The sequence below is a fragment of the Bubalus kerabau genome, chromosome 7, assembly GCF_029407905.1.
Source record: "Bubalus kerabau isolate K-KA32 ecotype Philippines breed swamp buffalo chromosome 7, PCC_UOA_SB_1v2, whole genome shotgun sequence".
In the NCBI taxonomy this organism is placed as follows: Eukaryota; Metazoa; Chordata; class Mammalia; order Artiodactyla; family Bovidae; genus Bubalus; species Bubalus kerabau.
Window position 1 is genome coordinate 112,792,483 of NC_073630.1, and position 144,179 is coordinate 112,936,661.

Consider the following 144,179-nt stretch of genomic DNA (forward strand, 5'->3'; position numbering starts at 1 on the left):
TTTCCCTACAGGAAATCCCAGTGGAGCCACAGCAGTGAGCAACCACTTGCTGTAACAGAACAAAGTCGGTTACCAGGGTTGAAGATGAACAGACGTCTCAGAAGGAAAGACAGGGAAGCTGTGAGAGGATTCTGAGTATCTAGCTGAGGAAGTCATTTTCCTTTGATGGAAAAGGTCATGAGGAGCCATGGGGAGTTTGGAACAAGAGTGACTTGATTCAAACCCATGAGTCAAAGTTCAGCAGGCTTTTGGAACATTCCCGGATGGGGGAATGAAGGCAGCAGTGGAAAAGGATACCCACGAGACACCGTGTCCAGGTGTCCTATCTACATGCAACCTGTGGATGCAGGTTAAGGAAGGATGAAGGAGGCCGGCTGGCAAGGCTGAGGTGAGAGTGGCTCGCTAAGCCGGTGTGTGCACAGCAGCAACAATAAACGCCTCCCTCACCCTCATCACCAGCCCTGTGTCTGCTTCAATCTACAGTGTCAGAGGTCTAAGAACATTCAGTGCTTCCAACCCACTTGGAAGCAGGGTTTTAAAGCAAAGAGCCTTTCCTCTCATTTCCGGCTCTCCAATATGGCAAACTGATGAAATGAAGGGCCAGGCAGGATGGGATGAATGTGGTTCCGAGTTCAGCCCCAAGGCCCTGCTCCACTGAAAGGCCGGCTTCCCAGGGATGGAGGTGCTGATAGAGTTGTCTCCCTCAAGGCCATGAGGCTGAGCATCTCTTCCCTGTGCAATCTGTCTGACCACCCTGTCACCCCGGCCTGCCTGGAGGAACGGAGCTGCTCTCAGCACCCTGTCCACCATTTACCACGATGGACCCTCCCCTGAGACCAGGGAGGTGCCCTGCTACGCTGAGGGCAGAGACCATGTCCCTAGGCATCTCAGTCCCTAGCGCCTGAACACCGCTTCTGCTCTCTGAAAGACCTTGACAAGTAATTTTCTCTCCCAGTTTCATCAGCTTCACATCCAGACACTGAGGGTGTGATCCCAAGGGCTGAATCCCCCCATCAATAGGGCTGCCATTCACATCACAGGTCTTGTAGATTCACCCATTTTCCAGGATAATAAAGTGATCTGTTCTAACAAAACAGTGTGACAGTCTTCTAAAAGACAGAAATAAAGTGGTGTGAGAAAGGAAGATTTTTTCTAGTTGGCCCAATGATTCTATACCCACTGGCAGTGGCCTTATCCATACACAGGCTTTATTTTGCCAATGTAACTTTAAAAATGGGATTGGGGTGGCTGAACTCCGGGAGTTGGTGATGGACAGGGAGGCCTGGCGTGATGCGATTCATGGGGTGACAAAGAGTTTGACATGACTGAACAACTGAACTGAATTGAACTGAGACAGGTACATGCTCTCCAAATTGCAGCCCACTCCCTGCTGTCTTCTATTCTTAACTGCTTTGTATTATTTACCTCCTAGCCCCTGATGCCATATGCATTTGCAGCCCTTCAATATGACACAACATTTCATAATGCATAAAACGGATGTTTGCAAGGTTCTTTCTTGGACTGGATCAAAATCCTTTCTATAGCTTCTATCTACCTATCCTATATCTAGAGTTCTATAGGTTCCATATTGGAAGTTGAACCTTTTTCTAAAGCAGTACTTTCATCAGTTTGGAAACCATCATCAGAGACTCTGAGGCCTTCTCTTTTCCATGTTAAGCGCCCACTGTCTGTCTTCATCTGTTTCTTAGGACACCGTTTCTTAGGACACCATAATCAGAAAGCACCTTCTTAAAGAGGGGCTTCCCAGGTGGTGCAGTGGTAAAGAATCTGCCTGCCAATCAATGCAAGATGATGCAGGAGACATGGGTTCTATCCCTGGGTTGGAAAGAGCCCCTGGAGAAGGAAATGGCAACCCACTCTAGTATTCTTGCCTGGAAAATTCCGTGGACAGAGGAGCCTGGCGGGCTACAGTCCATGGGGTTGCAAAGAGTCAGACACAACTGAGCATGCACACATCTGAAAAGAGGAGCACTCATAAGAGGAAAACAAATAATGCAGGCAGGCTCTAATCTCTTGCAATTCAAAGTGCAATCCAAAAGCCAGCATCAGCACTAGGATCACTTACCAGCTTGTTACAGATGCACAGCCTCAAATTCCACCCTAGACTTAACTGAATCAATATTCTTCAGCTGATTCACACAAACCAACTCAGAGAACAGAGCCTCTTTCTGTATTGACATAGCCTAAGATTACATGAGTCAATGTATGGACACCAAGGGGGGGAAGGAAGGGTGGGATGAATTTGGAGATTGGGACTGACATATACACACTGCTGTGTATAAAACAGATAACTAATGAGAACCTACTGTACAGCACAGGGAACTCTATCTGCTCAATGCTCTGTGGAGGCCTGAATGGGAAGGAAATCCAGAAACAAGGGGATATATGTATACAGACAGCTGATTCACTTTGCTGTACAGAGGAGAGCAACACAACATCGTAAAGCAACTCTATTGCAATAAAAATTAGTAAAAAGGAGATCAGTCCTGAGTGTTCATTGGGAGGACTGATGTTGAAGCTAAAGCTCCAGTACTTTGGCCACTTGATGCGAAGAGCTGACTCATTTGAAAAGGCTACCTGATGCTGGGAATGATTGAAGGCTGGAGGAGAAGGGGACGGCAGAGGATGAGATGATTGGATGGCATCACCGACTCAATAGACATGAGTTTGGGTAGGCTTCTGGAGTTGGTGATGGACAGGGAGGCCTGGCGTGCTGAGGTTCATGGGGTCGCAAAGAGTCGGACACGACTGAGCAACTGAACTGAACTGAAAAAGATTACATGATTCAATCTTTTAAGAGGCAGTTATATTGTTGAACTGAGTCCTGTTATCTGAAATCCATTTTTTCACTCACTAAGCTATACCTCGGAGAAGGCAATGGCAACCCACTCCAGTACTCTTGCCTGGAAAATCCCATAGATGGAGGAGCCTGGTAGGCTGCAGTCCATGGGGTTGCTAAGAGTCGGACACGACTCAGAGTCTTCACTTTCAGTTATCAGTTTCATTCATTGGAGAAGGAAATGGCAACCCACTCCAGTGTTCTTGCCTGGAGAATCCCAGGGACGGGGGAGCCTGGTGGGCTGCCATTTATGGGGCTGCACAGAGTCAGACACAACTGAAGCAACTTAGCAGCAGCAGCAGCAGCAGCAGCAGCAAGCCATACCTTCCTATGTATTAAGTATTATGGAAGCATTTAACAGTCTAATTACATTTTGATGAGTTATACATGTGCCTAGAGGAAGATCTTAAGGACCAAACACAGATCATGTTCATCTTTGTTGCTTTTGTCAAGCAAGTGTATTCTCCTTGGTTGTGTCTCATCTCAACAAAAATTTGAAGCGAGGGATAATAAAGCCCTCGGCGCGTCAAAGCTCTGGGACAGTGCTATAGCTCCCTCAGTTTTATTTAGAAAATAAAGGAAAATACATCCTTGAGGCATGGGGGCATGCCAACCCAAAAGATGCAAAGAGGAGAGAGAGAGCACGCACGCGGGGGAGAGAGACCCCTGGCCCTTTGCCCCTTCTGTTTTTTCCTCCCCTGGGCCTGCCCTATGTAAATTGGGCTAGCCAGGAGTGCTGTTTGTTCTACCTGAGGTCCTCACTCCTGTCCTCGGACCTTCCTTTGACCTTCCTTTGTTCTATTTTCGCGGGCTTTTCCCTTCCTTGTCTTTTAGCCACCGCCATTTTGGACTCCAGTTTCCTATTCTAACTACCTAACACTTTTATGTAAGAAGTAACAGAAAAAATGAACTAACACTGCCCCAAGAAGGATAAAGGAAACGATTCATGGCATGGCATGACCTGGAGCCCAGTGTCGGGGACAGGGGTTCTCCCCACCTCTCACCTCGCTCCCTCAGCGTCAACCCTGTACTTGGGCAGGGTTACCCTTTGGATCTTCCAGACGGAGCGCTGCTCAGCGGCTACCGCTTTCTCATTCAAGCCCAGCGGGCAGAGCGTCCTCTGCAAACTTCAGGCAATGAAAGCTTTCTTGTTTCTCTTTTTCAGAAACTTCAGCAAAGTCCTCTCCGGTTTCATTAGCTCTGATGGAATTAACCACTCACTTCTTAGCCAACACTGAGGCCAAGAGAAATGAATATCCTAATGGGGTTAAGCCAATGAGAATGTACTCCCAAGAGCCCTCGGAGCTGAAAATGGAGGAGGGCTCCACCAGGGAGACGACTGTTGCTGGGAGAAGTGGCGACGCGATGCTGGGGAGGAGGCCAACAGATGTCGGCCTCGATGCTCCGTGGGTCTGCATTTCCATTTCCTCTGAATCCTGCGAGCGTTTTCTCAGGATGTCCAGCACTGCAGCAATCACCAGCATGGGTTATGGCCAGAAAACTTTTCTATTTTTAAACGACACACACACATTATTATGCCCCATCACATTGTTTCAGTGATCAACTTTAAAGGGCCCTGGCTTACCTCCTCCTGGAATAATAAAGCAGTCACAGGAGGGGTTCTCTGGGCCACTCCAAAAACCACTCCAGAGTGGTTTGCCACACATAATAGAGGGTGCACTTGAAAGATAGCATCCAATGACCGGTTCTGGCTGAAAACTTTTGTGTTCTCAAAAAGTTCAATAAGCACCAAAAGTGACCACAATGTGTTTGAAACTTTATAGCATGCGTCTTCAGGAGACAAAGTGCCTAAAACTAGATGGAAAGACTTGTAATTTTTTAAATTAAAAAGTGTGGACAGGAGAGGTAACAGTCAAAGTAAAATAAGCATCAATCCAATGTTTCTGTTTCAAAAATAACACCCGAGGTATGGGGAAAATTGTAATATGGAATTCAGAAATCTGCTTTGGCCCTGTCCTCTATGGCATGTTCACTGTGCCTGCTTTCCTTGAGCCAAACGACTCTCACTGACTGGTCAGGCTTAGAGGGGAGAGACAGAAGACCAAGGAGATCAAATGCAGGGAAGGCATTTTTCCATCCTCACCTCAGTGATCAGAGGGCAAATATACCCATTAGCCTCAAACCAGTCAATCCTAAAGGAAATCAACCTTGACTATTCATTGGAAGGTTTGATGCTAAAGCTGAAGCTCCAATACTCTGGCCACTGATACGAAGAGCCAACTCATTGGAAAAGACGGTGATGCTGGGAGAGATTGAAGGCAAAAGAAGAGGGAGGCAGAGGATAATATGGTTAGATGGCATCACTAACTCGATGGACGTGAACTTGAGAGCAAACTTCAGGAGCTGGTGGAGTACAAGGAAGCCTGGCATGCTGCTATCCATGGGGTGGCAGAGTTGGACACGACTTAGCAACTGATTATCAGCCTCTCTCGACACACACTGCTTGCAGGTCTAGATGGTCAGTGTGAGAAAGTGGGTGGACCAGCGTTAGCCATCACCACTTTTCAAATGAGCAGCGTAACACCCAGGCCTAGTCAAGCCCCAGGAAGGCCCGCTGCATGATCTTTTCTAATGGAAGGTAACCTAGTTTGGTACTTGGCCTGGTCCAACCTACCTCAGAAATGGTTTATGTGGGTCCTGACCCTACCACTTACTGGAGGAGGGGCTTGGTATAATCACTTACTCCCTGCTTCCACATCCCCACGTGCATGAAAGGAACTGTGATATGCCTTCTCATGACTGGTGTGCAAATAAAATAGCTCCTGTGACAAGTTCTTGGATGTGTACCAGACAGAGCAAGCCCATGAAGGCCATTCAGTCCCATTCAGTGCTCTGACTTTAAAACACACAACTCAAGTATTTTGGTCTGATCACAGATCTTTTTGTCTTTTCTGTCTCCTCCAGATGCCTGTACCATCACATATGAGTGGTAAGTCATACATTTTAGTACTACAATAATGAGACTGAAAAAAAACAAAAAAAACTCACTTTTGTAAATCCTCAAAATTTTCACATAGGTATATAAATAACATGAAATGATCAAAACGGCATGTCCTAACCCCTTATTGAATGTAAAGCCTTGGGCAAGTTTAGTTCAATAGTAGACTTCAATCAGTCGTAGCTTTAAAATAGTAGTAATGACAACAAACATCTCTCGTACCAGATTGTAAGGTCCCTGAGGGTTGAAATCTTTTATCCCACTTTATATTCTCCTAAAGGTCCTAGCAGACTGACTGGGATATATTAGATGTTGAAAGGAAGGATAAATTGAACTATCTTGAAGGGCATGCCACCTTGGAAAAGAGCTTAAAAGATTGCTTAGTTGCTATAAAATGAATGCAGAAATTAGGGAAAAAGTGAACTCACTGCCTAATAAATACAGCAGCCACAATTTCTACATTTCATAAATTTCCAACCACTCTTGAAAAAGTGTCTCCCCAGCTGAGAGACAGAAGATCTCCTATGGGATCTACCTCTGTGATTCCATGACTTCTGGCAAGTTCCTTTTCTTTTTCTTAAATATGATTATACTGGAGCAGCCCCTACCCAGAGGGCTGGGACAGCAAGAAGAATCAGAAGCAGTCCTGCTCGCCCAGCACCAGAACCCCTAGGGGCTTCCCCATCTCTGTCAAGTTCCTTTTTCTTTCCAGACTTCAGTTTCTTTAGCCACACAAGATGGAAGTAACAAGCTTTCTAAAATCTTTTAGTTGTAAAATCAGATGCCAAAATTTCTCCACACACCTCTGGCAGGTCTCCTATGAATAAGGTGCCCTGACAGGCACTCCTGAACGATGTGAGACCAAAAGAGAGATATGTTCTCCAATAAACTTATGGTCTATGAACAATAAAACAAAGGACACAAATAACCGTGATCCCAGGCAGGAAGGGGGTAATGGCCATCCAGGAGGTGCTCATGTGGAATCCGCAGCTGTGAGCACAGCAGAGGTTTTGCAGAGGGGCAGCATTCATCCTGTTTCGATGTGGCCAACACAGAGCACCCACATGCCAGGCACTGTGCCCGAGCACAAAAAAACAAAACTGTTACCAAGCCACCTGCCTTCACAGTGCCTGAAGGCTGATGGCAGGAGGGAGACAGAGAGGGGGCAGGAATTCCAGGCAGAGGGACTTGTGGAGCGCAGACAGGAAGGCAGCGTGTCACAAAGCACCCAGGCGTGGCCGTGACTCCGCCGGCACAGCGGGAGGCTGTGTCCAGAAGAGCAGCCTGAGCAAAGGCAGGGGGCAGGATACGACTGACATGGAGCCCCTGAACGTCAGGCTTTGGGGTCTGGATTTTCATCCTTCAACTAAGCTCCCTAACAGCTCTACCTACCTACCAACTGAACGTGGGTCGTGTGCTCAGTCATATCCAACTCTCTGCGACTCCTCTGTCCGTGGGATTCTCCAGGCAAGAACACTGGAGCGGGTTGCCATGGGGATCCTCCCTGGCCCGGAGATTGAACCCCTGTCTCCTGTGTCTCCTGCGTTGCAGCCAGATTCTTTACCCGCTGAGCCATTGGCAAAGTCCTAACAACTCTAAGTGACTGAATGTTTATTAAACTTCACACAACCATTGATTTGTATCCAAATATACCTTTTCTGTAACGAAAAGGGATGTGGCTGAAAGAAAATTCTCCCCCAAAGGTAATTTAAATAAATTTATTTGCAGGAGAAAAATATCTGCCCATCAGGTACAGTCTGATCCACAATGATCCAACAACAGTCACAGCTCATTCTGGGAGGACTCTCACACAGGCTGTAGGAGCAAGTCCGCATGGAGCATCAGAATCACAAAACCATCTAACCAGAGTATTACACAAGACATGATGACCATGATACAATAATAAAAATACACTATCAAATACTCACTACTTTGTGAGCTACAGCTAAAATATAAACAAGTTAGGCTCTTTCTTAAAAATAATGAAGAAAATATTTCTATTACAGCTTTATTTCAAGCATTTTCAGTTAGATACCGCTTTATATATTTTTACTCACAAGAGATAGCAAAAGAATCCTTTCTTAAGTATCGGTAGATAAAATATATTACTCGTTCGGATGTTTGCACTCTGAAGTGTACTTTGCCAGGTTTGAGTTCAGATAAGAGAATGAAACTGTGCTGCAGCAAAATCCTGGCTGATAATCAAGACCTGGATAGTTTTCATATTTGTTTAAACAAAAATTTACATCACAGAAAAAAGAAGTGAGGCCATAAGACAGCCAACATTATTCTTTCTCAATGGAGCAGTCTGATTCCAGAGAATGGGCTTTCCAAGCCGAATTCAAAGTGTGTGGTCCCGAAGTTGAATTCTTTCCAGTCGGAGGAGCTGCCTGAGGCTGAGGCAACACGCAATGATGAAGAGAGTTGAGTGGAAAGTGTTAACTGAACTACAGAGATGGTCACTGATAAAACAAGTTCCTAGAGGTCCTCGGGGCCCACACAGAGGCGAAGGGCAGTCAGAACTATCAATACAAAAGAAAAATGTGCTCACTGAACTGCACACATAGAGCTTCTAGGAGGGTTAACAGTTCTTGACATGGGTTCCTGGTTGTAGTTTACAATATCTGCCTTCACCACTCTCTGTCATAAAAGAAAACAGAGTTATTATCAGGACATCAGAACATTTAGAAAGAGCTCCTTAAAGTATATTTTTATTTTCTGAACTTCGTGAACTCCTGATGACAGACATCATAAATGAAGCAGAAGCTGATATTAAAAGAATCAGCCAGAACCAACTCATGTCAAGCTGGGATTTTCTTTTTTTGGGGGTGTGGGGGGCTAAGGGGTGGTGGGGAAGGGGTTGGTTTTGTTAAGGATGTAATAGCAATTTTTTAATTTAGTCGTCTCTGGTTTTATGATATCTATGAGGTTATCACAAGTCTAATAAAAAACTGGCAAATCAATATGAAAAACTAAACCCCGGTTATAATTTAAAGCAAAGGATTTAAAATTAATCATTACAAGTTTTGATTCATAGATAAGGCCTCATCATTTCAAAGTAAAAAATATTATTTATTAATATTTCCATATACTATTATACTCAGGCATAACTCTTTTAAAAATGTTTATCAATTTGTGAGTTAGTGAGAAGAAATAAAAATGTTAAAGAGAAGTCACATATAAATAAGAAATGTTTCGAGCAGAACTTTTCCAATTTTTAAAACTTTTCTCCTAAATCCCTGACTTACTTCCAAATGGCTCCACTACTGGGTCATGAATAATGACTCTAACAAAATATAGAATAATGAGAAACTTATATTACCTCACATTCATGTGTTTAAAATAATTTAAATCAAAAGACACGTTTAACTCTTCCTTCTTTTCCTCTAACACAACTTCAAGGAATATTTTAAACAATGAATTTAGCGACATGCCCTAACATTCTTCTTTAAGTAATAATTTAAGGAAAAACAAATCCTGAACTGTTTTCAACTCCTACTAAGTCTGCACACATAAGCAGACAAAGAAGGGTAATTCAAGGCAAACTTTAAAAATACTCTTTCAATTACTACGCTATTTCAGGAATAACAGTAAGGAGAGAATAATGAAATAACTGCTTCAATTCTCCACTTCACTGCACATGTAATAAACATGACCATAAAGACAAATACATTTGAAAGTAAATGAAATGTTATTTTAATTTGTTCCCAATTCCTTAAGTCGTAAGTCTGGCAAAGGATCAATTTTTCAAAGTTCCAGAACAGGACTTATGCAATATTAATTCCCAAGAATGTACAATAAATCTTTGAATTTTTTATTCATAAAGAACAAGATAACATTCATCAGTTCTCCCCACCCTCCTCCCACAAATTGCAATAGTTTATCGATTAATACCTGCACTACTGTACTGAACAGATTCTGCTCTGAGCAGAGCTGGTATGTTGGTTATCTTCTTCCGAGTACTTCACTATTTCTGCCCTGACAATACGCTGTCAATTCCGTATAACAGAAACAAGATGCAGAAGAAAGGGGGAAAAAAAGAAAGAAAGAACAAAATGGAAAGTGTGTTCAATGACTGAAAATAGATGGGAACACCAAAGTAGAAAAAGAAATACGCACATAAATTTAAACAAGCCACAAAAGAAATAGCAGGATATATGCATATAAAAGGAAAGAAAATGAACAAAGATACAAGAAACATTACAATTCTATTTAATTATTGAAATGGACATGTCTACTGAGCCTCTCAGAAAAGCTGTGGGCTCTATTTTTGATATCACAATTACAGGTAACGCATATAATGCCCAGTATTTCAGAAGACAACAAAGACTTTGGGGGCTTTTCTCTACTAAAGTGCAGCTGAGGTACTCATTCAATTTCTTTTTACGAACATTACTGAGGATGTCCGTGGGCCAGTCACTCTACACTGGGACAAATGGTGAACTGCACAGGGTTTTTTCATAAGTTGCTGTGGGAAGGGAACATGCACACAGCTCACTGTCATACCAGATGAGAAATTTACTAGTGGATTTATAACACGTGTGGAGGGAACAAAGAGTGGTTCATTTTCTTTGAAGGTAGAGGATGCATACATCAGAGGAAGCTGCATGTCATTCACGGTTTTTACATTTAATCATATTCGTTATTGTCAAAGACTTCCTTTTGATGGTCACTTCCCCGGCTCTCACAGCCCTAACCTCCAAGTTTTGAAATTTCATACAGAAATAAGATCAAAATACATTTTTTATAGTTAAAAAACATACCATATTTTAAGCATGACAGCTGATATTTTCAAATGAATTTTGCTAAGTAACAAATCAAAACTAGTCAGATTTTTTGATTACTATAACCCTTAAGATGAGAAGACCACATAAGACAAATATGACAGAGATAACACACTCCCCAAATTTTTTAGACTTGGAACTATACCCACTTTTAATGAGTTCCAATATTTTATTTTGGAAAGATCTTCCTTCATCATAGCATCCATTAATTAGCACATAGAGAAAAACATATTAATCAGGCTGCTGCTTGTGCTAATGTTTATAAAGCCTGGATAAACAACCGAGAGTAAATGAACAGGACACTAAGGTGTATTAGCCTTGCACAGGCTCTGCTCCAGTTCTCCAGCAAGCAGTATTAACTTCTGGACAAGACTCATGATTTACTAGGCACTCAGCCTGATGCTATCACAGGAGCATTGCCAACTGCCACATGACGTATGAGGGGGGCGCATCAGTGACCCGTTGAACATCATCATCTGGCCTCCCCAAACCTAACTGCTTCATGCCAAACTATGGGTTACAATAAAGAGAAGGGATTTTCATAATCAGCAAGCAACTCATTAATCCTCCAAAATGATGGTTTAAATCCTATCTTATAAACACAACCAGGTCACTGACCTATGGTCAAGACATTCTGGTCAAAGTATTGACTAACATAAACGACTTGGATTTTCACCACTAATTCTCATCAAATTAATTAAGAACTAACAAGGCAACATCCTTCTTGAGGGCCTTGGTTGTTTGACATAAAGCTCTGTACAAAATTTCTGAACTGGAAGCCAGAATCAAAGTTCTACATATTCAGGACTTTGCTTTCTCTGAGTAAATAAAGCATAATTTCTATGATATAAACTTTATGGTAGGGGACTTCACAGTAGTTTCTTGTTTACAAATCATTCAATCATTGATGTTTTCAGAGAAAAGTGTTACCTACAAAACACCAGTCTTTATGTTTGGAGCTACAGAGTAAACTCAATTGTTCTCTGCTATTAGTCAAGTGAACGAAAACAATGCAGTGGCCCTAAGATAAAGGGAGCTGTGTGGTTGAACACCAGCTTAACCCTTGTTTTGTCAGGGTTGTCAGAGTCAGGTCCTAGAACTGGAAGTGGTAGCTCTCCATTAGGGTAAGCAAGAAAGCAACTTAGGAGTTCAAGTGGTAAGGTATAAGCAGTAGAGATGGACTCGGGAAAGATAAATCTGGTCAATTCTGGAACTGTGCTCTAATCCAGAGAGTAGAAACATATTTACCTTACAAAAGTCATAGTTGGTCACCCTCAGGATAGAAGGGAAACATACTCTGACAGCTAAAACACCTGTCACTATCACTCATTCAAAGCAAACCACTGTTCCAGGTACTGGAAACATTCCTGCAAGCAATCATGATCTCTTTTTTTTTTTTTTGAGATGCATTAAGAGTCTAGCAAGGAAAACAAATGCATAAATTATTAAAGAATACCATGATTGATACAAATTCAACGTGCAAAAAGTTATAGGTTACCACTCAAAGCACAGATATAGCATTTTTTAAAAGCATGGTACCGTGCACACAGTAGGAGCTTAAAGAAAGTGACTCTCCTTTTCCTTCCATGTAATGGCATACGCATACACTGCATAATATGTCTTCACAGGCTGTCAGTAACAGTCACAACTCTGGGCAAGCTACTTGACCTCTTTGGTCTTCACACTCTCCTAATCTATAAAACACAAGGTTGATCTATGTGGCCGCTAAGCTACCATTTGGTTTTGAAACTATATGGAAAAAAATTTTTTTTAAGTGAATAGAAAAAGAAAAAAAATGGAATATGATCTGATATCAGATCAGATCAGATCAGATCAGTCGCTCAGTCGTGTCCGACTCTTTGCGACCCCATGATTCGCAGCACGCCAGGCCTCCCTGTCAATCACCAACTCCCGGAGTTCACTCAGACTCACGTCCATCGAGTCAGTGATGCCATCCAGCCATCTCATCCTCTGTCGTCCCCTTCTCCTCTTGCCCCCAATCCCTCCCAGCATCAGAGTCTTTTCCAATGAGTCAACTCTTCGCATGAGGTGGCCAAAGTACTGGAGTTTCAGCTTTAGCATCATTCCTTCCAAAGAAATCCCAGGGCTGATCTCCTTCAGAATGGACTGGTTGGATCTCCTTGCAGTCCAAGGGACTCTCAAGAGTCTTCTCCAACACCACACTTCAAAAGCATCAATTCTTCTGCGCTCAGCCTTCTTCACAGTCCAACTCTCACAATCATACATGGAAAAACCATACAAAAAACATGTATGACCACAGGAAAAACCATAGCCTTGATCTGACATAGGGTTTAACAATATTTTTTTGGAACTTTCTCCTCAGGCAAGGGAACCAACCATCAACAAAATGGGTGATAGTTATGAAACCATCAATGAAAGGCCACATTAAATAATCATTAAATAATGAAAAGGCCACTTACTAAATGAGAGAAGACATTTGCAAATGATATGATGAAGAGTGAATATACAAAATATATAAAGAACTCATACAACTCAATATCAAAAAAACAAAACAACAGAAAAACAGAATTAAAAATGTTCAGAGGACTGAAATAGGCATTTTTCCCACACAAGACATACAGATAGCCAAAAAACACATGAAAAAGATGCTCAACACTTCTAACAGTTAAGAAAATACAAATCACAACCACAATGAGGTATCACTTCACACTTGTTAGAAGAAGTACTGTCAAAAAGACAAGAAATAACATGTATTGGCAAGAATATATAGAGAAAGGAGCCCTTCCATACTGCTGTGGGAATGTAAATTGGCACAGCCACTATGGAGAACACTATGGAGGCTCCCCAAAACACTATAGAAAATAGAAATACTATATAACCCAGTAATTCCATTCCTGAGTATATACCTGAGGAAAACAAAAACACTAATCTGAAAAGATATATGCACCCCAATGTCCACAGCAGCATTAATTATAATAAACAAGATATGGAAGTCACGTGTGTTCATCAGCCCAAAATGGGTAAGAAATATGTGATACACACACACACACACACAATGGAATATACTCAGCCATAAAAAGAATGAAATGTTGCCATTTGCAACAACAGGGATGGACTTAGCGGTTATTATGTGTAGGGAAATAAGTCAGACAGAGGAAAAATAAATACTGTGTGTCTTCAGTTACATGCAGAATCTAAAAAATAAAACAAACAAACTAATTATATACAGAAATAGCTTCACAGATATGGAGAACAAACTAGTGGTTTCCAGTAGGTAGAGAGAAGAGGAAAGGGGAAAGATAGGGGACAGGGATTAAGAGGCACAACCTACTAGGGATAAAAATAAATAAAATACATGGAAATAATGTACAGTTACTATTTTTAATAACTATATGAAGTATAATCTATAAAAATATAGGATCACTAAAACTGCATACCTAGTTCAAAGCAAACAAAGTCATAATTTATTAACTGGCCAGTGAAAATGTCACTAATAGAGAAATAAAAAACGGATCTAGAGCATACTTGACATATGTGTCTGCCCTCATGTAATCTGGGAGCTCCCTGAGGATAAGGACTGTGACTTATTCATCTCTGTATCCCCAGATTTCAGTGTTCTTGCATAAAGACCCTCAAAAAACATCTGCTGTCTTAGTAAACTTCATTCTTTCTTTTCTCCATCTTCTCTTCCTTGAACAGCTTGTAAAGTGTGTCGATAACTCATTTTATATGACTGTCAAATGGGAATAATCTAGGTTAAAACTAAAATAGCAGAATCTCTTTAAATAATCAGTGAATGGAACTAAGACTGAGGCCTTATTATAAATATTTGCCACAAACAAAATTACTATAGCATCAATTTCCATGTGACTGGTGAGTCTACAATCTAAATTCTTCTGTATAAAATAATACAAAACACTTTATCACTCTGTGACACTGAGTTCCTTCAGGACTCTTTCGAATGACATAAAACCACAGAACGCAGGGGCACAAGCTTTTGCTCTCTCCCTTCCTTTCCGCCCTATATAAATTATATATATATAAATTATATACAGAAATTATATATATTTATATACATAATTTATATATAATATATATATAGAATTATATATAGAAATGAAGTTCAGATTATCTGAACTTCTTTGCTTTTAAATGAACTTTCAGAGACATCAAATGGCCAATAGGTACATAAAAAGAGGCTCAATATCACTAATCGACAAATTAAAACTACAATGAGATATCACCTCCCACTTGTTAAAATGGTTGTCCTCAAAATATAAGAGATAAGTGCTAGAGAGGATGTGGAAAAAAAGGAAACCCTGAATGAGATTGTAAACTGGTGCAGACCCTGGAAAACAGTATGGAGTCTGCTCAAAAAGTTAAAAACAGAACTACCATACCATCCAGCAATTCCATGTCTGAGTATTTATCTGAAAATATATCCACTCCCATGTTCATTACAGTGTTATTTACAATAAGCAAAATATGGAAACAGCAAAGTGCCTGTTGATAGGTGAATAAAGAAAATGTAGAATATAAATATATGTACATATACACACAATGTAATATTATTTAGCCATGAGAAATAACAGTCTGCCATTTGTAAAAACTTGGATGGACTTCGAGTACATTGTGCAAAATGAGATAAATCAGACAGAAAATGGCAAGAATTGTATGATACTACTTACACATGAAATTTTAAAAAGCAAAATTGCAAAAAAAAGAAAAGAATAAAATGGTTGTTCCCAGAGGATGAGGGGATAGGAAAGATGTCCTCTAAAGGGTACAAACTTACCATTATTAGTAAATAAGTCCTAGAAATAATGCACAGTACAGTCAATACAGAAAGCAATACTGTTTTATAATCATCAAACTTGCTAAGGGATTAGAATTTAATTATTCCAACTACTAACAAAGATATTCATGTAACATGATAGAGGTACTAATTACTGCTATAATGGCAAAATCATATTATAATATATAAAGATATCAAATTAACATGTTATATACTTTAAATTTACATAATATTTTGTGCCAAGTATATCTCAATAAAAAATAATACTGTGCTCAAGATAGCTTGCAAGTATGTTCTTAGAAACATCTTTTAAAAATAATGAACTTTCAAAAATGTTTCCTTCCACTGAGAAAACTTAACTGTGAAATACATAATTTAACTGGCAAAGGCACCAAATTCACTGGTCTAAGGAATGGAGAATGAGGTTTCCCTACACAAAGGCTCTGACAGACCCAGTGAAGGAGGGCTTAGTAGCTTGAATTCATCTTCAAATGAATGCATTCAAAGTAAACCCCAACAAGTCGAAAACAGAACTAAACTTCATAGCCTAAGAAGCCGGGGTGCACTTACAAACAAGGTGGAGTGTACAGGGAGGGTGAGGAGCTCTGTAGTGAACACATCTGACACGGGTTTAGTTAAAACGTGCCTAGCTGTTAAGTCGATCTCTAAAAGTCCAAAGAGTAACTTTCTGTCTCTTGTGACCAGGAGTGAGCTAAAAATACGAATCAAGCATCCCTAGAATTCTGCCTTTTAGCAGCACCCCAGTCACTCCGCCTCTCTTGAGATGCCCTAGAACCTGAGCACTGCTGGGGGCTCGGGCGAGTATGGACCCCTTGTCCGGGGCCGTGAGCGCTGCACCAGCACCCCTTCTCCTCTAGAGGGGCTCATCACTGGCTCTCCCGTTTTCCATTCCTCCAGTGATCTGGGGTGACTGCTCCCTTTAATCCAGTCATTCCACAAGTCCTACTGATTCTTCTGTGAAATGTCTCTTACATCCATCCCTCCCCTTCCACCCGATTCCGGTCCTTATCACACGAGGGCAGTAACCCAGTCTCCTTGCTTCAACCTCTTTGGCGCCCATCCATACACACACACAAATTCCATTAGATTAATCCCATCTAAAAACTGCTTTCGTTTATTTCCCTGCTTAAAATTATTTTCCACTGTCAATATGTGAGATTAAAATTATCAACTTGGCATTCATAAATGTCCATAATCTTTCCTCAAATTTCCTTCACACTCCAACACAAATGGTCATTTATTTTAACCAAACAGCTCTTCTCTTTCCAAAATACAATCTAAACTTTTTAACTTGCTTGTGCCAGCTTCTTTTTCAACTCCCCACTCCAAACCACCCAGTGAATCTTCCCCCAGTATGGTAGCGTGGAAACATTAGGGGCACTGCCATCAGAAAGACACGAGTTCAAATCCTGGGTCCACCACTGCCCAGCTGTGGATAAGCAGATCGAGTTACTTAACCTTTCTGCAGTCTCAGTTTTCCAACCATAAAATGATGAAGTGCCACCTGCCCCAGAGTTATTGTAAGGATTCAATGATGTAACAGTAGCTGGCACATTTATTAATTTTCTTCACTGCATCTTAAACTCTTAAATCTCCTCTGGATCCAGCAGTAAACCACACTTATATGATCAATTAATCATTTATGATAGCCTGAAAATCATTTATGGACTACCTAGTTAACCAGGCACAAACATCCTTTAGAAAGTGAAGCTACAAAGCAGAGGCATCACGTGACTTCTTGGATCTGCCAAGTTCTGTATAGTCAAGCAAATCACTGATTTCTCTTCTTGTATCCATCCTCCTAGGCCAAAATCAAGTAACTACTTTGTGTCTGGGAACAATTTATAAGGCACAAATAGCTAAACACTGTGTCTGGCCACAGCAAGTGTTGAAATGTCTTTGGAATAGTGAGAAGTAAAGGTAGATTTCCAGAGTTCCAAATATTTAAATGAAGTTCTAGAAACAGCCATATCAGCATAACAATTTTCAATTGATATTTGCTTAAATTGTCTAAAAACATGCACACATGCACACACAAAGACTAACCATGAAAAGAAGACACAGAATTAACTCAAAAAGAATTAAAGAAAAATTTAAGGATGGAGAAAGATCATTATACCTTTGTAGCTTCACAAAGCAGGGAAAAAGTAGAGAGGGTTGAGGGAAAATGTAATTTATCAATATATGTTGCTTCTAAGCAAACCACTTCCGAAGTCTAATTTTAAACTACAGGCTCTGATTCTTTTATTCAATCAAACATGTAAAGTAGTGTGCTACTGTATCTTTAAGCAGCTGACTATTGGTATTCATGTCTATTTCTTAGTCTAAGAGAACTGTCTAGGAAGAGTAGAAGAATTCAGAAATCCTCAATAATTAATACCATTATTAAATTAACAATAAAATAACATCAAGAATTAATATTACAATGCAGGATATTTTACAGAAGAACAGAGAGCAACACTATTTTTTATAGTGTTTCACCAAACCAAACACAGAAGATGCCAAATAGGGTAAACTCTTACTACTTAAGGCTAAACTTTAATAAATAGTTGGGATTTTATATAAAACATAAAAAGGATATTATACAGTAATCATGGAAGAAGAACTTAAATAAAGAAGTACAAAATAATACGGTCAGTTCCTTAGCCATTATTTAACTGCTGATGAAATTTTTATTACTTTAATCTCATTTTTCCAACAAAAAAAAGACAAAACGAGGTTTCAAGGGTATCATCATTTGGCAAAAACTTAACATCCTCCATCTTCTGCAATAAACAATGACTCATACACGCAATCTATTTTTAAGGCTGTTAGGGATATGTACATAGAATGCATAAATGTAAAAGGATTCAGAGAGAAAATTAATGTCTTTTAAGAAATAAATTATTTTTTTTAAGTATACAGTTCAGTATAATCACCTGTGACTGTTCTATTTCTGCTTTGTTTAACTTGATTCCAAGGATTTCAGCAGCAACTTTCTGAAAACACAGGAAGACCTGCATAACAAAAACAGGTTTAAATGATTTAAAACAGGCATGCCTAAGTTACCTTCAAACAAATTGAACTTTCTAAAAAATGATAAACAGCAAGAGCTGCAAAAATATGATGTACCAGGTTGTTCCAAGAATAGCTTTATTTGTCAAATACAGCAACATTTAAAGTATAATAATTTTTAAAATGATTAAACCATAATTTGAAAATTCATACACTTCACTGAACTGGTCTAAATTTACACACTTATCCTGAAAAACTTACACTTTTAAAGAGTTAACATAATTAATTACAGCTATGACATAAAAAAAAAAAAAAAAAAACAAACTACTAGCCAAATAATAAACTGCTGTAAGTCCTGAAGAAAATGAAAGTAGGGTAAAGTTTTTCACTGCCAATTTTACACTGATCTTTTGATATGGCATTAGCCTACCTTGAAAGGTCTTACTTTCCACTCTTTCACAATCTCTAAAGTTCTAATCAATTTTAATAAATTCTCTCTGGAGCAAAAAACTTAGTAAACTGTACTGTATTTTGTCAAACAGAAAAGCAGCAGTATATGACTTCCCTGATAGCCTGCAATGCAGAAGACCCCGGTTTGATTCCTGGGTCAGGAAGATCCACTGGAGAAGGGATAGGCTACCCACTCCAGTATTCTTGGGCTTCCCTTGTGGCTCAGCTGGTAAAGAATCTGCCTGCAATACGGGAGACCTGGGTGCGATCCCTCAGTTGGGAAGATCCCCTGGAGAAGGGAGAGGCTACCCACTCCAGTATTCTGGCCTGGAGAATTCCATGGACTGTATAGTCCACGGGGTCGCAGAGTCGGACACCACTGAGTGACTTTCACTTTCACTTTCATAATCCAGTATCATGAAACAAAAATCTGCAAAGACTTCTATAAACATCCTTTCGTACATAGATAGCTTATATGGGGCCCACTATGATTCCTGGAGCTCCAATACAGTCTTTGCTTGTCTGCATATCTTGTCTTTACCCCCTAAATATCCGAGTTTATTCTGACCCCTACTTACTCATGACTCAGTTCAGTTCAGTTGTCGCTCAGTCGTGTCCGACTCTTTGCAACCCCATGAACTGCAGAACAGCAGGCCTCCCAGTAATCACCAACTGCCAGAGTCTACCCAAACTCATGTCCATTGAGTCGGTGATGCCATCCCACCATCTCCTCCTCTGTCGTCCCCTTCTCCTCCTGCCCTCAATCTTTCCCATCATCAGGTTCTTTTCTAAAGAGTCAGCTCTTCGCATCAGGTGGCCAAAGTATTAGAGTTTCAGCTTCAACGTCAGTCCTTCCAATGAACACCCAGGACTGATCTCCTTGAGGATGGACTGGTTGGATCTCCTTGCAGTCCAAGGGACTCTTCAAGAGTCTTCTCCAACAGCACAGTTCAAAAGCATCAATTCTTCACTACTCAGCTTTCTTTATATTCCAATTCTCACATCCATACATGACTACTGGAAAAACCATAGCCTTGACTAGACAGATCTTTGTTGACAAAGTAATGTCTCTGCTTTTTAATATGCTGTCCAGGTTGGTCATAACTTTCCTTCCAAGGAGTAAGTGTCTTTTAATTTCATGGCTGCAATCACCATTTGCAGTGATCTTGGAGCCCCCCAAAATTAAAGTCTGACACTGTTTCCATTGTTTCCCCATCTATTTGCTATGAAGTGATGGGACCAGATGAAATGATCTTAGTTTCCTGAATGTTGAGCTTTAAGCCAACTTTTTCACTCTTCACTTTCACTTTCATCAAGAGGCTTTTTAGTTCCTCTTCACTTTCTGCCATAAGAGTGGTGTCATCTGCATATCTGAGGTTACTGATATGTCTCCCTGCAATCTTGATTCCAGCTTGTGTTTCTTCCAGCCCAGCATTTCTCATGATGTACTCTGCATATAAATTAAATAAGCAGGGTGACAATATACAGCCTTGACATACTCCTTTTCCTATTTGGAACCAGTCTGTTATTCCATGTCCAGTTCTAACTGTTGCTTCCTGACATGCATATAGGTTTCTCAAGAGGCAGGTCAGGCGGTCTGGTATTCTCATCTCTTTCAGAATTTTCTACAGTTTATTGTGATCCACACAGTCAAAGGCTTTGGCATAGTCAGTAAAGCAGAAATAGATGTTTTTCTGGAACTCTCTTGCTTTTTCCAAGATCCAGCGGATGTTGGCAATTTGATCTCTGGTTCGTCTGCCTTTTCTAAAACCAGCTTGAACATCTGGAAGTTCACGGTTCACATATTGCTGAATGAAGCCTGGCTTGGAGAATTTTGAGCATTACTAGCGTGTGAGATGAATGCAATTGCGCGGTAGTTTGAGCATTCTTTGGCACTGCCTTTCTTTGGAACTGGAATGAAAACTGACCTTTTCCAGTCCAGTGGCCACTGCTGAGTTTCCCAAATTTGCTGACATACTGAGTGTAGCACATTCACAACATCACCTTTTAGGATTTGAAAAAGCTCAACTGGAATTCCATCACCTCCACCAGCTTTGTTCATAGTGATGCTTCCTAAGGCCCACTTGACTTCACATTCTAAGATGTCTAGCTCCAGGTGAGTGTGAGTGATTACACCATCATGATTATCTGGGTCATGAAGAACTTTTTTGTACTCATGACTACTTACTGAATATTTATCACAAGTTCAATAAGGCTACCCACTCCAGTATTCTGGCCTGGAGAATTCCGCAGACTGTACAGTCCATGGCGTTGCAAAGAGTCAGACAGGACTGAATGACTTTCACTTTCAACAACTTAATTTTAACTTCTAATCAAAAAGAGATGATGTCCCCAAAAGGCTTATGTCATTTGTACCCCAAAGAGCATTACATATTATAGTTCACTGATGGTCAAAGTTCAAGGAGAAACAGGAAAGCTAGTGTGGTGAAATGGAGAGAAAAGGAGGACTGTAAAAGAAAAACAGCAGAGTGACTCAGAGCATCAGGTAAGCCTAACAAATCAGGTAAGATCTGTTGGGCTATTATGGGGAGGACTTTGGCTTTCATTCACTCTGAATGAAATGGAGGGTGGCTTGATGTGACTTCTGTTTTAACAAGGTCAATCTGGTTGTTGTACTGAATATTCACTATAGAAGATCAAGGGTCAAAAAGAGAAACTGGCAAGAACATTAATGTAAGAGATGATGGAGGCCTGAAACAAAGTGGCAGCAGTGGCAATGGCAAGAAAAGTCACCAGATTATGGGCACATTTTGAAAGCAGAACAACAGGACTTGGTGAGAGTTGTGGTATGTTAGAGACAGGAGTCAAGGATGACTCCAAAATTTTGTGGTCTTAGCAACAGATAGGAGATCTACCATTTACTGAAGTGGGGAAGACTGGAAAAGATCTGACGAAGAAATATCAAGAGCTCAGTTCTGGACCTGAATCCTGCATTAAACTGGGACTGACTCTTAAGACACTTAAGCAGGAGTGCTGGGTTATATGAGTCTGGAGTTCAAAGAGGTTTGGCCAAAGCCATGAGACTAGATGAGGTCACAAAGGGAATAAGTTTAAAAAAGAGAGATATCCAAGGACTGTGCCTAGGGCAATTCAATGAAGGAATCTGCAAAGGTGATAAGAGAGTAGTTGTCAAGGTAGGAGGGAAACCAGAAGATGTAGTATTCTGGAAACTAAGTGAACAAAGTATTTCAAAGAGGAGCGAGTGATCAACTATTTTATATGCTACAACTAAATCAAGTAAGATGAGGACTAAGAACTGGCCATTGAATTGAGCAAAAAGGAGGTCACTGATGACCTTAATAAGAGTATTTTGGGGTGAAATATTAGGGGCAAAAGTCTGACTGGAACTCTTCAAGACAAACCGGGAGGAGAGAACTGGAGATAGCTCTTTTGAAAACATTCTACTGGTAAGTAGCAAAGAGTAAGAAACAGCTAACAATGTGGGTGATCAAGCATTTTCTTATATTTAAGGTAAGAGAAGTCATAACATTTCGTGTGCTGATAGAATAATCCAGTAGACGGGAAAAAAATGATGCAGGAGTGAGAATTTTAAGCCATGTTTGTTACTAGGCAAAGAGACATGGGACTAATGCACAAGGAAGGAGTTGAGCCTAGCTACGAGCAGAGACAGCCCAACCCACAGGAATCTCAGAGGGGACAGAGAGGTGGGAATGGACAGTGGGTGGGAAGGAGAGTTGGGGGAGACAAGGTGGCAAGAGTATGTCAAAGTTGTCTTCCCTTTGTTTCAATATTTTTTTTATAAAATAAGAAACAAGGGAATCCGCTAAGAGAATGGATGATGAAGGTTTGAAGATTTGAGAAGAGAAGCTATGAAACACTCATCTAGGTGAAGGAGAGAGACAATGGCCTAAGGATGTAAGTACTAAGCAGCATTAAGGTCCACTTGAAGTGAGCTGACTGTGGACTGTAAGTGAAACCTCCAACATTCCTCTAAGCTTTTTTCTCTCGTCATGTTCAAATACATGAGTGCAATCATATAAAGGGGCGTAGTCAAGGTTTAGTCAAATAAGTCAGATAAAGTGACTGACGGGAAAGGAAACTGACAGAGTATTGCATGGTAATGATTTTGACTGACCATGAGTAAGGAAGAAAGGAAAATGAGGACATGAAAGGTCAGGGGCAAGTGTTAGGATCAATGTCATGTAGGCCCTGCTGCGGCTGCAGACTGACTAGACTAGGGCATTCAAGCTGGTCAGTAATTAGCATGCCTGATACTGAGATATGAGATAACAGAAGGGCTACAGTAATCCGTAATGACAGAGCATGGGGGTGCATGGATGAGGTGGGGTGGTGAACAAAGATACTGACACCACTAAGAATTATGACAAAGGTAGTAGCAGAGAAAGTACAGTAAGACCGGAGAGCAACTTCTCAAGCAATGAAGGGAAGTAACCCGTGATTGGAGATGACGTAAAGTGACTTCACAAGAACAAACCATTTCAAAGTTGCCTTTAAAAAGAAAACAATGAGGATTTTTACAAGTACACAAAAAATACTAAGTCATTAAACACAAGCTAAAATACTGGAAGTTAAAATAATTCTAAAATGACAAGAGACCCCCAGGAAGATAAGTGAGGGTAAAAGCCCAATCCATGGATGGGTTTATCAAGAAATATTGATACTGTATACATTTTTAAAGTAGGTAGGTGTCCCACATTAGCATTATCCTGGGTAAAGGGTTCTAACATATCACATTTTTAAATGAGTTTGATCCCTCAAAAGATTAAATAACTTTATATTATTTAATATTTACCCTAAGCATATAAACCATCAGTGAAATCATACAGGGAAAACATGAAGAAGATTAAACCACAGAAAAATTCAAACGTCCTTTGGTCAAGAAAATTAACGATCAAACAAAAATCTGGGCAGCGGAAAGAGAATATTTGCAAAAATTATGACAAATGGCTGTTATGTTATCCCTAACACAAAAAGGTCATAGAAAATTTTAAAAAGCAAAAAAAATATAATAAACAGGTAATAAGCAGAAAATCAACAATAAATAAATTTATAATAAGTACATAATATTATAAACAGATAATAAGCAGAAAGTAGGTAATAAAATTTTAAAAATTTCAAGCTCAATAGCAGTCAAAGAAATTTAAATAGTAAAATACCTTTTAATCCCTTGTCTGCCAAACTGACAAAGTTTTAAAAATAAATAAATTCTGAATGTTAAAAAAGATTACAGAGATATGGCACTCATACAATGCTGATGGTAGGATAAATTAACTTAGGCTTTCTGGTGGTAATTTGGCAAAAGGTTTCAATTCTCTTCCAAGGAAATAATCAAAACTTACAGACAAAATTTTACATTAGAAATTTTGCAAAATTTTACAATGTCCTGAACTTGGAAACAATCTATATATCTAACAATAGGGACCTGGTTGAATAAATCTGAACATTTATTTAATGGATTATTAAATCTAGTGAGATTTTAATCTATTTAGTAATATTAAGTGACATGAGAAAATTTTCTACAGATAAACATATTAAATAAAAAAATACAAAATTATTTCTATATTATGATCTCAATTTTTTAAAAAATAAACATTTAGCATGGTTAATATGGTGAACCCTGGAATGTCAATCCTTAGGTTTACAAATCCTATCTCCACCACCTATTCTGTGTACCCTGAACCCCCACAACATAAGACTATTCTATAAAACAAAGATAATTACTTATGATTTCTAGAAAATAAATCTGACTTATATGTGAAGATATTTTAGACTAATTCAAAAACATTTTAACATCATTCTAAACTTCTTATTTAAATGGTTATGGTGATTTACAGAATAAGCATCCATTCAAATACAATTAATTAATTAACAACTAAATAGAGATAATCAAAGCAGTACATGTCCATCACAAAGTAGGCACTCAGTAATCGCAGTCCACTAGCCGTGGTAGCAGCAGCATCAGAAAATGAGACTATCATATGAGGTTATGAATGATCATCTCTGGAGGGTGAGATTATGAGTGATTTATATTCTTTTTAACTTTTGTATTTTTAACTCCCTAAAAGAACCATGAAATTATGTTAAATAAATTATAAGAGGAGTATCAATAGAGTAAGCATGTTGTATATAACCTAAAGGTATTTTATGTCTTCAATAGGAATTAATCCAAAAGTTAAGTAATGGAAGTATACTTCCTATGAGTATTAGTAAATAAAAGTAAAACATCACTTATAATATTTAGCATTCATTATCTTACTTACAGAGTCTCCTGTCTTTGCTGAGACAAAGTGGCTACTAAAACCATTTTCCTGGCAAAATCTTAAGTGTTTTTCAGGTTTTACTGTTCGCATATGCTCCAAATCAACTAGAAAGGTAAACAAAAACAGAGAACAAAATTCAGTAACAAAGTCAATCAATAAATATTTAATAAGTTTAAATGTGACTTCTTTTCCAAGATTATACCCCAGCTTAGACACTAGCAGTATAATTTGCGGCAATTCTTTCAATCTCTTTATGCTTCAGTCTCTAAATCTAAAAACTGGGAAAAACAAATGGATCTATTATATACAAAGTTCTTTGAGAATTAATCCATGTTTAGTGTACAATGGGGCTTCCCTGGTGGTTCAGCTGGTAAAGAATCCGCTTGCAATGCAGGAGACCTGGGTTCGATCCGATCCCTGGCTTGGGAAGATCCCCTGGAAAAGGGAAAGGCTACCCACTCCAGTATTCTGGCCTGGAGAATTCCACGGACTGTATAGTCAATGGGGTCGCAAAAAGTCAGACACAACTGAGCGACTTTCACTTTCATGCACAATGACCAGCACATGTTAAGTGCCCAGAAAACTAAAAGCTATCATTCCTATTATCTATATAGTTTGAGGCACATTTGATGATACTCAAAAATATGCATTAGTATAATGCATTTAAACATAGTGATTAATTGTAACATATACTTTCCACAGCATATTTGGTTTGAAAGTTTAACTACCTTAATATATTAATTACAATAGTTCTGTAATCTCTATAAACTTTAATGTTAACACAAGCACATTATTAATTTTCTGCCAAAAGATATCAATATTTCGTTGTCTACTTACTTTATTTACAGTTATGGCTTAATTTCACAAAGACATAGCTCATTTGCTTTCCAATTCTAAAAGTGTCCATTCTCAAAGCAGTAATGGGCCAGAATATATTTTCTTGAATAGTGGTAGGTGCTTTAAAGCAAAGCATAGTACTCATATCCAATACTGGTTTTATCCAACACAGTCTAATTTTTTCAAATGTGATCTTTTATTGAACAGTTTCTCTTTTTACAACACTACAAACCCTATAAGGGTGTTGATTCAATGCTGTCAAATTATAAGGCAAATATATTCACAGGATTTAAGGACAACTAGGCTCTTTGAGTCAATATAGGAAAAAAAAACTTAAACTGATTTCCTGAGGAAGGGACCCAACTGACTTGTAAAAACTTGTAAATTTGCAAATCTAGTAAGCTTACATAATAGTGGCAATTGATTTATCAACTAAAAAATGCTCTCATAATACGTAAAAGTCTTTATTTGAAATTACATTGAAGGTCTTTAGTTTGTAAGCTCAAGAGATCTTTCTCTAGGAGATTTCTGATCTACTGGGGGATTCCTGAGCCCCATTTATACTGCTTAACTAGGATAATATGCACCTTTTTTCTTTTCTGGCCACAACTTGCTGTTCCTTAAACATCACTGAGACTTTATTTACAAGAAGAGGCCAAAAAATGTCCAGATACCACAGGCATCAATTTGTTGATGACTAAAATACTAAGCTATTAGCACTGACATTTGTACATCTAGTTTACCATAATATTGAAGTTAGAATACTTTCCTAATTCAACAAGAGTAAGAACAAATCATGTCACTAGGAAAATTCCCCAGTGAAATCACTGTCCAATTAAAAAAATAAAGTCTGTCATTCAAAATGTATGTGCGTTTGTCTTTTCTAATGAAGACAGTCTGCCACGGTTGTGTCTTTCTTTCTTTCTTTCTTCTCTCCCTTCTCCACTTGCCCTACCAGATAACTCCTCAACTACTTACACAGATAAACTACTATAAATTTATCTATATAGCACTGGGGGATTTACTAACCAAAAGTTTTTTCCCTAACAAAGATAATCATTAGAGACTAATAACTATCACTAATCAATTGATACAAAATTATTCAGTAAGTATTTATTATATACCAAGCTCTATGGTAGGCAGTGAGAACCCAAAGAGATACAATCCAGGTCCTAAAAAAATTACCACCAGTATTGGGAATATAAAAAACCATTAAGAAACATAAAAGTTATCTTAAATAACCGAGATTTTGAGAATGACACAGCAGATATAGAAAAGGCCCTCGCAGAATTTGACCATTGTTTTCCTCTGTTGTGTTAGAATTTAGTGAGCAAAATTTAAAAGGCCTTAATTACTAGAGTCTGTTGTTGTTCGGTCACTAAGCTGTATCCGACTCTTTTGCAACCCCAAGGACTATAGCCACCAGGCTCCTCTGTCCATGGGATTACCCAGGCAACTATACTGGAGTGGGTTGCCATTTCCTTCTCCAGGGGATCTTCCTGACCCAGGGATCAAACCCATGTCTCCTGCATTGGCAGATGGATTCTTTATTTCTAAGCCACCAGGAAAGCCCTAGTTACTAGAATACTTCATTCTAAATAATCCAGAAATAAATTCTGACAATGAAACTACAGTGAGATACTGGTAAATTCTTTCATTTCTTCGATTTCTGAAAGCATCCTTAAAATTATTATCCAGTATTCATCTAGCATACATGTGGTAACAATCTTACTGATATGATTTAATTTCCCTTATATCCTTCAGTGCAGGGGTCCCCAACCTTTTTGGCACTAGGGACCAAAGACTTCAATTGACTTGAAGACAATTTTTCCATGACCAATTCAAGCGCAGTAGGGTTCTCACTCCTATGAGAATGCCTGTCGCACATCTGACAGGAGGCAATGCGAGCAGCGGGGAATGGCTGTAAAGACAGATGAAGCTTCGCTCGCTCACCGGCTTGCTACTCATCTCCTGCTGTACGGCCCAGTAGCTAACAGGCCAAACACTGGTACCAGTCCATGGCCCAGGGGCTGGGGACCCTACTTCAGTAAACCAGTATTTTATTTTTTTTAATAAAATACTTACTCTTATTATTTTCTTATTTTAATACAGCTAGTTCCTGTATTTTATTTTTGAAAACGGAATTAAAATCTCCCAACAGCATTAATACATAAACATTTCCCAAATATTCAGAAAAACAATTATCAAAAGGATATAAAAAATGTCACTAACTAGCAACAACTACTGTTAAAATTTTGGTGTATATCCTTCCAATATCTAAACAACTGAAGGACATGGGCATTAACATTGTAATACGCAACTTTCTTTCAGCTCTACTATACTATACCCTGCTTAAAGTATGCTTAACAATTTCAATGGATAACCAGTTTACTGATCACTCACTCTACTCATTCAGCGAATATTTGAGTGCGTACTATGGCTAGGCAAAGAGAAGGAAATGGCCACTCCAGTATTCCTGCTTGGAGAATTCCATGGACAGAAGAGCCTGGTGGGCTACAGTCTATGGGGTCGCAAAGAGTTGGACACAACTAAGCAACTAACACAAACACAGACATGGCCAGGCACTGTCCTAAGAGCTGCATATGTAACAATGATCTTACATTTTAATTCAGAGAAACAGACCAACAAGTAAATTACAAAGTATTGCAAATGTTGATATATCTTATTGAAAAAAAATAAAATATACATGAGAGGAATTACTCTTTCAAACACGTAGGTCAAAGACCCTTAAGGTGAAGACCACACTTACCACACTCAAAGAGAAGCCAGGAGGCCAGAGTGGCTGATGAGTTAGCAAGAGAGGGAAACAGCAGGAAATGAAGTTTTAAAAGCCAGGAACTATATAGGTCACTAAAAGAGAGATGCAAAGCTAGTGGGAGGTTTGTAAGGAAAAAAAAAATTTTAAGATGTAATCTTACAGTTTAAAAGGCTGGGGCTGCTGAATAAACCACTGTTTGTTGTTTTAGTCACCAAGTCCTGTCTGACTCTTTTGCGACCCCATGGACTGCCCATCAGGCTCCTCTGTCCATGGGATTTCTCAGGCTAAAATCTGGAGTGGGTTGCCATTTCCTTCTCCAGGGGATCTTCTCAACCTGCATCTCCTGCATTGCAGGTGGATTCTTTACTGCTGAGCTACTGGGAAATAAACTGTAATTAAATGTAAAGCAGAGAAGACACGGAGTTAGATTACAGTAAAACTCTAGGAAAGAGAAGACCGTAGTTTGGACAAAGGTGAGAACAAGAGAGATGATAAAAAGCAGGGTAGATTCTCAATATATTTTGGGAATAAAAAGTGAGTAAGAAATACTAATAGATTTGACATGGATGTAGAAGATAAAGAGAATCACTTGAAGATGGTTTAACCCGGATTTTAAATGACACAGTGTATTGTAGGTGTTGTTCCAGGTACACACAGCGCATGGATGGAGCTGCTGAGCAGATCAAGATTTACAGTTAAGTAGTGCTGGAGTTTTCCCAATCATGTACAATTACTGAAAAGAAGGGCAGGTAATTGAAGATAAAAAATGTTAAGGAGTAGATTATATTGAAAAGAGCATGGAATTTAAGTTAGATAAGAAGAGGAATTCGGAAAATGAAAAATTGGTAAGATTAAGCAATGTCAGAGTCTTAAGTGGGTTTAAAAATTACTGAAATTGGGTTACCAAAGATGAGAGATAACAGACAAACTGGGACACAAGAAAGTGGTAATTGATATTATGGAGAGAGTAAGTCTTCAGAATAACTATGTATACCTATGGCTGATTCATGTTGAGGTGTGACAGAAAACAACAAAATTCGGCAATTATCCTTCAACAACAACAACAACAAAAACTATCTTAGTGTTGACAGGTGGCAACATTATAGCAGATGATGAATTCAAGGAACTGAGAGACCAAAGTATTAAAAGGATAATTGGTATGCAACTAAAATTGCTAATCAAGATAGCAATAGTAATGCAGTGACTGACCCAGGAACCAAAATCTTTAAGAAATTCAAGGCAGTGAGTGATTCAGGGGTTGGCTCATGTATAATCATACAGCTTGATAGTCAAATCTAAGGGTTTTTAGGCAAGATAAAGAAGATCTGGAAAGAGCAATAACAAGAAGGTCACTACCCACCCTCCAGTACTAGTGATAAGGCAGATACAGGAGGGACGTCAATATTTGAAAGAGCTTCAGGAGACGGCAGTACTGTCCTTACAGGAGAGCTAAGTGACAGAAGTAGTTTAAAAACTTTGGTTCAAGGAAGATGTTGAGAGTATAGGAATTTTACTGATATCTTATTTGTAAGTTCCTGAAGACCCAATAGAAGAATCTCAGAAGTTAAGAAAGGGCAGAAACAGGGGTCTGAAAAGTGAAGGTCAGAACTGTATAGGATCCGAATGCAGGAAGTAAATCAATAATAACAATGTCAAAGGCTTTCTTGTGTAGCTGACATAAACGGAGATTAAAAAAACACGAGATGAAAAAATTCTAAGATGGTGTTGGACAGACAAGAAAACCCAAATTTTTCACTGTCAAAACCAACTGCGCTCAGCCCCCCAAAAAATCCCTTAGCTCACTCACCTTAACCTGGAAATTAAAATGGAACAAAAGAAAATAAGTTATCAAGATACTAAATCTATCTGCCATATTCTTAAAACTCACATGGTACATAAGATGGAAGTCTTAGAAGCCAATTAACTTTGGCTAACAAGAATAATTTGGATAAGAAGTTGGAAAGCTGCTTGAAAAATTAATATGTACAATTTTTACTATAATTCATGGCAAATAGATGGGGAAACAGTGGAAACAGTGGCTGACTTTATTTTTGGGGGCTCCAAAATCACTGCAGATGATGATTGCAGCCATGAAATTAAAAGACGCTTACTCCTTGGAAGGAAAGTTATCACCAACCTAGATAGCATATTCAAAAGCAGAGACATTACTTTGCCAACAAAGGTCCATCTAGTCAAGACTACGATTTTTCCAGTAGTCATGTATGGATGTGAGAGTTGGACTATAAAGAAAGCAGAGCGCTGAAGAATTGATGCTTTTGAACTGTGGTGTTAGAGAAAACTCTTGAAGAGTCCCTTGGACTGCAAGGAGATCCAACCAGTCCATCCTCAAGGAGATCAGTCCTGGGTGTTCATTGGAAGGACTGATGTTGAAGCTGAAACTCCAATACTTTGGCCACCTGATGCGAAGAGCTGACTCCTTAGAAAAGACCCTGAGGCTAGGAAAGATTGAGGGCAGGAGGAGAAGGGGACGACAGAGGATGAGATGGTTGGATGGCAGTACGGACTGAATGGACATGAGTTTACGTGGGCTCCGGGAGTTGGTGATGGATGGGGGGGCCTGGCGTGCTGCAGTCCATGGGGTCGCAAAGAGTTGGACATGGACTGAGTGACTCAACTGAACTGAATTGATCACTACTAGGCTTGAACCCTAGTATGATAGTCCTTACTTTCCTTTTTCACAGTAACCTATGAAGCCATCTGTTGAAAATGGCAGTTCCAGAAAAATGGAAGGAGTCTGGGTTTCTGAAAGGGAGATGAGACACTGATAAGCAGTAACAGGGTTTGGTCTTTATATAAGTAAGAAATAAATTGTTATTGCATTAAGACAGTGAAACTTCAGGGACTGTCTGTTTATAGCATTTAGCATTACCTTAACTAATACAGACTGTTGGTGGTGGTGTTTAGTTGCTGAGTCATATCCAACTCTTTTGTGACCCCATGGACTGTAGCCCTCCAGGCTCTTCTGTCCATGGAATTTCCCAGGCAAGAATACTGGAGTGGGTTGCCATTTCCTTCTCCAGGGGATCTTCCCGACTCAGGGATTGAACAGATTCTTTACCACTAATTACCTTAACTAACATAAAATATAGATTTTCATCACTCTTGTTAACAATAAACCTCTTCCTGAGCCTATATAGGGTCTTGAGTTATTAACTAATGAAAACTTGAAGTTATAATTAGTCAGATCACAAAATCCAGCATTACAACCATCTCTTAGATTCTGGTTATGTCATATTCAACTAAACAGTTTAAAAATTACATCAAACTTAATTATAAATTGAAAGGCAATTACATTTTTAGTTACCAGGGAAACAAATACAAACCAAATATAAACCACTGGAGAAATGTTCTTTCTTCTGCCATTTAACAGTTCAAGTAATATGTACATGGAAAACAGTATGAAAACAAAAGTGCATTCTCCTTTTGTTAACACATTTCGCTGGAAGATACAAAATATCTGAAAAATTATCAAGTCATGACAAATCTTGTTTCATCCATATCCACGTTCTTATTTTAAAGCAAATCAAAGCCATGTCATTTCAACCATAAATATTTTATGATATATTCTTAAGATGCTTTTTTTTGGTTTTAATGAAGAACAAAGCTTTGATTTAGAAGCAACACATGAGAATTTTGAATCTAAAGCTGTCACTTTCATCCTTCATTTGGTCCTGCTGATTCCAATGGGACACTAATCCCCTAAACTGATGTGATGGTTCAAAATTTACTTATCTTGATAACTTTCAGGATAAAGTGGCCTTAATATCAGGATATAGAAACAGATTTTGATGAGTAACAGAAAGTGAATGGTGTTTAATTAACAATACACAATCTTGATAAAAATGACATTATGTCAAATATCATCATAAAGTAAGTGTCATTACAACAATATTTTTCATATCCCAATAGATGATCTTTGTTATTATTTTACTATCTGGAGTGGTAGATTATATATAAACACTAGTCTCAGTAAAAGAAATAACTTTTCTAAAAAAAAAAAAAAAAAGAAATAACTTTTCTGAACTTCTCAAATGTTTGCATTATGGCAAAAATAGAAGAAACTATGGTCCTTCAATCATTCACAATTTATTTGGAAAGGATGTAGAAGATGTAGTAAAGAATACAGTCTGCAGAGCCAAACTGCCTGGGCTTGATGCCTTGTGGTTTCTGTTTGTGGAACCTTGAACAACCAACCTCTCTCAGTTTGCTCATGCAATGGGAACAACAATAGTACCTACCACATAATATTAATATGTAATAGATAAAATGACTAAATACATATAAAGCACATAGAACAATGACTGGTACATAGCAAGGTACATAGTATGTGACTGGCATATAATAAGTATTACTGTCATTAATCTATTTATTCATGAACTATTTATCCAGGGCCTTCTAAGTGCTAACTGCTAAGAAGGCTGAGAGAAACACATGTGGAAAGATATTATACAATGAAATTCTAAGACCAAGAGAACAACAGTGGTCTGTCTAAGATAAGGTACAACAGGAGCAATACAGAAAACTTCTAAGACTCCACAGGGGGACAAGAAAGATCTCACAAGAGAAGATGATGCTTCAGCTAACTCCTGAAGGATGAGGAAAAATTATTCAGACAACCTTGGAAACAGAGGAGACACACATTCTTTACCAAGGAACGTGTGCAAAAGCATCTGAAGAACCTGGCTTCCAAGAGATGGTAAAATCAGCAGGGCTGGTGCATAAGGGTCTTCTATAGGATACTAAGAGGTTCATATACATGTAGATAACAAATATACCACTACACTTTCATTTATCTTACCTCATATATTCCAGTCGACCTGAGCCAAAATATAAGCACTGAAAGGAAATCCTACAGGTGATGATATACACTGGAAAACCTTCAACTTTCCCTTGCTGGACTCAAAATATTTCTATTAACTACACAGTGACAACTTTTGTTTCTAATTTCAGAGACTATTCAAAAGAAAACTGTAAATGATAAATGTTACACTCCTACAGATTTCAGGAATATGACACGTTTTTTTCTGTTCAGGCATCTTGTATACATAAATAGTTGCCACTGTCATGTTATAATTTTAAAAATAGAAGATGGCAAGGTTTATACTTAGTCATTAGTCATTACACTGCATATTAGTCAACCTAAGATGATTCAGATTAACTATGCAGTTGCAAAAATCACAGGCTACCAAGAAAATAGTTCATGTACTTCTTTAAAAGAAAACACCACCTTAAAATTAGTTTATTAATGATGTATAGAACAGTCTTATGGACTCTGTGGGAGAGGGAGAGGGTGGGAAGATTTGGGAGAATGGCATTGAAACATGTATAATATCATGTATGAAACGAGCTGCCAGTCCAGGTTCGATGCACGATACTGGATGCTTGGGGCTAGTGCACTGGGACGACCCAGAGGGATGGTATGGGGAGGGAGGAGGGAGGAGGGTTCAGGATGGGGAACACATGTATACCTGTGGCGGATTCATTTTGATATTTGGCAAAACTAATAAAATTTTGTAAAGTTTAAAAATAAAATAAAATTAAAAAAAAACTCAACATAAAAAAAATTAGTTTATTAAATAAATATAAACACCTATTATGTCAAGTATTATGCTAAGTGTAAGCAATAAATTAGAGAACAAAATAGACACTATCCTTATTCTCACATTAAAGACTGAAACAAATAAACAAATACATAAACAAGTCAATGTAACAATTATAATCAGAAATTGTGTGTGGGGGAGTTGTTGAGCAGATAGAGAGTAACAGAGTGACAAGAAGCAAGATAGCAACTATGACAATTTTTTTTTAATTTGTTTATTTATTTTACTTTACAATAGTGTATTGGTTTTGCCATACATTGACTTGAATCCGCCATGGCAACTATGGCAATTTTATAAGGTAGCCATGAAAGACCTCTTTGGTCTGAGATCTGAAAGATGAGAATAAGCCAACCAGGATAGGAGAAAGTTGGAAGAGAAAAATGTTTCTGTCACTAGGACACAATGTAAAAGGGAAAATGACTGAGTACAACTGAGGAAAACAAAGAGGCATACTGAGCGTGTGTGGGTATGTGTGGTAAAACACAAAGATATCACTCAAACAAGGCAAAGCAAAGTCCCTGGAGGGCTGTACGCAAGGACACAATGTGATCTTTGCATTTTGGGAAAATTTACTCTGGCTACTAAGAGGAGAAGGGAGCTGGAAGGGCAAAACAGATGCAGAGAAACCACTTCAAGAGACTTCTGAAGAACCTCAAATCCATTTCAAAATTTACAGAACGCCTAGGGGCCCCATAACAATCTCGACAGACAGGTAAAGCATTAGCTAACTTCACACACAAGACACTGAGGTTCAGACTGACTGAACCAAAGTCCCATTGCTAGTCATCTGCAGCACGAGAGAGAACCAAACCATCCTGCTCCAAATCCAGCCAGTGTCTCACAAAGAAGAAGGAACCTTAGTTTTGGGGATGATCACGTAACAGTCTTTTATTCAGAGTTTTAATTAAAAGAATAAAGATATCAAACTTTAAAAGCTCATTACTGTAAAAACGTGAACTATTATATACCTGGTTACTGCTTACTAGTACTTTAAAAACATTCATTAATAACAGTAAATCATAAAACTGATCCCATCAGCATTACAAAATAAGACACTCTGCCTTAGCACTTGATTATATAAAGTCCTTTACAAAGTACTTGCAGCTGTACATACAAATTGTGAAATTACATAATGTTTAAAAATGATCCATCATGATTAGCCCACACATGACAAGTAAAATACCCTTAATAATTTATTAAATTTGATTTACATGTGCTTAAAATTATGTATATATTTTGACTTCTAATATACACACACTAATGCTAATAAGCCAAGTATATGACAACTTCTCTTTTTTAGTCCTATTTGTTTACTGGCATCCGGGCATCCATGTTCAGGATCTCCACTGTAGCTACTTACAGGATCGTTGATGCAATGAACAGAACAGCCTCCCAAGATACAGTCCCAAATGTAATAAATAGCCTAAAAACTATGTATCAAATGTATAATAATCAGAGCTACTAATCAAACTAAATATAAAACTTTAAGCAAAATTTTTAAATCATAATAGTTTCTAAATTGCTTTATATTGGCCTAAGATATTTCTATTTTCCTAAATATTCACTTTTCGACATCCATTAAGAACATATTCTATAATGAATATGACTTTTTCATTCAAACCAGAATGTATTACTTCATGTTTTTTTAAAAAAGTGAAAGTACCGTAGGATGCTAACTTATTACATTATTGTCTGTTCCCTGTTAATAGAAAGAAAGCATTAAAAGTATAAACTATTTATGCTTCTTAGTCCATATATAATGGCAAAAACAATAGTCTCTGTGAAGTTATTGCAAAATATGTCGCTGTCTAACTTAAAGAAGCAAAATACAGATATAGCACTTGTATGGATTTTCACAGTAATTTTTAGGTTATCAAGGAAACATCTAGAGTGTTGATCTGGTTATACTCAATTCAAACAAACTACTTGTCACATTAACTACCTCCAGGAAGTTACTCCAAACACAAAATAAACTGTTTATGCCCCTACTCAGATAGATAACATGACAGATTGTTATTAGTTGAAGACAGATGAAATACATTAATTTGATTGTGAGCATATGTTTAATTTTACCCTGCCATGCACACTCTCTAATGCTGTCTTTCTGTGATGACACAGTAAATCATACTGTATTAGAAGAATTGCTAACACAAGAAAATAAAAAATTACCAGAATTTGACTTTGGAGATTCTTAAACCAAACTTCTTAAAAAATGCAACTGCCTGAAACTGGGTTCCACAAATACATAAAGAAAAAAGGTGTCATCAAAGAAACTAATTTCTACTATAAATCTTAAAAAAAGACCTCAATGCAGTTTAACATTTTTCTTATATGCTACTTTTTATAATTTCTTTGTGAAATGCTTCTTCCCTCCTTTCCCCATTTCTACTGTTTTTAATGTTTATCCTATTAATGTGTGTGTTTTCTATAAGAAGGACACCTGCCATATTTCTTCCAGTGTTCGTTTCCCTCAGGTTAGGATTCTCCTTTTCACGATGTATTAGATTCACAGAAATTAAGATTTTATGAAATCAAATACGCCGAGAAAATAAGCTCATTATTACTTAAGCTTACATTTCTTGGTTCTTTTATAAGCAGCTAAAAACAAAAACCAAATTGTTTTAAAAAGCACAAAACTCAATAGCCACTCAAAAATATTTGTTGAATAAAGATAAATATTTAGGGGGCTCCCCTGGTGGCTCAGTGGTAAAGAATCTGCCTGCCAAGGCAGGAGACACAAATCCCATCCCTGATCCAGGAAGATCCTGCATGCAACTAAGCCCATGCCCCACAACTGCCGAGCCTGCGCTCCGGACTCCAGGAGCTGCGACTACTGAGTCCACATGCCGCCACTACGGAGCCTGTGCGCCCGTGCTCCACAACAAGAGAAGCCACCACCACGAGAAGCTCGTGCACTGAACCAGGGGGAAGTCCCCACTCGCCACAACTGGAGAAAAGTCTGCATAGCAACAAAGACCCAGCACAACGGAAGATAAACAAATGCTTTTAAAAAAAGAAAGAAAAACATTTTTAGGGTCTTAAAACAAATACAAAATATCAAAGGTGTCTAAACTAATATGTATTCTTTCATTTTACAGGAATACTATACAGGACTGAAAAACTGAGCTACAGTCTCACACCACAATTAAGAAGGAGTATCACAAACCTGTTGAGCAAAACAGAAAGACATTCATTTCTTAATGAAATATGTGAAATTTTAAAACGACAAAATTAACTATCAGTGAAGAATACACAGATGATGAAACTAAGAAGAACAGCAAGGAAAACATTAGGACAAAAGATAGCAGTTAACTCTGAAGGAAGAGAAAGGACTGATAAAGGCACCTGGTTGGCCTCTGGGGTGCTTGGCAATGCTCTACTTCATGACCCAGGAACAGTTATTTTTTAAACTACACATATATTTTATGTACTTTTCTGTATGTATATATCATTATATTAAAAAGTCTAATATGACAATCTTCTCTTCAAACTGAATTTTTCATATTATCATAAAGAAGGTCACTGCTGCAAAAATATTCATAGTTTTCACAATTTCCCCAAGGACTTCTTTAGTCCCTTAATTATCAAATCATACTCTTTCAACTTCTCTATATACATCATGAATCTTGTGGATTTTCTCTTCAATTATTTATTACCTGACTCCTCCAGATCCTTCAGTTCTTAATTACTTTTGATTCTAGTAATTCTCTAATATTTTTATAGATTCTCTATATTGCTGTAAGATTTGCATAATTACTTTGCACTGTATTTCTATTGCATCAGTTCAGTTCAGTTCAGTCGCTCAGTCGTGTCTGACTCTTTGCGACTCCATGAATCACAGCACGCCAGGCCTCCCTGTCCATCACTAACTCCTGGAGTTCACTCAAACTCACATCCATCGAGTTGGTGATGTCATCCAGCCATCTCATCTTCTGTCGTCCCCTTCTCCTCCTGCCCCCAATCCCTCCAAGCATCAGGGTCTTTTCCAATGAGTCAACTCTTCACATGGGGTGGCCAAAATATTAGAGTTTCAGCTTTAGCATCAGTCCTTCCAATGAACACCCAGGACTGATCTCCTTTAGAAAGGATGGACTGGTTGGATCTCCTTGCAGTCCAAGGGACTCTCAAGAGTCTTCTCCAACACCACAGTTCAAAAGCATCAATTCTTCAGCGCTCAGCATTCTTTACAGTCCAACTCTCACATCCATACATGACCACTGGAAAAACCACAGCCTTGAGTAGACAGACCTTTATTGGCAAGGTAATATCTCTGCTTTTCAATATAGTATCTAGGTTGGTCATAACTTTCCTTCCAAGGAGTAAGCATCTTTTAATTTCATGGCTGCAATCACCACCATCTGCAGTGATTTTGGAGCCAAAAAAAAAAAATAAAAGTCTAACACTGTTTCCACTGTTTCCCCATCTATTTCCCATGAAGTGATGGGACCAGATACCATGATCTTAGTTTTCTGAATGTTGAGCTTTAAGCCAACTTTTTCACTCTCCTCTTTCTATTGTATAATCACATACATATCTAAAACCAGACCTACAAGGATTCTTAGGGGATAATGATAAGTACCATTTACTCTGTAGAGTCACCAGAATAACATTAACAGCGGGCAGAATCAAGAGGGCAGGAAGGAGAGTATGTAAAAATTCACAGTATTTCAACTTATTTAGTACCATTAACTCAATTATCTAAATTCTCTCTGGTGGTGGTAATGGATAACCACCTCTCCTCTAACTTCAGATTAAAATGTAATAATAGGTCTAAATTGCAACATAATACCATGGAGGAAGCAACTCTTTCTGTATTCGTGACGGTTTGTAACTTTTATTGCATATTGACTCTTCTTATTTTGAGTCATGTTTCAGGCAGTTTCCATAGGAATTCTTACTGGAGAATCTCATACTGGCCAGTATTACATAGGTTTATTTGCAAAGATCAGCATGATAGCTACATAGTATAACAAGGTCCCAGTTCACTTAAGTCTTTCATTAAAAAAAAAAAAAAGGCACCTCTTTTTTTTGCATGAAAAAAAAAGAAGTGTATTTGTCTTTCCTAGATACCAGTATAGACTGGGATCTGGCAAGGATCAGAGGCAATAGTTAAGAACTGCTTCAACTGGCAATTATACTACGGTTATTTAATTATTTCTTATATTTTCCTCTCTTTTCTAATTGCCCTCAATGACCATATATTACATCCACGGGGAGAGGGGGAATGATAAAACATGATTTAAAATCACAACCAAAAGTAAACAGTAAATACAAAACTGCCCAATAGCAACAAAATCCAGAGTAATAAGAATAGTTAACATTTACTGTGAAGAATGCTGAGCGCCGAAGAATTGATGCTTTTGAACTGTGGTGTTGGAGAAGACTCTTGAGAGTCCCTTGGACTGCAAGGAGATCCAACCAGTCCATTCTGAAGGAGATCAGCCCTGGGATTTCTTTGGAAGGAAATGAGGCTAAAGCTGAAACTCCAGTACTTTGGCCACCTCATGAGAAGAGTTGACTCATTGGAAAAGACTCTGATGCTGGGAGGGACTGGGGACAGGAAGAGAAGGGGATGACAGAGGATGAGATGGCTGGATGGCATCACTGACTCAATGGACGTGAGTCTAGGTGAACTCTGGGAGTTGGTGATGGACAGGGAGGCCTGGTGTGCTGCGATTCATGGGGTCACAAAGAGTTGGACACGACTGAGCGACTGAACTGAACTGAACTGAAAGTGTTTTACAGGCACATTATACATATTAAATTATTTAATCCTCACAATAACCACTAGCTGACAGATGAGAAAATAAAGCATAGAGAGGATAAATGACATATAAGGACACATTTCTAGTAAGGAGAGGAGCCAGAACTCAAGGCCCTCGCAGTCCATCTCCAGAGTCTGTGTTCTTAACTCACTCAGCTTTCTCCTCAGGCAGTACAATCTTCTACAACCGTCATTTTCCCCATGATGCTGTTTCATTCATGTTATCCCAAGTGGAATACTTCATTCACTTTCATTTCCATATAACACATCTTTGTATGAATATACCACAATTTATATATCTTTCCTCCAAGTGGACACTCAAATTGCTTCCAATTGTTAGCTATTATCAACAATGAAGCAGCATGACTACTCTTAGTACAGGTCACCTGATACATATGTATAGCAGTCTGTTTAAGATATAAAACTGCTGAATCCTAGGGTCTATGAATGTTCAACCTTACAGAATAATGGCAAATTATTTTCAAAGTCATTGTATCAATTTACAATTCACCCAGCAATGAACATGAATTCCTGTAGATTCATATTATATCTCTGTTACTTCTTAGGCTTTTTGATGTGTACATTATTACTTATGGGGGTTCCCTGGTGGCACAAAAGGTAAAAAATATTTCTTTAAAAAAAAAAATCTTTTGGCTGCAATGCGGGAAACCCAGGTTCAATCCCTGGTTCAGGAAGATCCCCTGGAGAAGTGAATGACAACCCACTCCAGTATTCTTGTCTAGAGAATCCCATGGACAGAGGAGCCTGGCAGGCTACAGTCCATGGGGTCGCAAAGAGTTGGACATGACTTAGCGACTGAACTATAACAATCCTTTCAGAAGATCTTCAATATCATTTCCATTATAACATCAAAGTTCCCTTTATATGAGGGTTTGTTTCTAGCATTTCCACTCTATTTTCTTTAGTGAATTCCTCAATGTATTTACTACAAGCTGTTAATAATAATTTTTATCACTAGCATAGCAAATGGTCCTCACCATTTGCTATGTAATTCAGGAACATATTAACTATCCTTGGCCCTTTTTTCCATCCATATACATATTAGAGTCAGTTACTTTAAATACCACATGTAAATAGCATTGGGTTTTAAAATTATGCTGAATCAGTAAACCAATTTGAGATGAAATGTTAGTTTTATAATACTGAGTCTTTGTATCCTTGAACATGGGAGTTATCTTTTATTTGGGTCTTATATTTACACCTTATATTAAACTGTATACTTTTCTCAACACAGGGATTTCTGAAGTAGTTATTCACATCATCTGAGAATTCTGCAGTTTTATTTCTTCCTTTTTAATCTGTATGTCATGTATCTTTCTTCTTACTGTTTTACAATAGCTAGGACTTCAAGAATGATGTTGAATATGGTGAACAGTGAAAGTGAACATCCTTGCCTTGTACCTGGTCTTAGTAGGAAAGCATTCTCACTCATTTGCTATCAAGTATGATGTTAACTGTAGGTTTTTCATAGATGCCATTTATCAGGCTGAAGAAGTCAATCCTCATGCCTAGTTTGTTCAGTTTTTTTTTTAAATACCATGAATGGATATTAAATTTTATCAAATGCTTTTTATGCATTTATTGAGATCATCATATGTCTTTTCTTCTTAAGCCTACTGATATAGTAAATTATATTAATTGATTCTGAATGCTAAAACAGCCTTGCATTTCTATGATAAACACCATTCAATCATGATGTAGTATCCTTTTTATATCCTGCTAAATTCAATTCATTAATACTTTGTTAAGAATTTTTGTGTCTATATTCATGAGGGATATTAGTCTGTGGTCACTTTGTCTTTCCCTGGCTTAGTATCAGATTAACACTGCTGTCACAACAAAATGAGTTCAGAAGTGTTCCATCCTCTTTGGTATTCTGGAAGGATTTACATACAATTGATATTATTTCTTGCATGTGTGTTTGGCAGAATTCATCAGTAAAACCATCTGGGCCTGTAGTTTTCTTTGTAGGAACATTTTAAATTATGGATTCAGTTTTGGTTTGTTTTCCATAAATATCACAGTATTCAGGTTATCTATTTCTTCTTGAGTAAACTCTAGTAGTTTATATCTTTAAAGGGATTTGCTCATTTAATTTAAATTGTCATTTATGGAAATAAAACTTCTCAGTATATTCCCCATTCTCCTTTTAATATCCACAGGATTTATGACAAATTCTCCTCTTTCATTCCTGATACTATAATTTGTATCTCCTCTCTTTTTTTATGGTCAGTTTGGCTAAAGGTTTATCCAGTTTTATCAATCTTTTCAGAGGATCACCTTTTGATTTCATTAATTTCTCTACTGTCTTTTATTTCTGGTTTTAGCTTTACATTTTCCTTTCTTCTGTTTGCTTTAGATTTAATTTGCCCTTCATTTTCTATTTTCTTGAGATGAATGCTTGGGTTATGGACTTTAGGGATTTTTCTTTTTTTCAAATGTAAGCATTCAGTAACACTAAACATTTCTCTCTAAATAATTACTTTAGCTGCATCCCACTAATTTTTATATGCAGTGCTTTCATTTTTATTCAGTTCAAAATGTTTAATTTTCTATTGATTCTTAGGTTATTTAGAAGTGAGTTGCTTAATTTCCAAATAACTAAAGATATTACAAATATCTTTATGTGACTGGTTCCTAATTTAATTCCATTACTGTCAGAGAATATATTCAATTCTTTTCAATTTGTTTTTATTGGTCAGAATACGGCCTTGTTTCATATACAGCTGAAAGCAACATGTATTCTGCTGTTATCAGAGTAAATGTACTGTAAACGTCAGTTAGATCTAGCTGGTTGATGTTGTTCACGTCTCTACATCCTTAACTAATTATTTTCTACTTACCCTATCAGTAGTGAGAGGAGCGTTGAAGTCTCAACTGCAACAGTAGATCTGTCTATCACTCTTCTCTGTTCTATCAGTCTCTTTCTGTTGGTGGCTTTATATATGTTTAGGATTGTGATGGCTTTTTATTGAATTGACCCTTTGATCATTATTGTAATAGCCTTCTTTATCCCTGCTAAGTTCCTTGTTTCTGGTATTAATAAAACTACTTCAACTTTCTTTTGATTAGGGTTTATAGAACTTATCTTTTCTCATCCTTTTACTTTTATCCTATCTGAATCTTCATATTTAAAGTGGGTTTCTTATATAGACAGGATATGGGTGGGTCTTGCTTTTCTACCCATTCTGACTATCTCTATAATTTAATTGGTGTATTTAGACCAGGTGCTGGCAAACATTCTCTGTAAAGGGCCAGACAGTAAATATTTCAGGCTTTGCAGGTAATATGTTCTTTACAGCAGCTACTCAACTCTGCCGTTGTAGTGAAAAAGCAGGCACAGACAAGATGTAAACAGATGAGTGTGGCTCTGTTCCAATAAAACTATTTATGGACACTAAAATTTGATTTTCATATAATTTTCAGGTGTCAGAAAATATTATCCTTCTTTTGATTTTCTTCCAACCATTTAAAGATGTAAAGACCATTCTCAGGTAGTTGGCCATACAAAAAAGCGGCATAAGCTGCAGTTTCCTGACCCTTGCTCTACACCACTGCTCAAATCATTCTTCTGCTTAAAATCCCTGAGGGGCTTTCTACAGCTTTTAGGAGAAAATCCAAACTCCTTAAAATATAGTCTCCGTTTCTCAACTCTTCCTGCCTTACACCCTATGCTACAGCTACAACAAAATGTGAAAGAAAGGAAAGTGAAGTCGCTCAGTCGTGTCTGACTCTTTGCGACCCCATGGACTGTAGCCTATCAGGTTCCTCCATCCATGGGATTTTCCAGGCAAGAGTGCTGAAGTGGGTTGCCATTTCCTTCTCCAGGGGATCTTCCCGACCCAGGAATCGAACCAGGCCTCCCACATTGCAGGCAGACGCTTTTACCGTCTGAGCCACCAGGGAAGCTCAATTTCCCTTAATATCTCAGGCTATATCCTAGCTTCTGAGGCTTTATTCATTCTTTTACTTGTCCCTGAACTGTTTGTTGTTTCTTGTCCTCCTCCGTATGGCACACTCCTGCATATCCCTTAGGAGTCTGCTTCTGCACCTGTACACCAAGTCCTCCTGTACACCACGCACACCATGCTAGGACAGCACTACCACACCGACTGCACTACCGCTGGACTCAGAACGCTAAAGGCACTCATTAATGAATGAATGGCCGAATGAATGCTTAAAAATATTGTAAGAGGAAACTGAATTGCTCACAATAGTAAGAACAAAGTCCAATTCAAACAGGTAGTTATGTTTTCATGATCATCAAAACATATTTTAACCAAACTGATTATAGAAGAAAATTCTTAAATTCTCACAAAAACTTAAAGCATTTTCTTCATTATAAAATATCTCTTAGACTTCAGTATTAAACTGTAATGTAACAAACTCTCAGAAGATGGTGCTAGCCTGATACGTCAATAAGCCAAGAAATAATAAATAATAAGACAACGGATTTTAAAAAATGCTTCCTCTTAAAAAAAAAAGGAACTATTTAAGAAAAATCACAAGTACAGATAATTCCTAACAAAAAACATTTCAAAACAGGAAAACATCATTCCTGAACCTAATCTAAACATAAAAAAACTTCATCAATTTTCACCACTTCTTATTAAAATATAGAATAGCTGTCAGTAATCTTCAAAGGTTAAAAAAAAAGATCTGAAGGAAACAGTAAGCTTGAGTGCAAGCCCAAAAAACATTCATCTCCACTGATTAAGAATTCAGTTCACAGTTTCTATATATTAGCATATCCAATTATAACTCTCTATATAAATGGCAGGGGTAGGGAAGAAGTAGGAATAAAGAAGAAACTAAAACTATACAACCATTTTTGGTATTCAATTTTAAGCCAATGTCTTATATTATACAAGTGATAAATTTTAAATAATTCAGTATGCTAATACTTGAATATGAGATATAAATACATGGAAATAAGTGTTTTTTAAAAACCGTATCAAGGATAGTCTTATACTTTACAAAATTATTTCACCAATATTTAATAATATATTTCTAAAAATATAATAATATTTTTTAATGTCTCCATTTGGCATAATTTTTTCAACAATTATTTATTTCATAGTCCTTTATATATGTCTCAGAAAAAAATAAAGCATTATAATAAAATCTCATTTGGGGCCGAAGTGGCATCAATTAACCTGAATGGTTAAATAATTCTGTCTCCCTGGTGGCTCAGACGGTAAAGTGTCTGTCTGCAATGCAGGAGACCAGGGTTCGATCCCTAGGTTGGGAAGATCCCTGGAGAAGGAAACAGCAGTCCACTCCAGTACTCTTGCCTGGAAAATCCCATGGACAGAGGAGCCTGGTGGGCTACAGTCCATGGGGTCGCAAAGAGTCAGACACGACTGAGCGACTTCACTTCACTTCACTGCCAACAAAAAACATCAACCTCAGAAATAAAAAATATACTGATAATAAACAAACATGTTGAAAACAAATGATACACAAATCGACTCCAATGGAGAATCATGTCACTGAAATAGGTGATCAAACTTTAAAGTTGCCAAAAAGAAAAGTGTAAGACCTTACTTCATAATTGATCACATAATATTACATGTCTAGAGCATAATGTGAAAATAGGTCTCAAGGTTGGGTGTCAAACACCTCTCACTGTGCCTCTGCCATAGTGCTGATTTAAACTGACACTGCTGTCTCACTCTAGGCCATTTACATCCAAAAACTTCTTTGGGTTTTTGGTATACTCCCAGCTCACTGTTTTAAGTGGGTCTTTACGGTAAAAAGATTTCAGCTGTTTTCAAAAGACTGTTAACAACAGTTTGCTGCTGCTGTTGCTAAGTCGCTTCAGTCGTGTCTGACTCTGTGTGACCTCATAGACGGCAACCCACCAGGCTCCCCCATCCCTGGTGTTCTCCAGGCAAGAACACTGGAGTGGGTTGCCATTTCCTTCTCCAATGCATGAAAGTGAAAAGTGAAAGTGAAGTCGCTTAGTTGTGTCCGACTTTTAGTGACCCCATGGACTGCAGCCCACCAGGCTCCTCCATCCATGGGATTTTCCAGGCAAGAGTACTGGAGTGGGGTGCCACTGCCTTCTCCAGTTCAGTTTAGTCGCTCAGTCGTGTCTGACTCTGTGACCCCATGAATCGCAGCACGCCAGGCCTCCCTGTCCATCACTAACTCCCAGAGTTCACTCAAACTCATGTCCATCGAGTTGGTGATGCAATCCAGCCATCTCATCTTCTGTCGTCCCCTTCTCCTCCTGCCCCCAATCCCTCCCAGCATCAGGGTCTTTTCCAATGAGTCAACTCTTCACATGAGGTGGCCAAAGTATTGGAGTTTCAGCTTCAGCATCAGTCCTTCCAATGAACACCCAGGACTGATCTCCTTTAGAAAGGATGGAATGGTTGGATCTCCTTGCAGTCCAAGGGACTCTCAAGAGTCTTCTCCAACACCACAGTCCAAAAGCATCAATTCTTCGGCCCTCAGCTTTCTTCACAGTCCAACCCTCACATCCATACATGACCACTGGAAAAACCATAGCCTTAACTAGACGGACCTTTGTTGGCAAAGTAATATCTCTGCTTTTCAATATACTATCTAGGTTGGTCATAACTTTCCTTCCAAGGAGTAAGCGTCTTTTAATTTCATGGCTTCTCCGATTACAACTGTTAAAATGTTTTTAAAGCTAATACTTAAGCACAATAAGGATTTTTAAATCCAAACTATTAAAGGTTTGAAATGCCACTGATACGAAGTATTATAAATGAGAATACACAGTAGCATTGGAAACAAAAAATAAAGAAAAGGTGCCAAGAATAGAAGAGAAACAGAAAAATTTCTGGGATAAAATAAACTGGTAGAAATAACTCTCCAAATATGGGATCTAATGTTATAAATTTGTGAACCCTAGAATATCCAAGGTGTATCAATTAGGGTTCAATCAATGAGGCAGAACTGTATAGATGATAAGAAGAAAGATTTATTACAGTGGTCAGACTGCAACACTGTGGGAGCTGCTGAGCAACAGGTACAGGCTGTTGCCCCTGCATCTGGTCTTGAGCCTGAAGTCACGCTGTAGGTCAGCCAGACCAGCAGTCAGGAAGGGAACTGGATAAAGAGCAAGGACAAACTGGAACCTGTCAGGATAAGCTGGAACTGATAAGGAGAAATGAAGTCTGCAAGAACTAACTGGAACCTGTGAGGATGACAGTAATGACAAACTGAACTCGCATCTGTCTCTCACCAACCCAAGCCTGACGCCAAGGGTGACCAAAAGGAGAAACACACACCTTCTCTAGGGAGCTGCATATGCAGGGCAAATACTCAGAGATGCTGAGGTGGGGAATCTGACAGGTGCTGAAGGAACTGCAGGTCCACCTGCCATCCCACACCTACAAGGTGAGCTAGCAAATGAGCGCTCCAGTGTGAGAGCTGCCACAGCGCCTGGAACACAGCACTGACCCTCAGAGAGCCAGAAAGATGCCTGCCACTTCACTTCTCTCTTTCAGCTTTCCACAGAATGTCTTTTGTAACCAGTGCTAAATGACCAGTACAGGAAAGGAAATTTTGGAAATATATTTCCAGTTTAGCCAAGCTGACCTAGTACAATGCCACCAGAGAAACAGCAGTAAACCCACTTCTCCTTAAACTGCCATAAGGTATAAAGAGAGAAAGGAAAAACAGTTGTAAAGAGTGGTGAACTCCTCTAAGTCAGTCCAAAATAATTTCTTTCTAACATCTACAATGGACAGGGGTCTCCGATATTACCTGTCTATACACACGTTAGAAGCCTGATTGTCAATATACTACCAATACTCTAAAGTCAGGGTGCAAACCCTGAAGGCTCTCCTCACCTTCAAGGTAAGAACTACTATGAAAATCCAATAATGACCTTCATCATAAATTTTAAAACCTAGATCAGCTACTGTGTGTGTGCTTAGTTGCTCAGTCATGTCCGATTCTTTGCAACCCCAAGGACTGTAGCCCGCCAGGCTCCTCTGTCCATGGGATTCTCCAGGCAAGAATACTGGAGTGGGCTGCCATTTCCTCCTCCAGGGGAACTTCTCAACTCTAAGATTGAACCCAGGTCTCCCGCACTGCAGGCCGATTCTTTACCATCTGAGCCACCAGGGAAGCCCAGATCAGGTACTGCTGCTGCTAAGTCGCTTCAGTCGTGTCCGACTCTGTGCGACCCCAGAGACGGCAGCCCACCAGGCTCCCCCATCCCTGGGATTCTCCAGGCAAGAACACTGGAGTGGGTTGCCATTTCCTTCTCCAATGCATGAAAGTGAAAAGTGAAAGTGAAGTCGCTCAGTCATGTCTGACTCTTAGCGACCCCATGGACTGCAGCCTACCAAGCTCCTCCATCCATGGATTTTCCAGGCAAGAGTACTGGAGTGGGGTGCCATTGCCTTCTCCAAGATCAGGTACTAATACTACTCAATTTTACATTCATATTTAAATAGGAACAAGCAAGAGTCTACAGATCTTAAGAAATCAAAAGCATGAATGGGAGGACATAGAGCTGTTAACCCTCAAGAAAACAGCCAATATTGAAAACGAAGGACAATGAAAACAAATGCAAGCATCCCATTCTTGTCATCACCAATCTCTTCCCACTCTGGCAGTGGAGGGTACAGCAGTGGCAACAGCTGCTGCTGATTCCAATACTTGAGCTTTGTGCTCGTAGCAATGGCTACAGCAGGATCTGGAGGGCGGGGAGGAAAGCTGGGGCTCGTCTGAGATGATAATGTTCAATATTTTTATAAGGATAAAGGTTATGCAGGGGCGTGACCTGACAAAGTCAACACATGCTACACTTAAGACTTTTTTTATTTCACTGTAAGAAAATTTTACCACACTCCCCCCAAGCTTGACCTCTAAGTAATGATATGTATAATGAAAGTGTTTAGATATAAAAGGTACTATCTACAACTAATTTTGAATGCATCAAAATACAGATGAACTGCTAGACTGATAGAGGGATGGATAGATGCATAGATATGTGATCAAGCAAACAAAACAGAATATTCATTGCAAACCCCAGATCGGGGTCAATAAACCACATATGGCCTGTGGGTTAAAACTGGTCTGCCACCTGTTCTTAGGACCCATGAGCTAAGAACAGTTTTCATATTTTGAAAAAAGTTGAAAATAAACAAAAAGAATAATTTCTGACATAAGAAATACAAAATTCAAATTTTAGTGTCTATAAATAAAGCACAATCACATCCATTCATTTGTAAATTCTTCATGGCTGGACAAGCACCACAATGGGACCGTTCAATAGTTTGTGACAGATGCTGTATGTCTTGCCAAGCTTAAAATATTTACTATCTGGCTCTTTTCAGAAAAAGTCTGCCAAACTTTTCCTCTAGACAGTGAGTATATAGGTGTTTACTGTAAAGTTCAACTTCCCTCTATGTTAAAAATTTTTGTAAGAATGTTAAAAAGCAAAGAAATAATCATAAACTGATTCAACAGAGGCCCATTGGGAGGAGAAGGGTCAATCAGTTCTGAGTGTGGCAATCAGCTTTTCTAAATCCTACCTGCAAGAAGTCACGTGCTTGGAATTGCAAAAAGGTAAGAAAACTACCACCAAGACTGTAGCCTTGAAGACAAAGTCTGTCCATTAAAAACTGGCCTAGTAACATTCTAGGCACCAGCCAGTGAAAATGTCAAGGAAGCTTGATATCATGTAAAGTCTTAGGTCAAAGAAAGAAAAGTTTTTTTTAAAAATCCATGAGAAATCAAAACATCAAGCATTCCCCTATTCTCACTCAAAGCTGAAGACTGGTATCAGTTTCCAAGGACTGCTGGAACCAAACCATCACAAAATAGGTGGCTTAAGATAATAGAAATGTATTCTCTTGGAGTTCGGAGGCAAGAAGTCATAAATCAAAGTATTGGTAGGACCAAGCTCCCTCTGAAGGCTCTTGGGAAGAATCCTTTCTTGCCCCTCCTTAGCCTCTTATGGTTACTAGCATACCTTGGCAAAGCTTGTAGCTCCCTGACTCCAATCTCTGACTCTATCTTTACATGACTTTCCTCCCTAAGTGTCTCTGTCTCTGTCCGAATTTCTCTGTCCTTGTAAGGATACCAGTCATTGGATTTACAAATAATCCTAATCAAGTACAACTTATCTTAACTTGCTTACATCTGCAAAGACCATATTTTCAAATAAGGTCATACTCACAGATTCTGGAGGTCAAGATTTCAATGTATTTTGTTAGGGGAAAAGAATTTAAACCACCAGGACTATGCTTCCCATTTCACTGAGAAACCAGTCAAGAGACATTCTACATGTCGCCAGATCTACACATCAAATACAGTATAGGCAGATGTCTATATTCCTATTGTTGAGTTGCTCAGTCATGCCCAACTCTTTCTGACCCCATGAACTGCAGCACACCAGACTTTCTTGTCCTTCACTACTTCTTGGAGTTTGCTCAAACTCATGACCATTGAGTCAGTGATGCCATCCAAGCATCTCATCCTCCTTCACCTCCTTCTTCTGTCCTCAATCTTTCCCAGCATCAGGGTCTTTTCCACTGAGTAAGCTCTTTGCATCACATGGCCAAAGTATTGGAGCTTTAGCATCAGTCCTTCCAAAGAATATTCAAGACTGATTCCCTTTAGGATTGACTGGTTTGATCTCCTTGCTGACCAAGGGACTCTCAAGCGTCTAGTACAGTAACACAATTCAAAAGCATCAACTCTTCAGTGCTCAGCCTTCTTTATGGTTTAACTCTTACAACCATACATGACTACTGGAAAAAACAGCTTTGACTATAAGGACTTTTGTCAGCAGAGTGATGTCTCTGCTTTTTAAAATGCTCTCTAGGTTTGTCATAGCTTTTCTCCAAGGAGCAAGTGTCTTTCATTTCATAGCTGCAGTCACCATACACAGTGATTTTGGAGGCCAAGAAAATAAAATCTGTCACAGATTCCACTTTTCCCCTCTATTTGCCATGAAGTGATGGGACGAGATGCCATGATCTCAGTTCCTTTCAATGTTGAGTTTTAGGCTAGCTTTTTCACTCTCCTTATTCACCCTCATCAAGAGGCTCTTTAGTTCCTCTTCCCTTTCTGCCATTAGAGTGATATCATCCACACATCTGAGGTTGTTGATATTTCTCCTGGCAATCTTGATTCCAGCTTGTGAGTCATCCAGCTTGGCATTTCACATGATGTACTCTACATAAAAGTGAAATAAGCAGGGTAACAATATATATCCTTGATGTACTCCTTTCCCAATCTGGAACCAGTCTGTTGTTCCCAAGTCCAGTTCTAATTGCTCCTTCTTATCCTACCTACAGGTTTCTCAGGAGACAGATAAGGTTGTCTTAGTATGCCCATCTCTGTAAGAATTTTCCACAGTTTGTTATGATCCACACAGTCAAAGGCACTGACCCCAAAGTAGTTAATGAAACAGATGTTTTTTGGGAATTTGCTTTTTCTATGATCCACTGGATGTTGGCAATTTGATCTCTGGTTCCTCTGCCTTTACTAAATCCAGTTCATTTTCCACTGTCATATCTTTTTGTCTTTTCATACTGTGTATGTGGTTCTCCAAGTAAGTGCTGCACTCAATATGCCAGCAAATTTTGAAAACTCAGCAGTGGCCACAGGAGTGGAAAAGGTCAGTTTTCACTCCAATCCCAAAGAAAGGCAATGCCAAAAAATGTTTAAACTACTGCACAACTGTACTCATCTCACATGGTAGCAAAATAACACTCAAAATTCTATATTGAGGCTTCAACAGAATGTGAACCAAGAACTTCCAGATGTTCAAGCTGGATTTAGAAAAGGCAGAGGAACCAGAGATCAAATTGCCAACATCTGCAGGAGCATAGAAAAGCAAAAGAATTCCAGAAAAACATCTACTTCTGTTTCATTGACTACACTAAAGCCTCTGTGTGGATCACAACAAACTGTGGAAAATTCTTAAAGAGATGGGAATACCAGACCACCTTACCTGCCTCCTGAGAAATCTGTATGCCAATTGAGAAGCAACAGTTAGAATCAGACATGGAACAGAGGACTGGTCCCAAATTGGGAAAGGAGTACAAGGATATATATTGTCACCCTGCTTGTTTAACTTATATGCAGAGTACATCATGCAAAATGCCAGACTGAATGACTCAAAGCTGGAATCAAGATTGCAGGGAGAAATATCAACAATCTCAGATATACAGAGGACACCACCCTTATGGCAGAAAGTGAAGAGGAACTAAAAAGCCTCTTGATGAAAGTAAAAGAGGAGAGTGAAAAAGCTGGCTTAAAACTCAACATTAAGATCACGGCATCCAGTCCCATCACTTCATGGCAAATAGATGGGGAGACAGTGGAAACAGTGACAAACTTTATTTTCTTGGGCTCCAAAATCACTGCAGATGGTGACTGCAGCCATAAAATTAAAAGAAGCTTGCTCCTTGGAAGAAAAACAATGATCAACCTAGACAGCATATTAAAAAGGAGAGACCTTACATTGTAAACAGAGGTCCATGTAGTCCAAGCAATGGTTTTGCCAGTGGTCATGTACGGATGTGAGAACTGGACCATAAAGAAAGCTGAGCACCAAAGAACTGATACTTTTGAATTGTGGTGCTGGAGAAGACTTTAGAGTCCCTTGGACTGCAAGGAGATTCAATCAGTCCTAAAGGAAATCAGTCCTGAATATTCATTGGAAGGACTGATGCTGAAGCTGAAGCACCAATACTTTGGCCACCTGACTCGAAGAGCTGACTCCTTAGAAAAGACCCTGATGCTGGGAAAGATTGAAAGCAGGAGGAAAAGGGAACAACAGAAGATGAGATGGTTGGAGGGCATCACCGACTCGATGGACATGAGTTTGAGGAAGCTCTGGGAGTTGTTGATGGACAGGGAGGCCTGGCATGCTGCAGTCCATGGGGTCACAAAGAGTCAGACACAGCTGAGCGACTGAACTGAACTGAATGAACTTGCCATTCCGTTCTCCAGTGGACCATGTTTTGTCAGAACTCTCCAACATGACTGGTCCATCTTGGGTGGCACTGCATGGCAAGGCTCATAGCTTCAATGAGTTACATAAGGCTATGACCCATATGATCACTTTGGTTAGCTTTCTGTGATTCTGGTTTTCGTTCTGCCATTTACATTAATACCCCCCAAATAAAACACCCTGGTATAAATCTAACAAATCATGTATATGATCTATATCTTATAAAGGAATTGTACATGTAGAGAAAAACTACAAAACTCTGATAAAATCAAAGAAAAACTAAATAAATGATGGTATACTCCATGCTCATGGATAAGAAGAGTCGCTATTTTTAAGATGTGAGGTCTATCCAACTTGATCTACAGATTCAATGCAATCCCAATCAAAATTCTAACAAGTTATTTTTGGATATTGACAAACATGTATACCTGTGGCGGATTCATTTTGATATTTGGCAAATATGTTAAGTTTAAAAATAAAAAAAAATTAAAAAAAAAAATAAATAAAGTTTACATGGAGTGGCATGAGGCCCAGAGTAGCCAAAACTATACTGAAAGAGAAAAACAGTACTGACACTACCCAACCGCTATCCTATGAAGCTTCAGTAATCAAGACCATGTGGTACTGCAAAAGACAAATATATCAATGGAACAGAGTTAAGAGACCAAAAATAGACCACATAAATACAGTCAACTGATTTCTGACAAAGAACTAAAGGTAATACAGAGGAGGTGATAAGTAAAAAGGTAATAAGTCTTTTCAACTACTGGTGCTAGAAAAACTGGATAGCCATATGCAAAGAAAAAAAGAAAAATCGAGACACAGACCTTACTCCCTCCACAGAAATTAACCCCAAAAGGATCATAGAACTATTTGTAAAATTCAAAACTATAAAACTCTAGAAGATAACAGAAAAAAACCTAGATGACCTTGGGTATGGTGATACCTTTTTATATACAACACCAAAGACACAATTCATGAGAGAAAAAGCTAATAAAGCTTTGTTAAAATTAAGAACTACTGTGGGAAAGATGATGTGTAAAAAATGAGAAGACAAGCCAGATCTCACCAAAGAAGACACACAAATGGCAAATGGAATATGAAAAGATGTTCTACATCATACTATCAATCAGGGAAATGGAAAAGAAAACAACAATGAAATGACATAACCTACTGTAATGGAATACTGACAATATCAAATTTAAGTGAAGATGCAGAGTGCAAGGAACTCTCAGACAGTGCTGGTAAAAATGCAAACTGGTACAGCACTTTTGGAAGATAGCATGACAGTATCTCACACAAGTAAATACATTCTTACTATATGATCCAGCAATTTCACTTCTTGGTCATAAACGACTTGAAAATATGTCCACACAAAACTCTGCACACCAATGTTTCAGTCAGTTCAGTCGCTCAATCATGTCCGACTCTTTGCGACCCCATGAATTCCAGCATGCCAGGCCTCCCTGTCCATCACCAACTCCCGGAGTTCACTCAGACTCACGTCCATCGAGTCAGTGATGCCATCCAGCCATCTGATCCTCTGTCGTCCCCTTCTCCTCCTGCCCCCAATCCCTCCCAGCAACAGAGTCTTTTCCAATGAGTCAACTCTTCGCATGAGGTGGCCAAACTATTGGAGTTTCAGCTTCAGCATCATTCCTTCCAAAGAACACCCAGGACTAATCTCCTTTAGAATGGACTGGTTGGATCTCCTTGCAGTCCAAGGGACTCTCAAGAGTCTTCTCCAACACCACAGTTCAAAAGCATCAATTCTTCGGCACTCAGCCTTCTTCACAGTCCAACTCTCACATCCATACATGACCATAGGAAAAACCATAGCCTTGACTAGACGGACCTTTGTTGGTAAAGTAATGTCTCTGCTTTTGAATATGCTATCTAGGTTGGTCATAACTTTCCTTCCAAGGAGTAAGCATCTTTTAATTTCATGGCTGCAGTCACCATCTGCAGTGATTTTGGAGCCCAAAAAATAAAGTCGGACACTGTTTCCACTGTTTCTCCATCTATTTCCATGAAGTGATGGGACCAGATGCCATGATCTTCGTTTTTTGAATGTTGAGCTTTAAGCCAACTTTTTTATTCTCCACTTTCACTTTCATCAAGAGGCTTTTGAGTTCCTCTTCATTTTCTGCCATAAGGGTGGTGTCATCTGCATATCTGAGGCTATTGATATTTCTCCCGGCAATCTTGATTCCAGCTTGTGTTTCTTCCAGTCCAGCATTTCTCATGATGTACTCTGCATAGAAGTTAAATAAGCAGGGTGACAATATACAGCCTTGACGTACTCCTTTTCCTATTTGGAACCAGTCTGTTATTCCATGTCCAGTTCTAACTGTTGCTTCCTGACATGCATATAGGTTTCTCAAGAGGCAGGTCAGGTGGTCTGGTATGCCCATCTCTTTCAGAATTTTCCACAGTTTATTGTGATCCACACAGTCAAAGGCTTTGGCATAGTCAATAAAGCAGAAATAGATATTTTTCTGGAACTCTCTTGCTTTTTCCATGATCCAGGGGATGTTGGCAATTTGATCTCTGGTTCGTCTGCCTTTTCTAAAACCAGCTTGAACATCAGGAAGTTCACGGTTCACGTATTGCTGAAGCCTGGCTTGGAGAATTTTGAGCATTACTTTACTAGCGTGTGAGATGAGTGCAACTGTGCGGTAGTTTGAGCATTCTTTGGAATTGCCTTTCTTTGGGATTGGAATGAAAACTGACCTTTTCCAGCCCTGTGGCCACTGCTGAGTTTTCCAAATTTGCTGGCATATTGAGTGCAGCACTTTCACAGCATCATCTTTCAGGATTTGGAATAGCTCAACTGGAATGCCATCACCTCCACTAGCTTTGTTCGTAGTGATGCTTTCTAAGGCCCACTTGACTTCACATTCCAGGATGTATGGCTCTAGGTCAGTGATCACACTCTCGTGATTACCTTGGTCATGAAGATCTTTTTTGTACAGTTCTTCTGTGTATTCTTGCCACCTCTTCTTAATATCTTCTGCTTCTGTTAGGTCCATACCATTTCTGTCCTTAATCGAGCCCATCTTTGCATGAAATGTCCCCTTGGTATCTCTAATTTTCTTGAAGAGATCTCTAGTCTTTCCCATTCTGTTGTTTCCCCTTATTTCTTTGCATTGATCGCTGAGGAATGTTTGTAAATGTTTGTAAACATTGGTGTAGTTTTATTTATAACTGCCAAAACTTAGAAGAAACCAAGATGTCCTTTAGTAGGTGAATGAATAAGTAAACTGCACTAAAAAGAAATGAGCTATTAAGCCACGAAAAAGCCATGAAGGAGCTATAAATACATATACTAAGTGAAAGAAGACAATCTGAAAAAGCCATACACTGCTGCTAAGTCGCTTCAGTCATGTCCGACTCTGTGCGACCCCATAGATGGCAGCCCAACAGGCTCCACTGTCCCTGGGATTCTCCAGGCAAGAACACTGGAGCAGGTTGCCATTTCCTTCTCTGATGCATGAAAGTGAAAAGTGAAAGTGAAGTCGCTAAGTCGTGTCTGACTCTTAGCGACCCCATGGGCTGCAGCCTACCAGGCTCCTCCATCCATGGGATTTTCCAGGCAAGAGTACTGGAGTGGGGTGCCATTGCCTTCATAAGACAATCTGAAAAAGCTACAGACTACATGATTCAAACTATTAATATATAATATTATGGAAGAGGACCACATGATTCAAACTACTAATATATAATATTACAGAAAAGGCAAACTATGGAGACAGTAAAAAGACCAGTGCCTGCGAGTAGTCGCAGGGAGGGGACAGACAGGTGGGGAGCACAAAGGATTTCTAGGATGGTAAAAATACTCGGTATACTACCATAATGATGGATATATATGCCATCATATACTTGTTCAAACCTTCAGAATGTGTAACAACAAGAGTGAATCACAATGTAAACTGTGAACTCTGGATGATTATGATGTACCATTACATGTTCATCAACGGTAACAAAAGAACCACTTCCAGGGGCTTATTAATGAGGCAGGGCTATGCACGTGTGGGGGTAGGGAGAATATGAGAAATCTCTGTACCTTCCCCTCAATTTTGTTGTGAAACTTAAGCTACTTCAAAAAACTAAAAGTCCCAATACTTTTTTTTTTAATTTTTAAATATCAGCAAGCAGGCAGTCGGTTTTGGAATTAAGCTCCCTTGGCTACTACTAAAATTAAGGACTGAACCTCATATAAAACAATGTCAACAAATCTGTTTTCCTCAATACTTTAATCCTTCATGGTAATTTAAAGCAGATTTTTCTATCTCAGAAACCTCAACACTAGCAAAGTCAATCTCCAGCATCATGAAAAGCACTCCAGATTCTACTTTAGAGTGTTCTGCGTGTATGTGTGTGCACGCATGCCTGTGTGTGTGTATGGAAAAGACCAGGAGGAATTCTGAGAAAAAGCCAAATTTGGTCCATATATATTGTTTTAAGATCTTGATAAATTAGCATTAGTGGAGAATTAATAGAAACTTTTAACCTCTGACAAAGTTCTTGGCTTTTACAGGTTCTAGCAATTTCAGGAATTCTGTTCAACTGTTCTTTTAAAAAAAAAAAAAAAAAAGCACATGCACACGGAGTTCTGTGGCAAGAAAGACAGTAGAGTAGTTATACTATGGAGCGGCATCAGTTCTAAACAACACACAAGTGATTATCCTCGTAGGATTATCACTTTGAGGTACTATTCCCCTTCCATTCCCTTTCAACACTTGCTTGTATTAATACTATAGCAGTGAAATAACGAAGAAAAATAAATTAAAGCTTAAGTTAAACTTAAGATTTGATTTAAAATGTCACATTGACAATTTTAAATTTTATGACTATCATATTACCAATTTATTATCTCTGGGGATTATCTTGAGATAATGTTCAACCTGAACAGTTCAAACAGTGCACCTGATTGCTTAGTTTCAGTCTAGAGAACCCCTCTTGACATTCCTATATTCATTAAACTTGAAAAAAAGTCAACAGAAAACCATTAGCTCAAAAAGAGGTGAAACAGCCAATCTTTTGGAATTAAGCCAAATATATTGTTTTTGTTTTAAAGTCAATTCACTTGAATGTTAGATACAGGCAAACCTCATTTCACTGCATTTCACTTTACTGTGCTTTGAGGTACTGCATTTTCTAAAAAATGAAAGTTGTGGGAAAACTGCTGTTGGGAAGCATAGTACAAAATAGCCGTATTAGGAGAAAGTCCTTGGGAAAATGGCGAAGGGCCAGAAGTACCCCGGCTTTGTGTACTGCGGACAGAAAAACATCTCCTGCCTTTGGTTATGCTCGGCGCCAAGATTTAATAATAAACAGGGATGTTACTTGAGAAAACAGGTTGTGAGATAAGCACATGAGTCACTTAGAGTGCACTGTCCTTGAAATGTTTTTACTGATTATGTGTTAACCCCGTATGCGCTCTGCTGGCCATATACTCTAAGCTCTTTGTTCCTGCTTCTACAAAAAGGCTTGACTGCAGAAATAAACTTGTCAGTCCTTGCACAAGACTGTCCGAGTGTCATTCTTTCAGGTTCGTTGCTTCCAAATCCTGAAGAAAAAATCCCCAACAACTGCATTGAGCAAGTCTACTGGTACCATTTATACAACAATATTTGTTCACTTTGGGTTTTGTGTCACATTTTGGCAATTCTCACAATATTTCAAACTTTTTCATTTTTCTTATGTTAGTGAAAAGTGAAAGTGAAAGTTGCTCAGTTGTGTCTGACTCTTTGAGACCCTATGGGCTATACAGTCCATGGAATTCTCCAGGCCAGAATACTGGAGTGGGTAGCCTTTCCCTTCTTCAGGGGATCTTCCCAACCCAGTTATTGAACTGGGGTCTCCTGCATCGCAGGCAGATTTTTTTTTACCAACTGAGCTATCAGGGAAGCTCGTTATGATGACCCATAATCAGCAATCTTCGATGTCACTATTGTAAGTGTTTTGGAGTATCACTAGTGGTTCAGATGATAAATAATCTGCCTCAGTGCAGGAGACCCAGGTTCAATCCCTGGGTTGGGAAGATCTCCTAGAGAAGAGAACAGCAACCCATCCAGTACTCTTGCCTGTAGAATGCCATGGACAGAAGAGCCTGGCAGGCTACCATCCATGGGGTCGCAAAGAGACAGACACGACTGAACAACAGTATCAGTATCACAAATTGAGCCCATATAAGATTGCAAATTACTCTGGTGAATATACAAATGATAAAAAACCAAAACAGCCTCACTGCTAACATGAACAAAGTTTTTTTTTTTTAATTTCATTAAAGTATAATTGATTTACAATGTTGTGTTTAATTTCTACTGCACAACAAAGTGACTCAGTTATATACATATATTCTTTTTCATACTGTTTCCCATTATGGTCTATCACAGGATATTAAATATAGTTCTCTGTGCTATACAGTAGAACTTTGTTGTTTATCCATCCTATAAATAATAGTTTGCAAAAGGTCCGTCTAGTCAAGGCTATGGTTTTTCCAGTGGTCATGTATGGATATGAGAGTTGGACTGTGAAGAAAGCTGAGCGCCAAAGAATTGATGCTTTTGAACTGTGCTGTTGGAGAAGACTCTTGAAAGTCCCTTGGACTGCAAGGAGATAAAATCAGTCCATTCTGAAGGAGATCAGTCCTGGGTGTTCTTTGGAAGGAATGATGCTAAAGCTGAAACTCCAGTACTTTGGCCACCTCATGCGAAGAGTTGACTCATTGGAAAAGACTCTGATGCTGGGAGGGATTGGCAGCAGGAGGAGAAGGGGACAACAGAGGATGAGATGGCTGGATGGCATCACTGACTTGATGGATGTGAGTTTGAGTGAACTCCGGGAGATGGTGATGGACAGGGAGGCCTGGCATGCTGCGATTCATGGGACACGACTGAGCGACTGAACTGAAATAAACTGAACCCCAAATTCCCAATTCTTTCCTCCCATGGCAACCATAAGTCTGTTCTCCATATCTGTAAATCTGTTTTTATTTTGTAGATATGTTCACTTGTGCCATATTTTAGATTCCATATATAAGAGATATCATATATGGTATGTCTTTCTGATTTATTTCAGTTAGCATGATAATCTCTAGGTCCATCCATGTTGTTTCAAATGGCATTATTCCATTCTTTTTAATGGCTGAGTAATATTTTATTGTGTGTGTAGAATATACACATATATACTCACATGCATACCACATCTTCTTTATCCATTCATCTGTCGATGGACATTTAGCTTGTGTCCAAGTCACAGTTCAGTTCAGTCACTCAGTCATGTCTTACTCTTTGTAGCCCCATGGATGCAGCACACCAGGCTTTCCTGTCCATCAACAACTCCTGGAACTTGCTCAAACTCATGTCCATTGAGTCGGTGATGCCATCCAACCATTGCATCCTCTGTCATCCCCTTCTCCTTCTGCCTTCAGTCTTTCCCAGCATCAGGGTCTTTCCCAATGACTCAGTTCTTCACATCAGGTAACCAAAGTATTGGAGCTTCAGCTTCACCATCAGTCCTTCCAATGAATATTCAAGGCTGATTTCCTTTAGGATTGACTGGTTTGATCTCCTTGAAGTTCAAGGGACTCTCAAGAGTCTTCTCCAACACCACAGTTCAAAAGTATCAATTCTTCAGTGCTCAACTTTCTTTATGGTCCAACTCTCACATCCATACATGACTACTGGAAAAACCACAGTTTGGACTATATGGACCTCTGTCGGCAAAGTAAGGTCTCTGCGTTTTAATATGCTGTCTAGGTTGATCATTGTTTTCCTTCCAAGGAGCAAGCTTCTTTTAATTTTATGGCTGCAGTCACCATCTGCAGTGATTTTGGAGCCCAAGAAAATAAAGTCTGCCACTGTTTTCATTGTTTCCCCATCTATTTGCCATGAAGTGATGGGACTAGATGCCATGATCTTAGTTTTTTGAATATTGAGTTTTAAGCCAGCTTTTTCACTCTCCTCTTTTACTTTCATCAAGAGGCTCTTTAGTTCCTCTTCACTTTCTGCCATAAGGGTGGTGTCATCTGCATATCTGAGGTTATTGATATTTCTCCAGGCAATCTTGATTCCAGTTTGTGCTTTATCTAGTCTGGCATTTTGCATGATGTACTCTGCATATAAGTTAAACAAGCAGGGTGACAATATACAGTTTTGTCATACTCCTTTCCCAATTTGGAACGAGTCCTTTGTTTCATGTCTGGTTCTAATTGTTGCTTAGATTAGATTAAATTATATAACAACAATGTATCCTGCTTGAGGATAGTTTCTCCTTCCTGAAAACCTTCTGGCTAATCCTGTTTTCTTAAAATGTAAATTCTTGGAGTGGGTCTAGTAAGATCTTTACAACCTTGAGACAGTCATTTGATTTACTGTAATAACTAATTTAAAAAGTATATAACTCCCTTGCTTAGACTAGTGAGTGGGGCATTCTCCACCCCCCTCTCTGATGTCTATGTCAGAAGCTTTCTCTGGCCCTGTTCATACTTTAGTAAAACTCTGCTACACAAAAGCTCTTGAGTGATCAAGCCTAGTCCCTGATCCCAAAGCTAAATCTTCTTCAAAGATCAAGAATCTGACACCATTCACTGTAAGCTATCAGTATTCCCATTTCTGGAAGAATCTTCCAGTGTGTTGTGATCCACACAGTCAAAGGCTTTGGTGTAGTCAATAAAACAGATGCTTTTCTGGAATTCCCTTGCTTTTTCTATGATCCAGTGGATGTTGGCAATTTGATCTCTGGTTCCTCTGCCTTTTCTAAAACCAACTTGAACATCTGGAAGTTCTCGGTTCATGTACTCTAGAAGCCTAGCTCGGGGATTTTTGAACATTACTTTGCTAGTGTGTGAGATGAGTACAGTTATGCGATAGTTTGAATGTTATTTGGCATTGCCTCTCATTGGAATGAAAACTGATCTTTACAGTTCTGTGGCCACTGCTGAGTTTTCCAAATTTGCTAGCATATTGAGTGCAGCACTTTCACAGCATCATCTTTTAGGATTTGATATAGCTCAGTTGGAATTCCATCAACTCACCTCACTTTGTTCATAGTGATGCTTCCTAAGGCCCACTTGACTTCACACTCCAGGATGTCTAGCTCTAGGTGAGTGATCACACCATCGTGGTAATCTGGGTCATGAAGATCTTTTTTGTATAGGTCTTCTGTGTATTCTTGCCACCTCTTCTTAATATCTTCTGCTTCTGTTAGGTCCATGCCGTTTCTGCCCTTTATTGTGTCCATCTTTGCATGAAATGTTCCCTTGATATCTCTAATTTTCTTGAAGCGATCTCTGGTCTTTCCCATTGTATTGTTTTCCTCTATTTCTTTGCATTGATCATGTCTGGGCTACTGTAAACAGTGCTGCTATGAGCACAGGTGTACATGTATCCTTTCAAACTATAATTCTGAGTATATGCCTAGGAATGAGACTGATGGATCATATAGTAACACTATTATTAGTTTTCTGAGGAACCTCCATACTGTATTCTATGGTGGCTGCACCAATTTACATTCCCACCAACAGTGTAAGAGGGTTCCCTTTTCTCTACACCCTCTCCAGCATTTATTATTTGTAGACCTTTTAGTAACGACCATTCTAACTGATAGACATAGTACCTCAAGGTAGCTTTTTAAAATATTTTACTACTTTTTAAAATTCTTATTTTATATACTTGATTTACAATGTTATGTTAGTTTCAGGTGTACAACAAACTGATTCTGTCATACATAAACATATAAATTTTTTTTAGATTCTCTTCCCATTTAGGTTATTACAGAATACAGAGTAGAACTTCCTGTGCTATACAGTATGTCTTTATCTATTTTGTGTGTGTGTGTGTATATATATATATATATATATATATATATATATATATATATATGCTGCTAAGTCACATCAGTCATGTCCGACTCTGTGCGACCCCATAGATGGCAGCCCACCAGGCTCCCCCGTCCCTGGGATTCTCCAGGCAAGAACACTGGAGTGGGTTGCCATTTCCTTCTCCAATGCATGAAAGTGAAAAGTAAAAATGAAGTTGCTCAGTCATGTCCGACCCTCAGCGACACCATGGACTGCAGCCTATCAGGCTCCTCCATCCATGGGATTTTCCAGGCAACAGTACTGGAGTGGGTTGCCATATATATATATATATATACCCACACATACATATACATATACATATACACACACACACAAACACACATATATATGCTAAATCTAAACTCCTAATTTATCTGCCCCCCACCCCATTTTTCCCCTTTCATAACCATAAGTTTGTTTTCTAAGTCTTTGAGTCTGTTTCTGTTTTCTAAGTAAGTTCATTTGTGTCATATTTTTAGAGTCCACATATAAGTGACATTTTATGATATTTGTCTCTGTGTGACTTACTTCACTCAGTATAATCATCTCTAGGCCCACCAGTGTTGCTGCATTATTTCATTCCTTTTTATGAATAGCATTATTTCATTCTTTTTTATGGCTGAGTAGTATTCCACTGTACATCTGTACCTCACTGTAGTTTTGATTTGCATTACTTTAGTAATTAGCAATAATGGGCATCTTTTCACATGCCTACTGGCCATCTCTAAGTCTTCTTTGGAAAAATGTCTATTTAGGTCTTCTGCCTATTTCTCAATTGGGTTTTTTTGTTGTTGTTGTTATTGAATTGTAGGAGTTGCTTGTACATTTTGGAAATTAAGCCCTTGTCAGTCACATCATTTGCAAACATTTTCCTGATGCAGAGAAAGTTTTAGAGGTCAATATAGAAAATGATCCAGCCATAACATTCCTGTAAGTCAAAGCAAAATCCAAAGCAAGGCACTCTCTTCAACTAACAAAGGCTGAGAGAGGTGAGGAACCTGCAGAAGAAATGTTTGGAGCTAACAAAAGTTGATGAATAAGGTCCAGGGAAAGAAGCCGTCTCCATGGAGATGGAGCCATGCTCCATCAACATGAAAGCACAAGGTGAACCAGCAAGTGCTCATAGAGAAGTTGTGGGAAGTTTTGAGAAGAAGATGGAGCTACGTTAACTGAAGGTGGCTACACTAAACAATCCAATTTGACCAGTGACCTCATAAGAGGAGACTCGAATACAGACATGCACAAAGGAAAGACCATGTGAAGACAAAGCCCTTTACAAACCAACCCTGCAGAAACCTTGATCTCAGACTTAGAGCCTCTAGAATTGAGAAAATTAATTTCTGTTGTTTAAACCACCCAGATTAAAGTACTTTGTTATGGCAGCCCTGGCAAGCTAATACAGGCTCTAGTATTGTTCAGTAATTTAGATCCTCCTAGCATGGGAACCCAGAGAAGGCAATGGCACCCCACTCCAGTACTCTTGCCTGGAAAATCTCACGGACGGAGGAGCCTGGTAGGCTGCAGTCCATGGGGTCTCTAAGAGTCAGACATGACTGAGCGACTTCACTTTCACTTTTCATTTCCATGCATTGCAGAAGGAAATGGCAACTCACTCCAGTGTTCTTGCCTGGAGGATCCCAGGGACGGGTGAGCCTGGTGGGCTGGCATCTACGGGGTCCCACAGAGTCGGACATGACTGAAGTGACTTAGCAGCAGCAGCAGCGTGGGAACAAACACCAAATATGGACATGGAAGTCATACTGCAAGAAACTCGAAAATGAGTTCATAGGAGATTTCTTTTTTATTTTATTTTAAAGCCAACATTTAGATCTTATGTCCATTTTCTGAATGGGTTGTTTTTTCCTTTTACATTGAGCTGCATGAGCTCTCTGTATTTTTAGAGATTAATCCCTCGTCAGTCGCTTCATTTGCAGATATTTTCTCCCATTCTGTGGGTTGTCATTTTGTTTTGTTGATGGTTTTGTTTGCCATGCAAAAACTTTTAAGTTTAATTAGGCCCTATTTGTTTCTTTTTGTTTTTATTTCCATTAGTCCAGGAGGTCTCCAAAAAAGATATGCAGACGGCCAAAAAGCACAAGATGCTCAACATCACTAATTATTAGAAAAATGCATATCAAAACTACAATGAGGTATCACCTCATACTGGTCAGAATGGCCATTATCAAAAAATCTACAAACAATAAATGCTGGAGAGGGTGTGGAGAAAGGGAACTCTCCTAAACTGTAAATGGGAATGTAAATTGGAACAGCCACTATGGAGAACAGTATGGAGGTTTCTTAAAAACTAAAAGTAGAACTATCATATGATCCAGTGATTCCACTACTGGGCATATATCCAAAGAAAATATTAATTCAAAAAGATACATACACCACAACGTTCACTGCACCATTATTTACAAAAGCCAAGACATGAAGCAATCTAAATGTCCATCAACAGAGGAGTGGATAAAGATACAGTACATACAGTAGTATAAAAAATGGAGTATTACTCAGCAATAAAAAAGAGGGAAATAATGCCATTTGCAGCAACACAAATGGACCTGGAATTGACATACTGAGTGAATTAAGTCAAACAAAGACAAATATCTTATGATACTGCTTATATATGGAATCTTAAAAAAAAACGGAAAACAGAGTCACAGATGTAGAAAACAAACCTATGTTCACCAGGGGAGAAAGGGGGGCTAGGGATAAACTGGGAGACTAGGACTGACATATACACGCTACTATATATAAAACAGATAACTAACAAGGACCTACTGTATAGCTCAGGGAACTCTATTCAACACTCTGCCACGACCTATATGAGAAAAGAATCTTTAAAAATAGTGTGTACACTATTTTATTTTATATGTGTGTGTGTACATATATATACATATATATATATGTATAACTGATTCACTTTGCTATATACCCGAAAATAACACAACATTGTAAATCAACTATATTCCATTAAAAATAAATTAAAAAAAAAAAATTTTAAGCCAACATTAAATTCCAAATGGAGAGATACCCTTGAATTGGCTCAAGGCTTAACCATAACAAGATGTATCCAAACCTAACAGTTTTGCAAAGATTCAGTTCCAGTTCCAGATTCCTCTTAATCCTTTCTTGCCCACTGATAAAGTAGAGCTAAGTAATACATTGTTTTTCTTTTGTACTTTTTGCCCATTATGTTAATCTTACTTCCACAACAAGACAAGTTTCCTGAAGGCTGGATTCATGATATATGTGCCCAGGAAGCAGCCCTGTGCTCACAAAAAGAACTTGTTACTTTATAAACTGACTGTACTAAATAGTTTCATTAAGTTTGCTATTATCTTTCTATGCTGCTTAATTTCCAGGTATTTCAAATTAGAAAGAACTCAGAACATGTCTTCAACACATATATAGAATCACACAGATTTTAAAGCATCCTACAAGAATTACTTTGTTGTTGTTGTTGTTTAGTTGCTAAATCATGTCCAATTCTTTTCTGACCCCGTGGACTGCAGTCCTCTGTTCCTCTATCCATGGGATTTCCCAGACAAGAATACTGGAGCGGGCTGCCATTTCCTTCTCCAGGGGATCTTCCTGACCCAGGGATCAAACTCATATTCTGCATTGGCAGGTAGATTCTTCACCACTGAGCCACCAAGGAAGCCCCACAAGAATTACTTAATTTAGCCTAATTAACCATCTAATTAATAATTTAAAGTAACTATTAGAGCCATACAGACCACAATATTTATTCTTATTTTTTCCACTGTTAGCAAAATACATCTTTTACAGCATACAGTGGCTAATCTTAACCATTCCCTGAATGATAATGAGAATGTATTTTCACAGTAGCAATTGGTGACATTTCAATAAATCAATGTGCTGCAGTGATACCTAAATAAAAGCTTATTTCACTATAATGATGCTTCCAGGCTTCCCTCAAGTCAGGTGGTTACTTGCAGTTAATGATCTGTGACATGCCACACAAGTAGTCCTAAAAAGACTTATTATCCACCTCATGTGCAACAATATTTGCTTTATGGATGGCTAAATGAATGAAGACATTCAATGCAACTGTAAAAGTAAAATCAAAAGAAAACTTACAAGTAACATGTTTTCTTTAAGTAAAAGGGCTGAGACCATTTTCCATTAATACTTAACCTTTTGCTGGAGCAGTGCAACCTCATATAATACTCAGATCCATGAAGTCCAAGAGCTGTTCTGGGTTAATGCTAATTAACTGCCCCCAATCAAAAGAGCAGTAACTTTCCAAAATTGTGAGATCATCAGCCTTTATTGCTGACGTCAAAGTCACAAAGCTAAAAGGAGACAAATATGCTTTATACATAAATTAACAGTATGTCTTTCAACTGAATTTACATACACCTACATAACACAAACACACCAGGAAAAGAATTGTTATGCTGCACGCAAAATTTGCTAATCTCAAACAATACACTATCTTTTATAGCTGCCAGACTTTGTAAGCATTCAAATGTTTACCATTTATAATTTTATTTCATTTACTAGACTCGGCTTTTGTCCACCATATGTCCACTGTGGATTAACTATTCCCTTAGGCACAATTAAAGCCTTTCCATTTGTTGTAAGAAGAGCTAAGTATGAAGGACACAGCCAGAAATAACATTTATACCTCAACCAAAAACAGAAGAACATTCAAACTCAAACGATGGTTTATGTAGCATCTTTTTTTTATTAGACACATGTCTACAAAGCAAAATAAACTTGAGATAAAAAATCATGGCAACTGTACACCAGCTTTCACCATTCAGATTGAATACCAAAATTATAACATCTCCATCAACTGAATTTAAATATTTTTGCAGAAAAAAATGTACTTCTAAACTACAAGTGAAGGGTGGCTTCCAAACAATAATTATAACCAAAACTTTAATAATCATTTGAAATACATTCAAAGACATTTCACAAAAATTTTGATATTTTTGATTTTTAAATCCTTAAGTTAAAAATCAACATGGACTGAGCAGTATCTCTTCCCATTACCCATAACTAGAAGACAGGATTCTGAGAGACAGTGGGAATAAAACAACAACTAATACATATAGCACCTATTAAATACCAGGCATGATTCCAGGAGTTTTGTATGTATTTAATTCTTTTAACAACCTCCTTATAAGGTAGGTGGTATTGTCATTTCTGTTTTACAGATGACAAAACTGAGGTACAAGAGGGTGAATACCTCCCCATGGTCACAGGTTTAAATAAGTGAGCCCATATCTGACCTAAGTGATCTTACTTAAGTCTTTGTCCTTGACCACTACTCATACTGCCTTTATAATAAAGATATTAAAGTGCTAGAACACACTACAAAACAAATATCCATAAAGGGAAATAAATACAACTTCTCATCTTTTAAAATTAAAATTTTGAAGGTAAATTAAGCGATTAGGGCTCAAGAGTTTAGTTTTCAAAAGAACTATGTGTGTAATATAAAAGAATTTTTACATGATCTTGTGTTATAGTAAGTCATAAGCACCAAGTGAAGCTGTTACTAAATGCCTCTTCCAAATGAAAAACCTAGCCTAGAGTTTTACAAAAGCTAGGGGGAATAAAAAAGTGTTATTTTTTCTCTTTATCATCTCAAAAAGTTCCATAATTCCATCCTTTACTGAGATTGAGAATTAATAATTTTGTAGTCATTCATAACAAGTGTTAGTATTTACTGAGCACTTCCTGTGGCCAGGGATTGAACTGGATCCTAGAGAGACAGCAGTGAAGAGGACAGTCTCTGCCTTCATGGAGCTTTAGTCACAGAACACCTGCATGATTCCAAAGGGAAAAACTAAACAAACTTTGCTCTAAAAAAAGGTGATACTTTTTCAGAAAAATGGCACAGCGTAAAAAGCATAAAACAGCTAATAAGTATTAAAATCAAGGGAGAAACTATCTAGTATTCTGTCCTACCTAGTCCTTTTTTATTTATTCCCCTCAACCTCTATAAAAAGAATTGGGAAAGCTCACACACATCCTTCACGTTCTACCTTTTCACTTAATGAGAATCAATACAACAAACTGAAGAGTAAAGAAAGATGACATTTAAAACTATATCTAAAATCAGAACAAGTTTTTAAAAAAAATTGAAACATTCATTTTACATCATCAGGTGTTTGCACAACTCCCTCCCCTCCATGTCTGTCTCTCTCTTTTACAAGGAACATAAAGTATACAGTACTACCTTCCCTCCGTTAATGTGAGCCCTCACTCACGTCCCCTCCCACTGCTTCCCCACTCATCACTCAGTGGCATTACATATACATGTTGCCTCCATTCTCTGTCTACAATTCATTTCCTTCCCTTCTCTCTGGAACTCACTCTGCTCAACTTTCAGTCCCACAACTCCAGTGAACCTGCTTACCAAGGTCACCACCAACTGCCTCTGTACTGCTTAATCTAATCATCCTCACACCTGCTCTGTTGATCACTCCTTTCTCCTTAAAAATCCTGTACATTTGGCTCCCAGGATACTTCACTCTCCTGATTTTCCTCCTACCTTTACTGGCCACACCTTAATTCCCTTGCTAATCTCTCTTCACTTTCTCAACTTTAAAATATGACTTAACTTAAGGACTAATCTTTTGACCACTTTTCTTTTTATACTCATTCTATGTAAAGTTCATCTAGTCTCAAGGATTTATGAACAAAGGTAATGGAGGTGATGGAATTCCAGTTGAGCTATTCCAAATCCTGAAAGATGATGCTGTGCAAGTGCTGCACTCAATATGCCAGCAATTTGGAAAACTCAGCAGTGGCCACAGGACTGGAAAAGGTCAGTTTTCATTCCAATCACTAAGAAAGGAAATGCCAAAGAATGCTCGAACTACCACACAATTGCACTCATCTCACACGCTAGTAAAGTAATGCTCAAAATTCTCCAAGCCAGGCTTCAGTAATACATGAACCGTGAACTTCCAGATGTTCAAGCTGGTTTTAGAGAAGGCAGAGGAACCAGAGATCAAATTGCCAACATCCGCTGGATCATTGAGAAGCAAGAGAGTTCCAGAAAAACATCTATTTCTGCTTTATTGACTATGCCAAAGCCTTTGACACTGTGGATCAGTGTCAAACTGTGGAAAATTCTGAAAGAGATGGGAATACCAGACCATCTGACCTGTCTCTTGAGAAACCTGAAGCAACAGTTAGAACTGGACATGGAACAACAGACTGGTTCCAAATAGGAAAAGGAGTACGTCAAGGCTGTATATTGTCACCCTGCTTACTTAACTTATATGCAGAGTATATGATGAGAAACACTGGGCTGGAGGAAGCACAAGCTGGAATCAAGATTGCCGGGAGAAATATCAATAAGCTCAGATATACAGACACCACCACCTTTATGGAAGAAAGTGAAGAGGAACTAAAAGGCCTCTTGATTAAAGTGAAGGAGGAGAGTGGAAAAGTTGGCTTAAGCTCAACATTCAGAAAACAAAGATCATGGCATCTGGTCCCACGACTTCATGGGAAATAGATGGGGAAACAGTGGAAACAGTGTCAGACTTTATTTTGGGGGGCTCCAAAATCACTGCAGATGGTGACTGCAGCCATGAAATTAAAAGACGCTTACTCCTTGGAAGGAAAGTTATGACCAACCTAGATAGCATATTCAAAAACAGAGACATTACTTTGCCAACAAAGGTCCATCTAGTCAAGGCTATGGTTTTTCCTGTGGTCATGTATGGATGTGAGAGTTGGACTGTGAAGAAAGCTGAACGCCGAAGAATTGATGCTTTTGAACTGTGGTTGGAGAAGACTCTTGAGAGTCCCTTGGACTGCAAGAAGATCCAACCAGTCCATCCTAAAGGAGATCAGTTCTGGGTGTTCACTGGAAGGACTGATGTTGAAGCTGAAACTCCAATACTTTGGCCACCTCATGCGAAGAATTGACTCATTGGAAAAGACCCTAATGCTGGCAAGGATTGGGGGCAGGAGGAGAAGAGGACAACAGAGGATAAGATGGCTGGATGGCATCACCGACTCGATGGACATGGGTTTGGATAGACTCCGGGAGCTGGTGATGAACAGGGAGGCCTGGCGTACTGCGATTCATGGGGTTGCAAAGAGTCGGACATGACTGTGTGACTGAACTGAACTTACAGAATATGGTGTTGACTCCCAGACTTTTATCTCTAGTCTTCATCTTGTCACTGAATGATAGACTCATATATCCAACTACTAAACATCTCTACGTAGAGGCTTACTAAGTACATCTAGGGTCACAGAGTCGGACACGACTGAGCGACTGAACTGAACTGAACGTGTCCAAGACCAATCTTATCCAAATCTGCTCCTCCAACACTCTTCCTCATCTCAGTAAACTGAAGTTTAACCTTCCAGATGCGAAGACCAAAAATCTTGGCATTATATGGCCTCTTCTCCCCTCTATCCATAACCAATCTTCGAAAATATCCATCAATACCTTCCAAATATATCCAGAAGCCAACCACTTCTCACGGACATTAAAGTCACTTTCAGTTCAGTTCAGTCGCTCAGTCGTGTCTGACTCTTTGCGACCCCATGAATTCCAACACGCCACACCTCCCTGTCCATCACCAACTCCCGGAGTTCACTCAGACTCACGTCCATCGAGTCGGTGATGCTATCCAGCCATCTCATCCTCTGTCGTCCCCTTTTCCTCCTGCCCCCAATCCCTCCCAGCATCAGAGTCTTCTCCAATGAGTCAACTCTTCGCATGAGGTGGCCAAAGTACTGGAGTTTCAGCTTTAGCATCACTGCTTCCAAAGAACACCCAGGACTGATCTCCTTTAGAATGGACTGGTTGGATCTCCTTGCAGTCCAAGGGACTTTAATCGTGTCCAACTCTTTGTGACCCTATGGACTATAGCCTGTCAGGCTCTTCTGTCCATAGGATTCTCCAGGCAAGAATAATGAAGTAGGTTGCCATGCCCTCCCCTAGGGGATCTTCCTGACCCAGAGACTGAACCTGTGCCCTTGAGGTCTCCTGCATTGGCAAGTGGGTTCTTTACCACTAGGGCCACCTGTACTTCTCACCTGGATTGTGAAAAAGTTTCTATTTACCTTGCTTCCACTTTTACCCACTATGGTATATTCTCAAAATAGGAACTGTAGTAATCCTTTCAAGTTAAATCATTTAGCTCTCCTCAAACACCTCAGTGGCTCTTCATCTCGTGCAAATAAAAGTCAGAGTCCTTACAATGGCCAACAGTCCTTCCTGACCTGTCCTCCCCTTCTCTACCATCGTGCTTCAATCCTATGCTAGTCTTTCAGTTACTGTTCCCCATACACAGCTATACACACAGCTACCAACTCTCCCCACTCTCCTGTCTCCTTCTCTTTCTCTCCCTCATGTACACACAGACACATGTGTGCCTCCTCACAGTTTCTAAGAGAAAAAACAACAACCAAATACTTCAGGGAGGCCTTTGCACCTACTCTTTCCCTTTACCTGGATAACTCTTCTGCCAGGTATCTCTGTGGCACTCTCTCTCATCTCCTTTATGCCTCTGCTCAAATGTCATCTTCTCAGACTTTCCCTGACTACCATATTTAAAATCTTAACACTGTCTTCTAAGAATTCCTTTTACTCCTTTCCTGCTCTATCTATCTACACAACACAATGCCATTTAATACATTATGTATTATACTTATTTATTTATTGCCTATCTTCCTCTACGGAGAAGGCAATGGCACCCCACTCCAGTACTCTTGCCTGGAAAATCCCATGGACGGAGAAGCCTGGTAGGCTGCAGTCCATGGGGTCGCTAAGGGTCAGACACGACTGAGCGACTTCACTTTCACTTTTCACTTTCATGCATTGGAGAAGGAAATGGCAACCCACTCCGGTGTTCTTGCCTGGAGAATCCCAGGGACGGGGGAGCCTGGTGGGCTGCCGTCTCTGGGGTTGCACAGAGTCGGACACGACTGAAGTGACTTAGTAGCATCTTCCTCTACTGGAACACCTAGACAGGTATGGGCTCAATAAAAATTTGCTGAATGAATGAAATAAATGAATAAGAAAAGATGTAAGAAAGCAGACAAAGAAAATAACTGCTGAATTGCTTTACTTACTGCAGAAACTAGACATTCATATGAAATTTTAAAAAACGTTACAGAAAATGAAAACTAAATTCTAAACTCAAGAACAAATTTCAATTAAAAAGAAATGCTTTTTAAAATCAAGCTCCCTGCCTTCAGATTATACTACAAAGCTACAGTAATCAAACAGCATGGTACAGACATAAAAAGAGACACACATATCAATGGAACAAAAGAGACAGAATTCAATACTAAGATTTATCATTACTGTTGTTTTAGGTAAATGCATCTATTTATGTATATGGAAAATGGATATTTAATAACTGAATGATAAAATGAGCCTAAAAAATCATCTCTGCAAGGATATTTCAATTACATATAAAGTTAAACTCTCTTAAAATTGTACAGCAACAAATATGCTCAATTAATCAGACGTACATCTAAATACAGTTAGGGTCATCATATTTTAGGAATAGAAGGTGCTTATGACTGTCTGGTAAAATTCCCTCATCTTATACATGAGGATCATCTTAAGTGAATAAATTGCCAAGGTAATGAAGTTATAAAAAAATGACAATAGCAGTACAAAGTTTTCTGATCCCCACTCTAGTATTCTTTTAATGCATATTGGATTTATTACATAATCACTGCAAATATAAAGCACACTATTAAAGGGGCTTAAATTACACTGATGAAAATCTCCAATCTCCTTTTCACACAAAAAAATGTTTTTACAGCTGCATTCTTTAATATTTAATATTAATTTAATTTTTAGTAATTAAATTTTCTTCTAAAAATTAAATTCAAAGAAATTCATCATAAAAGAAACAAAAGATGGATTATGCTTTCTTTAGCATTTAATAAACTTTCTATATCATGACAATGAAAGATAGACAGAAATTATATAAACAGATTGCTATGCCCAAAATCCTTACACAGCTCCTCCCAAACAAAACAAAACCACATAAGGCAGAGGCCAACCCAATACTGTAAAGCAATTAGCCTCCAATTAAAAAAAAAAGAAAAAACAAAACCACAAAGTCCTTAAACTTCCCAAGCTAAGTAAACCATAATACTGCCAAAATGGTTTAAAGCAGGCCATCTTAAAAAAAAAAAAGTAACTATGAAATGACATAATAACTGTAACAACTGTCAAGTAAAAAATGTTTCTTGATGAGTATTATGAAAAAGCACTCATATGACAGTTTCTCCCCCCCAATATATCAGTCACAATACCAGTCTGAATTTAAGCTTATGCATTTATTTGAGGAAACTACTCAATCAATTAAACTTGAAATATTATCAAAATGTTCTTAAAAGTACAGTAGTAGGGTGAAGTATCACATAAAGGAACAGGTATAAGTGTTTATATTAAAATACTCACTCAATATACAGAATACTGATGCTACCAGTGTCAGAATAAGATGCTATCATCATCCTCCAGTAAGTACTGGAGGTACTCTATTTTAAAAATTTACATGTAAACAGAGGAGAAAGCAATATACATATAAAGCCACAGAAACAGAAATGTTAGATCCATCTGAAAAAGACACTTGGATTTGATACCTTGGGATTACTATTACTGGAACAAAAAGAACCAAAGTATTAAAATAAATGGATAAGGAGCAGACTTTTAATTTAGACTGTATAAACAGAATGAACTTTTCAAATCCTCAAAAGAGCTTTTGTTTATGCTTTATAAATTGTAAACTCTTACACAAATTTGTAATGACTCATTTGTTCACTGTCATAATATTATAGATGACAATTTTTATAGAAGTTGATATTAATTCTTCAAAACAGGAATCAAAGTAAATGTTACTTACTTCATAGTTTCACATTTCCACTCTCCAGATAAAATAAGAATTTCTTAAGACTCAAAAAAGTCACAGTATAGGCAAGTATTTTCATGTAAATTCCCATGAAGTTCTTAAAGCTGAACTTATAACCTTCTCTTACACTCCTCTATTACTACGAATAAGGAATAGTCTCTAAAAGCCTTGTGATAATTTTATTGAGAAGATCAGTAAAATTTTCAACTTAAAATTTACTTGTTTTACTAATACATTTCCATGGAGTTCAGGGAACACAACTTACAGGGTACATTAAAATGTAACCTTTGAACCTCACAGTGTAAAACATCACTTCCTGGGCAGAGATAGTACTCCAAGAACAATCAATCACTGTTAAGAAGAATATACACTCAACATTGTTAATTAGTGTAGATGCACTCTTCTCTATGCCCTCATCTGTCATGAAGATTGTTTAAAAATCTGAGTTATTAGTCTTTATTTGGGAAAGGATCTGTTTAATATCTTTAAGAGTAGAAATCATTCATCCATTCACTCTATACTGGAGCGTGATAATTCCTACTACCAATACAAGTTACTGATAGCCACCACCCCTCCACTAACTAAGAAGCCATAAATCAGGAAGGGGGCAGCTCCTATGCAACCCTGTTAATTTCTGTTTACAATCTATCCAACCGAGAATGTTAGCTAGTCAGGGGAGAAACTAGGTGATGGATCAGATAGTAGGAAAACATAACAGCTTAAAGATAGAAAATAACAAAATGACAAATTAAAATGTCATGTGGTTATAACACATGGATTGAATATAAAATTAATCTTAAAAAAATTAATATTCCTGATGTTCATTTCAATTTGAACCTTCCCTGAAACACTAAAACTAAAATTGTATTTGAGTGCAGATTATGATTTTTAAATTAAACACACAAATTTTTAACCTGTAAATTAAAAGTTGAAAGTGTACAGTTCTACCAATATGTAAAAGTTTAAAATATGAAGAAAAATCTGAATTTTTTAACATTTATTTACTCTAAAATCATGACAGAAAATCTATGACATTTTATCTCAAACATGATCCAGCATAATATAACCCCGATGTGTTTCCTAAGAAAGTCTGACATTATTAACCAGAGTGGAATTCACTAGGGCAGTTTGGTCTGAAGGCCATCTAACAGATTCCCTGTATCTACATATGTATTTTTCCTCATTAAGAAACCATTTTCCCTGAATAACATATCCCGGGCCATAAACACTTCTAATTTCAACAGAGTCTTCATGAAAAGGCTTTTATTCATTCATTCAGTATTCATTCATTCAGGCACTGTTGTAAGTGATGAGATCCTCAGCTTTCACAGAGTTTAGGCAGACAAGAAACAAACAAGAAATGATACCAGATGACAATGAGACTAGGCAGATAACTGAAACAGAACATCCTGACAGACTTTAGATTCCTTTAGATTTCATTGGTCGAGGAAGGCAACTCTGAGGTGATGACATTTAAGATGAGTTACAAATGACAAAATGGAGCCAGCCAAGCAGAGGCCAGAAGGAAAAGTCTATCAAGCAGAAGAAACCCTAAAGAACAAATTAACTTGGAAGGTTATAGGAACAGAAAAAAAGACAAATGTGCCTTACACACACAGTGGACAAGGGAGCATTTAGTAGAAAATGAGTCTGAGAGGTAAGTAGGAGCCAGATTACCTTGTGCTTGAGAAACTGGATAAGGAGTTTGGATTTCAGTCTAAGTGTGATGAGAAGGCACTAGAGGGTTCTAAGCAGAAAAGTCATATAACATGATTTGCCATTTGGGAGCTGAATTGTAAGAGAACAAAGCTAGGAGCAGGAAGAACAGTTAGGAAGCTAGTGCCATAGTTCACATGAAAGATGGTCAGGTCCACTTGTAACAAGCCTGTAGTAAGTGGAGATAAACTGAAAATCCCTAGGCTCTGCAGTACAGGCTCTGGTCAACTGAGAGTGCCCCGATGTTGGGACAGCAAGACCTTCAAGGCCAGGAAACCAGGGTCTAGGCCTGGTGCATTTGGCTCCCCAAATTGTAGAAGCTATCCTAGATGGTAATATAATTGCTTCCAGGTGCTTATGTGGCTATAGTCATTGTAGCCTATGAGGCATCTCACTGCACTTGCAGCTGCAAACATCATCAAACTTCAACTAAACATAAAACACACAGAATAAGTAGATGGCTTACCCTCTTTCCCATTCTGAAAGTTACTACTTCCAAATGAATTTTTTTAATTTTCTCATTAGGGAAAAGTAAGGCCTTCCATGGAAATTTGAACATAACTACTTATTAATCCCAAGAACCAAACAAAGCAAAAGAAGGTCAAATTTCTAGAAAACTTGAGGATGGTATAGAAAAAGAGTAAAATTAAGACCCAGGTTAGCAGGTCCCAAACACTGCTTAAGCATTCTCTTGGGTTCTACTTTTGTGCAAAATAATAATGGCTACCTGAATACACATAGGTGGCACTCGAAAATGTCTGCTGAATGAACTGCCCTACCCAATACACAGTATGAGAACTATCAAGTTAAAAAACAAGAAAAAAATGGTGACAAAAGAATTCTTTAAGAACCATTTCCTTCAGGCTACTTTTGTAAAATTTCTATTTCAGCTCGTGGTTCAGATGGTAAAGCGTCTGCCTGCAATACAGGAGAACCAGATTCGATCCCCGGGTTGGGAAGATCTCCTGGAGAAGGAAATGGCAACCCACTCCAGTATTCCTGCCTGGAGAATCCCAGGGACGGAGGACCCTGGTAGGCTACAGTCCATGGGATCGCAAAGAGTCGGACATGACTGAGCGACTTCACTTCACTTCACTTCAATCTGTAATTATGGTCTTTCAAGTTGAAGTTATAGTCCATGCTTTTAAAAGGCTACATGATTAATAATAATAATTGTTATCAACACTTACATATATAGGAAAAGTGTTTTTATGTAATAGCCCATTTAATCATTAAATCAACTTTATCACACAGAAACTATGATCCTTATTTCCAGATGAAGAAATTAAAGACACAAAGTAACTTGTGTGATATTACACTGCTAGTAGGGGAAAAAACTGGGCTTGTAAGGAAAGTCTGTCTCAATTTAAAACCGTCTGATCTTAACCACGACTCAATACTTCATTTTCCGTCTTAAACAGTACAAAGAAAGAACATTAACTAGTATTTCATAGCCTTTTAGAATTGAATATAAAATAAAACATTTTATTTTATGTACAGTTGCCCATTGATCAACACTGGTTTGAACTGTGCAGATCCACTAACACACAGATTTTTTTCTCAGTAGTAAATACTACAGTACCTCATGATCTGAGATTGGTTCAATCCATGGATGCAGAACCACAGATACAGAGGAACCATGTTTACAGAGGGCTGGCTAAAAGTAAAACGTGAATTTTTGACTGCAGGAAGGAACTATGTCTATAAACCCTGTGATGTTGTTCAAGGATCAAATGTATTATATACTTTTTAGTATGTACTGAAATAATTAACTTACTAATTAACACTCTATTTCATTAAAGCAAGTCCCTTCCTCTGCTGGCTCTATCATTAACCTACTCTAGTTACTCTCTATATTTAACCGTAATAAAACACAATTTTTACAAAAATAAACCTGTAATTCACCTTTAGCTAAGACTATCCTCAATCCTCAGCCCAAATTTCTGAGAATTTACCATATTTTAATAAAAAGCAAATGACTTTATAACTTAGTAATATAAGTTCTTACTATGGAGCAAATTGACACACACACTCTGTGCACGGAAATTTTCTCTGTATCTCATCTTTTTGCTCAACTTTGGCTAAAAGTTGGTTCTGCTGTCAATATTTTCCTAGTCTACACATGCTTCTTTTCAACATATGTTTTCCATTCAAGCTGCACAGAATAGGACACAATGATGAATTTTTAAAAGCACAGTTAGGCAGACAATGACTCTATATAGATAATAATCATCATAATTCAGCTTCAAACATCTTCCTAAATTCATTGTCAACAGATCTACTCTAAAAGAAATGTTAAAGGAAGTTCTTCAAAGAGAAAGAATCTACTATCAGAATCTTGGATGTATACAGATGAATAAAAGTGTTGGCAATGTAATAAGTAAAGGTAAAATAAAATGTGTGTGTGCTATGTGTGCTGAGCTGCTTCAGTTGTGTCTGACTCTGTGCTACCAGGCTCCTCTGTCCATGGGATTCTCTAAGCAAGAATACTGCAGTGGGTTGCATTGCCCTTCTCCAGGGGATCTCCCTACCCAAGGATGGAACCTGTATTTCTTTTCATCTTTTGCATTGCCAGGTGGGTTCCTTACCACTAGCACTGCCTGGGACGCCAAAATAAAGTGCACCTTTTTCTTATCTGTAATTGTTTTGAAAGCTAAATAACTATTTAAAGCAAAAGTTGTTTACAGAATATTTAAAAATATGTCTGACAATAATAACACAAAGAATTGAGGGGGTGTTAAAAAATACTACACATGAAAAGTGATACTATTATTTGAAGGTAGAGTAATTAAGGATATATACTGAAAATTCTGGGCTTCCCTGATAGCTCAGTTGGTAAAGAATCCGCCTGCAGTGCAGGAGACCCCAGTTTGATTCCTGGGTCAGGAAGATCCGCTGGAGAAGGGATAGGCCACCCACTCCAAAATTCTAAAGAAACAACTAAAAATATAATACATGAATATATAATATGTATAATAAGTTAATAAGTGAGATAAAATGGAATAATAAATAATCAATTAACCAAGGAAGAAAAAGAGGAGAAAAAAAGAAGCAGCAGACTGAACAAATATGACACTCGTGATGAATGAAAAAGGTGGGACAGAACAACTGTGAGCATCTTTTCATCTGGAACATTCTCTGAATCTGAGAGCTGCTTCCTTGACTTGGAAGACTTTCCAATGTTCATGAGGCCCTTGATATAGAAACTCTTAATAAAATCTCTTTAACTAGTTTGCTGCTGCTACTGCTGCTAAGTCGCTTCAGTCGTGTCCGACTCTGTGAGACCCCATAGATGGCAGCCCACCAGGCTCTGCCATCCCTGGGATTCTCCAGGCAAGAACACTGGAATGGGTTGCCATTTCCTTCTCCAATGCATGAAAGTGAATAGTGAAAGTGAAGTCGCTCAGTCGTTTAATCAAAAAAAAGAAAAAAAATCTTTGCTTTTTAATATAATTATACCTCCCCAAAAAGAAAATACTACTATAATGTAATGCCTTATCTCTTAGAAGGGCTTCCCTTATAGCTCAGTTGGTAAAGAATCTGCCTGCAATGCAGGAGACCCAGGTTTGATTCCTGGGTTGGGAAGATCCCCTGAAGAAGGAAATGGCAATCCACTCCAGCATTCTTGCCTGGAAAATCCCATGGACAGAGGAGCCTGGCAGGCTACAGTCCATGGGGTCGCAAGAGTCGGACACAACTTAGCAACTGAACCACTATCTCTTAGAAACAAATTGTAAGATCATTCACTACATGAACATATTGATCATATGAAACTGGGCCAGTGACAGATAATAGTAAATAATATCCAGACACATGTTCATCTCTAATCACTTAATTTTACATAGATATAATATTCTGTGTAATCACATACTCTGTTACATGATCTCATTCTGAAACAGAGTATTAGTAATATAAATACAAGAAAAGGATTACTCCAAAAGTAAAAAAATTCTTTCAATTTTCATGCTATTAAATCTCAAACATAACACTGTAACAATTTTTGGCATAAGTTCATATAACTTATGTAAATGTTTGTTTTTAAAACTCAGAATGGCATCACCAGCACAGTCCAATAGCCCATCTAGTCTGACATCCTGACAGTGACCAATGATGGAGGCCTCACAGGATAGCATAAACACATAACATAATGTATATAATTGTGCACCACCACACCATTACTCCAGATGTAGTTAGATTATATCCTGAAAGAAATGAAAACAAATCCCAACTCCCATCACTTCCGTACTCTGTAATTTCCCAAAAGGTGATGGGAAACCTCCAATAAAGCACAAATTTAACTATAATATATGCCAATGCTTTGGTGACATGACAAATGACTAACAAATGATCTTCTAAAATGAAAAACTATACTCATAAATAGAACCTAAGCTCATCAAAACTTATGATTTGTAAAATGAGTTTTCAATGAGTTGAAAAGCATCTGATTCACTTAGTTACATCTATAAAACAGATAAGCAAAATTTAATTAAAGCTTAATAAAAACTGTTTTCATCCATTTTGTGATACGTTATACTGTTTTCTAGAAAGTAGTAAAAAATTTATATTTTTAACTCTTCAGAGAAATTATATTCACACCTGTTTTGTAATGGTTTTAAAGCAAGGCTTGGATTTATTAAATGTTCATCTAAGTGTGTAAAACCACATAATGAAGAAACCATGGTTTGGTCCTTCAGGAAGTACTATTTCCTAAACAATTATAAACCCGCCCAAAAATGCACTATATTTTTAAAGACTTCTGGAAGAGATAATTCTCTTGGTAGTAAACTTGGGTACTGATTTAACAACGCTTATAGTTAGGAAACAGTTTCTGACCTGAATCCTCCATGGTATAATTTAAATTCATTTCTCTTTTTCTGACCTCAAATAAGTTGTAGAAGATTGGGTCATATCATATCTATTTGAAAACTCTTATTAAGGTCCCTTTTCCCAGGGTAAATGCATTGCAGGACTACGAACCAAGTAACAATCCTGTACTGAAATCAATCTTATAATTTTTACATGCTGTATATCATAGCCCAAGAGACAGATTTGAAAAATTATCCATCATTTCTACAAAGCACCACTCCTTCCCCACAATAATATACTTTCTCAAGAAAAAAAAAAAAATTATAATGTAAAAGCAAACCTCAAAAATTTAGAAAAAGAAAGTCAATGAGCAATGAGGGCAAGGAATAATACACACAGAATTCCATGCAGACACTGCTTCCTTCCCCGGAACAGGGTACCATTTAATGAAATGTATCTCTCAAAATCTCTGGGGCAGAGCTAAAGCTGCAGCGCAATATCATAAAAACGTGCAGCTGTGCTGCCGTTCTTCCTAGACCACACTGCATCCTTAGACCACAGGAAGCCAAAACACACACACTGTCAGAACACAACTTACCTTAACAAGGAATCAGCCAAAGCAGCAGAGCAGTTACCACAGGTCAAGCATCAAAACTGTTACTGAAAAGACTGTACACATCTTTATGAATTTTCTCAACTTGCTCACTCCAGAAAAGCTGTTTTTCCAAAAAAGCTACTTACGTTTCCAAACATCATTTCTTTTAGGGATAAAAACTATAAGATAGGCAAATAAATTTACTACATATAAATAAACATTTATAACTTACTTTTATTGCCCACCAAGGCAACCAGGGGCTGAGTTTCTGACTCCTCACTCACTTTCTTCACCACGGAATACCAATCTTCTAAATTCTCAAAGCTTTGATAATTTGTAACATCATATACCAAGAGGACTCCCTGTCACAAAAGAGTTACACAACATTTGTAATATACTGCTTTAAAAAATATTAATACTAAATACTTGTAAGTAATAGATATGTTGAGTATAAAAAATACAAGCAAGGCCTGTTTGTATCTGACTTTAATTCTGTTATTAGCAGACAGATAATACTGAATGTTTTCATTCAAGATGTGAAGATACAAAGCAAGATAAAGAATGATTATATCAAATTGTGAGTGAGTTCCCAATAAGATATCTGGGATATGCTTGATAAGTTTCAATAAACGTAAGAAAAATCTTATTATAGAGGTGGAAAAAGCTGCAAGGTCTACAATTCTGCCTGTCACTTTCATGAGGTCAAACATTTAAACCTTTTAATAAATAACCATCTGCTGCTGCTCTTTTAAAATATTTTCAAAAATGGAGATACCGTGACATCCCTTGATAGTCAATTTTAGCGTTTAACACAATTTTCTTTAAATGAAATAAGTCGATTTCCTCTTTCGGTCCTCTGTGCATTAGGAGAACAACATGAGAGTATCCTCCTTATAATAACCCTTCATGTACTTAAAGATAGTTAAGTCACTCTTTCACTTGAAGATAGTTAAGTATCCTTTCCAGTATAAACAAACTCAATTCCTTAAACTTGCCTCAAAGGACCTATTTTCTATCCTTTTAATAACAGTTGTTGGTTCTTCCCAAGGCATGCTACATATAGTTTTTTGACATCCTCTTTAAAATGAGCAATGTAAAACTGGACATGATACTGTAATAAGAGTCTGAACAAAGCCAAATATAACAGAGGGATTGCTTCCTGTCTCTTATATATCATATTCCTTTTAATACATCCCATTATTTTGTGTGGGAAGGAAAAGTATGTACACACACAAAAATAACACTGCTACATTCTTGATTCTCATCCAATTTGTGGTCAAACACTTAATACAAAGCTCTACATATATAAGTCTGGACCCTAATGGCATTTATGTCTCCTTCTTCTTAAGTTATAATCACAAATGTTGACAACTTCTTACACCTATTATGTACCAGAGAGATATCTGGATCTTTTCATTCCTCCTCACAAAATATCATGCAAGACTGGTATTATCCTCATTTTCACTAATAACACAAGGTCACAGGGAGCCAGAATTTGAATCAAGGACTGAATATAAAGTCCACTCATTTACTCTATAAACATTTGTCAGTCAGCTATATGCCAGGCACTGTGCTGGGTACTAGGGACATAAATTCCAGCTTCAAGGAACTCAAAGCCCTGCAACAAAGACAGGCACACAAATAGACAAGTATATAACACAAAACTCATCGGCAACGGTATGCTCGTAAATATTAATTAACTAGCTTAAGGCATGGTAAGGAGAGGAAAGGATGAGAGAGCGTTATTTATAGCATTTGCCAATTTCTGTAATGTAAATACTCTCCTGTGGTCATTTAAAATCTATCAATGTCACTTCACGAAACAGAGCTGGGTAGGACATCACCACACAGCATTTCCACTATACAGACACACTTGATACACTAGATACAAAAAACCTTGAGGGCACAAACAACAGAAATATACAGTAAAATAATCAGTAAGTGATACATTTTGATCATATAAATCTTTGTTTTTAATATAAATTATGAGTTTATACATATATATATATATTTGTAATCCTGAATGTATTCAACAATTGGCTCAAAAAAATTCCTAAAAATTTAACAACTGACTCTCCCTATGCAGATCTAGCTCACTACTGTTATGACCTTTCGGTCCTATGCTCTTTTTTCCCCCCCGTTTTATCACGAAATAGTTGACATACATCACTGTACAAGTTGAAGGCGTACAGCATGAAGGCTTAATTTACATATATTGCACAGTCATTCGTTAAACTACATTGGCTCCCCCAAGTCACTTAGCTTCTCTGGGTCTCAGGTTATTTGCCTAAACACTCTCTATGATCCTTTTCAGTTTAATGACTCTATAATCTTGAAGCAAAATCATGTGTCTGATTTATTTTAGCAACTTACAAACCTATTTCTATATTCCTAAATGCTTTGAAATAATGCTCAGCACAGAATTATTTGAAATAATAAGCATAATCCCACTTTTCTTACTAAAAATAACGTCCTACAAACAGCCTCTGAACAAAGCTACTACTCAATCCATTGACTCCACCTTCAGTTGACAGGAGTGGTACAATGTATTATGCTTAAAGAGCTCTGCCCTGGAAGTCAGATCAATTTTGGATTATGGTCCTGGCCCTACCATCTACTGATCTTGGGGAATGCTTCTGTCGTCCACCTTTATAATACCCGTCATGATTAAGTGAAGTAATAAAAACAGACTTATTTTAAAAATAAGATACTATACAATCACTGGGAACTTTTTTATTATTATTCTGAATGAATATGAATCATTTTCAAGGTAACTCTGAGCTAGCTTTCACTCTCATAAATTGAGCTTTGACCTATTTGTTGCACAGTCACTAAGTCCAACTCTTTGTGACCCCATGAACTGAAGTACACCAGGCCTCCCTGCCCTTCACTATCTCCCAGAGTTTTCTCAAATTCATGTCTATTGAGTAGGTGATGCTATCTAACCATCTCATACTCTGTGGCCCCCTTCTCCTCTTATCCTCAACCTTTCCCAGTATCAGGGTCTTTTCCAATGAAATGCTCTTCACCTTAGGTGGGGAACTTCAGCTTCAGCATCAGTCCTTCCAATGAATATTCAGGGTTGATTTCCTTTACAATTGACTGGTTTGATATACTTGCAGTCCAAGGGACTCTCAAGAGTCTTCTCCAACACCACATTTCGAAAGCATCAATTCTTTGGCGCTCAGCCTTCTTTACGGTCCAACTCTCACATCTGTACATGACTACTGGAAAAACCATAGCTTTGACTGTATGGACCTTTGTCAGCAAAGTGATGCCTCTGCTTTTTAACACACTGTCTACATTTGTCAGCTTTCCTTCTGAGGAGCAAGCATCTTTTAATTTCATGGCTGCAGTCACCATCTGCAGTAATTTTGACCTATGGTGTCTCTTAAACCTGAAAATTTTTAGAACTCTTCTAAGTAATATATTAAAATAGTCATCACAACATGGGTCAACATCTGAACATAATAAAATATATGCAAATAAAACATGGCCAGCATCTTTTGATAATCAGTACTAGACCAGAGCCAAAGAATAAAAACTATAACTGATCTAGACTAGGAATCGGTAAACTATGGCCCCAAGGTCAAATTCAGCTCATAGCCTATATTTGCAAATAAGTTTTATTGAAGCATAGTCACACTCACTTGTTGAAGTTTTATCAATGGCTGCTTTCGCACTATGATGGCAGAGTTGTGTAGCCACAACAAAGAGAGTCTGACCTGTAAAACCTAAAATATTTTCTATCTAGTTCCTTAAGGAAGTTTGCCAATTTCTCATCTAAAATGATTTATCCTAATATTCTCCAATCAGCAATACCTATGAATTGGTCCAGGACTCATAAGAAAGATAGAAGGATAAACACTTTTCCATTAATCTAGCAACCCAAATATCTATCGGTTCATATATTCCTTTTTCAATATCATTCAATGAAAAATTATGATTTTTATCTTTGCTCCTAACATGACAACTTTGCACCAGTTTTGAATTACATCAATGTGGTGAAAAATTGAGAAAGGAAAATGAGAAAGCCAAAGACATTAAAGCAAAAGAAGTTCTAGGACTTTCAGTTTCAGCTCAGACATGTAAAGAGTTTGGAAGTCATCACATTTGTCCTTACATTAAGAAAAAAGCTGGACAAACGGAAAATCAAAGACTTTTTTTTAGACAAAACAGAAAGCTGAGTTTGTAGGGCAAAATGACATCCTGAAATTCGGAGAAAGAGGAGTGAATCCAAAAAGTCACCATCAAAAACCTGCTTACCTGGAACAAAAGTCCCTAGAACCAGTAAATAGTAGAAACACTTAAATGGTAATCTTGACAAACTGCTGAAGGCTGAGCATGGTCTAGCCTGAGGATCAGAAACTCCTGGGAGACATACTTTTTGAGATGCCCTCATACTTTCATGGGTTTTACCTATGGTGAAGAATCAAGAAAAATACCCTCATAGCTCTGGTAGGAGGAAAGAGAAAGTAACCACTGTAAAACATGCCCAGAGCACTGTCCAAAAAAAGGCATACTCTCCAGGAAAAAAACCTTCATCAGAGTCTTCTAGCACATGCATTTTCCAACTTCAGCCCCTTCTAGCCCACCTATCTCACATAAATGAGAAAAGCTAAGATACCTACGAAAGTCATAGCCCAAGGACACAAATCCTGAAGTCACACAAGGCTGTGACTTAATCATAAGAGTACAGAATGTTTCCCTCCCTCCATACTTTGCTGCTGCTGCTGCTAAGTCGCTTCAGTCGTGTCCGACTCTGTGCGACCCCATAGAGGGCAGCCCACCAGGCCCCGCCGTCCCTGGGATTCTCCAGGCAAGAACACTGCAGTGGGTTGCCATTTTCTCCCGCAATGCATGAAAGTGAAAAGTGAAAGTGAAGTCACTCAGTCATGTCCGACTCTTCGCGACCCCATGGACTGCAGCCTACCAGGCTCCTCCATCCATGGGATTTTCCAGGCAAGAGTACTGGAGTGGGGTGCCATTACCACACATCAATAGGGCTCCAGGATAAGAGTGGAAGATTACATATGAAAGAGCTGCAAGACACACACTCCAACTAAGGAAGAGTTCAAGATGCACAAAAAGACAGGGGAGGGAAAAAAACAAGGACACTAAAAGAATTACATGTCTCTGGCATTTAAAGCTTCAGTAAGCATTAAACACAGACCAACTCCTGGCCAAATTAAGCTAAAACCTCAAGTTAATTAAAAGGCTATTTATTTGCACTCTTATCCTAAAGAAAGGCAATGCCAAAGAATTTTCAAACTACCACACAATTATAGTCATCTCTCATGCTAGCAAAGAAATGATCAAAATTCTCCAAGATCGGCTTCAACATGTGAATTGACAGTATGTGAATTGACAACTTCCAGATGTTCAAGCTGGATTCAGAAAAGGCAGAGGAACCAGAAATCAAATTGCCAACATCTGTCGGATCACAAAAAAAGCAAGAGAAGCCCAGAAAAACACCTACTTCTGCTTTATTGACTATGCCAAAGCCTTTGACTGTGTGGATCACAACAAACTGTGGAAAATTCTTAAAGAGATGGGAATACCAGACCACCTGACCTGCCTCCTGAGAAATCTGCATGCAGGTCAAGAAGCAACAGTTAGAACTGAACATGGAACAACAGACTGGTTCCAAATGGGGAAAGGAGTACATCAAGGCTATATATTATCACCTTGCTTATTTAACTTGTATGCAGAGTACACCATGCGAAATCTTGGGCTGAATGAAGCACAAGCTGGAATCAAGATTGCCAGGTCACATATCAATAACCTCAGATATACAGATGATACCACCCTTATGGCAGAAAATGAAGAGGAACTAAAGAGCCTCTTGATGAAAGTAAAAGAGGAGAGTGAAAAAGCTGGCTTAAAACTCAACATTCAAAAAAACTAAGATCATGGCATCTGGTCCCATCACTTCATGGCAAATATATGGGGAGACAATGGAAACAGTGACAGACTTTATTTTGGGGGGACTCCAAAATCACTGCAGATGGTGACTGCAGCCATGAAATTAAAAGACGCTTGCTCCTTGGAAGAAAAGGTATAACAAAGCTAGACAGCATATTAAAAAGCAGAGACATTACTATATCAACAGAGGTCTGTGTAGTCAAAGCTATGGTTTTTCCAGTAGTCACGTATGGATGTGAGTGTTGGACCATAAAGAAAGCTGAGTGCTGAAGAACTGATGCTTTTGAACTGTGGTGTTGGAGAAGTCTCTTGAGAGTCCCTTGGACTGCAAGGAGATCCAACCAGTCCATCCTAAAGGAAATCAGTCCTGAATATTCATTGGAAGGACTGATGCTGAAGCTGAAACTACAATACTTTGGCCACCAGATACAAAGAACTGACTCACTGGAAAAGACCCTGATGCTGGGAAAGATTGAAGGCAGGAGGAGAAGGGGATGACAGAGGATGAGATGGTTAGATGGCATCACTGACTTGATGGACATGAGTTTGAGCAAGCTCCAGGAGTTGGTGATACACAGGGAAGCTTGGCGTGCTGCAGTCCATGGGTTCGCAAAGAGTAGGACACAACTGCTTGACTGAACTGGATTGAATAGTCCATACATCTTGTCTAGTTTTCAACAAAAAATTAGAAGGCATACTAAAGGGCAGTTTGAAGAGAAAAGCAAGCATGAGAACCAGAGTCAAACATGAGACAGATTTTGGAATGATCAGACCAGGAATTTAAAATAATTGTGAATAATATTTTAAAGACTCTAATGGAAAAGAACGAAAACTGAAAGAACAGGTGAGTAAAGTATACAAAGAGATGGAAACTCTAAAGAATAATTAAAAGGAAATGCAGATATCAAAAATACTGTAACAGAAATAAGACTACTGATGGGCTCATCAGTAGACTAGACACAACCTAGGAAAGAATCAGCAAATTTGAACATAACAGAAACTTACAAAACTGAAATTAAAAGAGAAAAAAGAATGAATAAAATAGAATATCAAAGAACTGTGGGACAACTCTGAATGTGTATCATATGTGGGACAAGAATATCAGAAAAAGAAGATGGAACTTAAGAAATATGTTAAGTAATAATAGCCAAGAAATTGCCAAAATTAGACACGAAACCACAGATCCAAGAATCTCAGAAAACACCAAGTTGGATAAATACAAAAACATCTACACCTAGGCACATCATATACTTAAGACTCCACAAAACAAAAAACAAAGGGAAAATCGTGAGAAAAGGTAGAAGGCGGAAGCTGAGGGGAGTGAGGGAATACCCTATCTGTAGAAGAACAAGGATAAGAATTATACAGAATTTCTCACTTGAAATCACACAAGTAAGGGAAGAATGAAGTGAAATATTTAAAGCACAGAAAGGAAGAAAAGGACCAATCTAAAATTTTAAATGTAAGATTATCTTTCATAAGTAAGGAAGAAAAAAGACTTACTCAGACAAAAATTGAGAGAATTCACAGCCAAAAGACTTGCCTAGGAAGAAATGTTAAAAGAGGTTCTTCAAGAAGAAGGAAATGCTACATGTCAGAAACTCAGTTCCATATAAAGAAAGGAAGCATATCAGAGAAGCAACAAGAAAAGGTAAAATAAAATCATTTATTTGTCTTATTCTTAATTAATCTAAAATATAACTATTTAGTAACAGTAATAATGTATTGAGTGATTATATTATAGCATATGAAATGAAAGACACTGATGTCATCAGGGACAGTAGAGATGAACTGAGAATATTCTTTTATGAAATATTTTATGAACTGCACAGGAAGCAATGTAATATTGTATGAAAGTGGACTTAGATTAGTTTAAAATGTATATTGTGAATGCCAGAGCAATTACTTAAAAAAGAATGCTTAAGTATAATTGACAGGCTAAGAGAAGAGATAAAATGTTCAACTAAAACGAGAAAAGACAGAAAGGAGGGGAGGGAAATAAGCACAAGGTCAGAAAACAAACATGAAAGCTATGAACCCAGCTATGTCAATCAACACTTTAACTGTAAACAGTCTAAATCTACTAATTAAAAGACATTTTCAAGGACACAAACGCTTAAGTCACACAAGGCTGTGACTTAATCATAGGAGTACAGAATGTTTCCCCTCCTCCATACTTCACCACACACCAAAAGGCCTCCAGTATGAGTAGAAGGCTACATTTGAAAGAGCTGCAAGACACAAACTCCAAAAAACCAAGACTCAACTGTATGTTGCCTGTAGGAAGCACACTTTAAATACAAAGATACAGATTAAAAGTTAAGAGATAAAGAAATATCGTGTAACACAAGCAAAAAGAAAGCTGCAGCAGCTATATAAACTTCAGACAAAGCAGACTTCAGAATAAGGGAAATCATGAGGTTTTATAAAGATCAGCATAATGATAAAGGGGTTAATTCTCCAAGAAAACATAAAAATCCTTTGTGTATATACACTTAACAACAGAATATCAAAATATGGAGGCCAAAACTGACAGAACTGTATGGAATTCAAAACCCACAGATCCATTAGTACAGTTGGAGATATCAATACCTCTTTTTCATTAATTGATACACCAAGCAAGCAGAAAGGCAGAAAGTTGACCTGAACAACACTAACAATCAGCTTTATCTAATCGCGTCATTTATAAAACAGTCCATCCAACAGCATTAAAATGTACACTCCTCTCAAGTTTATATGAAACATTCATCAAACATTCACATTCTGGACCATAAAACATACTTAACAAAATTTATAAGAATAGAAATCATACCAAGCATGTTCTTAGATGACAATGGAATTAAACTAGAAATCAATAATAGAAAGATGGCTGGGAAAAGTCAAAATATTTGGAAATTAAACATACTTCTAAATAACACATGGGTCAAAAAAAGAAGTCCCAGGAGACACTTAAAATATCTTACATAAAATACAATCTATCAAAACTTGAAGATACAGCAAAAACAGTGCTTAGAAGAAAGTACAGAGCACTGAATGTGATACATATATCTTGTGACATATATATCTCTTGTGATATATAATCACAAGAAAAAACATCAAAAATCTAAGCTTCCACATTAGGAAACTAAGGGAAAAGAGGAATTTAAACAGCACAAACAGAAGAAAAAATAATAAAAATTAGAGCAAAGATCAATGAAACTGAAAAGATGAAAACAATAGAGAAAATTAACAAAAGCTGATAACCTCTAGCCAGGCTAACCAAAAAGAGAGAGAGAGACTGAGAAAGAGACACAAATTAATGAGGGGTCATTACTGATTCCCATAGACATTAAAAGAATAATGAAGGAATAAAAAAAAAAAGAATAATGAAGGAATAATATGAACAACTTCACGGCCAAAAATTTGAAAACACAGATGAAATGAACCAATCCTCTGAAACACACAAACTGCCAAAACTCATACAAGCTGCCACTGACTCCCAGAGCTTCTACCCACCAGCTTCAGCACACCAAAGCCGGACCTCTAAGTACTCACCTCTTTGGGAGCCTATAATACAAGCACCTCAAAGCCCCAAGTCTCTCACCACATCAATCAATCCAGCCCTCTTCCAGAAAACTATCAGAAAGTACAACTCCCTCAGAAATGTAACACATTTCGGCAACAACTGAAGTCTGAGAAGAATCTCCAGGGAACTGCTGGAAGTAACTGTCTCTTGGAAACCTTGCAGCCATCTAAACCCACCACCATGTCTCATGTCCCTGATACCCTCTTCTATCAAACATCTATCCACCATTTATCCTTCTGCTATTTACATCTTCATCTCTATCCTGCCCTGTGCTTCCTCTTCCTAATTGACCCTCCAAATGCTCCTCCTCTTTCCAAATCTTTCTGCCATGACTTCTGGAAATCACACTCTTAAGTTTAATCAATCCTTCTATATCTTAACAAACTCTTGATAAAAATGTCCTCTATTTTCCATCTTAACTTCACCATTGTCCAAAAAAAAAAAAAAAAAAAACTCTTCTCTTTATAAACCTTAAGACTTTTAGTAGATAACTACATAATATTAGATAGCACTTTGTTTTCATCTGCTTCACTTATGCTATGCTATGCTATGCTATGCTAAGTCACTTCAGTCGTGTCCGACTCTGTGCGACCCCATAGACTCCCCAGGCTCCCCAGGCTCCCACCAGGCTCCCCTGTCCCTGGGATTCTCCAGGCGAGAACACTGGAGTGGGTTGCCATTTCCTTCTACAATGCATGAAAGTGAAAAGTGGAAGGGAAGTTGCTCAGTCGTGTCCAACTCTTAGCGACCCCAAGGATTGCACTTATCACTATACCAAATAAGTATGATGAGTCAGTAAATCAAATGGACACCATTTTCAAAAGAATAATTAATAGCAATCTTGAAATAACAAACACTGTGGCAGCACTTAACAATATTATAAGGTATTTCAAAACTTAGTTCTAAAATTTAACAGATAACAATACAAACAACTTAATGAAAGGTTCCTCACTCCCAAAATGCAGGCATTTTTTCTTGCTCATTTGTACAACAAATAATCTACTTTAGATTTTAATTAAATATAGAAATGAATTACAATAGTCATAACAACATATATTTTACTGTATAAGTACAACCTGTAAGAAGGAACACTAACAGCAAAGAGAACTGTAAATATAATCAGTTACAAGTTGGCAAATATCCAACTGAAAAAACAGTCAAAGTAAAAGACAGCAGAGTGTCAGGGAGTCCAAGCTCGAGATCTGCTGTCTCCCCAGCTGTCATACACGCACCATATCCTTTTGTTGGTGGTTCACAAGGCGGCTCATCTGCATGGGGCAGTGGCTCACACTAGCAGTTGTGTTCTTCTACTCACAAATGCCTACACTTCATTGGGTTTATACTCAGTAGAGCAGTGTTTGCAAACCACTTAGATTCCAGGGCAGAAAGAGCTACAAAAAAGAAACATCCAGTCCTTCTGTGAGGTTTGTTATTAGCCTCTGTTAGCCACAGGTTACACGGCACTAAACACTATGTGCTGTGTGTTTGCTTGCAACCACTATGAAAAATAGCCTATAACATCTTTCTGAAGACTCCTAGAAAATTTTAAGTTAATTTAAAATCAGGGAATTTAACTGGGACATACAATTCTTAGAACTAGTTTTTGACAAAATACCTCACGAGTTCTTTCTTGGATGTCAATTCGATTTTGTTTTAACCAACACTATTCAATATACTATCATTAAAATTCAATGCTACTGGTTGAGAAAAAGTAAAGACAGTAAAAAGTGAAGAAGGTAAAACAATCAGTTTGATTTGAATCTAAGTTAGTTCCTAGCCTACAAATAAACTTCTTCCTGGATGATAAAAAATGCTTTAAAAAAAACAGATTCATAGCTTAATAACCCAATTATATTTAATTCTTTCCATACACATTACCTAAGTTAGAGAACCTAGAACATAATCCTAAATAATACATTATACTGATGTCCTCAAAATAGCTTGTCAAAACATTTCTCAAAGATTTCTACCCTTTAGCATGTGCACAAAAATCTGAAGTATTCATTAGATGGGTAATATACAGGATCTACAATGATTCTAAACACAAATCTATTTTGAAGACTAGTTATATAATTATATAACATTATTAAACACTATTAAAATGTTTATGAAAGCATTGTTTTTAAAAGTAACATTTCCCCCAATTTATAGTAAAGAACTATAGTCAGAGCTTCTCTGGTCTGTGTAAAAAAGTTTACATATATTTTAACAAAAGAAACTACTGTACTTTATTGTATTTTTATATAGCATTTAACTTAGAATCTCTGGAAAGCAGAAAAAATTTATGACAATTCATTTTATCATCTCAGAATTCCTACTTTCCTGGAATGATTTCATGAAAAAGTTCATGTACTTCCTAGAAATACTTTACTGCATTGTTTTAATAAACCAAGGTATATGCTTTACAGAGATTATAATATATAAACAATGTAAGGCACTGTCAAAAAAGAAAATCAACAAGTACCTTCAAAATAGAAATCTCATGTAACATTCTCTTTCTCCCAAAATATGAATTACATTAGAAATGAATACAGACATTTTATTAAACTCAACTATTCTCAAAGATGATGGAGTTTTTAAAATTTCTACAAATTTGCCCATTAATGTCTGCTGACTTTTAACAGCTACATGATAGCATAAAACACACACTGTAAAGAACTATAAAGATTTGAGGGGATGGTCACACAGCATTGTACATGTACTAAATATCACTGGTTATACACTTTGAAAATGTTTGTTTTTATACTATGTGAATTTCATACCAATATTAATTTTATATAACAATTTTATAATATTAATAAACTTTAAATTCCTATAAATCAAATTACAAATTTGATAAATTTTGTTTTAACCAACACTAAATATATCAAATTTTTTAATGATTTGGAGTAAGGTAAAATTAAGCGAGTCTAATCCACACACATTATATTCCCCTAATTTTTAAATGAAAAAAAAATTATTAATTGAATGTTATATTATTTACTCTGAGATGCATAAAAACTTTCCATTCACCACTAATTCTAGATATATCTATGAACCATAAAAAGTTATTCTATTTTACATTCAGAGTCAAATATCATTAGAAGCTTGACTAATCTAGTTCTCATTTTTTTAAATCAAATATGTATCTATGTAGATAGATTTTAATGGATCAAAGTGAAAAGAAACTGTCATTTTTCAAACCCTAGTTTACCAACTAGGTGAATGAAACAAGGACTGTGGCTTTCCACAAACCTCTGCCCAATAATTTTTCTTTACCTTACTATCTACTTTAAACATAACCAGTTTAAAATAGAAAGAAACAACAATAAAAAAAGCCAGACACAAAAACTTGAGACATATTTTTTAAGAGGAAAATGAACAGGCATAAAATATTAAGTCATATGGTCACAGGTGAAATTTTTTCCAGGAGACAAAGAACATGTAGAAGAGAAGGCGAAGGGGAGTCCTAAAAGCCTAATCTATATGTCAACAACGCAAACACACGGCTCGAGGGGCTTCAGACATGGTCAAGAACCATGCGAGCCTCAGCCTTCTCTGCATATTTTAGAAGGTAACTCAGAATCTATTTTCCATCCAAAATTAAGGCAATGGTATTTGTTATGGATCAAACTTCATATAGAAGAGTGCTTAAAACTCTGCCTTTATTTTCTAGATTCATTTTTTTATGAGCAACACAGTTCCTCAAAACCAAGTTATGATTCTCCACTTAAAGCATCAAACTCCAACAAGGAACTAAATGAGGATCATGAATATTACCCCCAACACCTCACGATGAAATGAAAGATACACACCAACTCAAAGTGGAGAAAGAGCAAAAACACAGCATGTCAATAATTAAGTACATTAATTACTATGTATATTTTCTATTAGCATAATTTAATTTAAAAATCTATATATCTATATAAGCTCATGTTGCCAAAGATTTTTTGTTATATAATTATTCAAGTAGTTTTCCTTTCTCTACATAGACTTTCTTCTGAAAACACACTACACATGACTGTCATGTTAAAAAACTTCATATATAGTCATACTTAGTTTTCTGATATAACATATCTATTAAATCTGAACACTTATAAATATTTAATAAACTAATTCATAGCATAAAAAATATATACATATATATGTTTTTGTCCTTACAATTTAAAATGAAATTAAATTTTCCTAATAATTTTCATTCAATTTATATATTCTGTAAGTGGTGAACGTGACCAAAATCAGTTACTACATATCAAAATATCATTTATTACTACATATATTAAACTTCTGACAGTAATATTAGTAATACAAGTAGCATATGAAAGCTATTAAGATTTACCCAGTTCCCTGACCCAAATCATTCCAAACACGACTTTGAGGGACGATGAAATAAAAGGATTAGCACAAATGTAAAATCCGGCTCCCTACATATGATATAAAAATCAAGGTAGAAAGAGCCTATGTGTGTGTGGTCTGTGTATGTACCTGTCTATGTGCTTGTAAGCTGAGTATATTCAGTATTGGAATAATCATAAAATTCATTTCATACCTGTGCTCCATAGATATATTTATCCAACATCTTGCCTCCTATTGTCTGCCCTCCTATGTCCCAAACTTGAAGAGTAACATTCAAGCTTCCTAGAATATAAAACGGAATATAAAAATGAGAAAAACAGGAACAATATAACAACTGAATACAGTTTCACAGAACATTAAGTCACAGTGATAAACTCTGAACCTAATGTGCATGTTTATTCCGCATGTTCACATAAGTGGAATTGTGAAATAATGCTGTCAAAAGAGATTAACAGTGGGGAATTTAGGTTTACACTTTACCCCAGTTCCATGCAACCACATTTATAATCACCTTCAAAACAAAAGAAAATAAATAAAGTTCTAATTCACAAACATCTTAGACCTTAAATTTATTTTCTTATACAGAGACTAAAACAATAAAGCACTTGAGTGTGGAGTAAGATATATAATTTAAAAATTAAAATTGAACTTTACCTTATTGCATATAATGAATTTTGCTGTAACTTCTAAACTCTACAGGTTCTAAATAAAACTCACAAATTACCAACACACTACAAAAATGGTCTCAAGGTTTCAATTCGAATGAAGTTTTAAATTTGAATGTCAGTTACTATATATGATAGTGAACATAATTTTAAAATTACATGTTTTCAAATTTAACTTATAAAATATAAACATTTTGACAGCCATATTCACTACTGATGTAGGATATATACCCAAGATATCACAAATTATTATGATGCATTTATATCTGTTCAAAGCATTACACTGAAACTAATTATAATATGTGCTTCAAAGCCCTCATAAAATAGAGTAAATCTATTTGATGATTTCACAAATCTCTTCCCCATACAAACATTATAAAAGCATTCTAAATTACTAAAAGGCAATCTTTAAAATTCTTTCATCCATTTTGTAAAATATTTATTGATAAAAAATTTATAAGACATTATTCTCTATTATCAATGCAATTAGTGACTAGACAACAAAATTTAAAGACCAAGTTCAATATGCTTTGTATTTTAACATTTCAGACTGTTTCTCCTAATAAAATTATGCTGTTTTCTCCAAAGGTGCACAGAATTTTAATCAGCATCTTCAAAAGGAGCTCCCACACCAAAAATGTATCTTTCTGAATGATTTGCCAATCAGGAAAACTCAAAATCTTAGATACTAAAAGACGTCTCACTTCAAAAACAAACCAAAAAATGTTACATAGATATGAATTTTTATACCAATGCAAAACACTAAAATTGGAGAATGTTAGTCACACCATTCAACTTAGCAACTGGAAAGAAAGTACAACACTAGATTAACCAGTCAACTTTTACCCTTAACTCTAAGTTTTGTAGGGTCTGTATTACAATCTTTCCATTATCTGAGATAGTTCTGTTCCATCTGCCAACCTGCAGGATTTACATGAGGAACTTCCATTAGCATTAATGAGAGCTACTGAAGTTTATCACCCGTCATCTTTCCCACATATACACACTTTCAACACTCACAGAGTACTGACTGAAGTGTTCTTAGAATTCTACAAATACAAAAACCAAACGTTACAGACGAAGACTCACCCAACAACTTGTATAAAGCCAGTATCTTAAAAATCTAAATTTTTAAGAAATTTTAAGAAAATTTAATTAAGAAAATTAAATTCTAGAAAATTAAGAAATCTAAATTCAAAATTCACTGTCCTACAATGCTGTCTCAAATTAAGCAGGGGAGAAAGGGCTAGCTGACACCAGAAGAATGTCATATAGTTTCAGGGGCCTCTAGATAAACAGGCAGTACTCTATTCATTTTACTAACAAGACTCTTAAGTTAAATGTTTACTTCAAAAACCAGTCCTCAACAGTGTTAACTTTTTAAAGATTTTAGGTAAACTTAATAAAGGGCATTTAATACCATTTTCTTCAAGGTCAATAAACTTAACTTCATATCAAGAAAAATGAAGCTTTTTTTCTTTACATTCTGATATTTAGACCCTATCCTATCTATAACTTTAGAAGTATCATCTTCACTACATACTCAAAATTCTGACAACATAATTTCAAGACTTAAAATCATTTATTCAACTATCTCCCACCTGAGAGGTTTATATTCCTGTATTGAAGGAATATTTGTTAAATCCATACCTTTCCAAATAAACACTATTTGTTGTTCTTGGCTTGTTTTTCTTTAATATACATATTCTAGTGCCTCAGATAAAAATAGCTGTGTATTACTAATAACCCACTAATATACAATGTTAACCAAAAAACAAACAACTTTTCTTGTTACAGCTTCAACAAATGATATTAACTTCATGGTTATTTCATGTATCAAGAAATGTATTTTCAACTTCCACATTTGAATTTTAGGCTTATTAACACATAAATCAGAGTTCCTCCTAATTGAGAAACAAAATAATACAGAATTCAAATTAATATTCCCTTTAGTTCTAACAAGAAAAAACATATTAAGTCTTCTAGTATACTTTCAATGTGACAAGCCTATAAAACTAAGAATTTGCAAATAATCAACATTGCAAAATTTTTAAAAACCAAGAATCCATTAAAATAAATTTCTAACTAATAAAGAATGTTAAGGAGGAAACTGTCAGCAATCTAATCCTAAATGCAAAATGCTACTCCTGCTCCTCTGTAAGAAATGACATTTAACTAGGGAAAAAAATAAATAAATGAGGTGACAAAATACAGGTAAGTTGCTCTTGGTATGAATCAAAGCCACCAAGAGGATTCAACAGTGACCTTGTAGAAGTACACTTGGTGCCTTGGTTAACCTTACTTAAAGTGCTGCACAGTCAAGATGGAACTAAAAACACAAGTCTGCCCACTTCTTGTACTAAAGACTTAGAAATCCTTTTCACAGTAGAACGCTGTTTACTGGACTGTACCCACAAGCTTCCTGAAAGTATTTTGACTAAGGCTCTTAAGAAGCTCTATCAGCAGAATCTCTGACTAACAGATACACTATTTTAAGCAGTAAAATCTGCACAGTGGTTGCATCCAGACTATACAGCATACCAGATCATGAAATATACTAACACGGATGAGTATTTGCAAAGTAATGACCTTGAAAACTTGCATGAAGAGAATGTCAGTAGATGGACAGGAGGTATTATACCTCTAACGAACCAAATGGATAGAAGACTCACTAGAATGCTAACAAATACTAGATTTGCCTCCTGTGCTGCTATACCATAAATTTAATAATGCTGCCTATAATGTTTCAGTAAATGATACATATATTAATCACTGGGCATAATGAATTAAAATTAAACTATACAAAGGGTATACTATAAACCTTTAATTTATTCATCTTATTTCTTAATATATCTATTAATATCAAATCAAGCTACAACTTTTTCCTACTAATATTTATACAATAATTTTAAATCCACTAACAGAATAAAACCAACTGCTTTTATATAAAAAAAATTTTTTTTCTGGAACTCTGCCCATCAAAATAAAAGCTTCAATCAGGAAAATTAAAACATATATTCAATAAGAGTATGCATTTCCTAGTGTCAACCTAAGTACTTTCTACTCTAAAATATATTATAAATTTGGATTTCAAAAATAACAAATACTTTTTACAAAGTCATCAAAATTCAAAAATGGCTGGTATTGTGCAAAGAACTAGAAATCATCATGTATTACACATATAAAATGTTTAGAATCAGCATTAAAATGTTTTTAATGTCTGAATAGGTGCTTGCTCCTTTACTTAAGTCTTTGAACTCAAAAATCAGAAAAATTAAACAATATTCATAATACAGAAAGTTACTGCTTCTGCTAAGCACTGAAACAAAACAGTAATTACATACATACTGAGGTTCTCTGTGTACAGCTGGCATCTCTGAAGAAACTGTTGTAAAATAAGTTTTCAGTAAATATATTATCTGATTTCTACATGTATTCTGCTAGTGATTGGGGTAAATATTCTATTTATATCAGCATTAACCTAACCATAAGCTAATAATAAAAAGGAGATTTTCAGTTTTTAATACATACAAAAATGCAAATGAAACAAAATACACACATGTTTCTCATTAAACCTCTTTCTGAACAATAACTTAGTAATGGATAATTGGAATTCGTTTCTGAAGCTATATCTTCTTCTTATCTATTTTTCATTGGTAGTCGAGTAACAACCATCAAAATATAACAGAGTATATTACTAGTGAGATATGCAGAATATGTTCAATTACCAAGAGTTTTCATTAGCTGTTCTAAAACATTCATAGAGAGTTGTCTGATAGATGTATTTGAAAGACTAATATATTTCAATAATATTAGAATTTATTAAACCCCTTCCCACTATATCACTCACGTTCCAGTATATGAATCTGACACTACACTTGCAACTCTTTTTATTCACATGTGTTTCCTCAGAGAGGAGAGAGATGGACTGGTTTATGAAGTCAATCAAGACAAACTGCTTTTAATAAAATACTTTAAACACATAATTTAAGCACAAGTGAATGGACAGAGCATTTTAAAGCCCCAATTGTTCAGAAACTAACTTAAAACAGAAACCACTCTTTTTTTGTTATTATTTCCCTGTATTTCCCACAAAATGTGCTGCAACTGGCATCTAAATAGTTTCTTTGCATGGTGAACTGAAACATCTTGAATGCTCAAACTGTATTTTTATGAGTGCCTAGGGACCCTAAATTTTAGTGGTCTATTAAATGCCAGCAATTTCATGCTGCCTTGCATAAAACAGCATTCACATATTAGAGCACAGAAGTTCCATAGCTACATTATACTTCTGTTCCAACTTTCTCTCAAACAAAAAACTGAAGCAGAGGCTAATCAAAATAACATTTAAAAAAATAATCCTTTCCAGTCTTCTCACATTTAGTTTATACAATATCTGTTGATAATTATATGGCATTTGATTTTGTTTTTAAGGTTAGAATTTTATAAGCAACTATTGTTTATCCTCAAAAAATCTGCAACGGTCAAAAACAGTGTAGAGTGGGGAGTATATAAACTTTTTCCTTACACACATGAACAGTATGTCTTCACGATAGATGCTGATGAAAGAACCTCCCTAAGACACATTTACTGATTACATATATTTTCACACAGAAACAGTACCCAAATGTTACACATTTCTGCTTATGTCTCTTATCGTCAGATGTGAATGAACAACTTTCTATGTTAAGACATTTTAGTCTCTTACCTGGCAATGTTATTCTTCTCAAAAAGAAATCCAATCCTATAGTTTGTTTGTACTGTTTCCCAAAAGTTTCTTGAGCAAAACAGGTAGCTAAGGAGGTCTAAAAATTGATGCACAGAATATCAAAATTAATATCTTTGGCTTTAGAAACGTAAACAAAATCACTACTATATCTTATTAAGTAATCTTAATATTTATACTCCAATTATACCAACAAGCAACTTTAAGCAGTTCTAATCAATTACAAGGGGAAGAGGGACTTTTCATTCCACCAGGTACATTTCACTTGCCAACCAGCTATCAGTGGCAACAACACACTAATCAGCTAAATCTCTCTAAATCTCTTTATATCTCCTGACTGTCAACCTCCTATTCCTTGCTAGAAATTACAATTTCTATTTATCAACAGAAAAAACTAAAACAACATGAGTAAAGATCTGAATTTTATATGCCCCTATATATCAGCTCAACACAACTTTCACAGATGTTTCATTTCTGAGGTCAAACATCTGCGTAGTTTGTATCCTCAGCTAATAAGAAGTAAAGCTAATTAAGGAAAGGAGAACCTGTTTATACAATTTCTTCTTTACCCTAAGAAATGTGTCTAATTTTTCTCTGCATTAAAAATGGTAAATGAAAATGATTCTATAGAACTGATAGTATTTATCTTTTAAATTAAGAAACTGAAATTTTTAAGATTAATATTAAGCAGGCAAAAATAAATATATTCCATTCAAAAACTAGAAAGCTTAACAGTCACAAGAATATTATAACTAGAACAAATATATATCTACATTTTTAAAATAATAATTCAAAGTTACACTCAAAACTCTAGTTTCTTTACAGAACCATTTCTTACCAATGCAAACAAATAATTAATCATTCTAGTGAAATAACTCAAAAGCTCCTTAAACATTTGTAATGCACTATTTATTTATAAACATCCCCTAAAAGAAGAGAAAGGGAGCGTCATTAAGCTTTTCTGCTCTTCAAAACAGATTCTCAAAGTTAAAGAATAACCCTTTTTTATTTTAAAAGTAAAATCAGATGTCAACTCCTAAAATAATGAAATCTCAAATTTGCAAGATAGCTTATTATAATTATGACGTAAGTGCAAAAGAAAACTGGGCCAAACTTTCTTTCAAAAAAACCCTAAAATTCCTTTGACATAAGAATCATATTTTTCAGATAAATGAAAATTTGCACACACTAATTCCAATTCATCTAATATTTAAATAATCAGCATTTGTAAGAAACTGCTAAAATATTTGGTCAAATATATACTGAGCACCATAAGAAAGATGTTCTGCTACACTCTGAGAAATAAACTCACTACACCAAAATGAAAATTCATTTGGCTTCCTTGATAACATAAAAACTGAGAGATCAGAAGAAAAAAAAAGTAAGCATTCCTTTTTAAAGCCTTTTTTTATTTAGCCTTGTTTATGCCAGTGAACTCATTTAACTTAGAGCACAAAACTATGAAGAGGCTAAGGGTTCTAAAGAAAATAATTAACACTACTTATACTATTACAGATATTTCAAAATGTTTAATATATGGATGGTTGAAACACTTTCATAAGTCTAAGAGAAATCCAAAGCACATGTAACTTTAGCAGAGTGTTTCTTTTCCTAAAAATAGGACTTCTGGATTTTGAAAGCCCTACCCTCCCACTTTTGAGATATATAAAACTAGAATTTTCTATTGGAATAAAGTATGACTTGTCAAAAGTATAGCTCATTAGGAACAACGAATATTAAAATGGGTTCTTACATCATCTCCAGACATCTTACTACAAAAATTAAAGAGGAGCATCTGAATCAGCAGGAAAGAGGCAATTTCTCTCCAATTATCTAGATATTATGCTATCTGTCTCATTTGATAATTTCTCAGAAGTCATTGTAGAAATACCTTTCTTAAACAATTATGAAGTGAGCAACCATCTATCAAATCTGATTCATCATAGTTTTTTTTGTTTGTTTGGTGAACTTTTGCTAACAATTTTTAACCATACTACCTTTACTAATACTGAAAAGACACCATAAAAGGATATTTTGCCTCAAAAAAAAAATCTTAATATATAATAAAATTCAAAGTATGAATCAAAGGAATCAAAACAGGAAAGAAATAGAAAAATGTGTTAATGGAAGGAGGTGCTAAACTTCTCTTGCATAAACTGTTAGTGGTCATCGCAATACTCTATTGCTTTTGTAAGGGTGTATAAATATGTCCTGATTAGAACTAGCCAAAAAAAAAAAAAAAAACCGATGCCTAAAAACGGACTGGAGTTAAATCAGGATACAAGTAAGAATGAAAGAGAGGCTGAATTCATAAAAGAAAAAGACGGCAAAAGAAACAGAATGGGAATCAGTAGCTGCCAATAATCTGAAACCTGAATATGGCATGGAAAAAAATAGCAGCTTGACATATGAACAATGAAAAAAGCTAAGATGTCTGATGCTGGCATCCAGAAATTTCTGGGAGAAAAAACATCTTTACAATTTTAAAACAGATGAGTCAACATGACAAAGACTAAAAGAACACCAGTATCCTTTGGAGCAGAATAGCATCCCTAATTCCATAATACAGAATGAAAAAAATACACTTTGTCACATATTAGACAGAATTTTAGATATGAAAAGTCATAATTATTCACACTAAATTAGCAAAAAGAGGACAATACATGACAGGCTAGACAAAAAACCTAGGTAGAAAGTTATGAACAGATTTCAATTGAGAAATACATGCATGATAACAAATGAGTACTAGGAGAAAAAATAAACAAAAATTTAAAGAATTATGACAGAATACAGGATAATGGACAACTTTTGTTATTTTTTTTTGAGGTATATTAGTATTATAGTCATTATCATTTTAAACAGGAAATAAATTTTTATGAGTGGAGGATAAAGATTTGGAAAGTGAAAAATTAGAAGGCATTCAAAAGAAAATACGAATGATGAGAAAAACTATTAAAAATAGAACTTAAAGTCTTTATTGTGTTAGAAACAATGCTGACTTATTTAAAACAATTCATCCACTCAAAAACTTGTTATAAACGTACAAAAAGTCATATAATACTTGACTAAGAAAAGTGATCCCAAGTTCTTTTCTTCCTCAAAATGTTTAAAAGTAATCAGAGAATATTGAACTGTTTATTCTCAACAGTAAAAATCAGTAACAAAGTATCACGGATGGCAAGAAAGAAATGAACAGAATTCTCCAAACTCTGCCTATGAATGACACCTTTCCCTAGGAACTGAAATCTCAGCACGAAAGAAGCGAACAGCTGTGCAGTGCCAACTGCCAAGGGAAGAGGTATCGAGCAATGGTTACCACAGAAACCAGCATCCAAACTACACCAGGCACACGGAAACATCGAGTGGAAAACAGAACACTGGTAACAATAATAAACCCGCGTTTCTGGAGCTTCTGGTTGGGAAAAGGGACGGGAGAAGAAAGGAGACAAACTTTAGCAGTATGACCAGAGACAGCGTTGGCGCCAGTGACAGAAGCGACAGGTGTGAAGGCTCCCTGGGCAGAGGCTCTGCTCCTTGTTTGGGGGGCGGGGCGGATCCAGAATCCTTCAAGATCTTACCAATGGTCTTCAAAGAGCAAGGACCGGGCAATGTCTGCTCCATTTCAGGAGCTCCACAACTCTCGGTTAAAGACCCTTGCCTCGGAGGTAAAGGGGACTGGCGGCCAGATATTCTCACGCACTCACTTCATTCAATCAACTGTCATCACAGGACAGATTTTAAGGCAAGGATGCCATCTGTCATGCCGGCAGCCCTGCCCTCAGCACCCAGGCTATAAGAAGAGCTCGAGAGATATTTATTGAATGAATGTTTGCGTTGACAGGTGCTGTGCTGGGGAACAGAGATGAACAGGTATGATGCTCTAACACAGAAACTAACGTTTAGTCCGTCCACTCAGTGTGCAGCAAGCTGCATGTAGATGTTTACATTTACTGTGGATTCGTACACTTCACCCCTCCGAAACGACCCCTGTCAACATACCCATCCTACAGATGAAGCACAAATAGGGACAGCAATTTGCCCTCCAGTGACTCGACCAGTAAAGTGACGGGAGCCCCAACTGTCTCACCCAGGGAGCCTGATTCCAGAATCAAGCTCTTGGAAGCTCCCAGTGCAGCGGAGGCATCAGAAACGGTAAACGGGGTTGGGGGAAGGCGCAAAGTGTGACCTGGACTAAAGGAAAAACAGGTAAGATGTTTTGGCAAATCACTGCTAGTCCTCAGAGGCGAGAAGCTGGAAAGCTTCCCAGTGAGGCGATGCTGGCTCAGGTCTTGAAGAGAAGCAGGAGTTCGCGATCCAGGCAGGGATTAGGAAATGACTTTTTTTTTTTTTTTAAAGGGAGCTGGACAGCTCTCGTCGGACTTCAAGCGTCTAATTTGTGTCGGGCCCCAAGCCACCTCCTGGCGGGCCTGAGCCCAGACGCCCAGGCACTCGCGGAAATAAGGCGACGCCCGGGGGGACGGGGAGGAGGAGGAGGTTTGAAGGGCGCCGGGGCCGCGCCGGGATTCCTTGCAGGCCTGGCACGGCGGGCGCACCAGAGGACTGACCTTCCCGGAGGTGCCGTCCCCCAGCACGACGATTTTCAGTTGCCGGTCCAGGCTCTCCTCCTCAGAGTCCGACATGGTGTCCCAGGAACGAGGCCCGCCTACCCTCCCTCCCACCGACCCCACCCCCGCGAAATAGAAGAAAGGGAAGGAGGGGAATCTCCGGGGGCGGGGGAGAGGAGGAACGCCGGCAGCGGGGACAGGACTCCCCCCACCCCCGGCCCCGGTGTCTCAGAGGCCACTGGAGGTATCCTGGAAGAATCACTCGCCGGCCGCCATCTTGCCCGCCGCCCCGCCCCTTGAGCCCGGCCCCGCCCCCCCAGCGCCGCGCGCTATGTCGGGCGCACAGCCCCGCCTCCACCGCGCGCTACGTCGGGCGCGCGGCCCCGCCTCTGAGCCAACCCGAGCAGACCGCGAGCCTCCCTGGCGGGCCGGCCCAAGTGCCGGCCTGGGCCGAGGGGGCCTTTGAACCGAGCGGGCAAGACGCGTCACTACCCCTCGCACGGACCGTTAGCAAGATGAAGAATAAAAAAAAAGAGTATACTTTAAACTAGGCAGAAAAAACAGGAGCAAAGTAGCGCATAGACGTTCTGTGAAATCCCCCTGTTTCCATCATCTCCCCCTGTGGAGATCCCTGAAGCGAATGGTTTAGCCTGACTAGGCGGGTGGGCGGGTGACACCGAGGCTGCTCTCCGCGGTTGCCTTGGGAGTTCCGACCCGGAGACGAGGCAGCGGGGCGGGGCCTGTCTCTGGGCGCCCGGGACGCCGGTTGCCAGGAGGAGCGCGCGCAGGGGAGGAGGGGCCTCGCGGCTGGGTGGGTCCTGAGGGTCGCGCGCCCGGAAGAACTGCAGTACCGCCGAGGAGCAAGCGATGGCTAAGAAAGTGTAACTGCCGCGGGGTGATGCTGCAACGGTGAAATGTCGGCTTGGCGCAGCCTTCTCGTTTTTTACTCCTCTCAGATCCTGCGTTTTCTTAGCCAAACGGCGGAATCCGATGGTTCCTTCACGAAGTGCTTAAGCTGGAGCCGCAGTTCTCAAAGTGTGGTCCAAGGTACCCTGCGGGGTCCCAATAAAGTCGAAACTACTTTCCTAATAATTAATTTTTCTTTCCTTTTTCACGTTCATGCGCTCACAAATATACCTAGAAGTTTTCCAGAGGATGCATAATCTGTATGGCATCACCACTGAGAGCTAAAGGGGCAAATGTTTCTTGGTACCCATTTCAATGTAATAATGAGAATTATAGCAACATAAAAACTCTTTGGGGGTCCACAATAATTCTTAAGAGTGTAAAGGGAGGCCTTGAACCCTAAAATTTTGATAACTGCTATTCTGGATGATCTCAGTCCAGTAGGGTAGGTAAAAAACATAATTGAACTTTTCAACATAGATAAATTACACAATATTAATGCCGGCCTACTCTGTCTCCTTGTTAATTACTTTTAATGGATTATCAGGTTCACTCCTCATGGGAGCCCTATTAATTAGGTAGAATTATCTCATTTTACAAATTAGGAAGCTTAAATCACAAAAAGCTTAGCTCAGAGGCAGTAGTTCTCAAAGAATATGGGAATTCAAATGGGAAAGCAGTAAAGAGTAAGGAAGTACTCATGCTGGCAGCCGAACTGAAGTTCTAATCACAGACCCTCACTCACTAGAGGTGTAACTTTGAGCCTCAATTTCCTTATCTATAAAAGAGAGGCACCGCTTTTTTCATAGGGTTGAGAATTAAAGTAACCACTGCAAAGTAACATAGTACAATGGCTAGCATATAATAAGCACTCAGTACTAATGGGTATCACCCTCCTGGACATCATTAGATATAGTCCATATTGACGCATCACTGCTTTCTACTTGTGTTACCTTAAACCCAGGGCTCCAATGTAGAGTCTCTGTCCCTTAACCCGTAGATAGAGCCATCCACAATAGTCACTACCCAGTTGCTATTAGTCCCCAACTCTTTCCCTTCTCTGCTCCACCATCATCACTACCAACTGTCTACATCACTAGATGTGTTCATAAAAATTAGGAGAAAAAGTTAAGTGCCATGCCATATAGGCATGGCATGAAGCTCAGTCAAAAAATTAAATACTTAGGTGTACATAAAATTTTAAATACTCATGTGGCAAAAAATACCATTAGGATCATATAAGCTTCCACAAAAAAAAAAAAAAAAAAGATTAGATGAGGAAAATTAGAAAAGTTATACATATTTTAAATCTATTTGACAGTATCAGAGAATTACCAAGTTATGACATGGGTAATTATGGAGCTCAGAGGAGGGAAGCTCAAAGATCAAAAACAAGCATTGAGGCCCACTCTCCCCTGCTGATTCAAGACTAGAGTCAAGGAGGTACCTGCTGATTCAAGACTAGAGTCAAGAGAGAGAATAAATAGCACTTTAACAGTCTCATAGAGCTTGGAGAAGGGGCAAACAGTGAAGGTCAGGACTTCCCTGGTGGTCCAGGAGTTAAAACCCACCTTCCAATACAGAGCACCTGGGTTCAATCCCTGGTCAGGGAACTAAGATCCCACATGCCACAGTGCAACTAAGTGTACCACAACTACTGAGTTTGCATGCTCTAGAGCCTGTGCTCCACAAGAGAAGCCAGCATGCCACAACTAGAGAAAAGCCCATAACGAGGAGACAGCACACTGCAATGAAGACTCAGCACAGTCAAATTTTAAAAAAATAAACAATGAGGACTTCCCTCGTGGCAAAACTGATTAAGAATCTACCTGCCAATGCAGGGGACATGGGTTCAGTCCCTGGGGCAAGAAGATTCCACATGCCTCAGAGCAGCTAAGCCTGCGCAGCACAACCACTGAAGCCCACCACCCTACGGTCAGTGAGCCACAACTACTGAGCCCGGTGCTACATCGACTCAAGTGCAAGCACCCAGAGCCTGTGCACCACAAGAGAAGCCACCTCAGTGAGAAGCCCTTGCACGACAAGAAGAGTAGACCCCACTCACCAGCAAATAGAGAAAGCCCTCACAAAGCAATGAAGACCCCATGCAACCAAAACTAAATAAATTAATTAAAATTGTAAAATAGAAACAGTGAAGCTCAAGGCACATCAAAAGGAGGAACATTTGTAAACCATTCCCCATTTTTCAGGTTAAGAAGTTCCTGAAAAGCTATATCTTAAGAGTTAGGGTGGATGAAGTGGAAATAGATCACCTCCACAGAAACTGAAGCCAATTTTTGTGTTACCTCAATTCCTCATTCGGAGAAGGCAATGGCAACGCACTCCAGTACTCGTGCCTGGAAAAGCCCATGGATGGAGGAGCCTGGTGGGCTGCAGTCCATGGGGTCGCGAAGAGTCAAGAACTGAGCGACTTCACTTTCACTTTTCACTTTCATGCATTGGAGAAGGAAATGGCAACACACTCCAGTGTTCTTGCCTGGAGAATCCCAGGGACGGGGGGAGCCTGGTGGGCTGCTGTCTTTGGGGCTGCACAGAGTCGGACACGACTGAAGTGACTTAGCAGCAGCAATTCCTCATTGAACTGAGATCCTGAGTACTAGAAACAAAGCTCTATTCTCTGTGTGTGTGTTAGTTGCTTAGTCGTGTCCAACTCTGCAACCCCATAGACTGCAACCCCACCAGGCCCCTCTGTCCATGGGATTTGCCGGGCAAGAACACTGGAGTGAGTTGCCATTTCCTTCTCCAAAAGAAACTATAGAAAGAAAGAAAGTGAAGTCCCTCAGTCGTATCTGACTCTTTGTGATCCCATGGACTGTAGCCTACCAGGCTCCTCCATCCATGGAATTTTCCAGCAAGAGTACTGGAGTGGGTTGCCATTTCCTTCTCCAGGGGATCTTCCCGACCCAGGGATTGAACCCGGGTCTCCTGCATTGTAGGCAGACGCTTTACCATCTGAGCCACCAGGGAAGGCTAGACACAGTTGAAGAGAGAAATAATAAGGCAAAAGATAACTCAGAAGAAAATAAATGAAGGACACAAACACAGTGGGGAAGAAATTACAGAAAAGACCATAAAAGATATACAGAATATTTTTAAAATATAGAACTGGAGTTCCAAGAGATCATTTTTTTCTTGCTGCATTACAAAGGTGGCACCCCACAGCAAAGAAAAATGGACTCTCTTTTCAGTGAATTATCTTGGGTCAGCTGGATATTTATATAGAACAAAAATGAACCCTAGCTTGTTTCTACACCATATTCACATAGCAATTCTGGGCATTTTTTAAAGCTAAGTTTAAAAATAAGAAAGGTTTTAAAAGATAACTTAGAAAAACTATCTTCATAATCTTGAGGTAGGCAAAGACTTCTTAAGGAAAATCCAAAAGAAACCAATCAACTGTTAAGGGAAAGGCTGATTAAATGAGTTATACTAAAATTTTAAAACTCTGCTCATCAAAAACATCTTTAAGGAAATGAAAAATGAAAACCCTACAGTGGAAGAAAATATTTTCATTTCATATAACTCATAAGGGAATTGTATCTAGAATTGAAAAGGTTTACACTAAAGAGTCAGACATCATCACTTAGGAACTAAGCAACAATAACTGAGTTCAAAAAGAAAGAGACACAAATAAATCAACAGAATATTGGACATGAGGCTTGAATAGACATTTCAAAAAATAGCCAATAACATTTAAAAAGTCTTAACTTCATTAATAATCAGATAAATGTAAAGTAAAACCACAATGAGCTACCACTATACCCTCACCAGAATAAAATTGCAAAGACTGACATTGCCAAGTGTAGAAAATGTGGAGCGTTCTATGCACTGCTGGTTTAAGCATAAATTTCTGTAACTCCTTCAGCAACTTGTTGGGCATCAGGTACTAAAGTTGGACATACATGACCTTCTGGTTGTTGCTGTTCAGTCATTCAGTCATGTCCAACTCTTTGTGACCCCATGGACTGCAACATGCCAGGCTTCATATCCTTTAATATCTCCCAGAGTTTGCTTAAACTTCTGTCCATTTAGTCAATGATGCCGTCCAACCATCTCATCCTCTGTTGCCCCATTCTCCTCCTGCCTTCAATCTTTCCCAGCATCAGGGTCTTTTCCAATGAGTCAGCTCTTTGCATCAGGTGGCCAAAGTATTGGAGCTTCAGATTGAGCATCAGTCCTTCCGATGAATATTCGGGATTGATTTCCTTTAGGATTGATTGGTTTGATCTCCTTGCAGCCCAAGAGACTCTTAAGAGTCTTCTCCAGCACCATGATTCAACACATCAGTTCTTCGGCACTCAACCTTCTTTATTGTCTAACTCTCTACTGGAAAAACCATAGCTTTGACTGTACGGACCTTTGTTGGCAAAGTGATGTCTCTGCTTTTTAATACACTGACTAGGTTTGGGGTGACAGAGGATGAGATGGTTGGATAGCATCATTGACTCAATGGATACGAGTTTGAGCAAACTCCAGGAGATAGTGAAGGACAAGGAAGCCTGGTGTGCTACAGTCCATGGGCTCTCAAAGAGTCAGACATGACTTAGCAACCAAACAACAATTAGGTTTGTCATAGCTTTCCTTCCAAAGAGTAAGTGTCTTTTGATTTCATGGTTACAGTCACCATCTGCAGTGATTTTGAAGCCCAAGAAAATGAAATCTGTCACTGTTTCAACTTTCTCCCCTTCTTTTTGCCATGAAGTGGTCAGACTGGATGCCGTGATCTTAGTTTTTCTAATGTTGAGTTTTAAGCCAGCTTTTTCACTCTCCTCATTTATCCTAAGAGACTCTTTAGTTCCTCTTCACTTGTAGTCCAATAACTTCATTTCTTAGTATCTGTCCAATCAGTTCAGTTCAGTCAGTCAGTTGTGTCCAATTCTTTGTGACCCCATGGACTGCAGCACACCAGGCTTCCCTGTCCATCACCAACTCCTGGAGCTTGCTCAGACTCATGTCCAGTGAGTCAGTGATGCCATCCGACCATCTCATCTTCTGTCATCCCCTTTTCTATGCAGTCAAGATGCATCTAAAGACATGCACAAGAATGTTCATTGCAGCATTATTCACAGTGCTCCAAAACTGGAAGATATGCAGATGTCCATCAGCCACTGAATTGTGACATATTCACATAATGAGATATCATGCAGCAATGAAAATGAATAAATTGCTACATTACAATATGGAAGAATTTCATCAATACAATGTGGAATGAAAGAATCCAGACACAAATGAGTACATCCTCCATGGTTCCATTTATATAAAGTTGAAGAAAACCCCTGTGGTATTAAAAGTCAAAATATTGGTTACCTCTGGGGAGAAAGAAGTGGGTAATGATGAAGACCAAGGCACGAAAGAAGCATTTAGAGTACTGGTATCACTCTCTTTTTTTTACTTGGCTGGTGGGTTGCTTACTGGTTTGTCCACTTTCTCATACTTCACTTATATTCTTAAAAATTACTACAATTTTTTGTATGTTATTCTGAAACTAAAATGATAAAGATACTGGGGAATTCCCCAGTTGTCCAGAGGTTAGGACTTCAAACTCTCACTGCCTAGGGCCCAGGTTCCATCCTTGGTCAGGACACTAAAATCTCATAAGCTGCATGGCCCAGGCAAAAAAAAAATGATAAAGATACACATATATGGTTGATAGCAAATGCAGAGTAAAACTAAATCTGGAAGACTCTAAGCCAAGTTATTTATAGCCATTAATGGTAGCAAGATTATAGAAAACTATCATTTTCCATGTTATATATTTCTGTATTTTATGAATTTTTTATAGTAAACATGAATGTATGTTGCAGTCAAAAAAACAACATGCAAAAATACATCAATAACAACAAAAGACTAAATAGTTACCTACAACCATTTTCACAGTGCGCAGATGAGAACTTTATTGTGTGGCAAGAAGATTCCACTAATATAGAAAACCTGTTGGTTTCATAATCATCTAAGAGCCTTTGTTTGAAAAGAAAAAAAAAAAAAAAATCTTGTTTGTAAGAGAACCCCAGGCTGGTGTGTGAGCTGCAGATTCCCAGCTGTCCACAGTTCTGCCTCATTGCTTGGGGATGTGCTTCATTGATTGCTAAAGCAAAGCTCCAGACAAAACCCAAAATTTGTAAAGCAGGAGAGTTCTCAAATCACCTCCACAGCTGTGAAAACCAGACCTATCACAACCTACCAGTGAGTCTGGCACAGTTAAATAAGGTAATACATGTCAAAACATCCCCCAAAAATTAAAAGTTGCAGTAGAAATGCAAAATACTACCTGGAACATGACTGTGGGAGCTTTGGGGATGGGCATTTCCCCGGCCATCAAGAACTAGCATAGAGAACTCCGTGAGTATTAATGAAAATCTGAATTTCCAGATTCCATGCACTGGCAGCAGTACAGATATTCTCTAAGACATAATATCCTTTGCTTTTATCCCTTCAGAACCCTTGTTTTCTGCAGCTCTCCTCTATATAGTATAACTGCTTTACCTGTAATCATCCCTTAGATGCATCATCTGGATTTCCAGTTTACCTATGTTTTTAAAATTAGGTTTCAGACATTCAGACAAGTAAGATGGTGTTATAAAACACCATCTTGCCTTCAGGATAGCATTTTCCAAAGGCAAGTTCTTTGGGACACTAGTCCCATGAATTGCTTTTCAAATAGTTTGCAAACAGCTAAAGCTACCCCACTGTTGCAACATGATGATGCACTCGAGCCTCACAGACTCTGAGAATATTGCAAAGAGCACTCTTTTGGACTTTTTTAACCCCAAATTTCCCAAACTTATTTGACCAAAGTTCTATTATACTGAGATTGCATAGAATTAATATTGTATAAAACATTATTTCAGAAACTCTACAACTATGGACTTCCCTGGTGGTCCAGTGGTTAAGACTTCGCCTTCTAATGCAGGTGGTGCAGCTTCAACACCTGGCTGCTGCTGCTGCTGCTGCGAAGTCGCTTCAGTCGTGTCCGACTCTGTGCGACCCCATGGCCTGCAGCCCACCAGGCTCCCCTGTCCCTGGGATTCTCCAGGCAAGAACACTGGAGTAGGTTGCCATTTCCTCCTCCAATGCATGAAAGTGAAAAGTGAAAGTGAAGTCGCTCAGTCGTGTCTGAGTCTTCGCGGCCCCATGAACTGCAGCCTGCCAGGCTCCTCCGTCCATGGGATTTTCCAGGCAAGAGTACTGGAGTGGGTTGCCATTGCCTTCTCCGCAATACCTGGTTGAAGAGCTAAGATCCCACATGCCTCATGGCCAAAATCCAAAACATAAAACAGAAGCAATATTGTAATGAATTCAATACAGATTTTTAAAACTGTACACATCAAACAAAATCCAAAACTAAAAAATTCCAATAGAGAAAGAAATATTAAAAGCAGTTAAGCAAGTGATTTTCAATACTTAAATCTCCATTATACAAAATTCATATGAAAAAGATTTCAATTTCTCCTTACATATGTGAAGACTTCAATTTACTGATAAATGTCTTGATTCAGAACATATTTAAACTTTTCTCAGTGCCTTTGCAATTATAATTCAGATAAATTTGTATCGTAAGAACATGAAGATCTACTCAAGCAGAGTAGTTAAAGGATTTGCCTAAAGTCAAAGAAATTTAATTTTCATTTGTGGTCAAGTTTACAGGCTTAAACAAGTAATTTAAATTCTATGAGTTTCGGTTTCCTCATCTATAAAACAGAGACTATAGTAATATTCTTTCTTTATAGGGTTTGTCAATATTATACATACATACATTATAGGTAGGTATACAATGCAATACATGTATGTATACAATGGACCTAAAATTGGGCGAACTCTAGGAGATGGTGAGGGACAGGGAGGCCTGGGGTGCTGCAGTCCATGGGGTCACAAAGAGTTGGACACGACTTAGTGACTGAACAACAACAATGCTTAGTACAACTGTGTTAGTAAATCTGTATTAGACCCTATTATTAAAGTGTTTTATTTTGATATTTTTTATTTACTGGTCTTCCCTGGTGGCTCAGGCAGTAAAGAACCTGACTGCAACGCAGGAGACCTGGGTTCAGTCCCTGAGTCGGGAAGATTCCCTGGAGAAGGGAATGGTTACCCACTCCAGTCTTCTTGCCTGGAGAATTCCATGGACACAGGAGCCTGGAAGGCTACCATCCTTGGGGTCGCAAAGAGCTGGACACGACTGAGCGACTAACAGTTTCACTTTAAGCACATTAGAATATAAATATTCAAATGAGTTTTGCTGATAAATCAAAGTCAAGCTATACGGTTAAACCAGTGATGGTAGTATTTTTAAAATATCCTTTTAGGAAGCTGAGTAAACAGAGGATAAACTTTCTGACTAAATATGGATAAATTAAAGTTTGGGGTGATACATGAGAAACATGTTTCTAAAAATACAACTGAATTCAATAAAATGTGATAAGAGTCCCTATATGTGAAAAGCCATGGGTTAATACTACATGCTGTGTGACTGTCAAATTTTGAAAAACTAGTTTCCTGGAGAAGGGATTCTACCTCAAGCTTGAAATGTAGAAATCCTGCCTGAGTATCCAGTCTGCTTTGTTGTTGCTGTTGTTCAGTCTCTAAATCATGTCTGACTCTTTGTGACCCCATGGACTGCAGCATGCCTGGCTCCTCTGTCCTCCACCATCTCCGGGAGTTTGCTCAGACTCATATCTATTGAGTCGGTGATGCCATCCAACCATCTTGTCCTCTGTCACTGCTTTCTCCTCCTACCCTCAATCTTTCCCAGCATCAGAGTCTTTTCCAATGAGTGGGCTCTTCGCATCAGGTGGCCAAAGTATTGGAGCTTCAGCTTCAGCATCTGTCCTTCCAATGAATATTCAGGTGATTTCCTTTCAGATTGACTGGTTTGATCTCCTTGCAGTCCAAGGGACTCTCAAGAATCTTCTCTAGCACCACAATTTGAAAGCATCAATTCTTCAATGCACAGCCTTCTTTATGATCCAACTCTCAAATCCATACATGACTACTGGTAAAACCCCAGCTTTGACTGTACAGACCTTTGTTGGCAAAGTGATGTCTCTGCTTTTTAATACACTGTCTAGGTTTGTCACAACTTTTCTTTCAAGGAACCCATCTGAAAAATTTCAGACATGCCAGTCTCACACAATCAGGTGGACCAATTCCATAAAGTTCATCTCTCTCTGTCTCTCTGTCTCTTTACACACACATATATACACACTCTCTAATGGTTCTGTTTCTCTGCAGAAACCCTGACATGTGATGGAATTATGACTTCATTGGATTACTCATTTTTTAATTTATTTTTTAATTGAAGGATAATTGCTTTACAGAATTTTGTTGCTTTCTGCCAAATATCAACATGAATCAGCCATAGGTATACATACGTTCCCTCCCTCTTAAACCTCCCTCCCATCTCCCTCCCCATCCCACACCCGAGGTTGTTATAGAGACCTTGTTTGAGTTCCCTGAGTCATACAGCAAATTCCCATTGGCTATCCATTTTATACATGGTATTCTAAGTTTCCATGTCACTCTCTCCATGCATCTCACCGTCTCCTTCATCTCCCCGCCCAGCATGTCCATAGGTGTGTTCTCTATGTCTGTTTCTCCACTGCTGCCCTGCAAATAAATTAATCAGTACCATCTTTCTAGAGTCCATATATATGCATTAGTATATAATATTTTTTAAAAAGTATATAATATTTATCTTTCTCTTTTTGACTTACATCACTCTGTATAATAGGCTCTATGGTTTACTCTTTATGCTACCTTTGCATATAAAAGAATTTCTCTTTTTTTGAGTGCCTGTTATGAACCAGATACTTTATCAGGAATGTGAATATACATGATCTAATTTCATCCTCATAATGATCCAGCAAGCTAAAACGTCATAGATCTAAAATTATTATGGGCTTCCCCTTGTGGCTCAGGTGGTAAACAGTCTGCTTGCAATCAGGGAGACCCAGGTTCTATCCCTGGGTCAGGAAGATCCCCTGGGGAAGGGAATGGCTACCGACTCCAGTATTCTTGCCTGGAGAATCCCATGGACAGAGAAGCCTGGCAGGCTACAGTCTCTGGGGTTGCAAAGAGTCAGACATGGCTGAGTGACTTTCACTTTCTTTCACTTTAAATTTTTATAAATTGCAAATTATAAATTGCTTTATAGAATATAAGAGCCTTAAGAGAGGGGGTAGAAACATTGAAAAGCAAAGTAGGAAGTAAGGAAATTTTTTTTAAAAAAGGGAAAAAAATTATTCTGAAAACCCATTGTCATTTACTCAGGAAATATTTTGAGTTACCTTGGGCTGAGCTTAAGTAGTTTTTTTCAGAGAAAGTTTAATTGTGTCATAGTGAAATATAATGCACCTTTACCTGCTTACTCAACACTCTAATAACCCATGGCATAAATGTAAAAAACGTTTAAGGATAAATACTGGAAGAAATATAGAATAAAATGAGAATCATAAAACATGAGTTTAATTTCAGCTCTACTTATTACTAGCTTGGAGGCCTTGGGTAAGTCTCAGTTTTGTTACCCATAAAATGGAAATAAGAATAAGCACCTCACAAGAGTACTTTGACTAAATTAAATGCTGATATTCTGAAGAACTCTTCATACTATACCAGGAGGTACTCATTTTTGTTCGTTTGAGCTTCCTAGCTATTATATATTTATTTTTCCTACAGTTTACTTAATATGGCAGAAATAGACTTGAAAGAAGGCATAAATATTTGCTCCTAACAGCTTTGCAAAGTGCATAAAGTCCTCACAACATAAAACTAAAAACTTTCAAAAAATAACATTGCTTTTCTTTAAAAGGGAACTTTAAGAAATTAAAATTACAACCACTGAAATGAAAATCTTAGTGAATGGATTACGTAGTAGTAGTAGCGGTCCAGACTCAAGTCCAGTTGAAACAGCTCAGTAACTGGAAGATAGATATAATGAAATTACCCAGAATGTAACTCAAATATATCAGGAGATTTTTTTTTAATCAAAGAAGGATTAAGAAACATAGAAGATAAAAAAAAAAAAAGGTGTAATACAGAGTTAGAGAAAGAAGAGAAGATGTGGAAGAATTCTACAAAGTTAAGCCTGAGCATTTTCCAAATTAATAAAAAACATTTAAAATGCAGATAGGAAAACACAATATACTAAGTGGAATAATAGAAAGTGACACCTAGACTTATTGTGATAACACTTCATAATCTGACAAAAACCAAAAAAATTTTTTTCATATTTTATATACTAATCCCAGACTCAAATTAGTTTATTTTCCTGTAATCAGGAAAGTACAAAATAATGCTGTGTTACAATGATGCATTTAATTGTTACTTTTAAAGCTTTTGGAGTTTTGCTTGTGTTTTGTTACCTCTCTCCATCTGTGTATCAGACCAATTCATGACTTGCTGGAACTCATACCACAAAGCATTTTTGCCAACTATTTATATTCTTTCCTTACTTAGGTAAAGTAAATCCCACACTTTCTCAGTGGGGTTAAGGTCAAGACTCAGAGGGGAGCCACTCCTTCCTAATTAGTTCCCCAGACTCCTCTTTTTTTCCCTTTTTAAATGGCCACAACAGTTTAGAAAAATGTTTGGAGTCATAATCCTCCTGATAAATGAATCCCTGATCAAGCAGCTGGTTTCCAGAAGGGACTCCTTGCTGTGCTGCAATTAAGTTGAAGCTGAACTCCAGTAGTTCAGGTCAAGCTGAAGTACTTGAGGGGACCATACCTGTCTCTGAGCTCTACTGTATAATATGCAAAGCTACGAGACTCCAGCTTCTTCTCTCCAAAGCCCTCACCCAAAATACCAATTTTCTTAGTCAATGAGAAGAATACTTATTGTTGGGAATGCATGGGAAGGTCCTCTACTGGTGATCTAAGGTAGCAGAAGATCCATGCTTTCAGAGAGTAATGACAATTTAATACCATCCTAGAAATCTTGAAAGTAATTTTCTACTTACACATAATGTACTTAATTTCTGAGTTGATGAATAGTCACGTGTTAATAGTGGTACCATATTATCTGTCCGAGATTTTGCAGATTTAAGTCATTTGAAAGGGAAATATTCATTAAAAAAAAAAACAAAGTTATATCTCAAACTTAAAAAAGTAATGTACAGGAAATTACAAAAGGCTACATCCTGAATAAACAATCACACTTTAAAACACACACACACACATGAACGCACACAGAACTGTTCACCTGAGCACATGCTCAATAAAGAAACTTCAGCTACTTTTATAGATTTATTTTCCCTCTCTGATTCTTCCAGGTTAATAAAAATTTTTCCCACATATGCCATGTGGAAGTACAGTCCTTTGTCTTGATTTCTGGGACAAATATTAATAACCTCAGAAATGCAGATAATACCATCCTAATGGTAGACAGCAAAAAAGAACTAAGGAGCCTCTGGATGTAGGTGAAAGAGAAGAGTGAAAAAGCTGGCTTAAAACTCAACATTCAAAAAACTAAGATTATGACAAAAGATGGGGAGAAAATGGAAAGAGTAACAGAGTTTATTTTCTAGGGCTCCAAAATCACTGAGGATGGTGATTGCAGCCATGAAATTGAAAGACGATTGCTCCTTGGAATTAAAGCTAGGACAAGCCTAGATAACATACTAAAAAGCAGAGACCTCACTTTGCCAACAAAGGCCCATATAGTCAAAACTATGGTTTTTTTCAGTAGTCATGTGCAGACGTGGGAGTCAGACCATAAAGAAAGCTGAGCGCCGAAGAATTGATGCTTTTGATCTGTGGTGTTGGAGAAGACTCTTAAGAGTCCCTTGGACAACGAGGAGATCAAGCCAATCAATCCTAAAGAAAATCAACGCTGAATATTCATTGGAAGGACTGATGCTGAAGCTGAAGCTCCAATACTTTGGCCACCTGATGTAAAGAGCCAACTCATTGGAAAAGACCCTGATGCTGGGAAAGATTGAGGGCATGAGCGGGTGGCAGAGGATGAAATGGTTGGATGGTTTCATCAACTCAATGGACATGAGTTTGAGCAAACTCCAGGAGAAAGTGAAGGGAAGCCCAAAGGGTGTGCTGCATGCAGTCCATCGGGTTGCAAGAAGTTGGATATGACTGAACGACTGAACAACAACTGTCGATAATGTTATATCAACTACGAAACTGATCTGTATTTTTGTCAGGAGACAACTTAACTTCCTTGCTGTCAGTGCCTATAAGAAGAAACAGACCTTTCCATGTGACCACCGTGACGCCTTTACCTTAATTTCAGAAAAAAATTTTCAAATCTTTCCAGAAAAAAAAAAAAAACAACCAACTCAGAGACATTTTGGAAGACAATGAGATTCATTGTGTGGAAAAAGATGATGGTCACCCATATTCCACTAAAGGACAAGAGACAGGCTCATAGAAGAGGTTTGCAAAAAAGAAAATAGAAAAAGAATTAATAACCAGAATATTATGAGTTTTCTAGAGGTGTTATAACAAATTGCCCAATAGAAATGTATTAGTTCACAGTTCTGGAGGTCAGAAGTCCAAAATCAAAGTGTCCATAGAGCCATAGTCCTTCTGAAGAATCCTTCTTTGCCTATTCTAGCTTCTGGTGGCTCTAAGCATTCCTTGACTTGTGACTATCTGATACAGACAAGGAGGAGAAGACCTCTGTATGTCTCTTAGAAGGACTATTGTCATTGAATTGAGACTTTTCTAGTTCATCTAGGGTGATCTTGTCTTGAGATGCCTAATGTAATTACATCTGTAAGGACACCTTTTCACGTATAGTTTCACTGGCATGTTTCAGAGCTTAGGACATAGACATATTTTTTTAGAGGCCACCATTCAACCCACAACATTTATCAATCAAGCTCCTAGTTAAAATAATTCTATAAGCTTTTTATTGGAGGCAAGTTCCTCTACTATGTACATATAAGACTAAATAGATAGCATATAAAATAGAATTTAAGACATAAATCATGGTGAATCAGAAGGTTAAAGCAGTAGGTAGAAATGAAACTATGGGCATAAATTACTTTAGGTCTTGAAAAGACAAAAGAGGTTAACTCTTTTATGATTACAGAGAACAAAAGCACAATCCAAGAGTTCATATTGATTTATGATTTAGAAAAAAAGAAAATAAATCTTCTTATAAAATGAAGAATAGAAGGGAGCTTTCTTACTCCGAGGCAAAATTACTCTGAAACATTACAATAAACATTAAAAATTTACAGTCAATTTATAACATTATATTAATTTCAGGTATATAGCCTTGTGATTCAGTATTTTCACAGATTATACTCTATTAAAAGTTATTACAAGATAAAGGCTGTAATTCCCTGTGCTACACACACTGCTGCTAATTTATTTTATACATAGTATAGTAGTTTTCATCTCTTAATCCCAAGCCCCTATTTGTTCCTGCCCCTTTCTGTCTTCCTCTTTGGTAGCCACTAGTTCACTTTTCACTTTCATGCATTGGAGAAGAAAATGGCAACCCACTCCAGTCCTCTTGCCTGGAAAATCCCATGGACGGAGGAGCCTGGTGGGCTACAGTCCATGGGGTCGCTAAGAGTCGGACACGACTGAGCAACTTCACTTTCACTTTTCACTTTCAAGCATTGGAGAAGGAAATGGCAACCCACTCCAGTGTTCTTGTCTGGAGAATCCCAGGGACGGGGGAGCCTGGTGGGCTGCCATCCACTGGGTCGCACAGAGTCGCACACGACTGGGGTGACTTAGCAACAGCAGCAGTTTGCTTCCTATTTCTGTGAGTTTGTTTCTGTTTTGCATATATTTCATTTGTATTATCTGTTTGACTCCATGTATAAGTGATATCATATAGTATTTGTCTTTTTCTGACTTATTTCACTAAGCATAATATTCTCTAGGTCCATCTACAATGCTGCAAATGGCAAGATTTTATTCTTTTAATGGCTGAATAATATTCCACTGTGTATATCTTCTTCATTCACTCATCAGTTGATGGGCACTTGGGTTGTTTCCATATCTTGCCTGTTATAAATAATGCTGCCATGAACACTGGGGTGTATGTATCTTTTCAAATTAGTGGCTTTTTTTTTTTTTTTTCTGGATATGTACTCAGGAGTGGCATTGCTGGATCACATGGTAGTTCTATTTTCAACTTTATGAGGACGCTCCATACCATTTTCCATGATGACTTTACCAATTTACATTCCTCAGTCAGTCAATTCAGTCACTCAGTCGTGTCCAACTGTTTGTGACCCCTTGAACTGCAGTATGCCCGGCTTCCCTGTCCATCACCAACTCCTGGAGCTTTCTCGAACCCATGTCCTACCAACATTCCTATCAACAGTATATTTGGGTTCCCTTTTCTCCATACCTTCTCCAGTATTTTTTACTTGTAGATGTTTGATGATAGCCATTCCGACAGGCGGAGAAGGCAATGGCACCCCACTCCAGTCCTCTTGCCTGGAAAGTTTCATGGATGGAGGAGCCTGATAGGCTGCAGTCCATGGATGGGGTCACGGAGAGTCGGACATGACTGAGTGACTTCACTTTCACTTTTCACTTTCATGCACTGGAGAAGGCAATGGCAACCCACTCCAGTGTTCTTGCCTGGAGAATCCCAGGGACGGGAGAGCCTGGTGGGCTGCTGTCTATGGGGTCGCACAGAGTCAAACACGACTGATGTGACTTAGCTGCAGCAGCAGCATTCTGACAGGTGTGAGGTGACATCTCACTGTTGTTTTGATTTCTCTGATAATTGCATTATTGAGCAGCTTTTAATGTGCTCATTAGTCATCCATGTGCCTTCTTTGAAAAAATGTCTATTCAGGTCTTCCACCCATTTTTGATTGATTCTTTTCTTTTTTTTTTTTTTGATGTTGGGTTGTATGAGCTGTTTATATATTTTGGACATTAACCCCTAATAGGTCATATCCTTTGCTAATATTTTCTGCCACTCCATGTGTTGTCTTTTCGTTTTGTCATTGATTCCTTTGCTGTGCCAGAGCTTTTAATTAGGTTACATTTGTTATTTTTGTTATTTCTTTTGCCTCAAGGGACAGATCCAGAAAAATATTGCTATGATTTATGTCAAAGAATGTTTTGCCTATGTTCTCTTAAAGGAGTTTACAGTTTCAAGTCTTAAATTTAGGTCTTTAATCCACTGTAAGTTTATTTTATGTATATTTTGAGTTTATTTTGAGTATATGGTGTGAGAAAATGTTCTAACCTCATTGTTTTGCAGGAAGCAGTCTAATTTTTCCCAGTATCACTTGTTGAAGAGACTGTCTTTTCTCCACTGTATATTCTTGCCTCCTTTGTCTTAATTGACTATAGATGTGTGGGTTTATTTCTGGGCTCTCTGTTCTGTCCCGCTGGTCTTGTTGTTGTTCAGTCACTAATTTGTGTCTGACTCTTTGTGACCCCACGAGTCCATGTGTCTCTATTTTGTGCCAGTACCATGCTGTATTGATTCCTGTAACTTTGTAGTATAGTCTGAGGTCTGGGAGCACAATACCTCCAGCTTTGTTCTTTTTTCTCAAGATTGCTTTGGCAATTAATGGTCTTTTGTGTTTTATGGTGTTCAGAGTATAGGTCTTTCACATCTTTGATTAAGTTTATTCCTAGGTATTTTATTCTTTTAAATGTGATTTTAAATGGAATTTTTTTTTTACTTTCTATTTCTGATAGTGTGTAGAATAGCAACAGATTTCTGTATATTTCTGTATAATTCTGCATCCTGCAACTTTGCTGAGTTCACTTCTAGTAGTTTTGGGGTGGAGACTTTGAGAGTTTCAGTACAAAGTATTATGGCAGCTTTTGTAGCATAATTAGTGACAGTTTTACTTCTCTTGCAATTTGGATGACTTTTTCTTTTCTGATTACTGTGGTTAGGGCTTCCGATACTGTGCTAACATAGAAGTGGTATAAGTGGGCATCCTTGTCCTTTTTCCTGAATTTAGAGGAAAGACTTTCAGGTTTTCATCATTGAATATGATGTTACTTTGGGTTTGTCACAAATGGCCATTATTATGTTGAGATATGTTCCCTTGATACCCACTTTGATGAACATTTTTATCACTTTGTATCTTTATACATTTTAAAAAGGAAATACAAAATTGTCTTTGCAGATGACATGATCAACTACATAGAAAAGCAAAGTAAATCTAGTAAACTCATAATACTAAAAAGTTCATTAAGGTTGCTGGTTACAACATTAACACACACACACACACACAAAATAATGGTATTTCTAAGCCAACTAAATCAACTAGAAATTATAAAGAATAAACCATTCACAAAGAAACACAAAAACTATGAGGTAATGAGACACGGAAAATGTTCAAAAATTTTGTTGAGAAAATTGTAACACATCATTAAAAAAATAAATGAAGATATATATATATATATATATATATATATATATATATATATATACACTATATTCAGAGGTGAAAGGCAATATTTTTAAAGTTATTAAAATGACTTTTTTTATATCCACTGTCACAGATATTACTTAACTGATGTTCTGGCCATCCTAGTTGGCACCATAACTTAAGGAGAAGTAATTGTAGTGATGAGACATGAAGAAACAACAGTCATTATCTGGCATTGATACAACTGTGTACAGTCGAAAATCCAAAAGAATCACAGATAAATTGTTAGTTCCCAGAGCCCATCTATATTCCCTCTTGTTTGGTTTCCTCCACTCCAAAGCCCACAACTAGGAACCTCCCTTGCATCAAATCTCTTGCTTCATATTTCTTGCTCTAGGAAGAGCCCTTGTGAGTGTTCACCTGATTAGGTCAGACCAACCCAGGACAATATATTCTTTAAGTCACCTGTCTATTCTTTAATAGAAAAGATAATCTGCTCTTTAAGTCACCTGGAGAAGACTCTTGAGAGTCCCTTGGACTGCAAGGAGATCCAACCAGTCCATCCTAAAGGAAATCAGTCCTGAATATTCATTGGAAAGACTGATGCTGAAGCTAAAACTCCAATACTTTGGCCACCTGATGTGAAGAACTGACTAATTGGAAAATACCCTGATGTTGGGAAAGATTGAAGGCAGGAGGAGAAGGGGACAGCAGAGGATGAGATGGCTGGATGGCATCACTGACTCAATGGACATGCGTTTGAGTAAACTCCGGGAGCTGGCGATGGACAGGGAGGCCTGGCGTGCTGCAGTTCATGGGGTTGCAGAGTCGGACACAACTGAGTGACTGAACTGAACTGAAGTCACCTGTGCCACATAATCTAACCAGGCATGGGACTGACTATCCCATCATAGTCGCATACAAGCTGCATCCATCAGGAGGTAGATATCTTGAGGACCGTCCTAGAATTCTGCCTACCATACCAACTAACTCTCCTCAATTATTCAGAGCTAAGCCAGAGTATTGAATTTTCTGGTTCTTATTTATCTATTTGAGCTCATTTTATGGACTAGACTCTTTGTTAGGTGATGCACATTAACTTATGTAATTTCTTAACAACTCTGTGAAGTAGGTATTATTATAATCTTCATTTTATAGATGAAAAGACTGAATTTCAGATGCATGATATAATTTTCCTAGGATTGTTCAGTCACTAGGTTTTGTCAGACTCTTCACAACTCCATGGACTGCAACATGCCCATCTCCTCTGTCCTCTACTATCTCCCAGAGTTTTCTCAAATTCAGGTTCATTGGGTCAGTGATGCTATCTAATCGCCTCATCCTCTATGCCCTATTCCCCTTTTGCTTTCAATCTTTCCCAGCATCAGGGTCTTTTCCAATGAGTCGTCTAGAGTGGTGAAGGCATGCTAAGTTGCTTCAGTTGTGTCTGACTCTTTGCAACCCTATGGACCAAAGCCCACCAGGGTCCTCTGTCCATGGGATTCTCCAGGCAAGAGCACTAGAATGAGTTGCCATTTCTTCCTCCAGGGGATCTTCCAGACCCAGGGATGAAACTCCTGTCTTATCTCCTGCATTGGCAGGTAGATGCTTTTAGCAGAGGGAATTATACTCAATATTATGTAATAACTTTTAAGGGGAAAGAATCTGGAAAAGTGTTTATACATAGTTTCACAGTTTCAGATGTTACTGTGCTGTACACCTGAAACTAAAATTTTTAAATTTTTGAAAAGTTAAAAAGAAAAAGAAACCATTCCTCTTATCCTCTAGCTGCCCATGAAAACTGGAGTTATGGGTTTGCTTGTATAACAAACATTTATTTTTCTTTCTATTTTTTCCATTGTTAAAAGTTCTCTTTCACACATTTATCCCTGAGTTCATAGATTTTTCAGCACATCTTTCCTGCTGGCTATTACATTTGAATAACTGTGGCTCAGTGGTAAAGAGTCTGACTGCAATGCAGGACATGCAGGTTCAATCCCTGGGTCAGGAAGATCCCCCAGGAAGGAAATGGCAACCCACTCCTGTATTCCTGCTTCAGTTCAGTTCAGTTCAGTCACTCAGTTGTGTCCAATTCTTTGCAACTCCATGGACTGCAACACGCCAGACTTCCCTGTCCACCACCAACTCCCTGAGCTTGTTCAAACTCATATCCATCAAGTTGGTAATGCCATCCAACCATCTCATCCTCTGTTATCCCCTTCTCCTCCTACCATCAGGGTCTTTTCCAAAGAGTCAGTTCTTCACATCAGGTGACCAAAGTATTGGAGTTTCAGCTCACCATCAGTCTTTCCAATGAATATTCAGGACCGATTTCCTTTAGGATTGACGGTTTTGATCTCCTTGCAGTCCAAGGGACTCTCAAGAGTCTTCTCCAACACGACAGTTCAAAAGTCTGGAACATCCCACAGAGAGAGGAGCCTGGCAGGCTAGAGTACATGGGGTCACAAAGAGTCGGACACAACTTAGTGACTAAACAACAATAATCTTCCTAACACAGCCTTCCAAACCACAGAGACAAAATGCAGTCACTTTTAGCAGAAATTTTATATCTTCATTTTAAAATAAAAATCTCAAGGTATAGAATATAAAATTTTTAACTTTTAGTTTAATTTTGGTACCCCACTAAATTCATTTTACAACACACTAATGAGTTGTGACCCACTATTCCAATTACTATCACAGCAGAACATATTACCACATACTAGGGATATAAAGGAGAAGGCAATGGCACCCCACTCCAGTACTCTTGCCTGGAAAATCCCATGGACGGAGGAGCCTGGTAGGCTGCAGTCCATGGGGTAGCTAAGAGTCAGACACAACTGAGTGACTTCACTTTCACTTTTCACTTTCCTGCATTGGAGAAGGAAATGGCAACCCACTTCAGTATTCTTGCCTGGAGAATCCCAGGGACAGAGGAGCCTAGTGGGCTGTCGTCTGTGGGGTCCCACAGAGTCGGACACGACTGAAGCGACTTAGCAGCAGCAGCAGGGATATAAAACAATCACCATTTTATTATGTTCGGGGATTCTGTTTATCAGGAATTTGGACAGGGCACAGCAGGAGTGGCTTGTCTGTGTTTTGCAATAGCTGGAGCTACAGCTGGGAAGACTCAAATGACCGGGAGTGATACAACGCCTTGGGTCTGGAGTGATCTGAAGCATTCTTCGCTCAATGTCTGGATCTTGTGCTAGGACAATTTGAAGACTTGCCTTGGGTGAGACTGTCAACAGGAACATCTATATGTGGCCTCTCAGTGTCTTGGGCTTCCCACAGGACATGGCTGTGTTCCGAGTGGGAGCACCCTAAAAAGGTGTGACTAGAAACATGCATTCCCAAATCCTAGGCAGAAGCTGCAAAATATTTTCTGATGGAGCCTCAGTATGACACTTCTGCTGCATTAACTTGGTTATTGCAACTCACCAAGGCTAGCTGGATTCCATGGGAGGGGAATTACACTCCATCTACCAGTGGGAGAGTGGTAAAGAATACTGCAGAAGGGTACCTAGGATGGGAAACATTGTTGTAGCCCTCTTTTTGAAGATATGATTTACAATAGCACCAGACTGAAAAAAACTGTCTACTGAATAATAAAAGATACATTTATACACTATCTGTTTTGTGTTGAATTCAATTCAGTTCAGTTCACTCACTCAGTCATGTCCGACTCTCTGTGACCCCATGCACTGCAGCACGCCAGGCCTCCCTGTCCATCACCAACTCCCGGAGCTTACCCAAACTCACGTCCGTTGAGTCGGTGATGCCATCCAACCATCTCATCCTCTGTCATCCCCTTCTCTTCCCGCCTTCAATCTTTCCCAGAATGAGGGTCTTTTCAAATGAATCAGTTCTTCCCATCAGGTGGCCAAATAATAAAAAAAAAGATATATTTATATACAATCTGTTTTGTGTTGAATTGTCCCCCTCCAAAAAGATATGTGGAAATCCTATCCCCCAGCATTTATGAATGTGATCTGACTTGGAAATAGCTTTTACAGTTTTAACTGAGTTAAGACAAGGTCTTTTTCATGAGCTTTGAATTCAGTAAAACCAACGTCCTTATTAGAAGAGGAAAGAAACACAGAGAGGAGTACCTTGTGAAAATACAGAGAGAAGAAAGCCATGTGGTACTTTGTCATTGCACCTCTGGGAAAAAAATACACAATGCTTCCATTTTTTATATTATACACACCATGCTACATTTTATGTTTTTCATTTATAAGTGCTCATACTTAATCATATTTGAATGTAAAATTTGCTTTACTTCTACCTACGATTTTCTTCATCTGAAGACAAAAATTGTTGTCAGTTCACTTCCTGAATACTTTTTTCTGACAAACACTGGATCCTCCTGTTCATATCTAGTTCTTTTCTCCAGTGATCTGTATGGGATTTTGTTGAATGGTTTTCTCTTGGCACTTTTAATCTTCCCACTCTAACTGTGATTAGTCATATTTGCATGGTTGCAAGTAACAAAATCAAGCTATATTCCTGTCCCACTCTGGAGAAAACTTCATATTCATCCCATTTTATAGCACTTCAACTGAGCCAATTCTACAGTTCTCTTCCCCAAAGGGCTATTATTTGGAATCCAACTTCTGACACCAATGTTCTTAGTTAAAACTCTTTTAATTGAGATATAACTGGCATACAACATCATATTAGTTTCAGGTATACCACATAGTGATTCAATATTGTATGTATTATGAAATGATCACCCAGGTAAGTCTAGCTTACATCCATCATCATAGTTAAATTTTTTTTTCTTGTGATGAGAAGCTTTAGATCTACTCTCTTCAGTTCAGTTCAGTTGCTCAGCTGTGTCCAATTCTTTGCAATCCCATGGACTGCAGGAGGCCAGGCTTCCCTGTCCATCACCAACTCCCAGAGCTTGCTCAGACTCACGTCCATCGAGTTGGTGATGTCACCCAACCATCTCATCCTCTGTCATTCCCTTCTCCTGCCTTCAATCTTTCCCAACATCGGGGTCTTTTCCATTGAGTCAGTTTTTTCCATCAGGTGGACAAAGTATTGGATCTTCAGCTTCAGCAACAGTTCTTCCAATTAATATTCAGGACTGATTTCCTTTAAGATTGACTGATTTGATCTCCTTGCAGTTCAAGGGACTCTCATGAGTCTTATCCAACACCATAGTTCAGAAGCATTGATTCTTTAGCACTCAGTTTTCACATTCATACATGACTACTGGGAAAACCATAGCTATGACTAGACAGACCTTTGTCAGCAAAGTAATGTCTCTGCTTTTTAATATGCTGTCTAGGTTGGTCATAGCTTTTCTTCTAAGGAGCAAGCATCTTTTAAGTTCATGGCTGCAGTCACCATCTGCAGTGATCTTAGCAATTTTCAAGTAAACAATATAATATTATTAACTGTAGTCACCATACTGTGTTATTACATCTCCAGGATTCATTGAGTTTATAACTGGAAATATGTTCCTTTGGACCCCCTTCACTCATTTCATCCACCCACTTGTCAACTTTGGCAACCGCCAATCTGTATCTCTTCTTCATGGATCATCAACCTTGTTATGGCAAACGAGCTTCCATAATATAATGAAACTATGAGCATTGCTGCGCAGGGCCACCCATGATGGACGGGTCACAGTGGAGAGTTCTGACAAAACGTGGTCCAGTGGAGGAGGGAATGGCAAACTACTCCAGTATTATTGCTGTGAGAACACCATGAACAGTATGAAAAGGCAAAAATACACGACACCAAAAAATGAGTCCCCAAGGTCTCTCCAGTATGTTACTGGAGAAGAGCAGAGGGCAATTACTAATAGCTCCAGAAAAAGTGAAGCGGCTGGGCCAAAGCAGACATGAATTTGAGCAAACTCCAGGAGATAGTGAAGGACAGGGAAGCTTGGCATGCTGTAGTCCGTGGGGTCACAAAAAATCAGACACAACTTAGTGACCGAACAACAAAAACAACAATCTGTACCTTTGAGCTCTGTTCTTTTTTATTTATTCATTTTTTTAAGATTCCACATATAAGTGATATCTTCAGTCTTTACTCACTCTCTCAGACTTATTTCACTTATCATAAAGCTTTCAATTTCCATTCATGTTGTCAGAAGTGGCAAAATTTCTTTTTTTGTATTGTTGAATAATATTCCATTATGTATGCATATATATATACACACACACACATGGATACACACACACACACACACACACACACACACACACACATATATCCATCTCACATCTTTTTTATCCATTTATCCCTCGGACTAGACACAGGTGGTTTCCATGTCTTGTTATGTTAAACAATGCTGCAGTGAACACAGGGATGTACATATCTTCTCAAGTTAGTGCTTTTGCTTTCTTTGAATAAATTCTCCGAAGTGGAAAACTCTTTTGGTTAAACTAGTAGACAGTAACTTGAACTAGGCTTAGTCATTTTTGTTATTGGGATACAGGAGTATCCTATAGAACCAAAGGACAAGAATGGAATTAAGTTGCACAGGAGGACTTTTAAGCAAGACCTAGAAATCCATAAGGAGGAGAGAGAGAGACTCTATCTCTTGTATTTATTTCTCTCTTGGCATATAATTTATTCCACTCCACTTAGCCTGGTATTCTCTGCATTCTTGCCCCATCCTGGAAGACAGCCATGCCTCAGCCTTCAGGCTTGTGTGATTGTAATTCTAATTACACACAGAGATGAATTCTCTGTCTCTGAATCCCAATTCGAAATTACTGAGAGCATCTGACTGCTTTGGTTCGGTTCAGGGGTCCATTCCAGGTCTAACCAACAGGAGCTGGAGGGCAGGGTCACAGCAGGGTCTTTGGGAGGGAAGGACATTCATCTAAGAAAGGGTGAGGGGAAGATGGCTGAAATTGTGTAACTTATGGGAAACAAAGATCTCCCTTTAGACCTTCTTGTTCTTCAAATGTTATGTTTCAGCCTTCTTTCTACCCAGGCCACTCCTCTAACCTCTTTCTTCTAGGCAGCCCCCAGCTACCCTGGCTTCTTTTTCCTTCTTCCAAATTTCCCTTAGGACTTTAGATTTCTCCTCCTTTCTCTTCATGCTCTTTGTGCCAGCCTACATCTGCATATTGGGGTTGAGTGTGGGGCAAGAGTGGGGTTTGGAAATGAGTGCTTCATACTAATCATTGTATTGTCCCTAAAAGATAGTCATATACCTGAAACTAATTCTGATGAACAAAATTCCTGCATCCTTATTCATCTATTTATTTATCAACATTTATCTTCTTCCCCCAAACGACCTGAAACAGCTCTCCTCTTCTCTACACCTTCCCCTTTATCCTTTCTGTGCCTTTTCTTCTTGTATTAACTGCATGCAGGGCTTAGCCCTGAATGTTTAGACTGAGTCCTTGAGCCTATAGGAATTATGGATTCCATTGACATAATCCCCAGTTCTGAACAACTGAATCATCTCAGAATTGAATCCTCAGTTCTGAATCATTTCCTGTTCTGCCTCTGAACTTCCACTATGTACGCACATAAAGGAATATTGCTCAGCCATTAAAAAGAAGGAGATCTTGCCAGTTGTGACAACATGGAAGGACCTTGAGGGCATTATGCTAAATGAAATAAGTCAGACAGAGTGAGCGAAGACTGTATGATATCACTTATGGTGGAAGTGGAAGTCAAAGTCGCTCAGTCATGTCTGACTCTTTGTGACCCCATGGGCCATATGGTTCATGGAATTCTCCAGGCCAGAATACTGGAGTGGGTAGCCTTTCTCTTCTCCAGGGGATCTTCCTAACCCAGGGATTGAACCCAGGTCTCCCACATTGCAGGTGGATTCTTTACCAGCTGAGCCACAAGGGAAGCCCAACATCACTTATAGGTGGAATCTTAGAAAAAAAAACAAACAAACAAACAAAAAAAAAAACAGATCTCATTGATACATATTAGTAGTTGCCAAAGTTGGTTGCCATATTATTCACATTTAGGGAAGATACACATGATTTCCATGTTCCCTGGAAATAGATTTTGAACCAGAGAACTACATGCAGGTTTCTTGGCAAGCGTTCTGGTGGAATACTTCTGTAAGAAACTCTGGATTGGGTGGAGTGAGAAGCTGACCCTGAATGCAGCTCCTACTGAGGCTTCAGCCCACCCTACAAAGTGCTCTTCAGAGTTTTCTCAACTTGAAACAAGGGAGTCAAGTCTTAGCATCAAATATTTCTGAATCAGTCAATCAGGTACTTACTCTAGAGCAATAATTCCCCCATTTATATAAAAAGGGTCAAGGGACCTGCTTATAAAAATGAAATAATCAACAGTTGGGAGGTGCTTCATAGTATGGATTTACAAGCCCCAATTTAAAAGAATTAGGTATATCTATATGTACAAATGTGGAAAGCTCCTTAGATAATATTACAAGGTGAAAAAAAGCATATGGTATAGTGATGTGGTGTGATTCCAATTATGTTTGAAATACATCACACAAAACAAAATTATGTGTGAAAATGCATTTGTGTTTGGAAGGAACAATACCAAAGTAATATAAGTAATTATCACTGGGAGGGTTCTAGGATTGGGGGAAGCAAAATAGAGGTGGGGCTTCCCTGATAGCTCAGCTGGTAAAGAATCCACCTGCAATGAAGGAGACCGGGTTAGATCCCTGAGTTGGGAAGATCCCCTTGAGGACAGCATGCCAACCCACTCCAGTATTCTTGCCTGGAGAATCCCCATGGACAGAGTAGCCTGGCAGGCTACAGTCCATGGGGTCACAAAGAGTCGGAAACCACTCAGCGACCAAGCACAGCACACAAGATAGAGGAGAAAAGAGAGTGAATTCTTTTACTTTATCCAGTCTATATATTTTAAATAGCCACATATCCCATATGTAAAATCAAAAGAAAAAAACCATGAAGTGGACTAAGATATGAGCAGGCTATGTGTGAGCTCCTACATTCCAAACTCTGAAATTCCATGATTTTAAGGCCACACCTCTATTTTTATTTCATCTCCCTCCCTCGGACAGCCACCTATACACCAAAATGTATAGGTGTATAGAGAGGGAGTTGACCTTAACAGCAGAAGTGATTGGGGAAGAAAAGAAAACAGAAATAGAAATATTCTTGAGAGTGATCACCTCTCAAATTTAAACGTATTAGCTAAGGAAACCATAAGAAACATTCAACTACTATGTACTCTATACTCGACTCTCGTGATTCAGTGAATACAGCAGCAGAAAGAGGCATTAAAACTGAAACAGCTTCAAAGACATGTTAGCTGATCCACACAGGTCTTTGAGAAAGGACTTTGCCTTTTAACATAGAAAGAAAAATTAACCCCACAAAATGTGATTACTATCCTGGTAATTATAATTTTTTTAATTAATTAATTTTTTACTTTACAATATTGTATTGGTTTTGCCATACATCAACATGCAGCCGCCACGGGTGTACACGTGTTCCCCATCCTGAACCCCCCTCCCACCTCCCTCCCCGTACCATCTTTACATACATTATGAACTATGATAAAGCATTCTTGATTTCCACCATTTCAAAGATAAGCTGTTGAAACTCAAGTTAACAAAACCGCTTTACACCATCTGTCAAAGTACTCTAAAAGTAATAAAATCTTTTGAAGAAAGATTCTATGAACGCAGCAAATAATATTTATATTCTATAAATGCTAAAGCCCACTAATGGGGGCTTCCCCTGTGGTTAAGCAGTGAAGAACCCACCTGCCAATGCAGAAGACGCAGACTGGATCCCTGGGTCGGGAAGATCCCCAGGAGGAGGAAATGGCAACCCACTCTAGTATTGCCTGGAGAATCCCATGGACAGAGGAGCCTGGTGGGCTACAGTCCTGTGAAGTTGCAGAGTCAGACACGATTGAGAGAGTAATCAACAACAAACCCCTCTAAATATGCACTGCTGAAATTCATCTTTAACTACTTTGATAATGCAGAGAACACTGTAATACTCTCCAGAAATTTAGACAAAGAAGGATGACTGTCTCCTCTCTTTCTGCCAGAAAGAGAATGTTTAGGGGTGAAGCCTCCTTAGAGTGAAGAAAAGAGTCAGACCCAATTAAAACTGCAAAGGCAACTTCGAAAGGACGAATGCCATTAGCTCAAACTGGAATGTGGCCAAAACACAAGGTAATACTTCAACTCTTACAAAAAGTGCCAGGGGGATATTTAACAACCACAGGTGGCCAAATGCTTTCTCCTAAGTCTCATCAGAAAAGTCATTTATAGCAATAATATTCACTAAGGTAAAGTAATATTACTTGACAAACTGCATATTCAATTACTGTGTTTAAATTCTGATATTGGTCAGGTATCAATTGAGACTACTTCTCTATAGGACAAGAAACAGAGAAATGAAATGCTCCTGTCATTAAGTTTAGAACATAGCAAACAATTGTTATTTAAATCTAGCTTTGGGCTTTCCTTAAGTGAAACACCGGTTATCATTTTGTCCAATAAAGTGAGCCTTAAAATATGTGTGTTTTTTCACTTTCTTTCTAGGTTTTAGAAATCTTTAGGAAATCTTAACCAAGATTTTATTCCCCATTATATTGTCTCACTATATGCTTATTTTACATGAGCGTTTATATTTTCCATTATCTCCGTGAGAATGAGCTTGACCAGTTCATTCATATTATTTGATACACTTTATTATTTTTCTTAATTTATTTTTGTTTTTAATTTCTTTTTAATTGGAAGATAATTGCTTTAATGTTTTCTTTTAAATCTCTGTGACTTATTTCTTTCAAAATCTGTCACTCTCTCTCCTCTTGGGTTGTAAGAGAAACATTTTGTGAACTGTGATATAAAGAAGATGGAAAATGTGGGCCTGTTAGTGACATAACACATCCATTCTTAAATCCTGCAAAGGATATTATGTGAGCAAATGCACACAGTGAAACCTAAAAAAGGTTCAAAATGCTGAATGCTTGAGAACTCTGCTTTTACCTGCTGTGATTTAAAAGGCTAGAGGCCTCATTTTGAGCCACTAAAATTCAAAGTGACAGAAACCTACAAATTTTTATTGCTGTGCATTTAATAAAATTTACATTTACAAGCTGTCAGTTTGAAATGTTGAATAACTGGTACTTTAGCATTGAGACGAGCAGATTTGGTTGTATTGGGGGTTCATTACTACCTACTTACACGTTCCTTAAATACTCAGAATAATCCTTCAATCTATGACTTTTGATATCTCTTAATACAACACTGCACAAAAACACCATTGAGTATGCAGTAAGGTCAACAAAAGGAATTTATTGTGCTCCCATAAAGCAAGGCGTAATTAAGAGCCCCCTTTCTGCTTGTTTTAATGTGCTAATACGAGAACATTAGAACCAAGGAACAGGCAGTTGCTAGGTGTCTGCAGCAGCTGCCTAGGTTTTTGGTAATTTACTTACTCAATTATGTCGACTCTCTTAAATCCACAAGGCTGGTGGGTGGTAAGGGAGAGGGATAATAAAAAAACATAGAGTAGGAAACGCCTTTAATGCATGTTTTACGTGCATCTTGGGTAACATTTTTTTGTTTGTTTGCTTTTGAGAACAAGAATTAAAGATTGTAACTTTAGGAAATTCAGCATTGGAATAAAGGTGCATGGGTTTAAGACAACCTCTAAAAATTATGAGATGCCTAATAATCCTATGATTATGTGGTCTGTTCTGAAAAAAAGAATACTAAACCAAGTGTTTGACTCAGTATTACAAAAACAGATTATCTAATGGCTTCCAGGGGGGAAATATGAGAAAGGCCATTCATAAAGTTCCTTAATAGTAATAAATTATATATGCTTCCTTATTCTCCACATAAATGGAAAGACAAAGGGTAACTCAGAGAGAGAGGACATTTTAATAAAATCTCTTCAAAGTGTTTGTATCAATATGAATCCAATAATCTTTTCAAATGAACACCAGAAAAGTGCTCATTACACTCATAATATATCTCATTTTTCTTAATATTCAAAGAAGCTTTGAATGCCAACCACAAAGTCTTAATTTTTGGAATGCATTTGTTTTGTAGGCAAGTCAAAATACAAACCAGAAGAAAAAAGACCCAACGTGGAAAGTTCATCATTAGTCAAATATGAAAAATTAAATTATTGAACAAAATGCAAATTACTGACTTAACCCTGAAAATTAAATTACCTCATTTTAAATTTCATTTACATTATCTCTATAATTGCAGCATTCATATAAGAGGGTACATTGTAACATATAGATATAAACAGAGACTTGGAGAAAGAGGTTAAGTAATTTTCTTCAAATACCAAAAATTTTCTTTTTAAGTCCCACAAAATGTCACTGATACATCAAATGATCTCCATTTTACAACTCAAAACTTACAAAAGAATTTACAAATATCAACCTACTAGTTTTGATTGCAAATTAGGTATCCTTAAACTTTCCTCCTTGGAAATTTCATCCTGTCTTAGACAAGGTGACATAATTAAAAAATAAGAGAGAATATAAGTACCTTATTTATATAATTACCTTTTAGTTGCATTTAAAATCATTTTTATCTTTTGTCCTTTAGAGAAGATGTTTCTTTTTTTTTGGTCTCAAGGGAATTTAAGGTATAAAGTATTAATATTATACCCAATTAAGTCCCATGCAATATTATGTTCAATCCTAGAGGTACCCTTCTAAGTTTTCAAAAGCAACTTATTTCTTTTTAGTTGCCAGAAGTAAATTAAATACTTTGGATGGGAGCCTATAAAATTTGTTTTTAAAATGAAAAGTGAAACCTGAAAACGACTGAGAGGCTACAGAATGACAGAAGACTGTGTCAAAGTCATTTTTTCTCTTTTATTTTCCTTATAATGAAGTCACCCTACTGAATTTTCACCGTGCAAAGGTCACTGAACTAGCCTCAGTCTGAATGATGTACGTTCACAACATTCAACTCAAGCCGATCTCAAGTTAATAAATCCATCCGGAAAGAGCACATCCTGCTCAGAAAAGACAGACAGAAATAATATCTACAGCAGAGTGAAATAATTTTACCTCTCAAATGCACTGACAATAGAATAATTTGTGGCAAGCATAGCAGTGACATAGCTGAGATAACACAGGCCAGTGACTCAACTAATGCAGTTTAGAGTTTTAAAAGAGAAGCTTTGGCCGTCACTTATCAGCTCAGAGCAAGCTCAGGCCGAATGTAAATACTTACACACCCTTTCTCACACGCTGAATTTCAACGTCCGTTTCAATCTGAGACTTATTAATATAATGAACGCACTGAATATATCAGGTCTGTATTCATTGACTGGTTGCCTTCAAGGTAACCGAGCTCTAAGTAACTAAAATAAGACCAGTATTAATATAATTGTATTTACTAACCCCTTGCTACACCCTCCTGCCTGGCATAAGTTTTGGAATTAGAAGTCAGACGGGGCTGAGCAGCAATCTTCAAGAAAATTGCTTTAAATTGGCCTTCATTAGCACTCACAGCCCTGAAAAACAACTCCAAGTACATGCCTCATGGAGGAGAAGCCAGTCGCAATAGCTCCTTATTAAAAAGGCAGCACATTAACCTGCTCAACCAGTGTTCACCACATTCTATAAATATTATTAAATAAAGAATCTTCAACCACAAAATAATTCTGCTGTTTCTAAGTATTGAGACTATTAAAACCAAATTTAAAATTCCAACCTTCAATGGCATGTATGTTCATTCCAGTTTACTTTTTTTTCAATTTAGAGAGTTGGAGATTGTAATGGAACTTTTCATTTTTCCTTATATAATATTGCTCCTAGGCTATTAAAAAAAAAAAGCAGTACCACACAGAAACAAAGAATAAAGAAACTAAAAGTTGCATAGGAAACTCAAACTTACATAGATACCGAGAGCAAGAAGAAAATGTGTTTCAAAGAGAAGAAAAAAAATTCTTCTGTTTCATAATTTTGCTCTGAAAAGTATGCTCTTTCTTGACATCTGCATAGTCAAAGGGAGTTTAATTTACTTGGTCAACTATCCTTTCTGAAAATCCTGTATTGGCAGACTTGGAAATGGAAGGAATTTTTCCCGGGGATTAATTTGTAGCTCTTCTTAACACTCAAAACGCTGAATATCTTCAGTACACAAGCCAGGGAATTTTGCCTTTGGAGTTGCACTTTTCAGCAAACAAATGTTAAATAAAAATGTTTTCCGTAGAAAGAGGCTATATGAAATCTATCAGACATATGAAACTATCTGATATGAAAACTGATATACATATTAACTCCCCCAATTCACCTCCCTCCAGTTTACAGCTGAAAAAGCTCCAGCATTTCATCCTTTATATTGGCATCTCCATTTCTGAACTTTACCACTGGTTTTGCTCCAAAACATAACATTTCAAAACAGAACAGTAAAGTAAAACATTTTAGGCCTAGCAAATAAGACCACCTTCTTGAAAGCCAGGTAATTTTTCTCAAAGTCTAAGTTCATAGCCAATTCTACCATTTCAACTTGAACCATTTAATTTAGTAAACACTTTTTTTTTTTAAATACAAGGTTCTGTGAATTCAAGACTGTTCAGTGAAACATGGTTATTCATGTCAACGGAGGGATGCAGCTTAGAGTAGTGAGTAAAATTTGAATCTTACAGTTAGTTGATCCCAGTTCCACCGTTATCTATTTAACCATAAAGAAGTTCCTTACACTCGCAAAGGCTCAATCTTCTTATCTCTTAAGTGGGGGATAGTATCATAGATTTTCATAAGGAGGAAATGAAATAATATTTAGAAGATATGGAGCATGGTGTCTAGCACATGAGAAGCTTTCAAATAATAACTGTTACCTCCATGTTTGATTTGACCCTTTAAAAAAATTATATGGAATAGTTTTAGACAAAAATGACAAGTCCTGTGTTTTAAAACTATCTATATTCAGTTCAGACCCCAATCATCCATTATAAACTGCCAATACCCAGCAGATAAAATATGAAAATGCAGACTGTTCATAAAACACTTTCTCACACACCAAAACAACACCATATTTTCCCCGTCAAAATATCTGACTATCTGTTCCTGTAAATAGGATATAAAAATGACAAATGACATTTTTCACTTTTCTTCAAAGCCATTTGCCATTGTTAAAACAATTGTGGTATTTTCCTTCATGTGACATTTACATGTAAGCCAAATCATATTTTAAATATTTATTTCAAGACTTATCTTGAAGCTGACTTTAAATTTTATTTACGTAAGACACTGTCAAGTAGAATCTAAAGTCTTGTTCTTTATCCTAATTTCAGATTCAAACAAGCTACATTTTTGCTAGATTCTTATTTCTTAAAAAAACTAAGAAAAAAAATATATGGAAAGAAGGGACTCTAAAAACAAGAGTGAAATTACGTATATGTATAACATTCATTTTGCTGTACAGCAGAAACTAATGCAACATTGTAAAGCAACTATTCTCCAATAAAAATTAAATATATACATATGCAATATAGAGATATGCAGTCTTTTCCACAGTTCTGAATACATAAGCAGTGCTTTTCAACAGAGATAATGTAAATTAATTCCATTTATTGCAACACCCAAGACTATTTATTTCTATGCCAATCTACTTGTTCTTTACTAAGTAATCCATCTCTAGGAATCTAATGGTCTTCCCTAGTGACTCAGATGGTAAAGAATCTGCCTGCAATGCAGGAGACCTGGCTTTGATCCCTGGGTTGGGAAGATCCCCTGGAAGAGGGCATGGCAACCCACTCCAGTATTCTTGCTGGGAGAACCTCAACTGACAGAAGAGCCTGGTGGGCTACGGTCCATGGGGCCGTAAAGAGTCGGACACAACTGAGCGACTAAGTACACAGCACAATTATCCTATTAACATTATTTTCAATTTTATGATTGAGAATAAAGGCATATAGAAGCTCAGGTGAGAGTGACAGGCGGCTCACTGTGCAGAGAGAAGGGGTGAGAATTATTTCAAACTCATTTGTACAAAGGAAGAGGACAGGTACTCTGCTGAGGGAGCAGGACAGCTTCATTTCAGGTTTCATATTTGACAGGTAAACTTGGGAGAACAGCCTAGGCGAACCAATGGCAAAAACATAAAAACCTCCAAGATAATGATGGACTTATCATGTGGTCTCGGAAAAGACAATGGGTTGAACAAAGGCCCCCAGGCCCAGTTCATAAGGAGTCAAGGGCTTCCTTCTGTCCTGGGCCATACACACTATGAAATGTGTCATACAGGCATAGAAAACAGCACAAAAGACAACAAAGCTTACACCTAACCATGCCGCGTATGCCATTTCTTCTTCTCTCCCTCTATCCATGAAGGTGGGACTCTAGAAGTCAATGTGAGTTCAGGGCGTGTGAGCATGTGCAAAGCAAGCCCATACAGCCCAACCAGGCCCATAAAAGCCAGGAAATGAACAAGTTCAAGTTCTCATAGTGTGTTAATGTGCCCACAAATGTACCTACTTTATGCATTTAACAGCTCATGTAGCAATGAAAAACTCCATGTAGAACATACAGCTGCCTGTGCTGAGGTGGGATAATTAATATGCCTGTATGTGCCCCTTAATTGTTTCGTTCCCTGTATTTTTGGTTACTGCAACACTCTGCAAACTTTCATATAAATAGTTTCTATTTTATACGGAATTCCATGTAAAAGAACCAAGGGGGGAATGGCAAATAAGGGAAAATTCTAATGGTATTCTTGCTAAATGTCATTAGCTCGATAGCCTACACTTTTAAAATTTTCTATAAACTGCCAATATATTGACAAAACTTTCAGTTCTAGCACGGCCACTCAGCCAGCTGATAGTGGAATTAACCAGACAAAAAAAAGGGTTCCAAATCTGTTGGAATTACCATTTTACATTTTCAGTCATGTATTAGCCAAGCCATCTTTGCAAAAGAGCCAGATATCAAGCTTGACATTTTGAAGTCCAAACATGTTTGAGTTGTCAGTTTGGAAACTGGGATAAAGAGCTGAATTTTACAGTTTTCACTATTACTAGTGAGGTCTGGGTTTGGGTTGTTTTTCTAGGAGAACCCAAAGGCCACTGAAGATGTTTTTCCATCAATTTTTCATAAGCATTTAAGCTTAAAGGGGAAAAAAAAAAAAGGTGGCAAGGTGGGAAGACACGGTTTTCTTTGGGGGAAGGAAATTAGAAGTCACCGCAAATAATTCACCTGGATAGGTAAAGGGGAGGAAACAGTGTTTGCTTGCGAATCTGTGACAACTTCATTGCCTTCAACCCCAAGGAGGGGCAGAGCCTCTCGCTTCATTTCAGACGGGCACGGAAAGGGCTTTGAGGAGGGCACTGCGGAGGGGGACGTTCCAGGTGTGGGCTCAGATCAACTCTTCGCCCGCGGCCTCCGCAGGTGGCTCGCCTTGGCTGCAAGGCCGGGCGCAAACCCTACTGCCTGGAAAGCCTGACGTGACCCTCTCCGAGGCAGGCAGGAAGCGACGCCCCTGTGCTCATCGACTCGACTACCGCGGGGCCCAGTTTGCTCCTGTTCCCCAGGTTAGAAAGAAAGAAAGTGAAGTCGCTCAGTCCTGTCCGCCCCTTTGCGACCCCGTGGACTGGAGCCCATCAGGCTCCTCCCTCCATGGGATTCTCCAGGCAAGAATACTGGAGTGGGTTGCTATTTCCTTCTCCAGGGGATCTTCCTGACCCAGGGATCGAACCCGGGTCTCCCTCATGGCAAGCAGATGCCTTATCCTCTAAGCCTAAACCGGCGCCAAAACCCAAACTACGGAAAATTCGACCCCCTCCAAGCTCCCCAGCCGCTTGATCACCCTCCCAGTTGGCAAAGGCCATGTCGCTCGCCGGACTGGGTCTGCAAAGATGCTCGTCTAAGTGCTCTGAGGTGCCCCCACCCCGCAAAGTCTCAGTGGGGTCCCCAGCCCCGTAGACTCAACCGCACCAAGTTGGCCTGGAGGTACCGAGGATTCGGGGCAGAGGCGCGCGTGGCGCATCGGAGCTACACACGCACCGCAGCGCGGCGGCCTTGCTGGAGGAATAGGCTTAAACGCAGAGTTCTGGTCCCAGGCCTGACTTCACTGCTGCGCTGTCCCTTCCTCGAGCGCAGGTCTTTGACCGCCCCCGTGTCCCCAGTGCCCTCGGAGTCGAGGGTCCCAGGACAGGCCGATCAAGCCGAGGCCAGACTTCACCCGCCTCGCTTCTCCGCCCCGCAGGGCTGGCTTCTCCCTGTGAGGTCCCTGAACCGCGTATACTGGGACCACCCGAGGGGTAAAAATACAGATCCTGTCTCGCTCCCACCCTCAACCAGTTCCGGCCCTCAGGAAAGCCAAGCACACTCCCCACTAAATGTTTACGCCTGCTGAAGTTGGAGGCGGGTTGGGCCTCGGACACCGATTGCAGCTTTTTTGTTACAGCTGTGTCCTTCTCCAGTTTCTCGACGAGGGGACATCCTCTGGTTTGTCTTAAGAGAAGGACCCGCAGCACCAATAGGCCTGTTGGTCCCCAAGACCCCAGGAAGAAGCCGCACGGAGGTGCGGGGGACTCTCTCCGCATCCGGGCGGCGTCGGGTCGGCTCTGCGCTGCTTAGATTTGGGAGACTGACCCCTCTAGCTCCGAGTCCTAAACCGATTTCCCCCTCCACCTGCACTCCCAGCCGGGGCCTGGACCGCCCGCGATCCTGCGAACGCGGCTGCTGTTGCCGGGGTGGGGGAGGAGAGGTGGGGAAGGAGGGACCCCACAGAGAGGGCAGAGGCTGGTTACAGCCAGCTTAGCCCTGCAGAGACCCCCGCCAAGGGGGAGGAAGCCCGGGGGAGAGGGGGCCACTGGCTGGCCCGTACCTGCGCCTCTGGGCCAGGTGACCTCCGCGAAGGGTCGGCGGCACCTCTCGACCCAACTCCTCCCAAACCACAGCTGCGACTGCGGCCCCGGCCCCCGCTGCATGCCACCCGCGTCCAGCCTCTGCCCCTAGCCCGGTTCCACTCCTTTCACGCCGGGCCTCAGCCACTCCCCACGCCCGCCACCCAGGCCAGCCGCTCCAGTCAGTCGCCCAGGATCCGATTCTCGGCCTGATTCTTTCTGTCCGCGGCGCCCGGGGAAACGATGGGATTATCTCATCCCCGCTCCAATCTCCCGATCTGAGCGCGCCGCTGGCCTCCAGCACCCCGGACCGGCCCAGGGTTGGGGGTCGCGGATTGAAGAAACTGTGAGTCCGCGGTGAGTCCCGGGGGTAGCCTTTGGATGGGAGTTCTCAAAAAATACTACTGACTCAGCGTCCTCTTCCCTCGAGGCCGAGAGACCTGCCTCACAGACCCACATGCTTCTCTGGGGAAGGAAGGACTCGGGTAATTGAAGGATGCATTAGGCTAATGGCCCTCTGACCATCGCCGAGGCCACCTGGACAGCAGGGGAGAAGACCACGACAAAGTGGCCTGGGCTCTGTTCCTGGCCGGGTTTTTCTCTGCATTTCTATTTGCATCATCGGTCAGGCGAGAGTAACAATGCCTCCTTTCCCACCAATATTCAGAGAAGCCTACCGAAGTCGGCCAGCATTCTGGCCTCTGGCGACACAGGAAAAAGTAGAGAGGCGGCATGGTTAGGGACATGAGTCGTCAAGGTTCAAAATCTGAGTTCCATTACTTGGTTACCTGTAGCACCGCAAAGAAATGCATTGCTTTGTATCTCAGTCCTCTTCACTGTAAATTCGGGATGATGAGGTTCCATCCATCCCTCACAGAACAGATGTGACAGATATTTTAACGGGCAGAAGTAGATAGCTTGTCCTGATGACAAGGAAAGCTCAACAAATCATGAGCCGTCCCTCTCCTTACCCTTTCAAAATGCAACGTGATGTCCACCGATATTGCCAACAACCTTTCCATAAGTTTCAGGGCAAAGGGATGCAGACATAGACGCACCGAGGAACCCGCTGCAAGCTGGGCGCTGAGTGGATGCCAACCCTCAGCCCCTGCCTACAGGACCAGAAAGCCCAAAGCACAGAGGCCTTGCTCACTCTCCCAGTCCTCGCAGTTCTGCCTATGAGTCAAGGCTATCCCCTAGGGCTCTGAGCACAGGGCGCGAAAAAGATGCCCCCGAGCTAACCGCCGGTGCAGAGGCAGAGCGCACGAGTGGAGCTGCGCACTGTTCCCCCAAGCCTTCCCCCAGCTTGGGGCACTGGGGAGCCACCAAGCAAGTGCCAAGAGACCCGCGTTGTATCTCTTCTGAAATCTACCCCTAGAACAGGTTTCCACCTGACTGA

General features: G+C 38.4%; 1 protein-coding gene across 3 annotated transcripts; it reads right to left on the reverse strand.

Moving 5' to 3' along the window:
- Positions 1-7,522: 7,522 nt before the first annotated feature.
- On the reverse strand, positions 7,523-106,043 carry RAB28 (RAB28, member RAS oncogene family). Of its 3 annotated transcripts, XM_055589111.1 has the most exons (8): positions 105,740-106,043; positions 101,157-101,253; positions 95,977-96,065; positions 82,191-82,320; positions 25,109-25,212; positions 18,320-18,397; positions 9,714-9,808; positions 7,523-8,459 (listed from the first exon to the last, which is right to left on the reverse strand). In XM_055589111.1, the coding sequence occupies exons 1-7, from the start codon at positions 105,812-105,814 to the stop codon at positions 9,719-9,721; spliced, it is 663 nt and encodes a 220-aa protein (XP_055445086.1). In that variant the 5' UTR covers positions 105,815-106,043; the 3' UTR covers positions 7,523-8,459; positions 9,714-9,718. The 3 variants fall into 3 exon arrangements, with proteins under 3 accessions (XP_055445086.1, XP_055445087.1, XP_055445085.1); XM_055589112.1 differs by lacking the exon at positions 9,714-9,808 and having other exon boundaries at positions 7,523-8,341; XM_055589110.1 differs by lacking the exon at positions 9,714-9,808.
- Positions 106,044-144,179: the final 38,136 nt, after the last annotated feature.

Excerpts from the sequence above, each read along its gene's own strand:
- RAB28 (XM_055589110.1), bottom strand. The coding sequence starts at position 105,814 with ATGTCGGACTCTGAGGAGGAGAGCCTGGACCGGCAACTGAAAATCGTC. Across the intron at positions 25,213-82,190 it reads TGCCTTGGTGGGCAATAAAA|TTGATTTGGAGCATATGCGA; the intron begins GTAAGTTATAAA and ends TTACCTTTCTAG. Across the intron at positions 8,460-18,319 it reads CAGAAATAGAACAGTCACAG|AGAGTGGTGAAGGCAGATAT; the intron begins GTGATTATACTG and ends CTTTTATGACAG.